The sequence below is a fragment of the Apium graveolens genome, chromosome 9 (genome assembly GCF_009905375.1).
Source record: "Apium graveolens cultivar Ventura chromosome 9, ASM990537v1, whole genome shotgun sequence".
Classification (NCBI taxonomy): domain Eukaryota; kingdom Viridiplantae; phylum Streptophyta; class Magnoliopsida; order Apiales; family Apiaceae; genus Apium; species Apium graveolens.
In genome coordinates, this window is record NC_133655.1 from 145,253,967 (window position 1) to 145,398,145 (window position 144,179).

At 34.7% G+C, this 144,179-nt stretch overlaps 3 protein-coding genes and 1 long non-coding RNA gene across 5 annotated transcripts; 3 read left to right on the top strand and 1 right to left on the bottom strand.

Annotated features, from left to right (window-relative positions):
• Positions 1-5,090: 5,090 nt before the first annotated feature.
• On the top strand, positions 5,091-5,807 carry LOC141685642 (uncharacterized). Its single transcript, XM_074490736.1, has one exon. It carries the CDS (start codon positions 5,091-5,093, stop codon positions 5,805-5,807), a length of 717 nt encoding a protein of 238 aa, XP_074346837.1.
• Positions 5,808-42,697: 36,890 nt separating this feature from the next.
• On the top strand, positions 42,698-44,447 carry LOC141686614 (uncharacterized). 2 transcript variants are annotated; one of them, XR_012560745.1, is made up of 3 exons: positions 42,698-43,145; positions 43,228-43,580; positions 43,694-44,447. It is a non-coding gene; the product is annotated as an uncharacterized LOC141686614 (long non-coding RNA). The 2 variants fall into 2 exon arrangements; XR_012560744.1 differs by having other exon boundaries at positions 43,734-44,447.
• Positions 44,448-44,836: 389 nt separating this feature from the next.
• Positions 44,837-68,163, bottom strand: LOC141683371 (agmatine deiminase-like). Its single transcript, XM_074488070.1, is given in 10 exon segments — positions 44,837-45,073; positions 45,895-46,053; positions 46,273-46,505; positions 46,727-46,836; positions 48,010-48,158; positions 48,267-48,322; positions 48,419-48,503; positions 48,605-48,694; positions 48,796-48,909; positions 55,192-68,163. Coding segments are annotated over 10 exon segments (1,170 nt in total). The 5' UTR covers positions 55,279-68,163; the 3' UTR covers positions 44,837-44,986.
• Positions 68,164-102,287: 34,124 nt separating this feature from the next.
• LOC141686707 (putative serine/threonine-protein kinase PBL7) lies at positions 102,288-105,352 on the top strand. The gene is made up of 6 exons (XM_074491757.1): positions 102,288-103,220; positions 103,486-103,743; positions 103,826-103,995; positions 104,110-104,189; positions 104,318-104,465; positions 104,704-105,352. The coding sequence occupies exons 1-6, from the start codon at positions 102,674-102,676 to the stop codon at positions 105,046-105,048; spliced, it is 1,548 nt and encodes a 515-aa protein (XP_074347858.1). The 5' UTR covers positions 102,288-102,673; the 3' UTR covers positions 105,049-105,352.
• Positions 105,353-144,179: the final 38,827 nt, after the last annotated feature.

Here is a 144,179-nt window from a genome sequence, read left to right on the forward strand (position 1 = left end):
TTCTGATTTGCTTGTGCCAATTTTGAGACTTGGCATTGTCTTTTCCTCATTTATGGCTTCAACTTTTTCACTGTCAGCTACAAGTGCAACTGATCCTCCTTTTCTCTTTCCCTTTTCCAACAGCTCATCTTGCTCCATCTCAAGTTTATAAATCTTCAAAATTCCATATAATCTTTCAAGTGTGAAGTCCTTATAATCTTGAGAATTTCTTAGAGAAACAGTCATAGGCTTCCATTCCTTTGGTAGAGACCTTAGAAATTTTAAATTGGAGTCCTTGACTTGGTACACTCTCCCATACAGCTTTAATCCATTCAATAGTTTCTGAAATCTGTTGAATGTATCATTCAATGATTCTCCTTCTTCAAAATGAAAATATTCATATTGTTGAATGAGAAGCTGCATTTTGTTTTCTCTAACTTGCTCAGTGCCTTCACAGATAAGCTGCACAGTATCCCAAATTTCCTTAGCAGTTTGGCTATTGATGACATTGTCAAACATATCTTGATCCAGGCCATTAAACAAAATGTTCATGGCTTTCTTGTCCTTGTGGACCTCTTCAATATCTTCAACAGTCCATTCTGCCTTTGGCTTGGGAATAGACTGTCCAACAGCAACTGTAGCAGTAGCAGCTGTGGCCACCTTGTGTGGGATGTGAGGACCATTCTCAATGCAGTTGATGTAGCTTTCATCTTGAGAGAGAAGATGTAAATGCATCTTCACCTTCCAGTGATGATAGTTATCTCTTTCCAGGATTGGAATTTTTACACCAATATCCTTCTTACTCATGATATTTACAGAATAGATCTTTAAACTCTTTGTATGTTAAGAGCTTGCTCTGATACCAATTTTTATTCCCAGTGGACTACCAATGAGATTTACAGAAGGGGGGTTGAATGTAAATCTCAAAACTTTTTCAAGTTTTGAGCAGTTTGTAAGACTAAGTGTTTGAGTGATCAAATGTATGTGAATTGCTTGGAGCTGATGCAGACAGATATATATTCAAACACAAATGAAATGAATACAAAGAACTTAAAAACTTTTCTGGTGGATTTGTTGTTCCACCAGAGATGTGTTATTTCAGAAAATCTGTGATTCAAAACTAAATCACAGCTGCTTCCTAGTACAAACTAGATGATTTTCTCTCTTGATATTTCTAAACAGCTCAGGGAAAATTCACATCTAATTACTAGCTACTACTTGGTTTATATAACACCAAATTTACAAGTGAAGACAAAGATAAAGTACAATAAGATAATAGTTCTCCACTTGTTTCTGTTCCATTTTATCCAGTGTAATATGGAATTATCTGTTGACTTTCCATTTTGAACCAGACTAAAAACGGCTGCTTTTTCTGCTGTTCCTGAAATAGGCTACCACATCTCTGTCAATCCATGTGCCTCTGTCAGCTTTGTTAACTGTCACTATCAACTGCTATGAGACTGAGCATCCGTTGAAGCTTTCATCCGTTGATGACTTTATCCGTTGATGCTCTAGCAGTGCATCCGTTGAAGCTTTCATCCGTTGATGGCTTTATCCGTTGATGCTCTAGCAGTTGAAGCTTTATCCGTTGAAGCGTTAGAGACATTCGTTGAAGCTTTGTTTCTCATCCGTTGAAGTTCTTCAATATCCGTTGACACTTCTTCACTTATACAAAATTACAAGGCATGAAATATTTACAATTAGCCCTCCTATTTGTACATCCATTAGTAGTCAACATGACTGATTATCTCCTAACAACATCTAAGAATTACAGCTTGAAACCAGAGAGTGAGATGTGCTATAATACCAAACTTATTGCTAAGTAAGGCTACTCCTTCAACGGATAGCCAAGATGGTCTTATCCGTTGAGGCTACAAATACTAGATTTCTACTTAAGTGTTTTGCTGAACTTATCATCAAACTAATACACATATTCCTAACATTCTTCTTTGTGACAAGAGCCTTGCCTTTGTCACCCTTTACTTTCTTGCAATCAGGAGATATGTGGCATTTCTCACCACAGTTATAGCATTTGACATTGGTATAATCTCCTCTATCAGACTTTCCTCCTCTGCCCTCAGATCTTCTGAAATTCTTCTTATCAGAACTTGTGCCTTTCCTGGAAAACTTCTTTCCTTTCCTGAACTTCCTGTATGCAATCTTTGTGATCCCTTTCACCATAGGAGCACACAGCTTCATCATCTCCTCATCAGCCTCAGTCTCAGGAAAGCTTTCAGAATCCGAGTCATCATCACTTTCAGAACTTGATGACTCAGTATCAGACTTTATAAAAAGAGCTTTACCCTTGTCTTTCCTTGAGGTAGCTGCCTTGGGGAATTCTTCTTCAGCCTTAAGAGCAACTGTCCTTGACTTTCCTCCTTTCCTCTTGCTTCTTTGTTTCATCTCAAGTTCATGAGTCTTGAGCATTCCATAAATTTCATCAAGAGTTGTTTCATCAAGATTGTAGTTGTCTCTTATTGTTGTTGCCTTCAAATCCCAGCATTCAGGAAGAGCTAACATGAATTTAAGGTTTGAATCTTCAAGATTATACTCCTTATCAACCAATGACAAATCATTCAAGAGTTTGACAAATCTATCATATAAATCAGTCAATGACTCATTAGCCTTTCAGTCAAAGTGTCCATACTCTTGAGTGAGTATTGTCTTCCTGTTCTTCTTAATTGTATCGGTTCCCTGACCCCTTGTTTCCAGAGCATCCCATATCTCCTTAGCAGTCTTGCAGTTAATTACCCTATTTGACATTACATTATCAATGGCACTATGCAGTAAGTGTCGTACCTTAGCATCCTTAGCAATTGATGCTATATCTTCAGCAGTATAATCACTCTTCTCCTTTGGTACGGTCTTTGCTGCTTCACCTGCAACTGCAACAGCGAGCTTGGTTGGTTTGTGAGGCCCTTCCTTGATTCTATCAATATATTCTGGATCTGTTGCTTCCAGGAACATGGTCATCCTCACCTTCCATATGGAATATTCAGATGGTCTCAGTATGGGAACTCTGATAGTCTCATACCGACTTTGAATTTGTGTCTTTGGTGGTTCTTCAGTTTTGGTAGGCTTAGTTGGAGTTTCTGTGTCAGACATGATTGTGTTTGGATCTTTAATTGTATGTGCGTTAACAGATAGACTCTGATACCACTTTTTAGGTCACACACACTGTAGAGGGGGTGAATACAGTGTAAAGTACAATCAAATCGAACTTTAATATCTCAAGTAACATAAAACAAACTTTATTGAAACAATAAACTCTGTTACAGTATGGAACTGTTACCTCTCAGTGATGAACAAATATCACGAGAGCTGCTAGGGTTACTACGAATAATCTTCTGGAATATGATAACACTTATAGTGTAAACCCTATGTCTGTGTTTATATACTACACAGTTACAAGATAATCGCTAATTGATATGGAATATAATTCTGCTTCCTAAAATATATCAATCAAATATCTTTTCTTCCAAGTATTTTATTCTTTATAGAATTCCTTCTTCATGCATATCTCTTCTTATGTTTATCTCGATCTTCTTTCCTTTAATCAGCTACTGTCCTTATTTGAACGTCCTTCAGCACTTAAGTTCTGATATCCATCTTCTGATGATTATCTCTTGATAATATAAGTACTGATATCCTTAAGTCCTGACTTCTAGTAAGTACTGATTTATCCTGTTTAAGTAAGATCTGAAAACTAAACATAAATCATATTAGCCATGACATTATCAAATATATCTAACACTATGCGTAAAATACACCGAAGATAAACAGATTTTGGTATTCATACAGTAGAGTAGCTTGCTATAATATATAGTTTGAAATGAATAATAGTGATATTGTAAGCATATTTTACCGGGTACTTTTTTCAGGACAATTCATGATTTTTGTGTTGCATGAAATAGTATGTCAAGGCCATGCTTCTTTATCTTTTTGTTGCTAAATATCTTAAGCCATGTTGGTTTACAGAGACCATAATCGGGGACTATTTTCAATTTGCTCCTACTTCTGCATGACATGCTATAAAATGATCATCAAATAAACATACAAAAAAATAATGTACCTTCACTGAGATGATAGCATGATCGAGGAGAGGAAAAAGATTTGAGTGGCTAAAAAGAGATGAAACACGGATCTCCTCCCTCACCAATTCTAATTATTCGTTGTTCTGGATTAGAACTTTTTTCATTGCATAATTCATTGCATAAGTTTCGTCGTCTGCACACAAAAAAAAAAAAGCAACCCCCAAATCAGTAAAAAAAGGTTTCAAACTTTCAATGTTTATCTTCCAGCTTCTCAAGTTTGAACAGCCATATATAACATGTATATTTCGAGATACTGATTGTCAGATTACATCCATGATCGGGACACGCAACACAGGACAGTCACACTTATAGTGCATAGAGACTAATTAAAAGAAATCTGTAAACAGTTCAGTATACCTAATAATCCTCAAATGTAAATCACAATCACAAGAGACATAAGATTTGAAGACACAGGATGAAACCATTAAAGAGTGTACTGACACTAGCATTTGTAAAGCTAATCTAGTGTCATGTCATGGTGATTTCATGCCAAATAAAATACTTGTAGCACTTCAGAAAGCTAAAATACAAAGTAGTTAGTTAGAATAGATGAGTTGTCATTCTGTTAGACAATATACATTAGTATAAATAGCACTAACTGTAAACATTTCTACTCAAAAAAGAAACATACATTTCAGTTCATACATTTTCTGTATCTCTCTCTATCTCTCTCAATCTTCCTCGATGTCTCGTTTATGAATGATACACATCGTGATGTAGATTTACAAAGTTAATATGGTATCAGAGCCAAGATCCGCGTATTTGATGATTTTCGTCTTCATTTCATATCTCCCTTGGTTCGTTTCACAGGTTCAATTGATTAATTTCTCGAATTAGTTTCAATTTAACGGTCTTTCATCTATGATTTGTGATTTCTTTGGATAAGATTGATGTTTCCTGATGAAAACTTGTTGATTAGCTAAGATTTGTTAATAATTACGGAGAACTATGATTTGATGCATTATGTTAGGTCAAAATTTGGGGAAAACAACTAGGCTTTCTTATGCTAATGTAGTTATGGATAATAATACTCATGCTGAGAATCACAATGTGAATTCGACTAGTACAACCATAAGTAGTGATAATCTTGATCAAGTTTCTGTTCAGTCCAATCTTCATCCGCTATTTCTGCAAAACATTGATCATCCAGGCTTAGTTTTGATCTATAAAAAGCTAATAGGAAAAGAAAATTTTGGTCCATGGAAACGTTCTATTTCGATTGCTTTGTCGGCTAAAAATAAGCTAGGTATTGTGAATGCATCCTATAAGAAACCTGAAGAAACTTCTAGTTTGAGAGCACAATGGGATCGTGTCAATGACATGGTTATAAGCTGGATATTAAACACAGTTTCTGAGGAAATAAGTAATGTAATGGATTTTGTGACATCAGCTCAAGAAGTTTGGGAAGAACTCCATGACCAGCTCTCTAGTGTCAATGGACATAGAGTATATCAAGTCTTAAAGGATCTTTATGCTTTAGAGCAGAGTGACAAACCTGTTAAAATCTATTATCACAAACTTAAGAATTTGTGGGATGAATATGCTGCCTTGGAAATGGTTATCCTGTGTAAATGTGGTTGCATTTGTGGAAACCACAAGTTGCAGGAGGAAAGAGAGCAAAGAAAGAAACTGCTACAATTTCTAATGGGACTGAATAACAGTTATTCTACATCTAGAGGACAGATTCTTAATGTCCCATTTATCTTCAATTTCACAAGCCTTTTCCTTGGTTAAGCAAGATGAGAAACAGAAGCAGGGTAGTTACATACCAAATTCCTTTATATGAATTGCAAGAACTAATAGTAGTCAAGGTGCTGCTAATTTTATTTCTCAGAATGCAAATGCAAGTTGTGGTTCCAGTTATGCTAAAACTTCTACTGGAGTGCAGCAAAACAACAAGTCAGGATTGAAATGTTCTTATTGTAACAAGGAAGAACACCTGAGAGAACAGTGTTACAGACCTATTGGTTATCCAGATAAAAGAAAAGTGAAAGGCAAATTTACTCACAATCAGGGAAATTTTCGAAATTCTGGCTTCAGGCCATTACCACAAGTGGTTACTAGTTCCAACCATTGTGCTAACAATGCAAATGTTATGCAAGTTAATGCTCAGAAATAAGGGATTTCCATAAATTCTACTACAGGATTTTCTCTAGAAGATTTACAATCTCAAGTTTCTCACATGAACAACTTAATGGTGTTAATGATGCAGAAGAAAGGTTCTTTTAATTCACCCGAAGATCATATGTAATCTGCAGGTATGGCTTATAGCTTCCATACTTCTGTCCTACATGGTTTATCAGATATCTGGATATTAGATACCGGAGCTTCGAGTCATATGTATTGCAATCTAACTTCGCTTAGTAATATCAAGACACTTTCAAAACCATTCCATGTACCTTTACCTAATAAAGAAATCTTAATTGTTACTTAAGTAGCTGAAGCCATTTTAAATTCTAAACTCACATTGCTTAATGTGCTTTATCTTCCTGATTTTAATTGCAATTTGCTGTCAATCTCGAAGTTAGTTCAAGGCAGTAATTGTGTTGCCACTTTCTTTCCTACTCACTGTATGTTTCAGGATCAGACTCATCAGCAGGTCCTAGCTACTGGTGAAGCAAAAAATGACTTGTATTATATTTCATCTCTTTCATTGGCTTCAACTTAAACTACTTCGTCATTGCCTTTGGCTACCAATATAACTGTTCACAGTAATGATCATGTTGCTATGTCCAAACTATGGCATCTTAAACTAGGACATACGACATACTTCTGATGTTGTTCTAAAACACATTCCTCTTCTTAAGCATGTTATAAATGTTTGTAATAAAGATTGTCCCAATTGTCCTTTATCCAAATAATGTAAGCTTGTTTTTCCTAAGCATAGTGAATCTTGTGTTATTTCTAAATTTGATCGTATTCATATGGATGTATGGGGTCCATATAGCGTTGAAACCAATCATGGAAACAAATATTTTCTTACTCTTGTCGATGATCACAGCAGATCCACTTGGGTTTTTCTTATGAGTTCTAAACAACAAGTTTTTTCTCTTTTAAAGGAATTTCTTGCTTATGTAGCTACTCAGTTCAACTCTACTGTTAAAGGCATTAGGACTGATAATGGTTCTGAGTTCATGAATCAGTCTTTTAGGAATCTGTTAGCTTGTCATGGCATTATAGATCAGACGTCTTGTCCTTATACTCCACAGCAGAATGTTAGGGTAGAAAGAAAACATAGGCATTTATTAGAAATGTCAAGGGCTTTAAGGTTTCAATCAGGGTTACCATTAAAGTTTTGGGGAGATTATGTATTGACAGCTACTTATCTCATAAACATATTACCAAATCCTGTTTTGAAATATAAATCACCTTTTGAAGTGCTTCATGGTAAAATTCCTGATTATTCTACTCTTAAAGTATTTGGTTATCTTTGTTATGCTTCAGTTCATTCAAATGACAAGTTTGCTGCAAGAGCAGTTAAATCTATATTTCTTGGATATCCATTTCATCAAAAGGGATATAAGTTAGAATCTCATACTATATTTGTTAGTAGACATGTAATTTTTCATGAACATTTATTTCCTTACATTGCTCAGAATAAAGGAATGACCACTTACAATTTCTTGGATTGGTATTCTGCTGATAATTCTTCACCTTTTATCAATAATACACCATCAGTTAACAATAAACCAACAGTTATATCACCTTCCAGTCCAAAGTCTATACCTGTTCAACAACTTTTTGATATCTTTTTTTCAGATTCATCTATTTTTTATCAAACTCCTTCTTCATCTAATGATTCTCAACATTTAAATGAGAATTCAGATTCACCTATTTTGGATATGCAAGACATTAGTCATAATACTAGTGTTATTCCTAGACAATCTGTCAGGCATTCCACGAGACCAAAATGTTGGAATGACTATCATGTTCTCACTAAACCTTCTAAAGCTCATTTTTGTCATTTTCTATCTCAATCTGTTATCATAGAACTTTCTTTGCTCATTTTGCTTTGGTCGCTGAACCTGATAATTATTATTAGGCTGTTTCAAATCCAAAATGGATTGAAACTATGCAAAAAAGAATTAACAGCCCTTGAACACAATAATACTTGGGAATTGGTTAGTTTACCACCAGGAAAGAAAGTCATTGGATCAAAGTGGGTTTACAAAATTAAATATTTGGCAAATGGTCAAATTTAAAGGTATAAGGCAAGATTAGTAGCAAATGGGTACAATCAGAAAGAAGGGGTGGATTTTCATGAAACTTTTGCACCTGTTGCTAAGATGGTAACAGTTAGGTCCTTACTTGAAATTGCATCAGCAAAAGGATGGCTTGTAGAATAGTTAGATATAAATAATATTTTCTTGCATGGTGACTTGGAGTAAGAAGTCTATATGCAATTACCTTTGGGCTATGATACTAGGTATGTTGCTTCAAATTTATTATGTAGGCTTATTAAATCCATTTATGGACTCAGACAAGCTTCTAGTAGGTGGTTTGACAAGTTATTAGCTTATCTCTTAGAAATTGGGTATGTGTAGTCAAAAACATATTATTCTTTGTTCACTTATTCTAAAAATGAAGTTTTTGTGGCTGTGGTCATTTATGTCGATGACATTCTCCTTTCTGGAAACAGTAAAGATGTAATTGAGGCTTTGAAACATCTGTTAAATATGAAGTTTGACATTAAAAATTTAGAAGCTGTTAAATACTATCTTGGTCTTGAAATTTCCAGATCAGGAAATGGTTTTTTTGTTACACAACAAGAAATTTATTACTGATCTCTTGACATCAGCTGACTTGCTAGATTGTCGACCTTTATCTGTTCCTCTTGATCCACACTGAAACTTCATGATGATGAAAGGTCTGGTAATTTGATTGATAATCCATTTGTCTAGAGGGCATGGATTGGGAAATTGTTATATCTGAATTCTTGCAGACCTGATATTACATTAGCTATGCATTTGTTGAGTCAGTTTCTTCATGCTCCACGTGAGAAACATATGGTTGTTGCTATCAGGGTGTTAAGGTATCTCAAGTGTACAATGACACATGGTCTTATATTTCCTGATGATAATTCTTTGAATATTAAAGTGTTCAGTGACAGTGATTGGGGAGGAGATCCCAATGATAGGAAATCAATTGGGGAATATAGTCTTATGCTAGGTCCTGTGGTTATTTCTTGGCATTCAAAGAAATAACATGTGACTTCTCGCAGTTCTGCTGAAGCAGAATACAGGGCACTTGCTGATGCATCCTGTGAAATTCTTTGGGTCATTAATCTGTTGTCTGATTTACAACACACAATTTCTCTTCCTGTACCTTTACTATGTGACAATAAAGCTATTGTTTTGACAGCTAATCCAGTCTATCATGCTCGTACAAAGCACATAGAATTAGATTGTCATTTCATTAGAGAAAAAATTCTCTTGATTTTGTTCCAGTTTCTAAGGTCTATACCAAGGATAATGCAGCTGATATTCTACTAAAGATTTAGGCAAGGTTTTGCATTGGTCTTGTGCAAGCAAATTGGGACTTTCACTTGATCCATCTTCTGTTCCAGTTCCCATTTGTGGGGGGGATTTATCAGCATCTGTACAAGGGGAGGCTAAAGAGTGTACTGACACTAGCATTTGTAAAACTAATCTAGTGTCATGTCACGGTGATGTCATACCAAATAAAATACTTGTAGCATTTCAGAAAGCTAAAATACAAAGTAGTTAGTTAGGATAGATGAGTTGTCATTCTGTTAGACAATATATATTAGTATAAATAGCACTAACTGTAAACATTTCTACTCAAGAAAGAAACATACATTTCAGTTCATACATTTTTTGTATCTATCTCTCTATCTCTCTCTATATCTCTTTATCTCTCTAAATGTTCCTCGATGTCTCATTTATGAATGATACACATTGTGATGTAGATTACAAAGTTAATAACCATCCGCTACATAAACAAAAAGTCTAACCATTGAGCACGTGATAAGATGAAATTTTAGAGAACATTATAGTTTTACACTCTAAAACTTCGATTGCTAGACATATTTATTTATCAGATCAATCCCCTCCCTACATATATGTAAAATCTTAATCACTCACATATACATCTCCTTTTACAGTCTTGTTATCCCAATATTATTATTATGAAGGGGAAGAGGGGTTATTTCATAAGGATCATAACCCCCAGTTCCCAAGATTGCAACGCACAACGTAGCTATTCAATTTTCTCCAGTCTATTGACTTGGTAAATCTGTGCGGGTTCTATTTTAACAAACAATAAAATATAAGGTTATAATCTATACTAAAAAAAATTGCAAGCAGTATTGTCCATTCATCTCAGGGGTTGTTTGATAACACTTAGTAGCCTCTTAATGGTTATTTTATTTATTCGGTGAGAGGTTTTTATTTTTTAATTGATTACACACTTTTTGGCTAAGAACCTAACCCCTCACTTATTCGGTAAGTGAGACTCTGAATAGGTTTTTTCCAATACAGACCCTCAAACACCATATTTTTATTCTTCCCCTATTCTCTGGTTTATGCGGTTGCTGCACTGCTCTGTTCAGGTACATACACTATTCTATAAAAAGATTATTTGGTTAAGCTTAGCATATGGGCTATTTATAGGGTTCTTATGTATCATGTAATCATGAGAAAAGTAATTGTTTAAACTTTGTAAATTGGAATCTTTTGGTGCTTGTGTATGTTTTAGTATAGATGCCTATACCCAGTACCGAAAAAAGGTTTATTTGATGAACCACTATATTATCCCATCCCGCTCACTCTGTCTATATATTTGTTGTATAGTCCCAAGTGAATAGTTTGTAGTAGCATACTATTATGTGCTTGTCAGTAGTCAGCTAGTTGTGCTAGAAAATAGTATATTTCTTTTGGTTCAGTTTTTGTTTTATAATTTTTTATGATTTCTCATCACTTTGAACTGATTATATTGAATAGTCTATACAAACAGGCAACAACTAATACGGTTGAGGTGTGGTTTAACTGCAACCAAAATTAAATAGGTGTCATTTAATAGTAGGTAAATGTTATTCAGACCTCAAGTCAAGTAGGTAAATATTCTGCACCACTATTAAGCTTGCTGCTAGTCTTATCACACTACAATATTAAAAATAGAACCAACTTCGTGTGACATTACGCTTTGCTACATGGTGTTAGCCTCACCACTTATCCTCTGCTAAGTTAGAAGAGGTGCAAACAAATTAAATTATTAGTAAGACGACATAAAGTAGGAATAATAGAAAACCTCCCATATTGGTATTAGAGACTTAACGATTTTAACATATAATCCAGTTTGTGAGAGAGAAGAATATGATACATTTTGTTTATTGAGTATTTCTGCGAAGAAAATTAGAATCATTAGTTACTAGTGAGTCAGTGATATCATGCAACCTGGATCTATATATTTACAATTGCACTATTCTAAAAAAGTACCATGAACTGAAGCATTTCCTTCTAGTTGGCTTGTACTTTGACGCGAGAAAAATTTCCACCCGAGTCGACCTAACCAAAATTTCCACAAGATCAAATAAAGAGTATGCATTCAGTCCACGAGATATAGTAGTTAATATTGACAAGTATAAAACCTTATAAGGTCTTCTCAAGGTCTGGTCACCTGATATGGCATTGAGAAACTAATACATTTAGCAGCAATTGACCCTTGAGAATCATTTTGCAAACCTGTGTTACTGTTGTATTTCCCTGTTAGAAAGTAAATATCAAAAATAATTTAGCATACTAATAGTATACTTTAGCATATCAGAAATTATTTTTGAACAACTGGCAACTGTTATTCAGCTTCTTCCAATGCTAATACTCCGAGTAAAGCTAAGAAACCGGAGATTCTCTTGGTTTCGAAATGAGAGCAGGTTATGTTTGTCTCTAAATTCCTTAATTGTGTTATCGTAGTATTGTTCAGAATTCAATTATATGTCTAGTTGTTGATTGATGGTGGTTGTATTGATTGTAAGTTATACATGTAAGTGAATGCTTCTATTCTAGTATATTTTTTATAGACTGTGTTAATTAGTGTTATTATTATGTCTCGTTTCTTATATGATGTTTCATATGAAGAATTTTTTTACTGATAGTCGAGTCTAGGTGTCCTTATTATTCCTGCTTATGTCTAACCTTGTTAGATACTTTGCAAACCTGTAGGATGCAATATAGAGTACTAATATTTAATTATAGTAGACATTTAGGAGTCTGTAATTGTGTTTTCAGGAACCTGGTGATAACAACTAATTATAATTCATGTAGTTCTAACTATAAATATTGCATTAGGTATGGAGACTGCGACTGAGACTCAAAAGAAACCTAGAGTGGTCTGGAAAAATGAAAACATTATCAAAACATTTTTAGATGCGAGTATTTGTGAAGCATCTGAAAACGGAAGACAGGGCAGTAATCTTAGGCCACAATCATGGGAAAAGTGATTAAAACACTAAAAGAAACTCATAATTTTGTTGTTGACCAGAGACAAGCAAAAAATCGTTATGATTATACTAAATAAAAGTATCAAGCTTGGTGCAGACTAAAAAATAAGACAGAAAACTTCAATGATGCATCAATTAACATGTTCAACCTATCTGAAGAAGAATGGAAACAAGAAATACAGGTTAATTCTTTTTCTTTTCCATAGAAATAACTCGTAATTATATCATATTAATTTTCAATATAATTTATCTTATAATTTTTAATACAGGCAAATCCAAAGGCTGAGCCCTTAAAGACTTCACCTTTACCATTTCCAGACCTTTGTACTCAACCATATAATGGTTTTACAGCTACCAGCATCAACAGTTGGGGGCCTACGGCTAAAAAAATGGGGCTAATCAGAGTCAAGAATCTGAGGTTCATGAAGTGGTCGATAGTCCTATTAATATGGAAGGTCAAGACTTTTATTAACCTATGAATACTAATCCAATTTTGGAAGAAGAAACACTACAAGTGCCTGAAAACAGATGCACTCCAAAAGAGGATAGTTAGAGGCCTAAAAAAAATCCAAGCAACCGTTAACAAAATCCATTAACAACGAGTTTAAAGAAAAAATGTCCAAGGCGTTAGATATTATAGTGCAAGGCGTTAGATATCATATTGCAGAGAAGCAATGGACTAACTAATAAAGAATGCTAAGAAAAATTAAAAGGTCTAGGATGGTCGGCGGAAAACCCATTGTACCAACTAGCACTTGGAATTTTTTGTGAGAGTGAAAGTCTGTTGGAAATATGTTATGAACTTGATGATTACATTAAAAAAACACCTTAGTATATTTAACTTAGTGAAAAATGTAGCACTCGACGGATGATCAGATATAGTCCCGACGGATGACTCAATATAGTCCCGACGGATGATGATTTGACATCCATCGAGTGAGTAGCTTATGTAACAATAAGTATTGTAACACATTTATGTGAACAACTTTGTATAGATCATGTAGTAGCATATGAGTCATGTTGACTATTATTAGATATGCAAAATAGGTTGATTAATTGTAAATATAAGATGTCTTGTAATTTTGCATAAGTGAAATGAAGTCAAGTTCCAAATAGCTACCTGACGGATGATCAACAAAGCTACCCGACGGATGATCAACAAGGCAACCCAACGGATGACAAGTATGTACCCGACGGATGACAAGCATGTACCCGACGGATGATCAATTCAAATATCTGTTGACAGTTTGTCACATGCGTTGGGTGTTTACAAAAGGAATGTGGGAGCCTGTTTAACAAAAAATGAAGAACAAATAAGCATTACCATTTCCATGCAAGCTAAGAAGATTTTCAAAGATGCTAGAATAGAGTAGTGAAGCGGCATGGAGTTTGACTTGATAGTTTTTGTTTTATTATCTTGTCTTATTACCATGTAAACTTGGTGATATATAAACCAAGTGTAGCTAGTGAAATAAATAACTAAGCAAACACTTTTAGAAGAGAAATAGAAAAGGCTGTAACTGTTAAGAATTTCTCTGTAGTTTGTTTATTCACTTGTAAAGCAGTTGTGAGACAATTTGTTCTTCACAAAGTTCTTCAATCGATATATATATATATATATATATATATATATATATATATATATATCTGGTGGATACTTTCAAATCCACCAGAAAGTTTTAAAAAAACTTGTGTTTTTATTACTTTGTGTTTTTTGATTTACTTAACTTGTTATTCCGCACCTTGCAAATCAAAACACTTATATATATAGTTTGAGTTAGAACCTTTTACAGTTCAAGAAAAAGAAAAGTTTATTAGAATTACATTCAACCCCCCCCCTCTTCTGTAATTCTTGCTGCATTGTTAGGGACTAACAAAGTCATAGAAAAGCATGGATGAATCTCGATGACGATGAGGCTGAGAGCTGGGACAGAATGATTTCTCGAAAGTTAGGCCTATCCGTTTAGATTTCATTCTATAGGCTACTTAGTTTAATTTTCTTTGGACCTCTATGTTTAGGATTTACTATTAGATTTATTTTAATATCTTGTTAAACTATTCAGCTTGTTTATTTTTTTGGACATGTATGTTTAGTTTTTGCGGGAAATTAAATTCTGAATCTTTTCAGTCAATTCGTTAATTTAATTTTATTTATATGCATGATTGTTGAACATCATAAAATTATATGTATTAATTTCATTTTTGTTTATAGGTTGAATATGGACATCTATGATATATTGGTCTGCATGATGATATATTAATATTTCTCTCGACATATAAAATAAAGGAAACCAAGAAAAAGAGACCTTACTTCCTCTTTCACAGGGCATGCTTACACATTAGAGTTGTTGAATGGTCTTGCCACACAATGCCATGATTTGATGCGCTTATCTCGGACTGCATATATTTGACTATGTGATCATTTTAGAAAAAATAATTGGTTAAAGGATAGTCGTTATATTACGGTTGAAGAAAAATGGCAATATTTTTTATAGTCATTGGACATAATGAACACTTTCCGGTGCTCAAACATGATTTTTAACACTCTTCTCAAACTATTCATAATTGTTTTCATGACGTATTAAATGGAATGATGGAATTTGCTAAAGGAATTATAGTGCCAACCTCATTTGATCAGTACCCAGATGTTCTAGGCAATCATAAAGCATTAAGAAGAATTTTTTAGGTAAATAAATATTTTTTATACTACTCCATTTATACATTATATTTATATATCCATATTTTTATATTACCATTTTTTTTGAAATAGGGAGCGGTTGGTGCACTGGATGGTACACTTGTCCATGCAATTATTCCTAACGATCAACAAACCTGTTACAGAGGAAGAGGGAGAGGTAAATGCTATCAAAATGTCCTTGGAATATGTGATTTTAACATGATTTTTACCTTTGTTTAGGCTGGTTGGGAGGGAGTTGCACATGACTCAAGAATTCTAACATAAATTGCATTTGATCCGGACGCGGGCTTTCCCTTTCCTCCACCAGGTAAGTAATATTATATATACTTATTTTAAAGTATACAATTATTATTATTTAATATTTAAACTTATTGCATACAATTACATATAAGTATTATTTATGTGATGATGCATATACAAACACAAGAGGGTTTATGACGCCATTTCGAAATACAAGATATTGGGTACCGAATTTTAATGGTCATCGTCCTTTAACAAGACAAATAAAGTTTAATCATGCACATGCACGACTCAGAAATGTTATTGAACGGGGTGTTAAAATCCATATTTCCGATCCTAAAACAAATGGCTCCATATCCTTTTTTCGTACAAAGAGATATAGTTATAGCTTGTTTTGCGGTCCATAATTCTATTAGGATGGCGAAATTGATGACAGTTTATTTGCTGAATATGACAATGCCGCAAGTTCAGACGATGAAGAAGACAAAAATAGAAATGAAGGTCAGTTGAATCAATAAAAACACTATACACAACAGTGGGGGACTCAAGGAGTACAATATATGAATAATCTTCGTGATCAAATCACAAATCAATTAGAAAGAACATAGATTTCATTACTAGTTCTTTTTTCCTAAGTACTTGTGTCATGTTGTATTAAATTCATTTTGGATATTTTATGACATTTTTTGTAATATTACATTTGGACTAGAGATCTAGAAGTAATATTGTTTCAGTTCAATCGTTGATCACATCAATCAGTATTGAATAAACAAGTTTGAGGGTAAAACAGTACATTTATCATCATTTAGATATTTTTACATGATTTTTATCAAACAGTAATTTTCCTTCAGTAATTTTTTCATTCAAATAAAATTTGCATTCAGTATATTCAAATAATTTAATGATTCAGTGTTTTTGATTCAGATTTGTCAAACAGCCCCTTAGTCATTGCATCTAAACTCAAATTTGCCTAGTGAATTTGCAGTTAAAAATGACACTGACCTGTCTTTCACACCATCATCCAATACCCTTGATGCCAAATCAGTAATTGAAGACCAAACCAACCACATATAATATCCCAATAAAAAGTAATCATGTCATTTGAACAAGTAAACAAAAGTTTGTTTTTACTCATTTCCAAAACCTGTAAAAATAAACCCATTTTCCAAGCTCATACATAAAACCAAAAAGTTCGACCTTTTGCCACTAAAATGAGCTCCACCGACAAAAACATCAAATTGATCCACAATTTAAAAAAGTCCCAATATATAACTGAGACAAACACATCTATTCCAAAATGAAGACTTGGCAAAACAACATTAACTAATCAAATTAATCAAAAAACCCCATCATCAAAAGATACATGAAAAAAATCAAAACTTTCAGAAAAAGCAATAAAAGACAAGAAATAACCAGAAACATGAGAAGGGTTATTGAATTTCTTGGCAACACCATCAGCAGAAGAGGCATCAGTACTAACAATCTCCTTAACAAGACAAATGTCAGGAATATGTTGTGAACTTGATGATAAATCAAACAAAACACCTTAGTAGATTTAACTTAGTAAATTTTGTAGCACTCGACGGATGTTCAATTATAGTCCCGACGAATGATTTAATATAATCCCGACGGATGACAAATTGATATCCACCGGGTGAGTAGCTTATGTAATAATAAGATTCGTAGCACATTTCTGCAAACAACTTTGTGTAGATACTATAGGAGCATATGAGTCATGTTGACTACTAGTGGGTATGCAGAATAGGTTGATTAAATTGTAAATATGAGATGTCTTTTAATTTTGTGTAAATGAAATGGAGTCAAGTGACAAATAGCTACCCGACGGATGATCAACAAAGCTACCTGACGGATGATCAACAAAGCTACCTGACGGATGATCAACAAAGCTACCCGACGGATGACAAGCATGTAGCTGACGGATGATCAAATTCAAATATCTGTTGACAGTGACAACACAGTCACATGCTTTGAATATTTGTAAAAGAAATGTGGCAGCCTGTTTAGCAGGAAATTGAGAACAAAGAAGTATTACCATTTCCATGCAATTGTGAAGATATTCAAAGATGTTGGAATAGAGTAGTGAAGTAGCATGGAGTTAGACTTGATAGGTTTTGTTTTATTATCTTGTCTTATTGTCATGTAAACTTGGTGATATTTAAACCAAGTGTAGCTAGTAGAACATTCAACTAAGCAAACACATTTTAAAGAGAGATAGAAAAAGATGTACTTGTCAAGAATTTCTATGTAGTTTGTTTGTTCTACTTGTAAGCAGCTGTGAGCTATTCAAGCTTCACAGGGTTTTCATTCTATAGATATATATATATATATGGTGGATACTTTCAAATCCACCAGAAAGTTTTAAAGGCTTGTGTTCTTATTACTTTGTGTTTTGATTCATACAACTCTTTCATTCCGCACTCTGCAAATCAAACACTTATATATTTATCGAGTTGGAACTGTTTTAAAATCTTGAAAAAGTAGCCAGAATTACATTCAACCCCCCCTTCTTTAATTCTTGTTGTATTGTTAGGGAATAACAATTGGTATCAGAGAAAGCTCTTGAAGTACAAAGAGTGTAAAGATCACAACAAAACAGCAAGATGAACAAGAAGGATGTTGGAGTTAAAATTCCATTTCTGGAAAAAGATAATTATCACCACTGGAAGGTGAAGATGCACCTAAATCTTCTTTCCCAAGATGAGGCCTATGTGGATTGCATAGAGAGAGGTCCTCATGTACCAATAAAAGATGCAACTGGCAATGAGCCATCTGTTCCAAAACCAAGGCATGAATGGTCAAACCCTGACATTGAGCAAGTCAGGAAAGATAAGAAGGACATGAATATATTGTTCAATGGAGTTGATGGTGATATGTTTGATAATATCATTAATTACAAAATAGCCAGAGAGGTTTGGGACACCATCCAGATTATTTGTGATGGTACTGAGCAAGTAAGGGAGAAAAAGATGCAGCTGCTAATTCAGCAATATGAGCACTTCCGCTGTGAAGATAGTGAGTCTCTCACTGATATATTTAGTAGATTTCAAAAGCTACTAAATGCTCTAAAGTTGCATGGAAGAGTCTATCAAAAAAAAGACTTTAACCTCAAGTTCCTGAGATCTCTTCCAAAGGAATGGAAACCAATGACAGTCTCATTGAGAAATTCACAGGATTACAAGAGTTCATCTTGGAGAGACTGTATGGCATCCTGAAAATATATGAGCTTGAAATAGAGCAAGATGAGAGGATGGAGAAAGGAAGGAAAAAAGGACGGTCCATAGCACTGGTTGCTGAGTTAGAGAAAGAGAAAGAGATGAAGGTAGAAGTTGTTGAGTCTACTTCAAAGGTCTGTGAAAGCAAAGGTAAAGGGCTGGTAGCTGACAATGAAGATTACTTGAGCCAAGATGACATGGATGATATTGATGAACATTTAGCATTCTTATCCAGAAGATTTGCCAAGCTCAAATTCAAAAAGAATTTTGGAGCAGCCAAGCCAAGTAGAAACATGGTGGATAAATCCAAATTCAAATGTTTCAAATGTGGCTTGGCAGGGCATTTTGCTAGTGAGTGTAGAAAATCAGATTTTAGAAAAAAGAAGTTTGAGCCTGTTGATTATAAACAGAAATATTTTGATTTACTCAAGCAAATGGAAAGGGCTTTCATTACACAAGAAAATGATTGGGCAGCTAATGGATTAGATGAAGATGAAGAAACAAGCTATATCAACCTAGCCCTGATGGCCAAATCTGATGAAACAGAAACAAGTTCCTCAAGTAATCAGGTAATCACCACTAACCTAGCACATTTATCTAAAGCTGACTGTAAAGATGCAATCAATGACATGTCCACATAATTATATCACTTGTGTTACACTTACGTCCCTCACTAAGGAAAATGCTAAGGAGAAGCTGGAATCCAATTTGGTTGAAGGATTGCTGACAGATATGGACTCGACGGATGATGAAAATCATCTGTCGGATAATCAAAGGATTATCCGTCGAGTGACAAAGAGCCACATTCGTCGGCTGTGGGTAAACCAGTGAGCAAAGCTAAGCTTGCCAAGCTGAATGAGAAATATGAATTAGTTTCCAAAAACTTTGTTCCAGGAGAATCAAGTCAAGTGAAGAAGGAGAAGAAAGTCAATGTTAGTCATCTGTCTATCAAGTAATTGAATGACAGATTAGAAAAAATTGAGGTTAAAATAGAAACTAAAAAGAAAAACAATAGAAATGGGAAAGTAGGAATTAATAAACATAACAACTACACACCTGATAAATATGCTCCTAGAAAAATATGTGTTAAGTGTGGTAGTGTTAATCATTTGTTTGTTAATTGCAAACTTGCCATGCCTACTCCTATGTCTGCACCCTCTCATTTTCCCAATATGACTGCCATGCCTACTATGCCTATGAATGCTATGTCTACTCAGATATGAATGCACAATTTGCCAATATGTCATTTGCACCTAATCCTTACTATGCTGCATTTAGTATACCTCAAATGCCATTTAATATGCCCTACTGGAATAACATGTTTGCAAATAGCATGCCATTTCCTGTCAATCAAAATGTGCATGATAATTATATTTTAATGACTGGTTTCAAAGGTCCAACTCGGATGACTAGGGATGAATCAGAAATTCCCAAGTCAAATGAGATCAAACCTAAGAAACCAAAGAAGAAAGCTAACAAGGCAGGACCCAAGGAAACTTGGGTACCAAAATCAACTTGATTTGATTTTGATGTGTGCAGGGAAATATAAAGAATCTTTAGTATCTGGATAGTGGTTGCTCAAGGCACATGACTGGAGATTCTACCCTGCTCACTGAGTTCAAAGAAAGAGCTGGCCCAAGTATTACTTTAGGAGATGACAGCAAGGGTTATACTGTGGGATATGGCTTGATTTCAAAAGACAATGTCATCATTGAAGAGGTTGCTCTGGTGGATGGTCTCAAGCACAATTTGTTGAGTATCAGCCAGCTTTGTGATAAGGGCAATTCAGTAACCTTCAATTCATAAGCCTATGTTGTGACAAACAAAAGGAGCAATGAAGTGGTTCTCACTGGAGTGAGAAAAGGGAATGTGTATCTAGATGACTTCAACTCATCAAATGCAGAATATGTCATTTGTCTTCTCAGTAAAGCAAGTCAAGATGAAAGTTGGCTATGGCACAAGAAGCTGTCACATCTAAACTTCAAGACCATGAATGAGCTTGTCAAGAAAGAACTGGTTGGAGGTATTCCTCAAGTGGAGTTTACAAAGGATGGATTGTGTGATGCCTACCAGAAAGTAAAGCAGATCAAAGCATCATTCAGAAAGAAGCTTGATTTAACAATTGAAGAGCATTTGCAATTGCTACACATGGATTTGTTTGGACCAGTTAATGATTTTCTATCTCAAGGAAAAAAAAAATCCTAGTAATTATGGATGATTTCTCAAAGTTCTCTTGGATATATTTCCTAAAATCTAAAGATGAAGCTAGTGATATCATCATCAATCACATAAGGCAAGTCAACAATCATCCTGACTTTAAAGTAAGAAGATCAGGAGTGACAATGGAACTGAGTTCAAGAATTCTATGATGGGATCATTTTATGAAGAGAATGGGATTATGCATGAGTTTTCTGCAGCAAGAACTCCATAACAAAATGGAGTAGTGGAAAGAAAGAACAGATCTCATATTGAAGCTGCAAGGACAATGCTTGAAGAATCAAAGTTACTAACATATTTTTGGGCTGAAGCTGTGAATACTGCTTCCTACACTCAGAATATTTCTTTGGTTAATCAAGCAAAGTGCATGACACCCTATCAATTGTTCAGGATAGGAAGCCAACTCTAAATTTTCTTCATGTCTTTGGCTGCAAATGTTATATCTTGAGGAATCAAACTGATCAACATGGGAAGTTTGATGCTAAAGCAGATGAAGAAATTTTTGTTGGATATGATGTGGGTAAAGCATATAGAGTCTACAATCTAAGAACCAACATTGTTATGGAATCAGGACATGTTGTGTTTGATGATAAAAAGATTGAAGGACTGCAAGATGAAGATTACCATGAAAGTTTCAAGTTTTATAATGTGGAGATGGTTAGTGATGACAGTGATGATGAAAGTTATCAAGAAACAGTGAATAAGGATAATGCAGAAAAATTTACAACTAATGAAGCACACAATTCAATATCTATCGAGTTACAAAATGCTTCATCCATCGGGACACAAGGTGCATCATCCGTCGGAACATTAAGAGAAGCTGAAAGTCAGAATATATCACCTATAGAAAGTTCCCCTTTCTCAAATCAAAGATTCATAAACTCAGAGAGAGTTTCTCATAATCAAAACTCAGTCACACATCAAGACAACAATGAGGCCTCTTCATCTAGAGCTAATCTACCTCAACAAAGGAAATGGACTAAAGATCACCCTTTTGAGCTCATCATTGGTGATGCATCTTCTAGAGTTCAAACAAGGAGAGTAACTCAAGAAGAATATCTATATAGCAGCTTCCTATATAAGGAAGAACCTAAGAAGGTAGAAGAAGCTTAGTTGGATCCTGATTGGATTTTAACTATGCAGGAGGAGCTAAACCAATTTGAAAGGAACAAGGTATGGAAGATGGTACCCAAACCTAAAGGAAAGAATCTAATTGACACCAAGTTGGTATTCAGAAACAAGATGGATGAAAATGGCATAGTGATCAGGAACAAAGCTAGATTCATTGCTAAGGGCTACTACCAATAAGACGGAATAGATTTTGATGAAACCTTTGCTCCTGTTGCAAGACTTAAAGTCATCAGAATTTTCTTAGCCTATGCAGCCCATGCCAATTTCAAGGTCTATAAAATGGATGTCAAAAAGTCTTTCTAAATGGAGATTTGGAGGAACTAGTCTATGTTAGTCAACCTCCTGGTTTTAAAGATCCAAATTTTTCAGAACATGTCTACTATCTTTTGAAAGCACTTTATGGACTGAAGCAAGCACCTAGAGCCTGGTATGACACTTTATCAAAGTTTCTGTTGGAAAATCACTTCACAAGAGGTACTGTTGATAAAACTTTATTCTTTAGAAATGTTAATGGCTCTAGTATACTTGTTCAAATTTATGTAGATGATATTATATTTGGCTCTATAGATGAAAAACTTTGCAAAAAGTTTGCCAAATTGATGCAAAGTAATTATGAAATGAGCATGATGGGAGAACTGACTTACTTTCTTGGTTTACAAGTTAAGCAAGTTAGTGATGGAATATTCATTAGTCAAACTAAATATATTCATGATCTTTTAAAGAAGTTTGAACTAATGGATTGCACATCTGCAAAAACTCCCATGGCCACTGCAACTAAGCTTGAATTAAACACTACTGAAAAGTCTGTGGATATCTCAAGCTATAGGGGCATGGTTGGCTCACTTCTGTACTTAACAGCCAGTAGGCCAGATATAATGTTTGCTACTTGTCTTTGTGCTAGATTTCAGGATGATCCTAGAGAATCTCACTTAGTAGCTATTAAGAGAATTTTCAGATATCTCAAGGGAACACCAAAACTTGGCATTTGGTACCCTAGAGATTCTGGTTTTGATCTAACTGGTTATTCAGATGCAGATTGTAAAATAGACAGAAAAAGTACAACAGGAACCTGTCAATTTCTAGGGAACAAGCTTGTGTCCTGGTTTAGTAAAAAGCAAAATTCAGTTTCTACTTCTACAGCTAAAGCTAAATATATTGTTGTTGGAAGTTGTTGTGCACATATTTTGTGGATGAAAAACTAATTGTTGGACTATGGTCTACAAGTGGATAGAATTCCCATTTTCTGTGATAACACAAGTGCAATTTCTATCCCTGAAAATCCAGTACAACATTCAAGAATAAAGCACATAGACATCAAGTACCACTTCATAAGGGAACATGTGATGAATGGTACTGTGGAGCTTCATTTTGTTCCAAGTGAAAAGCAGCTTGCAGATATCTTTACCAAGCCACTTGATGAATCCACCTTTTCAAGGTTGGTAAGTGAGTTAGGTATGCTTAATTATTCTTGAATCATTTCAAATATTTTTGCAAGTTATAATGCAGCCAGAAAATTAATTAATTTTTCAGCTTTGGATGAAATTTTGGCTAAAGTCAAAATTTACATCCCGACGGATGCTCATTATCCATCGAGTTTGATCATCCGTCGGTATATTATTTGTTAATAAAATCAATTATTTTTTGGTGTATTTTTTAACTCGACGGATAATTGCTTTATCCTCATCCGTCGAATTATCTCAATCTTAGCTTTCGGAATTCTAGATATTATCCATCGAGTATACTTACAGTTTGTAAGCATAACACGACGGATAATTGAAAGAATTTTTACACTTTATATATTTTTAAACGGCTATTTTGGGCAATTTTAGTTGGTTACTTTATTTCACTTTATTATTCTTGTGAGTTTATTTTTGAGATAGTATAAAAGCAGAATTCATTTTTATTCTATTCTTTTATTATTCTCAAGAACCAATTGCTCTAACTTCTCTCTTCTCAAAAGCAAATACTCTCTCTGCAAATTTCAAATCTTTAGCAATGGCACCAGTAGTCAAAATCATGTCCCAGTCTGGATTTATCTATGAAAAGAATATCTTTACAGCTCTTATGAACAAGGAGATTCAAAAGTATGGAGATTATCACAAAATGATGGATTTTGTGAAAGGCTGTAAACTCAACTATGCGATGCTGGAATCTCCCACAATCTACTGTGAGGTTGTAGAGGAGATATGGACAACTGCTGTGTACAGCTCTACTGAAAAAACCATAACTTTATGTTATTCCCTAACAATACAACAAGAATTACAGAAGGACAACAAGAATTACAGAAGGGGGTTGAATGTAATTCTGGCTCCTTTTTAAGATTTATTAAAAACTGTTTTACCTTGATAAATATATAACAGTGTTTGATTTGCAAAGTGCGGAATGAAAGGATTAAATAATCAAACACAAAGTAATAAAAGCACAAGTCTTTAAAACTTTCTGGTGGATTTGAAAGTATCCACCATATATATATATATATATTTATATATATATATATATCGATTTGAGAACTCTGTGAAGCTCAAATTGGCTCACAGCTGCTTTACAAGTTGAACAAACGAACTACAGAGAAATTCTTGACAAGTACAGTTTTTTTTATTTCTCTTCTAAATATGTTTACTTAGTTATTTGTTCTACTAGCTGCACTTGTTTTATATATCACCAAGTTTACATGGTAATAAGACATAATAATAAAATAAAACCTATCAGGTCTAACTCCATGCTGCTTCATTACTCTATTCCAGCATCTTTGAATATCTTCATAATAGCATGAAAATGGTAATGCTTCTTTGTTCTCAATTTCCTGCTAAACAGGCTGCCACATTCCTTTTGCAAACACCCAATGCATGTGACTGTGTTGTCACTGTAACAGATATTTGAATTGATCATTCGTCGGGTACATGTTATCCGTCTGGTGGATTTGTTGATCATCCGTCAGGTAGCTTTGTTGATCATCCGTCAGGTAGCTATTTGGCACTTGATTCCATTTTATTTATGCAGAATTATAAGACATCTCATATTTGCAATTAATCAACCTATTCTGCATATCTACTAGTAGTCAACATGACTCATATGCTACTACGGAATCTTCACAAAGTTGTTTGCAGAAATGTGCTACAATACTTATTTTTACATAAGCTACTCACTCGATGGATGTCAAATCATCATCCGTCAGGACTATATTGAATCATCCGTCGGGACTATATTTGATCATTCACCGAGTGCTACAAAATTCACTAAGTTAAATCTACTAAGGTATTTTGTGTGATTTATCATCAAGTCCACAACATATTCCTAACAATCTCCCCCAATTTATGTCTACTGGAATTCTAGCCATAAATTAAGAGAAACTTGATGATAACAAAACACTTTTACGAATACAGATTGGAAGTAGTAGATAAAACTGATAAGTGCTGCAATATTTACTGAAAATTGAATAATACAAAATATAGAAAGAAATTGCTCATTATTATTATCAAGGTATTCCTCTAGTCTGAGCAGATAAGTCTATTTCCTTGATTGTCTAGGTTTCTTCCCAAGCCTCATGTTGTTCTCTTCTATCTGGTTTTGGAGTTTTTTGTGGAAATCAAGTTCATCAGCTTCTGAGAGATCTAGCATTCCTTGCATTTCCAATAGAGTCTCATTACTAGAGATACTCAATTGGTCCTCCAATCTGAAAAATCTTCTAACTCTCTTTTCATCCATGAATTCCATCAACCAATAAGGCCTCAAATGCACTCTCTTTCCTATGAAGGGAATATATAGAGTTTTTGGGAGTGCATCTTTGGCTCTATTACTCCTCATCTCCTCAATCTTCTTTAGAACTAATATCCTAGCAGTAACATGGTACCAAAAGTTCTTTTTGAATGATGAGTAGATCTTTATTAGAACAAATTGGCTTTCTAGGAGTATCATGTGAAGTGGACATATGATCTCTTATCCTCCCTTGTATTTGAATACCAGTCTTTCAGGGAGATGTCTATGAGCATCAATTCCTCTAACTTCTTCCAATTCATCTAAGTAGAGGTTAATGTCAGAAAATTCTTTGATGTCACAGATGTACAACATATCTCCTTTGTTGACTATGGATTTAGATTTGACTAGGGTCTTTGATTTGAGAATCACTGGCTTCACTTTCTTGCTAGCTCTTGTCTTTGTCTTCTTTGTCTTGAAGATATGAAAGTTTAGCTCAGGAATAGGCAAACTATCCCAGTCCACTGGCTCATCCCTTGGAATTATGGTCTCATCATGAATATTCCTAGTTGGATCCACCACCTTGATTGCTTCAAATACCACTGAGGGTTTTGATGTTTGATTTGTAGTTGTGGACTTTTTAGGAATATTGTCTTCCATTTCTTCATCATTAAAGTCCAATTTTCTCTTGGAATGGAGCTTGTATCTGAATCTTCTTTTTTGTTGTGGTTCTTCTTGCTCTATCTGATCCTTAGGTTCAGCAATTACAGTTGGTTGTGCAGGAATTTCTGTTGTGGTTTTTATAGCTTGAAGATTGGACAAGATAGCAGCTTGCTTCTTAGTTTGTTTAATCTTTTTAGCATCCAGAGCAGCTTGCTTCTTTTCTTGCATGATCCTTTCTTTCTTTTCCTTCTAGCTTCCACAAATATGGGGTGACCAGCCACCACACAAATTTCCTTACCATTTCTGTAAATCTTGGCTAATTTTCTTTTGAGTGCTGAATCAGCTGGATCTTTGTAGAAGGTAATTGACCTAGCCAACAGCTTCTTCTCATCTAGCCTAGGTGTCTAATACACAGTATCTATAGGATTCTTTTCTGAAAACTTTGAATAGTTTCTTTTAGGCTTCATGATGAAATCTGCTTTTGGAGATTTGATGCAAGATGTTTGGCCTTTTTCCAAATAATTCATACTCATTTCATTCACAGAAATGTTCTTGACTTGAGAGTGATGAATGAATGTTTTGTCTGGCTTCTGAATTGGCCCAAACTTTTGTTGAATTTTTGCATCTATCTTTCTCCACTTTTCTTTCAACTCCTTCTCAGCTGCTGCTACATCAATCTTTAGCAGTTTATCATATGTGTTTAGCTTTGCTGCTGCCAGATTTATGATGTCAATATTGTTCATGACTGGTGGATTTGTGAAAGCAATTGTTGGCACAATCACTTTTCTAACTTGGATGTTTAGCACTTTCTGCTCCCCCTCACTCCTTGATTCCTCTTGACTGATTGGGACAATAGAGCTTTCTTTCTCCCCTTTTTGTTATCAGCCAGTTGAGTAGAGAAAGAGATTTGTGCTACCACTAGCTTTTGAAGCAAGTCTGTTTGTTGTGTTTGATGTAGATGTATAGTTGTTAGAGAGGCTTCCATAACAGTCATTCTTTTATCCAAGGAATCCACCTTGGTTGCAAGATCAGTGTTCTTCCTTAGTTGTCTTTTAATATCAATCATTGTGGCTTCTGGAAGTTTGGCATCTAATCTTTCAGAAATATCCTACTTTACTTGATTGATCTCTATCTTGATAGAAGTGATATCCTGGTTATGTTGGAGGCCTTAGATTTGATGCAATTGCAGAGAATTTAGATGTGCCTTTAAGAGCTTCCTGGTGCCTGCATATGCTGTAGATTGAATGGCATTATGTATTTCCTGGATTTGATGAATAAGAGTGACCTTGAAATGTTGAAGATCATAGTCCTTGGAGAATGCCCATGAAGGAAAGCCTGATCTAGAGCTGGTGCATGCTTCTCCCCCTATGTTCTTGAGCTCCTCATCTTCACCATCATCTCCAAAGAAATCAGCAGATTCCCCAGTCCCATAGTCAACATCATCATCAGCTCTAGGTGGCATAGCTGTGATGGCATCCTTAGCTCTTTGCATTGACTGGGTGGTGTGCACCAAGTTCAACATTCTTTCTGCATTTTCATTGCCATGTCCAGCTAAAATTTGATATGCTGGAACAGGATGAGTAAATGCCTCAGCATCCAAAGAGATGCAACTTATAACAGCTTGATTATGCTGAGATAGTTTCTCTATGTCTGCATCATTGGCATTTATTGACTCACTAGCAATGATGTTCATCCTTATATCCCCTGTACCTGCATTTCGTTCAATTTCTCTCTCTTTTTGCATCAAGGGCTCCCCTTGGCTCCCCACCCTCACACCCTCACCTTCACCATCTAAGGTGGGACTCCTCTCACTCACTTTTGCCAGTCCTGAAGAAATGGACTGTATTTGTTCACTCTTTTTCTATCCTTTTTCCTGGGAGAAACCCAGACTCTCACTCAATTCACTCCCTTCTCTCAGTCCTAAGAGTGATTGTACTACTACTAAGTCTTCTACACTTGTAAGAATTGAAGAAATCTGAAGTTGTGCAGAGACACCCGGCGGATGTGGAATATCCATCGGGATAGTAGTATGGCTATCCGACGGATGACTGCTGTCAAGCTTATCCGCCGGGATACAATCACTACTCGACGGATGATGAATATCCATCGGGATAGAAGAAATGAATGAGTTTGGAGTGAAGACTATTATAGACTCTGTGCAAATTGATGAAAATTTTAGCACAGACGTCTCAACAGACTCAGAAAGAAATGGCAAGTGAGCCAACAAATCATCTAAAAGATGATGCTCACTTGCTTGGAATTTTGGCTTCTCCAAGAGAGTTAAAAATGGAGAATTTGGAAGTGATGTATTTATCATGTCAACATCCAGTGAGTTTGTGGGAGAATTTGGTGTATCAGGTGCTTCAATTATGAGAGATTTTGGCTTTGAATCCACATTTAGTGGAGCCACATCAATCTAACTTTGAGATGGTGCAGTGGTTGGGTCTTTAGCACCAGTTTGCACTGTGTGTGTGTCCTGTGCATCCCCAAGGGTTTTTGATCTTTTCTTTCTAGCATAAGTTTGTTGTGAGCTAGTGTCCCTACCCCTTTTGGCCTGTCCTCCTGGTTGGGAGCTTGTTTTAATAGTGACATCCTTTTGGGAGGATGAAACTAGTAATGAGCTTATTTCCTTATTAACAACCACAGTTTGTTGGGAAACTGTGGTGTGGCTAGGTTTGGGTACACTCTTCTCTCCAGCCTTATCCTTAGGGTTTCTTTGATTTTCACCCTGTCCCTCACCTTTCTCACCCACCTTCACACTCCCCTCTTTTTGTTTAGTGGATTTTGCAACTGGTTTCTTTTGAAAGAAACCAGAGGGGGCTTTCTTAGATTTGGATTTAGAAGTTTGTGATTTAGTAGCTTGGGTAGACATATGTTTGGTCATTGACACAGATGCCATTGCTACATTTGAAGGCAAAGAAATGAGTGAGGTTGGAAGAGTGGAGACAGTAGAAATTACCTCACTTACCTGAGGTCCCTCCATTACTGGAAAATAGAAGAGGGGCACCTCTTTGTGGTAGTCTGCTCTATTAAGATCTGCAATTATTCTTCTTTCTTGAACCCAACAATTCAGCTTGTTGGTTGGGTTCTCAATCACAATGTTCTCAATGATATGGTTAGCAAGTATCATGAAAAATCTAGCATGATAGACAATTTTACCTCTCTTATTGAGTTCTCCTAACTTAAAGCCTAACTCAAACAAAACTAAGTCACTGAAATTGAAATATTTATCAGTAACTAGCATGTAAAGCATGTTAAGCATGGATATGTTAATAGAATCAAAGTTACTAAGTTTACCAGAAAACACTTTAGTTACCACATCACACAGAAAGATCCATTCCTTTCTAAGTCCTAACCTCCTAATTTCACTTAACTTAGATGTAGTAAGTTCATAGACCATGGAGTTTAGCATGTTAACAATATCAGTATATGTGTGTGGAGCAGTAACGATATTATCAGGAATTCTAAAGCATGCTTTGACAATATCACTGTTAATGCAAAACTGCTTACCTTTAAGAGTGAATGTGATTGGTCTTATCAGTTGAGTTGTACACTGCAGTTGTCCATATCTCCTCTACAACCTCACAGTAGATGGTGGGAGATTCCAGCATAGCATAGTTGAGTTTGCAGCCTTTCACAAAATCCATCATTTTGTGATAGTTTCCAGACTGTTGAATCTCCTTGTTCACTAGAGCTGTGAAGTTGTTCTTTTCATAGATGTACCCAGTTTGAGACATGATTTTGACGACTGGTGCCATTGTTAGAGATTGAAATTTGCAGAGAGAGTGACTGCTTTTGAGAAGAAAGAAGTTAGAGCAATTGAAAATTGAGAATGATAAAATAATAGAATAAAAGTGCATTTAGCTTTTATACTATCTCAGAAATAAGTTGTCGAAAATAATAAAGTAAAATAAAGTGACCAATGAAAATTGGCCAAAATAGTCGTTAAAAAATAAATAAACTATAAAAATTCCTTCAATTATCCGCGTGTTATGCTTACAAACTGTAAGTATACCCGATGGATAATGTTCAGAAATTTAATGGCTAGGATTGAGATAATTCGATGGATGAGGATAAATCATTTATCCGTCGAGTTATAAAATATTCCAAAAAAATAATTGATTTTTATTAACAATTAATATTCCGATGGATGATCAAACTCGATGGATAATGAGCATCCGTCGGGATGTAAATTTTGACTTAGCCAAAATTTCATTTAAAGCAGAAAATCCATTAAGTTTCTGGCTGCATTACAACTTGCAAAATATCTGAAATAATTCAAGAATAATTAAACATACCTAACTCACTTACTAACCTTTAAAAGGTGGATTCATCAAGTGGCTTGGTAAATATATCTGCAAGCTGCTTTTCACTTGAAACAAAATGAAGTTCCACAGTACCATTCATCACATGTTCCCTTATGAAGTGGTACTTGATGTCTATGTGCTTTGTTCTTAAATGCTGCACTGGATTTTCAGTGATGGCAATTGCACTTGTGTTATCACAGAAAATGAGAATTATATCCACTTGAAGACCATAGTCCAACAATTGGTTTTTCATCCACAAAATCTGTGCACAGCAACTACCAGCAGCAATATATTCAGCTTCAGCTGTAGAAGTAGAAACTGAATTTTGTTTTTTACTAAACTAGGACACAAGCTTGTTTCCTAAAAATTGACAGGTTCCTGTTGTACTTTTTCTGTCTATTCTATAACCTGCATAATCTGCATTCGAATAACCAGTTAGATCAAAACCAGAATCTCTAGGGTACCAAATGCCAAGTTTTGGTATTCCCTTGAGATATTTGAAAATTCTCTTAATAGCTACTAAGTGAAATTCTCTAGGATCAGCTTGAAATCTAGCACAAAGACACGTAGCAAACATTATATCTGGCCTATTAGCTGTTAAGTACATAAGTGAGCCAACTATGCCCCTATAGCTTGAAATATGCACATACTTTTTAGTAGTGTTTAATTCAAGCTTAGTTGTAGTGGCCATGGGAGTTTTTGCAAATGTGCAATCCATTAGATCAAACTTCTTTAAAAGATCATGGATGTATTTAGTTTGACTAATGAATATTCCATCACTAACTTGCTTAACTTGCAAACAAAGAAAGTAAGTTAGTGCTCCCATCATGCTCATTTCATACTTACTTTACAACAATTTGGCAAACGTTTTGCAAAGTTTTTCATCTGTAGAGCCAAAAATAATATCATCTACATAAATTTGAACAAGTATACTAGAGCCATTAACATTTTTAAAGAAAAAGTCTTATCAACAGTACCTCTTGTGAAGTGGTTTTCCAAAAGAAACTTTGATAAAGTGTCATACCAGGCTCTAGGTGCTTGCTTCAGTCCATAAAGTGCTTTCATTGTTTCTTGATCACTTTCATCATCACTGTCATCACTACTCATTTCCATATTATCAAACTTGAGGCTTTCATGAGAATCTTCATCTTGCAGTCCTTCAATCTTTTTATCATCAAACACAACATGTATTAATTCCATAACAATGTTGGTTCTAAGATTGTAAACTCTATATGCTTTTCCCACAGTATATCCAACAAAAATGTCTTCATATGCTTTAGCATCAAACTTCCCATGTTGATCAGTTTGATTTCTCAAGATAAAACATTTTCAGCCAAAGTCATGAAGAAAATTTAGGGTTGGTTTCTTGTTCTTGTATAATTGGTGGGGTGTCATACAATTTGCTTGATTAATCAAAGAAATATTCCAAAATTAGCAGGCAGTATTCATAGCTTCAGCCCAAAAATATGTCGGTAACTTTGATTCTTCAAGCATTGTCCTTGCAGCTTCAATAAGAGATCTGTTCTTTCTTTCTACTACTCCATTTTGTTATGGAGTTCTTGCTGCAAAAAACTCATGCATTATCCCATTCTCTTCACAACATGATCTCATCAGAGAATTCTTGAAATCAGTTTCATTATCACTCGTGATTCTTCTTACTTTAAAATCAGGATGATTGTTGACTTGCCTTATGCGATTGATGATGATTTCACTAGCCTTATCTTTAGATTTTAGGAAATATGTCCAAGAGAACTTTGAGAAATCATCCATAATTACTAGGCAAAATCTTTTCCTTGAAATGGACAACACATTGACTAATCCAAATAAATCCATGTGTAGCAATTGCAACGGTTCTTAATTGTTGAATCAAGCTTCTTTCTGAATGATGCTTTAATATGCTTTCCTTTTTGACAGGCATCACACAATCCATCCTTAGAAAACTCCACTTGAAAAATGCCTCTAACCAGTTATTTCTTGACAAGCTCATTCATGATCTTGAAGTTTAGATGGGACAGCTTCTTGTGTCATAGCCAACTTTCATCTTGACTTGTTTTACTGAGAAGACAAGTGACAGATTCTGCATTAGATGAGTTGAAGTCAGCTAAATACACATTTCCTTTTCTCACACCAGTGAGAACCACTTTGTTGTTTCTTTTATTTGTCACAACACAGGCTTCTGGATTGAAGGTTACTGAATTGCCCTTATCACAAAGATGGCTAATACTCAACAAATTGTGTTTGAGACCATCCACTAGGGAAACTTCTTCAATGATGATATTTTCTTTTGAAACCAAGCCATATCCCACAATATAACCCTTGTTGTCATCTCCAAAAGTAATACTTGGGTCAGCTCTCTCCTTGAACTCTGTGAGCAGGGTAGAATCTCCAATCATATGTCTTGAACAACCAATATTCAGGTACCAAAGATTCTTTTTGTTTCCATGCACACATCAAAACCAAATCAAGTTGATTTTGGTACCCAAGTTTCCTTGGGTCCTGCCTTGTTAGCTTTCTTCTTTGGTTTCTTAGGTTTGATCTCATTTGACTTGGGAATTTCTGATTCATCCTTAGTCATTTGAGTTGTGCCTTTAAAACCAGTCACTAAAACAGAATTATCAAGCATATTTTGATTAGCAGGAAAAAGCATGTTGTTTGCAAACATGTTATTCCAGTAAGGCATGTTAAATGGCATTTGTGGCATACTAATTACAGCATAATGAGGATTAGGTGCAAATGGAATATTAGCAAATTATGCATTCATATTATGAGTAGACATAGCATTTATAGGCATAGAAGGCATGGCATTCATGTTGGGAAAAGAAGAGGGTACAGATATAGGAGTAGGCATGGCAAGTTTGCAATTAACAGACAAATGATTAATACTACCACACTTAACACAGATTTTTCTAGGAGCATATTTATCAGGTGTGTAGTTGTTATGTTTGTTAATCCCTACTTTCCCATTTTTATTGTTTTTCTTTTTAGTTTCTATTTTAACCTCAATCTTTTCTAATCTGTCATTAATTACTTGATAGACAGATGACCAACACTGACTTTCTTCTCCTTCTTCACTTGACTTGATTCTCCTGGAACAAAGTTTTTGGAAACTGGTCCATATTTATCATTCAACTTAGCAAGCTTGGCTTTGCTCACAGGTTTGCTCACAGCCGACGGATGTGGCTCTTTGTCACTCGACGGATAATCCTTTTGATTATCCGACGGATGACACTCATCATCTGTCGAGTCCACATCTGTTAGAAATCCTTCAACCAAATTGGATTCCAGCTTCTCCTTACTCTTTTTCCAGGCTGCATCACAAAAGGACTCAATACCTTGAACTTTAGTGATTTGAGCATGGACATCTCTGGATGATTTCCATGCTTTAATCACCTCTTGTTTTCGTTGAAACTGCTTCTTTAAAATCTCTTCTCTCTTCAAGGACTCAGCTACTTCATCCTTATCAATCTTACACTCAATTCTCAATTTTTTAAATTTAATAAACTAAGACTCTAGCACATTATTCCTCTCACTTAAAAACAAATTGTTTTTTTTAATTTTAGCATTTTCCTTAGTGAGGGACTTAAGTGTAACACGCAAGTGATATAATTCTGTAGACATGTCATTGATTGCATCATTACACTCAGCTTTAGATAAATGTGCTAGGTTAGTGGTGATTACCTGATTACTTGAAGAACTTGTTTCTATTTCATCAAACTTGGCCATCAGGGCTAGATTGACATAACTTACATCCTCATCTTCATCCAATCCATCAGCTGCCCAGTCATTTTCCTGTGTAATGAAAGCCCTTTCCTTTTGCTTGAGCAACTCAAAATATTTCTGTTTGTAATCAACAGGCTCAAACTTCTTTTTGCTGGAATCTGACTTTCGACACTCACTAGAAAAATGCTCTGCCAAGCCACATTTGAAACATTTGAATTTGGATTTATCCACCATATTTCTACTTGGCTTGGCTGCTCCAAAGTCTTTTTAAACTTGAGCTTGGCAAATCTTCTGGAAAGGAATGCTACATGCTCATCAATATCATCCATGTCATCTTGGCTCAAATGATCTTCATTTTCAGCTACCAGCCCCTTGCCCTTGTTCTCACAGACCTTTGAAGTTGACTCAACAGTTTCTACCTTCATCTCTTTCTCTTTCTCTAATTCAGCAACCAGTGTTATGGACCCTTCTTTCTTCCTTCCTTTCTCCATCCTCTCATCTTGCTCTATTTCAAGCTCATAAGTCTTCAGGATGTCATACAGTCTCTCAAAGGTAAACTTCTTGTAATCCTGAGAATTTTTAAATGAGACTGTCATTGGTTTCCACTCCTTTGGAAGAGATCTAAGGAACTTGAGGTTAGAGTCTTTTGTCTGATAGACTCTTCCATGCAACTTCAGAGCATTTAGTAGTTTTTGAAATCTACTAAAAATATTAGTGAGAGACTCACTATCTTCACAATGGAAGTACTCATATTGCTGAATTAGCAGCTGCATCTTATTCTCCCTTACTTGCTCAGTACCATCACAAATAATCTGGATGGTGTCCCAAACCTCCTTGGTTGTTTTGCAGTTAATGATGTTATCAAACATATCACCATCAACTCCATTGAACAATATATTCATGGCCTTCTTGTCTTTCCTGACTTGCTCAATATCAGGATCTGACCATTCATGCTTAGGATTGGGAACAGATGGTTCATTGCCTGTTGTAGCTCTCATTGGTACATGAGGACCTCCCTTCATGCAATCCACATAGGCCTCATCTTGAGAGAAAAGATGTAGATGCATTTTCACCTTCCATTGGTGATAATTGTCCTTATCCAGAAAAGGAATTTTAACTTCAACATCCTTCTTGTTCATCTTGCTGTTTGTTATGATATTTACACTCTTTGTACTTCAAGAGCTTGCTCTGATACCAATTATTATTCCCTAACAATACAACAAGAATTACAGAAGGGGGGTTGAATATAATTATGGCTCCTTTTTAAGATTTATTAAAAACTGTTCTACCTTGATAAATATATAACAGTGTTTGATTTGCAAAGTGCAGAATGAAAGGATTAAATAATCAAACACAAAGTAATAAAAACACAAGTCTTTAAAACTTTCTGGTGGATTTGAAAGTATCCACCAGAGATATATATATATATATATATATATATATATATATATCGATTTGAGAACTCTGTGAAGCTCAAATTGGCTCACAGCTGCTTTACAAGTTGAACAAACAAACTACAGAGAAATTCTTGACAAGTACAGCTTTTTCTATTTCTCTTCTAAATGTGTTTGCTTAGTTATTTGTTCTAATAGCTACACTTGGTTTATATATCACCAAGTTTACATGATAATAAGACATGATAATAAAACAAAACCTATCAAGTATAACTCCATGCTGCTTCATTACTCTATTCCAGCATCTTTGAATATCTTCATAATAGCATGAAAATGGTAATGCTTCTTTGTTCTCAATTTCCTGCTAAACAAGATACCACATTCCTTTTGCAAACACCCAACGCATGTGACTGTGTTGTCACTATCAACATATATTTGAATTGATCATCTGTCGAACACATGCTTGTTATCCGTCGGGTGGCTTTGTTGATCATCCGTCGGATAGCTTTGTTGATCATCCGTCGGGTAGCTATTTGACACTTGACTCCATTTCATTTATGCAGAATTACAAGACATCTCATATTTATAATTAATCAACCTATTATGCATATCTACAAGTAGTCAATATGACTCATATGCTACTACAGAATCTTCACAAAGTTGTTTGCAGAAATGTGCTACAATACTTATTTTTACATAAGCTACTCACTCGATGGATGTCAAATCATCATCCGTCGGGACTATATTGAATCATCCGTCGGGACTATATTTGATCATCCGTTGAGTGCTACAAAATTCACTAAATTAAATCTACTAAGGTGTTTTGTGTGGTTTATCATCAAGCCCATAACATATTCCTAACACTTTCACTCTCAAAGGTAAGCAGTTTTGCATTAATAGTGATATTATCAAAGCATGCCTTAAAATTCCAGATAACACTACCACTGTTCCACACACTGATGCTGATATAGGTACCATGCTTAATTCTATGGGCTATGCACTTTCTACTTCTAAGTTAAGTGAAATTGGGAGGTTAGGCCTTAGAAAGGAATGGAGTTATTTGTGTGATGTGGTAACTAAGGTATTTTCTGGTAACATTAGTAACTTTGATTCTGTTAACATTTCCATGCTTAACATGCTTTATATGATAGTTACTGATAAGTTCTTTAACTTCAGTGACTGAATCATATTTGAGTTAGGTTTTAAGTTAGTAGAACTCAATAAAAGAGGTAAATGTGTCTATTATGCTAGATTCTTTATGATGCTTGCTAACCATCTTATTGAGAACATTGCAATTGAGAACCCAACCAACAAGCTAAATTATTGGGTTCAAGAAAGAAGAATTATTGCAGATCTCAATAGAGCAAATCACCACAAAGAGGTGCCCCTCTTCTACTTTCTAGTCATGGAGGGACCTCAGGTAAGTGAGGTAAGCACCACTGTCTCCACTCTTTCAAACTCACACATTTATTTGTCTTCTAGTGTAGCTATGGCATCTGTGTCAACAACCCAACAGATGCCTACCCCAGCTACCAAACCAACAATATCAAAATCCAAAGCTAAGAAAGCCCCCTCTAGTTTCTCTCAAAAGAAACCAGTTGCAAAATCTACTAAACACAAAGAGGGGAGTGTGAAGGTGAGTAAGCAAGGTGAGGGACATGGTAAAAATCAAAGAAACCCTAAGGATAAGGCTGGTGAGATGAGTGTACCTAAGCCTAGCCACACCACAGTTTCCCAACAAACTGTGGTGGTTAATAAGGAAATTAGCTCATTTCTAGTTTCATCCTCCCAAAAGGATATCACTATTGAAACAAGCTCCCAACCAGGAGCACAGGCCAAGAGGGTTAGGGACACCAGTTCACCACAGACTTATGCTAGAAAGAAAAGATCAAAAACCCTTGGTAGGGGTGAGCAAAAAACCGAATTGAAACCGAAACCGAACCGAAACCGGCCAAAACCGAACCGAAAAAACTGAAACCAAAACCAAACCGGCGGTTGCGGTTTTTAATTTTTAAAAACCGAGACTTTCGGTTCCGGTTCCGGTTATAGGTTAAAACCGAACCGACTAAAACCGAACCGAACCGATTATTAAAATAAATAAATAAATATATAATTTATATGTATTCTTAAAATTAATACTTGTTGTTTTTATTATTATTATTATTATTATTATAATAATACACATAGTGCAAACACACATAGTGCAAACTGGTGCTAAAGACCCAGTCACTGCACCTTCTCAAAGTCAGATTGATGTGGCTCCAATAAATATAGAGTCACAGCCAAAATCCTTAATAATTGAAGCACCTGAAACACCAAATTCACCCACACACTCACTGGATGTTGACATGATCAATACATCACTTCCAAATTCTCCATCTTTAATTTTATTGGAGAAGCCAAAAATCCAATCAAGTGAGCATCATCTTTTAGATAATTTGTTGGCTCACTATCTGTGCCCAAATTTTCATCAATCTGCACAGAGTCTACAATAGTCTACACTCCAAACTCATTCATTTATTCTATCCCGGTGGATATCATTCATCCTTCGAGTAGTGAATGTATCCCGTCGGATGTGCCTAACAGCAGTCATCCGTCGGCTAGCCAAACTACTACCCCGATGGATATTCTTCATCCGTCGGGAGTCTCTACACAACTTCAAATTTCTTCAATTATCACAAGTGTAGAGGACTTAGTAGTAGTGCAATCACTCTTAGGACTGAGGGAAGGGAGTGAACTGAGTGAGAGGCTGGGTTGCTCCCAGACAAAAGGAGAGAATATGAGTGAACAAATGCAGTCCATTTCTTCAGGACTGGCAAAAGTGGGTGAGAAGAGTCCCACCTTAGATGGTGAAGGTGAGGGTGTGAGGGTGGGAAGCCAAGGGGAGCCCTTGATGCAAAAAGAGAGAGATATTGAGAGAAATGCATGTACTGGAGAGATAAGGATGGACACCATTGCTAGTGAGTCAATGAATGTCAGTGACTCATTTGGGGATGCTGGTGGGGATGATGAGGAAGACAGCATGAGAACAGGGGAGATGCAGATGTTCCTGCCTGGATGCTAACTAAAGAATGTTCCTACTCACATCTCTAATTAACACTATTCAAGCTGATTCATGACACCCAAACAACCATTCAAGCATCTACAAATGCCAGCACAAAGAGGCTACTTACAGCACATCTTGAAGCACTTCAGCTGCATAAGATTCAAGCTCTCCAACATAGTCAAAGTGTGGATGAAATCAAGCAAGAAGTTTCTGAAGTAAAACAGGATTTCATAGCAAGGTTGGATGCTAGACTTCCTGGAACCACCATGACTGAGATAGCTCAGAAGCTAAGGAAGGAAGCTGATCTCAATAGAAAGGTTGAGGCAATGGACTCTAGATTATCTGATGTGGAGAAGTCAATGGCGAAGATACTTGATAATCAAGAAACTCAGACTACTCTGCTCCAACAGTTGGTGGTTGCTCAGCTCCCTTCCACTCTTCAACTTGATGCTAACAAAAAGGGGAGAAAGGCTCATCTAGTGAGGGGGAGAAACAGCTCAACATCCAAGTCAGCAAAGTAATTGTGCCAACAATTGCTTTCACAAAGCCACCAGCCATGGATAGCATTGACATCATCAATCTGGCAGCAGCAAAACTGGAATCAAATGACAAACTGCTAAAGATTGATGTAGCAGCAGCTGAGAAGGAATTAAAAGAAAAATGGAGGAAAATAGATGCAGAAATTCTACAGAAATTTGGACCAATTCAGAAACCAGACAAAGTCTTTTATCATCACTCTCAAGTCAAGCACATTTCTGTAGATGAAATGAGTTTGAATTATCTGGAAAAGGGTCAAACATCTTGCATCAAATCTCCAAAAGCAAATCTGGTCATGAAGCCTAAAATAAACTACTCAAAGTTTTCAGACAAAAATCCTGTGGATATTGTGTATGAGACACCTAGGCCAGATGAGAAGAAACTGTTGGCTAGGTCAATTGAATTTTACAAAGATCCAGCTGATTCAACACTTAAAAGAAGATTAGCCAAGTTTTACAGAAATGGTAAGGAAATTGGTGTGGTGGATGGACACCCTATGTTTGTGGAAGCTAAAAAGGAAGAGAAGGAAAGAATCAGGCAAGAAAAGAAGCAAACTGTTCTGGATGCTAAGAAGCTCAAACAAAAGAAGAAGTAAGTTGCTATCTTGGCCAAACTTCAAGCTGTAAAGACCATAATTGAGATTCCTGCACAACCATTTGTAATTGCTGAACCTCAAGATCAGAAAGTGCAAGATGAACCACAACAGAAAAGAAGATTCAGATACAAGCTTCACTCCTAAGAAAATTGGACTTCAGTGATGAGGAAATGGATGATTACATTCCCAAAAAGTCTACAACTTCAACTCAGACATCAAAACCCTCAATGGTATTTGAAGAATTCAAGGTGGTGGATCCAACGAGGAATATTCATGGTGAGCCCATAATTCCAAAGGATGAACCAGTAGACTGGAATAGTTTGCCAGTTCCTAAACTAAACTTACTAATCTTCAACAAGCCAAAGAAGACAAAGACTAGAGCAAGCCAGAAAGTGAAGCTTGTGACTCTTAGATCCAAGACCCTAACCAAATCTCAATCTACAGTCAACAAGGGAGATCTGTTATACATCTGTGACATCAAGGAGTTGACATAAACCTCTACCTAGATAAATTGGAAGAAGTTAGAGGAATTGATGTTCACATACATCTTCCTGAAAGGCTGGTGTTTAAATATAAGGGAGGAAAAGAGATAATATTGCTACTTCACAGGATCCTTCTAGAAAGTCAATATGTTCTAATAAAGATTTACTCATCTTTCAAAAAGAACTTTGGATACAATGTGACTACAAGGAGATTAGTTCTAAAGAAGATTGAGGAGCTGAGGAGTAATAAAGCCAAAGATGCACTTCCAAAAACTCTAACAATTCCCTTCACAGGAAAGAGAGTGCATTTGAGGCCTTATTGGCTGATGGAATTCAGGGATGAAAAGGGAGTTAGAAGATTCTTCAGATTGGAGGACCAGTTGAGCATCTCTAGCAATGAGACTCTATTGGAAATGCAAGAAATGCTAGGTCTCTCAAAAGCTGATGAACTTGAATTTCACAGATAACTCCAGAGTCAAATAGAGGAAAATAACAGGAGGCTTGGGAAGAAATCCAGACAATCAAGGAAATAGATTTATCTACTCAGACTAGAGGAGCACCTTGAAAATTGATTGTGAGAATTCTTTATCTACTTTTCTTTGTTCAATTTTCAGTAAATATTGCAGCACTTACCAGTTTTATCTACTATTTTTATTTTGTATTTTTAGGGTGTTCTGTTATCATCAAGTTTCTCTTAATTTATGGCTACAATTCCAGTAGACATAAATTGGGGGAGATTGTTAGGAATATGTTGTGAACTTGATGATAAATCAAACAAAATGCCTTAGTAGATTTAACTTTGTGAATTTTGTAGCACTCGGCGGATGTTCAATTATAGTCCTGACGGATGATTTAATATGGTCCCGACGGATGACAAATTGACATCCACCGGGTGAGTAGCTTATGTAATAATAAGATTTGTAGCACATTTCTGCAAACAACTTTGTATAGATTCTGTAGGAGCATATGAGTCATGTTGACTACTAGTGGATATGCAGAATAGGTTGATTAAATTATAAATATGAGATGTCTTGTAATTTTGTGTAAATGAAAGTTTTAAAGGCTTGTGTTCTTATTACTTTGTGTTTTGATTCATACAACTCTTTCATTCCGCACTCTGCAAATCAAACACTTATATATTTATCGAGTTGGAACTGTTTTAAAATCTTGAAAAAATAGCCAGAATTACATTCAACCCCGCCCTTTCTGTAATTCTTATTGTATTGTTAGGGAATAATAATAAACAAAAGCAAATCCACCTTCACCAGCTGCCTTACAATTCTGAATCTATTTTCATTGATCCAAACATCACTACCTCCATTAACTGCATCATGAGTTCATTCCAGAAAATGAGCACCCATTAATTTTTTTTACTATATTTCACCTTTTTTTTCTTGAGACTAGTGTGTAAAATCTAACGTGTCTCTTAAAGATTGAATCTTTAAGTTATCTTGACCCAATTCACAATGGGGTTTCTGTGGGAAATGAGATTCTTGAATTGGTAGCAAACAAGTATAAAATTGTTTTTGTGTTTGAACACGTTTTACCAAACATTGTCTTAAGGCCTGTGAAGTATTTGAAAATACATAATTATTAGGTATTAACATTTGTACATTTTAAAAATTAAGTATTGATTTTATATAAATTTAATTGGATATTTATTTTAATTTATAAAAAAAATAAACTAAAGCCGATTTTTAAATTGTTATCTACTAAAAAACTTTGAAACTATAATATATTCAAATTGCTTGATTATTTTTGAGTTTTATTCATTTATTATTTACTCATACTATTGGTATATATATATACATACAGAGAAAATGTAAATAATCCGTATTATCCAAAAATATTACATTTGTATCTTTCAGTTTAAAATTTAAGTATATAACATGTATCATTCAAGTTTAAGTTGAATATTTTATGTGTGTGGACGTATCTTGTGAACATGACACATATATCTAAATAAATAAGTTGGTAGTCTTAAAAACATTATTCTTTTTTTTTTATTTTGCAAAAGGTAAAGGAACAACACACAATTGACTCGCACAACATTATCATTAAGACATTAAGAGAACATTCATTAATTACTTTGCAAAATCAGTCAAGAAAGAACATCAAAATTTATTGGGAAATTATTAATAGTACTCTTTTGTTATTCGCTTTTTTAAGTGGTACCACCGAACCTTTTTGTCTTACAGGTGGTACCACTGTGAATGTAATCATTGAAGAAAAAAAAGGGATGATGCAGGGGATAATGTAATAGAAGAGGAGGGTGTTTATCTGGACAATGAAGATAATGCAGAGGACAATGTACTAGAAGGGGTCTTTGAACTTGAGTTGAATGATGACCTAGTTTTTGAGCATGTTCCTGCTAAAAGGAAGGGAAAGAGAGCCAAAAAATACCAAAAAGACCATCCAGAATAAGATCATCCAATATTACCCTTCCACCACCTATATCACCAAACACTTCTTCAAATCATTGACTGTCGGAGGAGTCCTAGGTTCTCTCTTATCCCAAATAATGAGATATTTCCTCTGGCCTATATTATTGTCATTATTGAAGACAAGGACAATTGGTCCTTTTTCTTATGGAACCTTTACAATATAGTAAAGGAGTCTAGTAGAAAAGATTGGACTATAATCTCATATAGACAAAAAGTATGCTATATTATTATGTTCTTGTTTGCTTTGTTTCCACCAATATTTTGTTTTACTGACTATGTTTTGTTACCAATGTTAGGGAATTGATATTGCCATTGAAAATGTCTGGCCTACTGCAAAAAGGAGGTATTATTGCAGACATTGAGCAGAAATTTCAAGAAAAAATTCCTGAACCTTTGATGTACATATTATTTTGGAGAGCGTGCAATTTTACCTCTCAATTCACCTTCAGGAAGGCAATGGAAAGGATGCTAAAAGAAGGGGGTGACAGTGTAGTTGAGTAGTTTGGTGAGTTGGGAGATCTTTTTACTTGGTCAAAACACAAGTTTCACCCTAATGTCTGCAATTGCTCCAATACATCCAACTTTGTGGAAAGTTTTAACTCTACTCTGGGAATTGACAGATGCAGACCTGTCCTAACTCTACTGGAAGGTATTTGTTTTACTTATCTTTCTATGTTGAAAAATTCATGCTTGTATGCAGAGTATTCATTTGAGCTCATGAATTTGATATATGCAAAAATCATGTTTCTAAATTGTAACAAGAATAAGGAGAGTGTGTATGATGAGGATGGCAACTTGACAGGAAGCATCAATGGTCTGGAAAGATACAGACCTCTTCCCCAAAATTGTGAAGCTAGTGAAAATAATTAGCAAGGACATTATAAGCTACAAAGCTTATATGTCTAAATCAGGGGAGTACGAGATTCATGAAGGTAAGTCTCAATTCCCCTTGTCATTAAATAACAAGATTTGTTCTTGTGGAGCATGACAAATATATGGGTTCCCTTGTACGCATGCTATCAGAGCTATGATTCATGCCAAGATTGATCCACTAAAGGTGGTCAGTTCTTGGTATATGAGAACCTACATATTATCAAACCACTAACTTTGAAGAGAGGGATTGGAAGGCCTTGTAGGAACATAAGGAGAGAAGAGGGGGAGGAAGTGAAGGAAACAAAAGAAGGAGATGCAAGCAAGTGGGAAGACTCCTGTCATTAAAAACCCAACAGTTGGAATCAGTCTAATGCAGCAAAACAAGCAAAGGCAGCAGCAACTCAAAGTCCCAGGCCAACAGCTCACAGTGCCCAGAATCTCAATCTCAGCAAAGGCTTTAGATTTACTTAGTTTATGCTTGTTGCAGGGCTTTTTGTAAGACTCAACCAACTGTTATGCTTCTTTTTGTTTGCACATGTGGATGCTAGTTTCTTTTGGGACTCCTGTCTTTTGATCCCCTGTTTTTATTAACTTAGACTGTTGCAAAGGCTAAAAGCCCGGGAAATTTGAATTTCAGTTGGGTTACATGTCATTTTTTACTATTTTTAAACTTCTGAATAACGTTTGCTTCACATAATTCTATTTTTATTTAACAGATAAATACATAGTGGTATCACCTGTAAGATAAAAAGGTTCAGTGGTATCAATCAGAAAAACCAATAACAAAAACGTACTATTGATCATTTCCCAAATATATTTATGTAGGATTTTGCATGAAACTTCATATCTGACTTGACAAAATAAAACTTCAGATTAAACTTATCTTAAAAAATTAGTAGGAATTTTTCTCAAGTCACCACTTAATTTCTGTAAGTTTGAGAATTTTTTTGTGACCCTTACTAAAATGTCACTGATTTTTACTGCAGCTAATTATTCTTGTAAAGGTTTAAAACTCAATTATAAGCGTGAAAATTGTTGTAATTTTGTCGTTAGATAGAGGTGCAACTTAAAAGGATTTGATGTCTACAATGTACTAAAATTCCGGTAGCAGAAGACATTAAAAATCTGCTCTTATAATCACTGGATGAATGTTCAGCAACATGTCAATGGACTTGTGAATGATCATGGACATGCAGGTTGCTGTTGTGTGATGCAATGTATATTTCCACCAGCCAGAACAATCTCCCTAGCGCCTTCTATTCTTACCACCTTTCCAAAGAAACAGAAAATTGCTTATTTAGTAATGAGAATAACTAAGAAGAATGAGGATCCAACAAATAACACTGCTCGTTTGAGCATGCACTAAGACCGAAAGTATATACAATGTCCATTCATTAAGTTATCCAACCATTAGAACTGGAGTTAGCCAACCATTAGTACTGGAGGCCATCTATCAAGGCTTTATTTGTCTGAGTTGTTCTTGGCTCATTCTTTCTAAATTGTGGAGGACTCAGCTAGTCAAGTACTTGACCTAATGAGCAATCCATTCTGGTGGTTCAGATCAAGTATCTGGAAGTCAACAACATTGAGGTTGCAAGAACATAAACCAATAAAATCCCCAAAGGCTATTGGTTTGCATTGGCATTGGCTAATGGCTAAGGCAGTAAGGCTTGCATAGAGGATAATTCGACAAAAGAATTCCCCACTCAGACAATAGTCATATGGGACAGACACAATATCACAATAGAATACCCCACTCACCCTCGGACACATCGTATATTAGAAAAAACACAATTTAAGGCAAAGCAGTAATATCTTAAAAAGTAAATGTCTTCAGGAGATAAAAGGTTAAGGTTCTTATTATGAGTTTACCTTCATTAAAAAAAATGAGAAGTATTGGTTTCAAATCTTTGAAGTAACTTAAAATGCAAATGCAGCGAGAAAATTATTTAGATTATTTATAATTAATACTTTTAGGTGCAAAGTATAAATTTATGATCCTTAAACATTGTGTCCGCCTCCTTCATGGATTTAATTTAAGATTGCAATATGATTGTATAAACAAGAAACAAAGTGCAAGAACTGCTTACTTCATGATCTGGAAAGGCCAGAGACAAGACCCGTACGGCTTCATCATCCCATTTCTTATCCCCAAATTGTGGTGTAATGATAGCTCCATTAGCAATGTAGAAGTTTACATAGGAAGCAGCAAGCCTTGTACTAGCAAGTCTTGGTTTACCATTCCCATCCTGTTTCAAAAAACTAGCAACTTGACTACTCAAAAGATGGAAAAAATCACAAATGAATAATATGATCTCATCATACTATAGGTGAGTATAGCAGTGGGCAAGAACTATAGATTACTACTGTTAAATTCAACACAATATTCTAGAAGGGAAAACTGTAATGAGTACATGCCACTGAAAGTGAACCAGAGGGAGCCTAACTTAGTCTAGAGAATACTACACCTGAATAACTCCATCAGCTTCCTCCTGAGTCATATAAAGTGGTCCAGGTATGTGGAGTTTAATGATTTCAAATTTTCTACCATTAGCATCTGTAGAGTTGGAAAGAACAGAAAAGGCTTCAGCACCTCTCTCATAATGTGGGTCCGATTTGTCATCAGTCCATGATAACAAAACCACACCAGGCTTAACAAAGCAGCACATATTGTCGACATGACCATTAGTATCATCATCACCTGTAAAACCATGCACGGATTTCAGAAATGAACATAAGAATAAAGAGAAACCCATATAATCCACAAGGCAATAGCAGGGATAGAAAGCCAGTCAGAAACCCATGACAAGAATACTCGGATGAAAAGAAAAGAAACATAAATTTTCTATATCAAGAAAACATGTGTTTTGAAGTAAATGACATGAGATGATGAGACAACATTCTATGGATATAAGTAGGTACCATATAATCCACGAGGCAGCCATATAATCTTCTTGACACCCAAATATGCTTTAAGTTCATCCTCAATCTGTACTTTAGTAAGGTGAGGATTCCTATTTTTATTCAAGTTCCTGAAGTAAGCAAAGCAAACAAGTTACATATCTCAGATATGGAAGTTATATCGATGCAAGACATCTCATATCCAGTATAATGAGGCTTTTTAAACGCATGTACTAAACAAAGTGCTGAAACTAATTTAGAGATGTAGTAGTTATATTCTTCGTGGATGCAGTGCGGCTTTCAGTGTTAATGCCAACCTATGTTACTCGGACTCGGCTAGAAGTGTCCGACATGGACACGTGTCCAAGTATCAGACTCGGCAACATTTTAAAAAATATGCATGTTTGGCTTAAAATAAGTGTCCGAGTCCGAGTGTCAGGTAAAATGAAGAGTCTGAGTAACATATATGCCAACTGAATGTGGTGCACTTAAAAAAGAAAAGTGGATGTAGGGAGAGTAGTTCTGAAAATTTACTGGTAATGAAAATCTATGCAGTCCTATAAATATTTCATATTTCGATCTGCTGCTGTCAATCTTATTATACAGACAAAGGTGTGAGAATCTTCTGCAAACATCAATTGTGCTACAGTCTACACTGAAGTGGGATATGTCTTCGATGTTTAATACTAGTAGCACTATAATATTAATAGGGTGACATGATCTTTGAAAATAAACTATACTTTATATACTATAGAATTGGAGTAGTGAGAGCTGAGAAATACCGATATCGTCTCTTTAAAAGCTACTTTTGCACTTAAAACTTTGCTATGAAGTGATAGGATAGTTAAAACTTTGCTATTAAGTGCGATAGGATAGTAATCCCTCATACTTGCTCTGTTTCAAATTTAATGATCCATTGTCTACATGATACACAAAAAAATTAACCGAATTTAAAATCACTAAAACACTATTCTCAAATTCTATGAGTTCATGCAATCAGTGATACGAATCCTTTGTTTATAATCATTGTACTTAGATTCCAGTCTGCATATTTCATAACTGGCAAGGGATTAAAAGAATCTCATAGCATAGGTGATAGTTTCTTTGCTTAATCTATTCTTCAGCATATTGCAAAAAAACAATTAAGAAAAAAACGAGTATCGTCTTATCGTTAATTACATGTCGATCAAGCCTGCCTGAGAACAATTTTATATATATATATAAAAAGCTGCTGGTATAGAAAACAGAAAAGACATATGCATATGTAGTGATAATCACACACAGACACACACACACACACACACAAAAATATATATGTACTGGAAGAGCAAGTCTCCTTGAATTTATTTTATCATACGTAAGTGCAGCACTGACCTTCTCCATCCACATGGATGCTACCGCCTTCAAGGATAATAGATTGAGGAAACCTAGGAAGCCTTTCAATTGAAATTATCTACGGAGAATTGCAAGTTAAAATATGTGAGGCCCTTTATTGAAACGTACTTTTCTAGACAAAGAACAATTGCACAACCAAGACCAGGTATTTATCAGTTTCACTAACCTTCTTCGCAACAAGAAGGTCGAGACTCCAATCGGTGTAACAACCATCCTCAGCACCTGTAACATTATGTGACCTGGTTAAATGGTAACACAAAAGCATGCAGCAACACAGTAGTGAATTACAAAATATAAATGCATCAGAAACAATCTTACCACCCCAGCTGTTGAAGTTCCAATCAATACCAGCAACGTTATTTGTTGTTTTTCCTAGACTTGATTTGCTCTTGTTTACAACAAACTAAACAAACAAGAAAAGTCACCATCTTAGCATTTCTCCAGATTAAACCACCAAAAAAAATAAGGCAGAAGATAACATAATAACAAAACGAAAAAACTCACTGTTGGCCCAGAGTCACGAAACCAAGAGTCATTCATGCTCATTTCGATGACCCTAACACTATGTGGTAACTGTCTGCGTGCATTGTCCCACTGACCAGAGGTAAAAGATGTCCAAATTATGTACCAAGCTTGTGACAGTAATCACTAACTAAATCAGATTATCATGTTTGGAATTGCAAGAAAATACGAACCTGAGCTGCACTAGCACAGACGGTGACTGGCTGAAATTTTGAGATTGTAGTGGCCACCTTGGCAAAAACCTTCTGAGCATGCACAGCGTTATCTCTCCAGTTGTCACCACGCTCCTACAAGTTATAGCCTGTCTTTAGTAAGAGTGCATATAGTAAGTACATCTAAACCAAAAAACTACACTACTAACTCTTACTTCCATATATTTTAAAAGTAACTTGCTACAATTTGAACGAGAGACAAATAGAAAAAAATTAATGCACTCGGGCCAGATCAATTGGGCAATAAAAAGTGTTGATACATAATATAAACACGATTTCTTAATGGATATCGGTCCGTAAATAAGGATTAGAATAGACCCAATGGGTCACTAATCTTTACACACAAGAACCCCAATACTATTGGGAATATAATAAAGATAGAAACTTAACATATATAGGTGACTGGCTCCTAAAGAATAGGAGTATGGGCCTAAACAGAATCATATAACATTTAAAGAACTACGTGGGCTTAATTCCTTATAAAAGGATACGTAGGCAACTTGAGAAGGGGACCCCCAAATTCTATTAGAATTAATTCTTTCAAGAGCAGCATAAATCCTAACCTTCTCCCAAATTATCATCGATATCATAATACCTAATTTCTATAGCTCTATAAGGATACCCGATTATAAATTTAATCTTGAAGCTTAGTCCGTGACGAAAATTGGCTTCAACATTTGGCGCCGTCTATGGGAATCGTATAGAGAAATTTAAAACTTGCAATTCTCCATGGCTGACCAGAAACGCTAGGGGAACTTTTTACAACTTAAAGAAACTGTGTAGGAATAATAACGATGAACAAAAGAAAACACTTACAGACAAGTCAAAAGCATGATAAAATTTTGTGGCTGCCTTGTCAAATAATCCACCTTGTACAAGGTTTCATCAAATCAGATCAAAGAAAGAAGGATGCATGTTCATAAAACTCCTGGACAAAGTGGATGCTAGTAAAACAGCTCCAGTAGTCAACAGCCTTGCAAGATTGTTATGTGTAATTTCATTCGATGCATTGACTACAAAAAGTAAAAGTCCTCTGCTCAAGAGTGCAAAGAACTTGGTTGACACAAAAGTTCATGTGAAGAGGTGTGTGTCAAAAAACTCTGTAAATCGAGTTGACCCGCTTATTGCTACCAAGCCAAGTGACTACTCACGCGGAGCAACATTTATCATTCGGAAGGCCATGAAACAAATGTTTAGCTCTGAAGTAACTAGCTAGTTTTATGCCAATGATCTTCGACCATTATCTCTGAGGGTGAAATCTACAAAAAAAAAAATATCTTCTCGCTTCATATTATACTATCTCAAAGTAGATGAACTGAATCACATCATTTCAATTTGAAGACCAAAGGAATCAAGAGAACGGCCAATAATTCTTTTGGCTCAGACACATTCAACATATTTAATTCTTTTGACCAGTCTTGTGCAGCGGCTGACTTTCTCTTCTCAGGTTCAATGGAAATTAACAGAAATCTACTGAATTCCTCCTAGCCAACGGTCAACAAATTTTCTAGCAGGATCCTCACCACCTAAAGTGGTAGATTAATAATTCAATATGATGGAATCTGTGGTACTAGAACAAATGCTGGAAGAAGAAAAGAGAGGTTCATATTTTTGATACTTTTTAAGTCTACACACCAGCAACAAGAATCAATGATCGGAGACCAACTATTGAACTAGCCGCATAAACTCACTCTGAACGCATTCTTCAAGCAATTCAGAGGCCACCAAGAGACAAGCAATTCAGAGGCCACCAAGAGATGGATAAACACTGAAAATATTTTGAATTCGCACTACCAGAAAGAATGCTCCAACCTCTTTGCGTTGTTAACTTTGTTCACTGGAACAAATAAAGCCAAGTTTATGAAATTTGAACTTATCATTTAGGAGAACCAGCTGTAAACTCTTCTTCGCTTAAAATGCACCTCCAGACTATTTCTCATGCGATGGAGTGCAAAGAAGCAGTTAAAAAAAGAAGACGCAAATAGCAACCAAGAAAGCATCCCAAGAGAACCAGCTGCAAATGACATTGATAAAGTATCCCAAAACAGATAGCTCGTCACATATTGACGCAGCGCAGTCACACCGTTGACTCCTCAGTCAATCACTCGCCAGGTCGAAAACAGCAGTACTGATGGAATCCAAGAAATGGCATCAATAAGGTTTGGTTCAAATTGGTGCCACAATGTAACATGTACAGTCCAGAAAAACGAAATTATACTGGACTCTCCGAATTTTGAAGAATAAAATATAGCACTGGAAACTGCATGTTGAAAATTCCATTGATAAAAAATTGATTCTACTGTGTCCTCAAAAAACTTTTGGATGGTTCTTAAAGCGGCAAGCAGCAAAAAAAAATTTATAAAAAGAAAACTTCAGCTTTAACAAAGAACAAAACAAAGAAGAAAAAGCAGCTGTCTCATTTTTCTAAGAAGTCGCAGAACTAGAGCCCAGAGAATGCCTCAATCTGGAACCCTTTGAAGCAACTGCCAAGGCACTAGAATTGTACCTGAAGCTTTATAGCATGAAAGATTTGGACAAGCTAGGCTAGAGGTTCTGCCAAAGAATTGTTATTATATTTGATGAGTGTTAGGGACAGAATGGAGTGGCACATATTTCAGTGCTAGAGCTAGAGTCGGTGTTATTAAATGCGAGATGCGCACTGAAGCGCAAAGGGCTCCTGGAGCATAAGCGCAACGCGAGAAGCGCGTTTTTTATAATAAAATGCAACAGTTTGAAAAAAATGTATAAGAATGAATTAACATGTAATCAGCAAATTAGATTGTCATAAAATATGTTAATAATAACCAGATTCAAATTTAAGGCAAAAACATGAAGTCTTTGTAACAAAATAAATAAAGAGAATCAACTAAAAGTCTTATAAACTAGTCATGTACTTCTTGATAGTTGATAACTTGACAAAAACTAAATATCATCATTAACTTAAACTAAAAATCATCATCATCAGGCTCTTCATCTTCTTGAAGATTTTCAATCCAGCACTGAAGATGATTACCAGAAAGGAGATAATCCAGCACAGATCTTGTTCAATCGCCCGTGTGTGTGTGTGTGTGTTTTCTATGTCTATATCGTTTGTATGATTTGTGTTGGTCTCTTTTAGGGTTTTTTATGACCATTTTCCTTACAAAGAGACCCGGTCAAAGGCCCAGTCAACAACCTAGTCAACAAAATTTAAAAAGCGCACTTTTTTGCGCTTCTTGCATCTCGTTTAAGCGCACCAAAAAGCGCGCTTCAGTAAACTTGCATCGCATAATTGAATCGAGGCGCTTCAGCCTCGCATCGCATCACTTTTTGCTTATGCGAGCGCTTATGCGCGCATTTAACAACACTGTGCTAGACTAACAAATACTTCAAAAATGCCTGAAATTCAACAAATAAAGTGAAGGCGCGTCTCAACTCCCCCCCCCCCCCGTTCGATGCCTCAGTCCAGTACAATACTATGTCGTCATATGTTTGATAAAGATCAAGTCAGTAAGAAGGCTGCAATGCATTATGGAAATGAAGGAGTCAACACCTCAAACTGAAGCATGCATATATTACCATTTATCAGTATCTATATTGACAAGCATTTCATTTCGTCCAAGCTATGAAAATTTCATTTTATAATAAGCTTGACGGCTCCAAGGGTCAGTAATCCATAGAGCAAAACATTTATTCGGAAGGACTAACCCACACGAGTAAAGACACTTGAATAGTACAAAGGCTCTTGGTTAAAAGGCAAGCCGCATTCCAAAGCTAAGCTTTAAAGAGGACAACAAACTCCTCCATCCTAGACAAGTGATTACCACTTTACAATAGAAGTAAGAAATCACTTGGGGGGACACTTTAGTGTGGAATCCAATCAAAGAAATTATACAGACTTTGAGGGTTAGAAGCACAAATTGAGAGTAACTAACACACACGAAACTCGGTCGTCTACAAATTAATTTCACTAAATGGCTCGGCTAAGGAAACTCCTCACGACTTAAGTACAATTCAAAGGTGAAGTCGCGGTGATGGAAAGAAAGGTCGGTGGCAGATCAGATGTCATGTGCAGGGAAACACTTAAATTTTCTATGGAACAATTTTCTCCAGGCCATACGCAGAAAAAGAATACACAACAATGCATGGCTTTAAAAGAAAATGCTAGAAGGCGAGCAGAAGCTCGAGTCAGGTGGGCGGAAGCTTAAGCCAGGCGAACAAATGCTCAAGCCGAGGCAAGCTGCAAAACTCAAGCCCAGGCGAGCGAAAAATCTATCCTTGGCGAGCTTTAATTAGTTCCTTGCAAGAGAAAGAGTACTCTAGAAGAGACTATAACCTGAAGAGCACGCTAGCAGATTTTTAAATTTATGCTGGAACAAATGAGAAGTTACAACAGGTTAAAGTAGCCAAATGCAGCCGCGTACGAGCCATTTTGCAGCAAATTTGGTATAAATAATTTACGAAGAAGCTAAGGCCAGCATACAAATTCAAGCTCCCTGGCACAAAATTGCAAAGACGAATGCATTGATAAGAAGCTTTCTGGGAGTTAACTGAACATGCACAAAGGCTTTCCAGAATACATGTCTTATCAGAGGATGCAATATGGAAATCGAGATCGACCGAGTCTAATGTCAAGTAGGACAAATATTTTCAAGCGTTATGCAATGGAATTATAATTGACGTTCACAGACTTATCAAGCCCAAACTGGTGATGTACCTTTCTTATAAGGACAATAAATCACTAGGGGTACCGACTCAACTGCAATTACACAAATGATCCATTTTTCTTATTAACAGACAATTGTATTTGAGGCAATAAACTAAGAAAATTCATGATCTGTAATCCACGCATGGGATAACGAATTGGTCAAATCCAGACTTGTGATTCGTGGATAATTATCAGGATAATAAATTTTATTCGTCCTAGACTAGTAATGTACAACTTCAATATTGAAGTGATAAATTAATTGGGGTCAGAAGATATAAACACTTTAGTGCACAATCTGAATCAAAGGTACTTATATAGACCATTAAGGATTGAAAGCACAAATTGAACCAAAAATTTGCTTTAAAATGCTATGATGGTTCATATACCTGGAATTTTGTACCGGAAGACGAGATATTGGTAAGTAGAGTCCTCAAACAATGTTGTGGCTTACAGACAATCTTATCAATGCTCAAGCAGAGTCGAGTATAATTTTATAACAATCGAATTACCCGAAGCTTGGGAGCATATAATGCGCAAGCAGACTCAAGCATGATTTGGGCACGAATCGAATTATTTGAGTCTTGGAAGCAAGGGCTTGACCATAAAACCTCTCACGGATGTTTAAATTGTGGCAAGGCTAGCAGGAGAAATATCCTATACGGATATATCCTAACAATGAGCAAGCAGAGTTGAGTAAGATTTTTGAATAATCAAATGACGTTGGAAGCATACAATACGCAAACACAATCAGAGATCTGGTCTAAGATCGAATTGTTTGATGCTTGGAAGCAAGGGCTTGACCATAAAACCTCTCACCGATGTTAACTTGTGGAAGAGCTAAAAGGAGTAATATATGAAAAAAGATATATCTGTACCCGCTGCTATGTGCGTAGTAACCGGGGACTATATCCTAGAGGAACTAGAGAACTAAGAGAATTATTCGTGCGTACGAAACATTAAAATTAAAAGATATAAGGTCAGAGACCCTTGTACGTACTGATAGACCTTGATGTAAAGGTAGAGACGATAAGAACCTCGAATACCTGACCATCATGATAAGTCAAAATTATTCTAACTTACGGACATGAGAAAGCAAAACAACAATAAGTATTCACTAAGGAAACTTTCAGTAAATAGTAATTACTAGTAAATATTGGGGACTTGCTCTTATTAAAGAAAAGGAGTATTGGCCCAATAAGAACTACGTGGGATTGATTTCTTATAGAAGGATACTTAGGCACCTTGAGAATGGACTCGAAATTCTATTATCTTTTAGAATTAACTCTCCCAAGTGCAGCCCCAAATCAGATAAACCCTTATTTTCTCACAAAATATCAACAACCCTAATTATTATATCTCTTACAAATCTTAATGTGATTTGATGTGTAGTCCATGACAAAAATTGGCATCAACACTCAATGACTATTATTATATATTTTGTATTACAGACAATATCCATGTCTTATAAAAATCTGTGTCTGTCAAATTTAATGGAGCAAAACGGATACAAAAAACTAAAAGCTACATGGGATAAAGCATTCCCCCAAATAAACATAACTAGAACATTTTAGCAACTTGTAATAAAAACACAAAAACCCTTATATTAAAAAAACAGCAATTATGTAAAAAACAAAACAATCTATGTATGTAAAGAGAGTCTGAAATCTTACAGGCCAACCCAACCAAGTCTGGGAATGAGGTTCCCATTCAGCAGGCATGTGGAATCGATGGCTTACTGGGCTTCCTTCCAAATCCATTATATATTATATTTTCTAACAACCCCTCGTTATATTTGTTTAGTAGATCCTAACAATGAGCAAGCAGAGTTGAGTAAGATTTTTGAATAATCAAATGACGTTGGAAGCATACAATGCGCAAACACAATCAAAGATCTGGTCTCAGAGTTGTTTGATGCTTGGAAGCAAGGGCTTCACCATAAAACCTCTCAGCTATGTTAACTTGTGGAAGAGCTAAAAGGAGAAATGTATGAAAATAGAGAAAACTGTATATCAGATTGACCTCGTTCAAGTAACTGCTTATATCAAGTTGAACGACCTTCTACTTACACCAAACCACATCCTACCCCTTGAAAACCCTGCCGTTTCACAATAACTTGTTACTCCATCCGGACGCGGTTCAAGAAAATTAATAAAGTAGCGGAAAAAATGATAAAAAAGCGTAGGAAAGTTAAAAAAATATATATATATATATATATATTCGTATCCGCTGCATAGTAACCGGGGATTATATGCTAAAGGAACTAAGAGCTTATAACCTTTTTAAATTTTAGAGCTTGGCGTTTTCAAATTTTCTTTACCGTTGAAAATTTATTACTTGCAAATAAGTAAGTTGAGTGCGAAAAGATAAATTGGTAAAGATGTAGAATGTGAGATAGTCGATTTTATCCTGGTTTGCGGTGGGTGACTGTCACAAATGGAGTCTACTCACCCCTAGTCCAGTCCCCGATCTCCTTCTCGGACTCGAGATTTTCTCCACTATAAAGAAACTCCTTAATAGCAGACGGAGAACCCTTTACAACACTATGTATTTGTCTTGGACCTTAATTACCCGCTAATTCCTCAAAATACAATAGTAAAACCTGCTAGACTAATCTTGGAACGTAACTCCCCGTTACTTCCTCACAATCTAAGTGGAACTCTTCTAAGCTTGTCTTGGAGCGTAACTCCACGCTACCTCCTCAAAATTATGCAACCCTTTGCGTAGATTTTATATCTACACCCTTTGCCGGTCTTAAATCTTAGATCGGGTCTTGACTCTTTCCTCCTCTTCACGGTGCGTAGACACCCAATTCTCCGTCGGCGTGTCTAAGACTTGGATCTTAGAGCGAGAATAACCTCACCTCACTTCACCTCACGTTAAAGGATATAATACAAGCACTACGACTTATTAATTCCTTTAAGTAAGAAAGAAGGTTGGATTAGTATATAATAATACTAAACCGAGAGATAATTCAATATCTTAAATAATATGCAAAGTATCAAACACAACAGGGGCGTTTTAAATACAAGCACTATTAAGATATTAAATATAAGGCCAAATATAATTTAAGGCCGAATATTAATTACTTGAACAAAATTCAAGTGTATCTTGTTTGTTATTAAACAGCTTCGGGAGAAATATAACAAATAGTTATAATGGCTTTTTAACAAATTAAGATAAACCACTTAATACAAACAAGGAGACTTTATTTCGTATATTAAATTATACGAATATTTCTCGACTCGAAATTAAGGTTGGTATCAACTTCAAGAACAAAGTAAGTAAGGCTCGTGTATATCTCTAATTAAAGTAGATGAGATTTATGCGAGCAACCTTGAACTTAGTGTTCAAAGTTATTTTAACTTCTTTAAATCAACGAGGAAGTCTTGTTTATATCTCTAAATAATATAGTGAGATTTATACAAGTTGCGTTCAACTCGGATTCGAAGTTGTAATAAACTTACTAATATTCAACAAGAGATATATTTTGCTTATGCCTCTTATAATTATAACGAGACTTATACAAAAATTTGTAACCTTGGAATTAGTTAGTTTAAGTCTCTTTTTATTTCAAATAAGGAAGTATTTGTTTATGTCGTATTATATCGACTTGTACAAATTTTACTTCAACATGGAAATAAAATGGACTAACTTGCAAATATTCTACAAGGAAGCATTTTGCTTATATCTCTTATAATTATAACGAGATTTATACAAAGAGTTCCTAACTCGGAATAAGAGCGAGTCTTTAAGTTACTTTATATTTCAGACGAAGAAGTTTATTGTTTATGTGATTACTTTAGACTTATACAAATCAACTTCAACTCGGAAATAAAAGAAATCGTTTAGTAAATATTCGACAAGGAAGCTTTCGTTTATATCTTTATATGAGATTTATGTTAGTGTTTGTGCCCAAATGACAACACTATAATGTTTTAGTTTAAGATATTTGGATTATTAATGTTTATGTTCTATCGATTATTCCCTATAAAATTTATTAATTCTTAATTTACCACGATATAAATCTTAGATTAATAAATGTCTTTGGAATATGATATGAATTCTATATCTCTAAGTACATGACTTAGAAACGCGATTAGAGAATAGTATCAATATTCTTAAAGGTCCCTAGTCGAGTTATTAAGGGACAATAATAATGCATTAAGACCGGTGTATTTGTTGACTGATGATCACATCTCATTGATCATAGGTATAGTGATACTAAAGTCAAAAACACAGGCAGATGTAAATGTACATGGTGTTGGACAGACCCGATGTGAGATTCTACATGTCTGTTGTGTCATAAGTAATTCTCACAGTGATAATGATGTAATGATCTTTAGACCTGAAGTCATTATATTTCTATACGAGAATTAATACACATTGATTCCATTAAAAGTTATCCTTGACCTAGTAATGATAAAAGTGAACATTGGGTATATTATGAATCATATGAGAAATATGAATGATCTAGATGAGATTTAACCCTCCTATTTTAGGAGTGATTTTATTGGCCCCTTGTGTGCGCTAGACTATGAAATGCGTGGCCAAGCTCAAATTTTGATTTGATATGATAGTCTACTCATTGATCAAGGAAACTTGGATTAAACTATGATGAGGATGACACATTACATGCCTCTAGTTTAATCTATAATATTTGGTTAAAGGGATTATATTACATTGTACATTATTCACGAAAGGTTTAATCGATCACCAATTCAATTATTATTACTTGGGTAGCAATGATGTATTACTAGATGCCGCTCATTGTTTGCGATTTTAAATTAGATTTAAAATTCGTTGTCAACGTAATAATAACATATAGGGTCACACACTAAGAATGCTTGAAGGATTATTTAATTTAAATTGAATTTAAATTATATTAAAGTAATTCGAATTATTTATAATATTAATTGAATATGACTTAATTAATTATTTAAATAATGATATTCGAATTTACTAATATTAATTATGAAATTCAGTTGTTAAATAATTAAGTGTGACTTAAATATTATACAAATAGGAATTTTGAATTAATGATAACTCCTAATTAGTTAAGAGTTATAATTATTTTTCAACTCTCTACATAATATCTCTTGTGTGGCTGATTTTGCAAGAAAGACTTTTAGTAAAACCCTAGCCACCAAGAGAGAAGATGGAGAGAACAAGAAAAACGAGTTTGTGCTAGTACCCATCCAATCTTGTAAGTTCAAGTATTCGTGTGGATACCGATAGAGCGTAGATCGCGAGAGCGGGATGCGTGGTGATTGAAAAAGCTTTGGATCTCCATTAGTCAACCAATTGGTAAAGCTTCTTAAGATAAACAATCTGGTCTACGAATTAAATATATCTTTTTTGCATGGATCCTGCGGTGGGTTTCAAAAATTCTGGGTTTTCACGTTTTTAGTTACTGTTTCTGTTGCGTTTATGTGCTCGAAACCCTACAATGGCATCAGAGCTACTTGCGAAAAGTGTTTAATTTATTTATGTGTTTACTGGTTTGATGATAACATGTATACAATATTACATGAATGTTATGCATGCGATTTTGTATATTTTACATGTTGTTATGTTTATATATGCGTATGTATGTATATGTTTTGAATATGTGATATTTATGAGAGTTGTATAATCATATGATGATTATATAAGCTGTATATATATTGATATATACATGTTTTGTGTTTGTTCTTATTATATGAATCGTATTTGATACGATTCTGAATTGGATGCAGCGGATTTGCAGAAATTTGGGTCTGGTGTCCGATTTTGGCAAACGAATACGCTATTTCATATGGAATCGAGCGTCTGAACGAAACTCATAGCTAAAGCTATCATCGACTGATCTAAAAAGCGTTTGATGTCGTTTAAAGCCAGTAATCTGCGATTTAATGTTATCAAATTTAATTTCGAATTTTCTGATTTTTTCCATATTTAGTTTTTATAATTAGATCATGATGGGTATGATATGTTAAGATCAGATTATATGTTCTAACATGTTCTTATGTGTTAATTGAGCATGGTGGATGGTTATGGCTTATGACATTAGGTTAATTATTTTGGTTTTTTAAATACGGCTTGCATGTCATTCGATCTTGTAATTATTAAATCTCGAATATAACTCGAATTCTTCTTGTAAGTTCATTAGATTAGTTTTATGTTTCATTCTCGTAATGTACACGAAGATATGAAGATTTGAAGATCAAGAAAGGGTAATCCCACATGGAGGCCATTCAAGGAAGCAATACAAGAAAGAAGACATGTAATAGTTAGCTTGTATTTATTTTTCACCTTAGATTGACCTAGATCTTTGTCATTAGCTTGATGAAGATCACATAGGAAAAAACCATAACCAACCACGTTTATTTGTTGCACTTTACATATATATGCGCATATGATAAATGCATGTGTAGAGTAATTTATGAAGATGCATGCTTAATTAGATTTAGGATGTATGTATTTGATACGACACCCATGCAATGCTTTCTAAACAAGATAAAATCTGTAACAACTCAAGATTTTAAAATAAACAAACGATTATGATATTCTAGTGTTTATGAAACACGAAATAGAATACAAATTTTCTTTATTTCTGATATGGGGTGATTTTGTCAAAAGCGAGTTCATTGATCTTATAAGGTTATGGGTTTTAAGCGAGACCGTTGTGACTCCCTCACTACCTAGAAATCAAACCACTGACAAATATTGATTTGAAGTCTTTTATTCAAGGAAAAATTGGGAATTTCTTTATGATGGGATCATTATCGTTTTAAAATTAACAAATCCCTAAAGTTAATATTAAGTTGATCACATGCATTCCAATGAGTCCAATGTGTTAACCCCTAGATTGATAAGGAGTGGGTTCGCTAAAGCGAAGTACTCTCATCTATCGTGGGAGATGTGTTGAAGTATATTGATACTTTTTGACTATTGGGTTTGACTTAACTAAGTTATCACAATAGGATTGTGAACTTAGATGCATAGAGCTTGGGGAGATTTATTAGATAGATATGAACAAATGTTGTTCCACCAAGTTGTCCAAGAGTTATATAGTTGATATAATTGACAAATGTTGTCTACCTAAATAATCATGTTTTAGGAGAAAAGCCAAAGCTGACCTAACGTATGGTGAAATATTGATCTTGACTCACTAGAAAGGGTATAGAAGATATTTTTTCCGAATTAATAGTTAGGGCTATTGATTTGATATAAATAGTGGGAGATATATATTGTGAATATATATATATGAATAATCACTTGAATATAATTTAATGATCATCTGTAGACTAAGTCATTTTATGCACATTAATATTGTAGATATCAAATGACAAATAACACATATAACTTCTCTATGTAATAGTCCTTGAGAAGGATAAGATGACATTAAATAATTTCCTCAATTGACATGGAAACTTGAGGATTGTCATCAGGTTCAAGGATGTTACTCAAACCCCTCCCTTATTTCTTCTTGCTGAGAATGAAATATGTGCTGAACAAAATGCTTACCATAAGCAAATTAATTATGCAACTGATGTTTCATGTCTCATGCTTGTAAATATGAGTGCTGAGCTTTAGGAGAAATAAGAGCATAATGATGTTTATGATATGATTGAGCACCTTCAAAGGATGTTTGAAGGATAAGCTCGTCAGAAAGATTTGACAATAATAAGGCACCATACGTTTGCATTAATGGGAGAATAATATCCAGTTGGACCACATGTTCTAAAGATGATAGGTATATGTACCTTGATATTTTGGGTTTCAAGAATAGTCTAGAGACTCGGCTTGATTTGATTAAACAATCTTTGAACAACTTCTATTCTTAGTTTGTTAAGAACAAAAGGAGTTAGTTTAGAAAAGGTAAGGCTCGTGTATATCTCTAATTAAAGTAGATGAGATTTATGCTAGCAACCTTAAACTTAGTGTTCGAAGTTATTTTAACTTCTGTAAATCAACGAGGAAGTCTTGTTTATATCTCTAAATAATATAGTGAGATTTATACAAGTTGCGTTGAACTTGGATTCGAAGTTGTAATAAACTTACTAATATTCAACGAGAGATATTTTGCTTATGCCTCTTATAATTATAACGATACTAATAAAAGAATTCGTAACCTCGGAATTTTGTTAGTTTAAGTCTCTTTTTATTTCAAACAAGGAAGTATTTGTTTATATCGTATTATATCGACTTATACAAATTTTACTTCAACTTGGAAATAAAATGGACTAACTTGCAAATATTCGACAAGGAAGCGTTTTGCTTAAATCTCTAATAATTATAACGAAATTTATACAAATAGCTTTTAACTCGGAATAAGAGCGAGTCTTTAAGTTACTCTATATTTGAGGTAAAAACTCTCCTAAATATTTTTACAAATTATGTGTACAAACAAGATTTAACTAGTTTAGCACGTATACACAAGATTGTAAACTAACGGAATATTTGCGCAAAAGATCGAATAATTAAGCACTAACACAAATATTACCTAACTTATGACTCTTGACCTTACAAAGGCTCAAACCCCTCTTAAATTAAAGAGTGATCTACAAGAGATACAAATTAGCATTGAAGCCGAAAACACACCAAAACGAACCCGAAAAGTTACCGGAAAGTGGCCGAAAAATTGGCCAGAGTAAGGACAATAAAAACGAAATTTTGGGAGGTTTTTGGGACACTTAGAGGCTGCAAGAAAGTGGTATTTAAGTTACCTAAGTAAGTGTTACAAGGTGTGAGATATTTGAGCAACAAAAGGGCAAAAACAAGCTTTTAAAGGTATGAAACTTAAGAAATAAAAAGGTTTGCTTGCTAGAACTTTGGAGAGGTTTTTGCTACTGCAAAAGAGAAAGGTATGAGATGGCAAAACTCCAGAATTTTTCTTGTTCAAAATGGCTTCAAGAATGCATGTGAGGAAGTGTGTTAAAATAGGCGAAAATGTGGCCAAAAATGGGAACAAGCTTCCTTAAATCAAGGAAAATTGTTGGTTGACCTTTGCACACATCCAAGAGCTATTGTACAACTGATTTTATCATACAAAAATGTTCCTCACTTGTTCCATATTTAAACATCTCAAAATAAAGCGAATAAATGCGAGAAAGACGAATAAAAATGCGTTTTTGTATTAAACTGAAAAATCACTTAAAAATATGAAACTTGGGGATCCTCTAAAAATAATCCCAGGGGATCATGGTAAAAATTTCACCTTGAAATCATTTCACCATCTATATGACTTTTAAGCGACCGGAAAAAGTCATGAAAATTTATGAAATTCCTACCAATATTAGAAATAAATATATTATATGTCAAATCTCAAGTTTCAAGTCAAAAAGATATTATTAAGTATCGTTTCGGATTTTTCGAACCTTAAAACAACATTCCGGAACGACCGAAAAAAACATTTATCTTTACCAACAATTCAGACAAAAGTTTTGACTTGATATATGTTCAAACATAATATTCCATAAATAATAGTGACTATGAGGTCCGAGGAATAATTACGTTTGAATTTATATTTATTTTATCCGGATAAATGAGCATATCAGGGTTTTTCAGAGTAAAATCTTTATTTGATCTGTTGGCACGACATTTGGCAAGATAATTTGATATTTATATTCGAATGAATATATAAATTATATTTGAGAGTAAAAATTTTAAGTTCGACACGCTTTTAAATAATTTGGACAGTTGAAACTCAAAAAAGCGGTGTTTTAAAAATTCTCGATTTTCGTACTTTTAGTCGTTGCATGTTCTTACTTTGACAAAAATAACTTAGATTATAGCATATCATCAAGTTGATATATCTATCCCAAATTATGTCATTTAAGTTTCGTCGGAAAATGTTTTAGGGATAAAAGTCCAGATAAATCGATATTGACTTGATTCTCGAAAAATACCACAAATACAAACCTAGGGGAGGATTACTATCTGATTTAGTAAACTTCCTCGATTATTAATTTAATTTCATACTTAATTGTTTTAAACAAAATAATCAAAACCTATGAAAAAGACTGTATCTCACAATCTTCCTTTTTTGATATTTTGTTAAAACTACGACTGTAAAATTATATATGTGTGTGAGTAATAACTTCCCCTACGTATTTGCATCTATCTATATGCAGTTTATAGTTTTTAGAAGTCTAATTGACACTTCCCCTAAAGTGATGAAAATATTTTTCATTTTTAAAACATGTCTCTTTTTACAAACAAGGATGTAATTTTGCACAAATTAAATCATACAAGGTTAGAAGGATTTTATCCATTTTGATAAGTGTACCATACATATCAATTTCTTTTTTGAATGATCCAATTTAGAACAAATATTGAAATTTAAGAATTTCAATTTCTTAACCTTGAATACCATTTCCATTCGAATTGAACAATTCGATTTTTCTTCAAAATTTTATACATGTTTGTTTTTGAGAATTATATAACTTGTTGCAACTGATTTTGTTTTACAAATTATTCTGGATTTTAAAATATTTGGCATGTTGTATTCGAAAAATATTGATTTTCCTTATCAATCAATTATAAGCAATTATATTTCTATATATTTCTATAACATTTTACACTAAATTCTCTTCCCTTTTTTGATAAAATATCAAAATAAAAGCTCCAACACACAAATCCTGTAAAAAGAATACAAGGAGGGGACTTGTCAAATTTGAACAGAACAAAGAATAACACATAGGAGGGGAAATATTAGGGCCAATCTAAAAAATATAAACTCAAGTATTATAGTTTGACACTATTATTCTTAGATTACATAATTAAATCCATATGATACATCCTGTAAGAAATTGTTAGTTAATACAAATATAAATCCTCACTAACTAAACTAGAGAGATAAAATAAAATCTGATATCTTTGTAAAGAAAATATGTTAAAATTGAGTCCATTCCAAATATGCAGCAAGCCTAATTTCCCAAAAATAGATCAACAACTCAAAGTGAGAATTGTTATCTTAATCTTGACAATTATGCATTTTATCAAACTATACAGTGATTGCAATAAGGAAATTTGCAATTAAAAACACATGTGCATATATTGCAAAACTAGAATTACATAGATGATTACACATTACGGTCAAGGATTACAACTTTCCAACTTAACTACTTGCAGTATCACTAACTTGACCAATAAAACTGAAAATAGGTCAAATTACATACTATAAATATTACCAGCCATCAATTATTACAAATCAACTAAAATAGAGTACAAGCATATAATTATAGTCAAGCAACTTAGGGAATGCAGAAACACAGAATTATAGCATTGCTACTTAGGGAATTTCAAAAAACAACTTTAACAGCAAAAGCACATAGTAGACTGATCTCAAGCACTCCTATCACCATCCTAGATTTTTTTCTATAGGAATGTAGAAATCAGATACTAAGATCCTTTAATCCATGGTCTCATAGGCAGAATTGTTGATAATTGCATTATCAACCAAATCAGTCTCCATCGCATTCTCACCATTTGTCACTGGCTCATCACTCACAACTCCTAACACTGGAGAAGCTTCCAACTCAGACATGAGTGGTAGAAATGAAATGTCTATCAACCCTAGTTGGACATTGATAAGCCGTGACAACCCATCTTCATTCTTACCAGCTCTAGACACAGTATTGCTCAGAATATCAACCAAAACACCAACTTTGGCCTCAGTGACTTGTATCTTTTCTACAACCTTCTTATAGGCATCTTGAAGGGACTGAAACATTGCATCAAGTTCCTCATGGGCCTCTTTCAGTTTTGCAAACTCCTTCTCAAAATTGATTTGAGAAGAAGGCACAACTGGTGTAGGTGTAGTGCAGTAGTAGAGACAATAGGGCCAAGATCAATCACATGAAGTTCACCACAGCCAACCATTGGAATTATGGTTCTCTTATACCTGTCAGAAATAGTTGATGTGACTTGAAAGTGTGGTAACCGATCAACATTGAGATTAAAGTGCTCAAATACTTTGGTTAGTAACAATCCATATGCCATGTACCCTTTTTTGAAAGCATCAATCATGTGATAAATGATCATGGAGGGAATGTTAAAGTTCACCTTGTGACTAGCAAGCTTATACATGAGTTTTATCTCAGGAAACATCATAAGCTTGGCACTAGATGTGTTTAAAAAAATGTTTGCCCATGATCAAAGCCAAATTTTGAAAAGTGTGGGTAAAGTGTTCATATGAAATGCCATTATCTTCATTGAACATGTCATGAGGAATCTCAATTCCACAAAGTACAGAGAGATAGAGTTTGTATTCACTTTTGATGAAAATAAACTCTTTAGAAATGTCAATGTTGGCCAGATTCAATACCTTGTCAGAGATCTTCAGAGCCTTTCCTAACTCAATATGATCAAGGAGAATGCTTCTCCCATTGACCATAGTAGTTAAACTAGTTAAATCATAAGCTTTTTTCCTGACTTGCAAGTTATTATATAACTCATGCACTAGATTTTTAAGGATTTTTCTGATTTTAAAGAAGAGAAGTGGTCCCAAGTTGGCTTTAGTGAACATGCCATATAGCTCAGTCCTCCTGTCCAAGTGGACAAGACAACCATGCTGGAGTTTGTGTTTGACATTCCTAAGTGTGGGAGGTGCAGAAGAAGACCTAGGAGAGAAAATCTCAACAAGTTTCTTTTATTTTTTCCTGTTACTATTGTTCTTAGAAGAAGAAGCAAGGGTGGTGTTTTGAGTGCTTAGAGAAAGCATAGTGTTAACTACATCATTTTCATTCTCCATTGAATGAAAATAAGAAGCAGAAAACAAAGAAATTTAAGAGCAAATAGACAAACTGTTTAAAGAGCAAGAAGCACAGAGAAATAAATGAGATGAAAGTGTGAGTGTGAGTGCATCAAAAGTGCACTATATATATCCAAAAATAGAATACATGCATATGCTAAAAAATATACATGCCATGCAGAAAGTCTGAACACATGAGACACATTTTGCACACAAGTACACTAAACAGTGCTACCGTTGTATTAAGAAGTGGATATCAATAGTTAACAAGGACACTGTAAACTATATCTACTTAAAAAGCTACACATAAAATAAAAGAAGGCAACTGGGGGTACAAATATGAAGTAGATATCCCAAAAGATGCAAACTAGTATCTTAAATGAAATGAGACCAGAGAGAATATCACAAAGAAAACTTTCTTCCTCAGACAGATCACAAGCCAAACAAACAAAGAGGCACATAATGTATTTCACAGAACAAGTCACAAAGGTGCAAAACTGGAAAAATGCAAGTGAAAATGCATCTAGTGATCGGTTACTCTGGGAACAGATCAAGGTTTGATCAGGTCAAACAATGCAGTCCATAAGAAAGTGACATTTGTGTGCTTACCCTGTGTCCTAGTGATGTATGCATTAGGAATCATAGTTTCATTATAGATGACAATAAATAAGGTATATAAGCAAACACAATGTCATCCTGAGAAACACTATCAGCAATACCAACTAACACAACAAAGAAGGCTGAACAATCCTAGTACAAGCTAATTAGATGAATAAATGGAATTAAGATTCAATTAGGCATGCACTGAACATGAAGAATTATAGAATATAAAAAGGTGAATCAAGAACATTTCCAATTATCCTGGAGTAAGAAATAGTATAAAAAATACAATTCAAGCATGTTATACAAGAGAGTATGCAATCTATTGATACAAGGCCGGTCATCAAGATATCAAGGTATGCTAGAGAGATACAACAAGCTAGATATGTATACAATGCAGTAAGTAATACCACTCAAAAGAAACAAGTACCAGTGAATTCCCAAGAGTAAATTAACAATATTCAAGCCTCATCATTAAAATAAAACACTGGAAATCAATGGTGATTGTATAAATCTAAATCCTTAAATCACAAAAGTTTACAAACACTCATGATTTCAAAATAGCAGATAACTCCTAATCTAAATAAATTAACTCAAACATTTCTTTAATTGAAAGCAGATCAATGCACCACATACATCAAACTGTGATGAACAAACAGAATAATAAAATTATATACCTCACAAACATCCAACCATTCTGAATCACTCAATACAACAGTGATAATTATCCTCAAATATTTAAAAAGAACTTACCTTGCTGCGGCCTTGAATCTCACAGACTTACCTGTATTCACCCTTCAAAGGGTAAATAATCCAGCTGTTAATTTCTGACTCGAATGGGTTCTGTTCATCATTTCTTTGACTCATAGAGCACATCGAGTTGACACCGAGTTGAGATGGTTTGAAGATGAGACCACTGTTCTAAGCTTGATCATTTCGAAGGGAGTTTGGAACCTCCATGAACTATCACCGTTGATCACCAGAACAAGGATATCGCCGATTAAACCGATTCAATCCGAGTTGAACATCGGATTTATGCAATTAAGGCTTATGATTTCGAGTATTATATATATATATATATATATTTAAACATGGAGATATGATTGAATTGAACACATAGTCAATCAAGAATAGAGAATTAAAATTAGGGTTTGTGGGTTCGAATCGATTTAGAATGATAATAATGATTTTAGGGTATTGATAGGAAATAAATAAATCTTGATTACATAATTGTTAGATATGAATACAATACACAGGGTGAATGTGTTTTGGCTTAAATGTTTACTTTTTGATCGACTTTGCTTTAGCAGTTGGTTGTTATCAATGATTTGGTAGAATAGATGTTAAACATAAATAACAATGCAAATATGTAAAACATATTTTGCTACAAAATCTATAAGTTCTTGGTTTAGAACTTAGCTTCTTTCTTGAGAGAGAATACAAGATTTTCTATCTAGATTGTTTCTCCTAACTAGAGAACCAGTGTTAACTTTATAACTCAGTTAACTGTTGGTTTACACAGTGGATAATAAACATGCTATTAGCTTTTCTAAACTGTCACTTTGTCATTTCTATTTATAGAAAAACAAATCTTCCATTTCTGGCTTAGCATATCTTTAGCATCCCGTGTTTACTTTAATCTTCCTCTGTTAGTTAATCTTTACCATTAATCTTGCACATCTCTCAAGCTGCTTTTTGTAGACTTGTCAATTCAGCTGTGCGAATTGTTTGTTGATTTGCAACCTTGGATATTGAACTGTTCTGCAATTCTGTACTTAGAGAAATTTCTTCACTTCGAGATCTCCAATTAAGCTGTAGAGAACTCGACATCTCGATAGGTTTATTGGCTTGTCGATATCTCTGAAACTTCATTGTTGACTTGACTTATCGACAACTCTGAGTTCTCTAGTGAATTTTGGTTTATCGATAACTCAGAGTTCTCTAATGGACTTTGGCTTATCGATAACTCAGAGTTCTCTAATGAATGTATACTTGTCGATATCTCTGAGTTCTCGAATGGGTATCTGACTTATCGATATCTCTAATAGCATTTCTTGAGTTCTCGATAGACAATTCCTGAGTTCTCGATAGGTCTTTCTGAGTTCTCGATAGGTCTTTCTGAGTTCTCGAATGACTTCTCTATAACACTAATTCTGTGACTTGTAGAGATCTTGACTTAGAATGTTTTTCACGAAACATAATTATTCAACTCCAAGCTTCTTCATAATTCTTCTGAGTCATGACCTTCTTGATCTTCTTCCAGACAGAATTCTTAGGCTTGACACTATTTAGGGAAAAATGCTCCAGTCTGCTCCATTACATTTTACAGACATTAAGTGTTACAAGTATAAATTACAGATTAAGGTTACAATACAACTAATCTTAGGGTTGTCAATATGACTTAGTCTTGTTATGATACAGGCATGTCTTGCACAACAATAATTAATATTACATTAATTACACATGATTGGGACTACAAGGCCCAATAAGAAGATGTATGACATTCAAACCAAAAAGGTTAACACATTGATCAGGCCTGATGGACCAGATCAGGCCCGATGGAACGAAGAAGGCCCAAAACCCTGAATATCAATTAATTTCGTAATTAATTAATAAGGGAGAAAAACAACTATTAAGATGAGTCCTAGAAGGGATATAAATCCTTGTAGATTGGCCTCCAAGGAACCTCATGGGATAAGAAATCAACTTCCTACTTCCTAGGACTCCAAAGTCCATTCTAATTCCAAGACTTGTCCACCAAGTCTCCGAACCCAAGTCCAATTCAAGGACTCCCAACATCTATATAAGGGGCCTCACCCCACAAATCAGAACTACATTTTTTGGCTTGATTCTTTAATTCACAGAGATACGTAGGCATCTCGTAAAGGCAAAGTTAAGCTACGAAACACGAGAGCAGCCATTAAAGGCTTTGAGCTCCCGAATCTTAGCAATAAGCACATCAATTAATATACTCTAGTTTTTTATCCATAACATTTGGCGCCGTCTGTGGGACAACACAACAATAACCATGGAGAGAACACGGAGTGGCAATAATACCCATGGAAGTGCACCAGCTGCGATAACCCAAGAGATTTCGTCAACTGTGGAGATACGTCCGCATTCAACCTATGCTGTCACCCAAGGAGGAGCCCAGGTAGGGGCAACTGAACCTCAACCTCAAGGGACGATTCCCCCGGCTACTCAAGGGACGAATTCCCAACTTCAACAACTACACACACCTGTGAATTCTCGACCCATTGGGTATGAGTATTCAACTATTGTGACTACTAATCCCCCTTATGGGATGCCCCTTTACCCCGAGGTTGGGGGAAGTGGGCATGCTAGACGAAGTGAAGCACGGAGGCAAATACCCCCCTACATTCAAGGTTTGGCTCCTATCCCGGAGGATCAGGAATTTTCTGGTCCTTATACTGAGAGAGATTCCGAATCTTCGGAAGATGAAGTGGCCCCAAGGAGGAGACGTGCTGGCAAAGAACCGATGGCTGATAGCAACCAACGTCCTAGAAGTACCCGAGGGGTGAATCCCCAAGAAGTGCAGGAAAGGATCAGGGCTCACGAGGCTGAGATTCAAAGGCTGAAGCACGACTTGGAGGTACACCAGAACACTAGACCCCCACTACCCCCAAGGGGGAGGAATCCTCCTCCTATCATAGATCTGGATGGTCCAATACAGAGAAGGGTTGTTGTCACAAGGGCTGATCCAAGCAATCTTCTTCCCCTTGGAGATCCTGATTATCCTACCCCACCATTCACTGAAGAGATAATGAATGCCCATATCTCAAGGAAGTTCAAGATGCCCACTATCAAAGCTTATGATGGCACTGGAGATCCCGCCAATCATGTCAGGACATTCTCTAATGCACTTTTTCTACAGCCCATGAATGACGCTATTAAGTGTTGGGCCTTTCCTCAAACCCTGTCGGGTATGGCTCAAAGATGGTATAGTCGTTTTCCCCCAAACTCTATTGGGTCCTTCAGAGAATTAAGTCAGGTTTTTATTAAGCAGTTCATCAGCGGGAGAGTGCATGAGAAAAGTTCAGCATCCCTCATGAGCATTGTGCAGGGAGCGAAGGAATCCTTGAGAGACTACCTGAATCATTTTACAAAGGAAGCTTTAAAAGTCTCGGACCTTGATGACAAGGTAGCCATGATAGCACTGCAACAGGAAATTAGGGATGAGTTCTTCAAGATGTCCTTGGCCAAGCGCCCCCTGAAAGCATGTTACAGCTCCAAGATAGAGCCAGGAAGTACATCAAGGTGGAAGAGAGCATGAGGAAGACTGTAGTAAGTAACGAGCCCGCTGGAGGCAAGAAACGGAAAACCGATCTAGAATATATTGCAAAGGACAAGTATCCTAGAACTGAGCAAAACAATGACTCAACCCCGAAGAAGGGAGGTCCTGGAAAAAAAATCACTGAGTATTCTAAGCTGAATGCTCCAAGAAGCCAGATTTTGATGAAAATCGAGAAAGATCGGGATATTCGTTGGCCTAAGCCCTTGAAGGCAGATCCTGCACAGCTAGATAAGAGCAAGTATTGTAGATTTCACAAGGATGTTGGTCATGACACCGATGAGAATAGACAATTGAAAGATGAAATTGAATTCCTCATTAGAAAAGGAAGATTGAAGAAGTACACTGAAGATAGAGGAGATAGGAGCAATAACGTGAGAAAGAACTTTGATGATCGAAGAAGAGATCAAGATGATCAAGGGCGTAATCCCCAACCTAGGGGACCGGTGATAAATGCAATCTTCGGAGGACCGCGACCCCGAGGGCCTGTGATAAACACAATTTTTGGAGGACCAACCGCTGTTGGATTATCCAAGAACTCCAGGAAAGCGTATACCCGAGAAGTTATGCATATTGTTAGAGAAGCCCCGAAGAGGGCCAGGACAGGAATAACAATGACTTTTGATGATTCTGATCTGGAGGGTGTGAAATTTCCCCACGACGACCCGTTGGTCATAACCCCAATAATAGGGAACAACCCGGTGAAGAGGGTCCTCGTAGATAACGGTGCCTTAGTCGACATCTTACTCTATGATACCTTTTTAAGGATGAGTTACAATGATTCCCAATTGACCCCAACCGATATGCCGATATATGGATTTGCAGGAGTAGAGTGTCCCGTGGAAGGAATAATCAAGTTACCAACAACCATAGGCCAGGAACCAAGGCAAGCAACACAGTTGTTGGACTTCATGGCGGTGGAGGCTAGTTCAACTTATAACGCTATCATGGAAAGGACATGGATACATGCCTTCAAGGCCGTCCCTTCTTCCTACCATTCAGTCATGAAGTTTCCCACCCGGAATGGGATTGAAGAAGAGAGAGGAGATCAAAAAATGACAAGGAGTTGTTACGTAGCCTCTTTAAGGGCGGATGGAGTTGGGAGGCAAGTTCTGCCTATTGAAAATATGGATATCCGAGAGAATGATGAGAAACGAGGGAAGCCAACAAAAAATTTGATTACGATTCATTTGGCTCCCAAGGATCCTGAGAAAGTGACTTTCATTAGAGCAGCACTAGAAGAGCCCCCTAGAGGAAAGTTGGTGAAGTTTTTGCAAGAAAATAGTGATGTATTCGCATGGTCTGCAGCTGATATGCCAGGAATAGACCCGGAACTAATCACTCACAAGCTGAATGTGGATCCAAGTCAGAAAACAGTGAAGCAAAAGAATAGAAGCTTTGCTCTGGAGAGGCAAAAAGCTATTAAAGAAGAAGTCGAGAAGCTCTTAGAGGTTGGATTCATTGAAGAGATTCAATTTCCAAAATGGTTAGCAAACCCTGTAATGGTAAAGAAGGCCAATAGAAAATGGAGGATGTATGTGAACTTTACTAATTTGAATGATGCATGCCTTAAGGACTGTTTCCCGTTGCCAAGGATAGACACTTTGATAGATGCCACTGCTGGACATGAGATGCTAAGTTTCATGGATGGATTTAGTGGATACAATCAGATCAAGATGCACAAGGACGACATCCCAAAGGTATCATTCATCACTGACTTTGGTGTTTATTGTTATCTTGTTATGGCATTTGGCCTCAAGAACGCAGGAGCCACCTATCAAAGGTTGGTAAATAAAATTTTTATGGATCTTATTGGCAAGACCATGAAAGTTTATGTTGACGACATGTTAGTCATGAGTCTAGTAAAGACTAACCATATAACCCATTTGAGGGAAGCTTTTGAGGTCCTAAGATACCATACGATGATTTTAAATCCTACGAAGTGTGCTTTCGGAGTAGGGTCTGGAATGTTTTTGGGATTGATGGTCTCCAAGAGAGGAATCGAGGCCAACCTCGATAAAATAAAAGCAATCCTGGACATGGAACCACCAAAAACTATCAAAGATGTTCAAAAGCTCACAGGAAGGGTTGCTGCGTTGGGACGATTCATCTCCAAATCTGGGAATAAGTGCTTGCCATTCTTCAAGTCCTTAAAGAAGGTAAAACATTTTGTATGGAGTGAGGAAAGCCAGAAGGCATTCGAGGAGTTAAAGAAATATATGGCTCAGGCCCCGTTATTGGCCAAGCCAACTTTGAATGAAGTCTTATACTTGTACTTGGCCGTTTCGGAAAATGCCTTGAGCGCTGTGTTGGTTAAGGAGGAACTGAAAATCCAGAAATCCGTATACTATGTCAGTAAAATTCTGCATGGAACTGAGTTGAATTATTCAACTATTGAGAAATTTGCACTAGCCTTGGCAATGGCTTCAAGAAAATTGTGTCCCTACTTTCAGGCTCATAGAATTGAAGTACTAAGAAATCATCCCTTGCGAAATATTATTCATAGTCCCAAGGCTAGTGGGAGGCTGATCAAGTGGGCAATAGAGTTGGGAGAATTCGACATTAAGTATAAGCCATGAACGGCAATAAAAGCCCAGTCATTGGCTGACTTCGTGGTGGAATGTACCATACCTAACCAAGAAGTCGGGGGGCAGAAAGATACTATACCGCAAGACAAGGAAGTCGATAAGGAGGACAAAGGTAAGGATGATAAGGAGAAGGAATATTGGGTTCTCTATTTTGATGGAGCATCAAAAACAAATTCGAGTGGAGCAGGTTTAGTTTTATAAAGTCCTGATGGGTTCTTGATTGAATATGCTATGAAGTTAGACTTCCCGACCAAAAATAATGAGGCAGAATATGAAGCTCTGATAGCTGGCCTCGTCCTAGCAGGGACACTGAGAGTCAAGAACTTGAAGGTCTGTGGAGACTCGAAGTTAGTCATATCCCAGGTAAAGGGAGAGTTTGAGGTAAGGGATGATACAATGGCTAAATATGTCTGCCTAGTAAGGGCTGTGATGACCCAATTGAAAGAGATGTGTCCTAAGTCCAATCATGTATGATGATTTAGGAATAACTTTTATGTAATCTGTTTTGATTTCATTGATATTAATAAAAGACTTGTTTTGGTTTTATTGCGGGCTTTATCTATTTACGTGTTTAAATAAGATATATCATAGTTAAGAGTAAAGCTTTTTATGGATTATGATGAGATCATAATAATAAGACCTAAAAGATGATAACTCTAAACTTAAATATTTCCTGGTCGTAGGATTACTAACTGTTAATTAGTAATCCGCAAAGATCGGTACATACTATGCTTTCTCCATTATGAAGGATGTCTGTTCTCATAGACATTTGTGTGGTGACACTATAGCTAGTATGTAGGTGCTTATTATAGAATAAGTTCACTGAACATGACTCACACAGCTGAACAACTGATGGAGTTCACTCACGTGTCAGCAGTTGTTCATATAGTGATAGTTGTACAAGTATCCTTAGACTTGAGGTCATCTTGTGTATACTGAACTATGTTTTGGTTTAGTTTTTAGTCTCTAGGGACAATTATAAGGGCTCTACTGGGTATAGGAATTTATACACGAAGATAATGTATGATCAATAAAGGATCTACCCTTTCCAGTGAAGGAAGAGAATGTTCAATGCTGATCCACTTATGCTAGTTCAGGAATCTCTGGCCAGAGTGAATGAAATTAGAAAGAAGTTTCTAATTTACATTAAATAGAACTAAGCATAGTGAATGGGAAAGCAAATGATTAAATAAGATAGGCTTGACACAAGTTCCATGCCTTGTATTTAATCGTGACATTGCAGGGTAGAAGGAATTGATTGTACGGTAACTACTCACTGAATAGGTTCTTGGTATTCTAAGCAGTGAATTCGTATTATCCGGATAGTCGCGATATACTGAGAAGTATCCCTCACGATGTAGAATAAATATGATTAATTTATTAATTAATCATATTTAATGAATTAGAGAATTTATATAAATAATGATAAAATAGTTTTATTATTATTTATTTCTACTACCGGCTTAATATTAAACTTACATGGTCACACCATAAAAGAGAATGATTTAATGGTGGAGGAATTAATTAATAATGGCTGGTAATTATTTATTTGTGAAATAAATAATTAATTAACAGATTTAATAATTGATTAAATGAGATTTAATTAATTCTTAATATTATTAATTAAGAATTTAATTTTGGAAATTAAATCAAGTGAGAGAATTATTTTTCTAAAGTGTTTAGAAAAGGGATTAATGATTAAAAGGTGTTTTAATTATTAGTTAATTGGTTAATAAGAATAATCAATTAAAGGGTTAATAATAAATATTTTATGGAAAAATTTCAGCTGAAAATTTTGCCTATAAATATACTATTATAAACCCTATTTGCCTAAAAACCTACATAATTAACCCTAATTCTAAAGTAGAACAAGAGGGAGGCAACTAATTCTCTCAACCTCTTCCTCCTCCATCACATTGTACCCTTGGTGGATACCGGTGGAGTGCTTCACACTTGAGGAACAACTGTTAGGGATTTCCGTTCATCGTTCTTGGATCGCTATTAAAGACCTCCATCTTTCCATTAACGTAAAGCTTCTTAAGGTAAACATACTGAACTACGAATTAAATATTATTTTTCGCATGGATCCTGCAGAGGGTTTCATTTTTTTTAAGATTTAAATTTACGTTTTTGCTGCATTTATGTGCTAAAAACCCTTCAATGGCGTTAGAGCTACTTGCGAAAAGATTTTAATTCGTTTATGTGTTTAACTGTTTTCGATATATGAGCATGTACGTGATTCGTCATGATTTGATGTTGATATAATATGCTTATATATGTATGGTTTTAAATATATGATATTCATGTGAGTTGTATAATCATAAGATGATTATGTAATCTGTATATATACTGATATATACATGATTTATGTTTGTTCTAATTATGAGAATCATATTAGATACGGATTCTGAATTGGCTGCTGCAGATTTGCTGAAATCTGGGTCTGGTGTCCGATTTACGCAAACGAATACCCTATTCCATAGGTAAACGAGCGTCTGAACAAAACTGATAGCTTAAGCTAACAACGACTCGTCTGTAAGGCGTTTGACGTCGTTTACTTCCCGTAAACAATGATTCTTGTTTTTCTGATTTGATTCTGATTTTTCTGATTTTTGTCATATTTTTTTATGATTAGATCATGGATAATATGATATGTTAAGATCAGATTATGTGTTTTAACATGCTTTTATGTGTTGTATGAACATGGTGGATGGTTATGGCCTTTCGACCTTAGTGTAATGGTTTTGGTTTTGGTTTTAAATACGACTTGCATGTCGTCAATCTTTGTAATCATAAATCTCGAATGTAACTCGAGTTATTCTTGTAAGTTCATTAGATTAGTTTTACTTTCAATCTATGTAATGTAATTGAAGACTCAAGAAGGCTATCCAATGGAGGTGATACAAAGAAGAAGACGAGGCATACAAGAAGTCTAAACAAAGAAGAAGACTTATGTAATAAGTAGTTGTATTTATTTCCATCACCATATTAGATTGACCTTGATCTTTATCATGAGCTTGATAAAGATCACATAGGATGGGGCCATAACCAAACACATTTACTTTATTGCACTTTACATTTACTTGTTTATTTAATTTTATATATGAGATATATGCCTATATTTACCATGCGATGATAGATTTAGGTGAACTTAAATCAATATAAGGCGTGCTCTAGAAAATCTAGAATATGAATCGTTTCTTGCCTTAACAATAATATTATGAATACAATCATGAGATTCTTGTGTTTATGAAACACGTAATTAAATATGAATTTTCAATATTGAGAGAAAGGATGATTCTGTCAAAAGCAGATTTCTATCTGTAAGAAAGGGGTATTAAGTGACGCCTCTTGACAATGCTCCCCCCGATCTGGGAATCATCTGATTATTGATTTGAAATATTTAATTTAAAAGGAAGAATCTCTTTATAATATGATTATGATTGTAACATAATATAATCCCTCTAAAATTAAATAATATCAAGTAGTAATTGGCCAATGACACAACGGGCTTGTGTCGGTCAAAGCCTTCCAACATGGTAGAAAGTAGTTCTTATTTTTAAATCATTGTCGTTTCATGCTACAGCCGAGGGCTTTGATTTCGAAATAAGAAATACTTGTCTATTACATAAAGATGTGTACATTGAATTAGAATTTAAAGGTCGTTACGTGCTACAGCTGTGGGCCGTTGGAGACTAATTCAATTGTACAAAATGTTGGGTTAGACTTGACTTAGAATATTGAGTTTGTCATGCTACAGCCGTGACTCAATTATTCAAGAGGCTAAAGTTTTATTAGGGAATAATATAAGATGTAATTGACAAGAGTTGTCTGCCTATTGAACATCACATGACGTTTCGTGCTACAGCCGAGGTTGTGCGATGGAATGTAGGATCCCTATTCGCACTAGCATTATGAATGCTTAATTTTCACTTAGGGGTTGTATAAATTAGATAAACTAGTGGGAGCCACTTATGAATAAAGACCCGATTCATATAGTGTCTTGAAATGAAATTGTATATTTGCTAAGTGTTGTTATGTGTTCATCATTTACAGATTTACTATATTCGTTATGTCTTCTGCACTATCACTCCGGAGTATACTAGATGCTCACAAGTTAACTGGTCCTAATTTTGCTGACTGGCTTCGAAACTTGAGAATTGTTCTCAGGGTTGAGAAGATGGAATATATGCTTGACTCACCTAAGCATACTGAACCTGCTAGCGATGCACATAATGATGAACATGTTGTGTATCGTAAGTGGATAGATGATGCAAATGTTGCTCAATGCATCATGCTAGCTTCCATGAACATTGAGCTACAGAAGCAACATGAGCATATGGATGCTCACACTATCCTTATGCATCTATAAGAGTTGTATGATGTGGCAGGGAGGACGGCTCGATATGAGATATCGAAGGAGCTGTTCGGTTGTAGGATGTCTGAGGGATCATCTGTGAATGACCATGTACTTAAGATGATCAATTTGATTGAACGTCTTGGACAACTTAGTTTTGGCATGGATGGGGAGTTGAGCCATGACTTGGTCTTGCAATCACTTCCGAGTTCGTTCTCGCAGTTTGTTGTGAACTTTCACATGAATAAGCTGGATGTCAGCCTGCCTGAACTCCACAACATGTTGAAGACTGCGGAATCGAATTTTCCCCCTAAGAAGAGTTCTGTTCTTCTAATTGGTGAAGGTTACAATCCTAAGAAAAGGAAGAAGAACCCTTCCAAGAAGAAGAAAGTAGGTGAGAAAAAGCCGGTTCCACCAAAAGCTGAAGACCCCAAGAGCAAAGTTGTTTGCTTTCACTGTAACAAGGTGGGGCACTGGAAGAGGAACTGCAAGGTTTACCTTGCAGAATTGAAGAAGAAGAAGGGTAGTGAGACTACCGCTTCTGATTCAGGTATGTTCATGATCGAAGTTAATATGTCACTAAGTCAAATTTCTACTTGGGTATTAGATACCGCCTGTGGTTCTCATATTTGCAATTCGTTACAGGGACTAAGGAGAAGTAGGACTCTTGAAGAAGAAGAGGTGATTCTACGGATGGGAAATGGAGCAAGAGTTGCTGCTGAAATTGTAGGATCATTTCATTTACATATGCCTACAGGCAAGACTATTGTTCTAAATAATTGTTATTTTGTTCCCTCGATTGTAAGGAATATTATTTCTATTCCATGTTAGACTTGGCTGTATTTTCGTTTGTTATTCAGAATAATAAATATTCAATTCTTAGAGATAACGTTCTTTATGGAAGTGGTATTTTAAAAAATGGTCTGTATGTATGTGACGTAGAGCATAATTTACTACAAATTGAACATACTAATAAAAGAAAAAGGGATGATGAAAATCTCACTTTCTTGTGGCACTGCGGACTTGGTCATATTAGTGAAAATAGACTGCGGACATTGCATAAGAAAGGGTTACTTGACCTCTTTGATTTTGAATCATATCCTACATGCGAGTCTTGTCTATTGGGTAAAATGACCAAATCTCCATTTAGTGGACATGGAGAGAGGGCTGCAGATATACTAGGATTGGTACACACAGATGTATGTGGACCAATGTCTACGCAAGCCATGGGTGGATTTTCATACTTTATTGCTTTCATAGATGATCGATCTAGATTCAGATATGTGTATTTGATGAAACACAAGTCTGAAGCCTTTGAAAAGTTCAAAGAATATAAGTATGAAGTGGAGAAACAAACCAAACATAGTATTATAACTCTTCGATCAGATCAAGGTGGTGAATACTTGAATGGAGAGTTTCTAGCTTATCTCAAAGAAAATGGTATAGTCTCCCAATGGACTCCTCCATATACTCCACAGTTGAATGGGGTATCTGAAAGGAGAAATCGAACTTTGTTAGACATGGTTCAGTCCATGATGGGCTATGCGAATCTTCCAGTATTCCTATGGGGTTATGCATTGGAAACCTCAACATATTTACTGAATAAGGTGCCTTCCAAATCTGTTCCTCAAACTCCATATGAGATATGGAAAGAAAGGAAACCGAGTCTTAAACACGTTAAGATTTGGGGATGTCCAGCTTATGTCAAGAAAGTTGACCCAGATAAGCTGGAATCTAGATCCGTAAAATGTAATCTTGTGGGATATCCCAAAGAGACTTTAGGGTATTACTTTTACACCGATCATCGGGTGTTTGTCTCCAGACATGCTACCTTCTTGGAAAAGCAGTTTATCCTTGAAGGAAACATTGGGAGCAAAATTAAACTTGATGAAGTTCAAGAAGCACAAACTACTACGGATCAAGTGGAAACACCTGTTCAGACTGAACAACCTTCTGTCGAACAACCCATTCGTAGGTCAGGGAGAGTGTCTCGCCAACCTGAGAGGTATTATGGCCTTGTCATTGAGAATGACAACGAGTTGTCAATCATTGATGATGACGACCTTGTGACCTATAATGAGGCTATGAGTAGTGTTGACTCAGAGAAATGGCATAGTGCCATGAAATCCGAAATGGAATCTATGTATACCAACCAAGTATGGACTCTGGTTGAGGCGCCTGAAGGTGTTAAGCCTATTGGGTGCAAGTGGGTATACAAAAGAAAGATTGGAGTAGATGGGCAGGTGGAGACCTATAAGGCCAGGCTCGTGGCAAAAGGATTCAGACAAAGGCAAGGGATTGACTTTGATGAAACTTTTTTGCCTGTAGCCCTGTTAAAATCAATTCGGATTTCGCTTGCGATTGGTGCTTACTACGACTATGAGATCTGGTAAATGGACGTGAAAACGACCTTCCTCAATGGGAAACTTGAAGAGGAAGTGTATATGACACAGCCAGAGGGTTTTCTTTCCAAGGGATATGAACACCTAGTGTGTAAGCTACTGCGAACTATATATGGTTTAAAGCAAGCTTCTCGTAGATGGAACATCCGTTTTGATGAGACAATCAAAGAGTTTGGTTTTATCAAAAACATAGATGAACCATGTGTCTACAAAAAGGTTAGTGGGAGCGCGGTAACATTTCTTGTATTGTATTGAAAGAGGAGACGTCAAGAGAGTTGACACAAATAACAACGTAGCAGACCCACTCACAAAGCCACTTTCTCAAAGTCACTTTGATCGTCATAAAGACAAGATGTGTATTAGATATAAGAGTGATTGGCTTTAGTACAAGTGGGAGATTGAAAGAGATGTGTCCTAAGTCCAATCATGTATGATGATTTAGGAATAACATTTTTGTAATCTGTTTTGATTTCATTGATATTAATAAAAGACTTGTTTTGGTTTTATTGCGGACTTTATGTATTTAAGTGTTTAAATAAGATATACTATAGTTTAAAGTAAAGCTTTTTATGGATTATGATGAGATCATAATAATGAGACCTAAAAGATGATAACTCTAAACTTAAATATTTCCTGGTTGTAGGATTACTAACTGGTAATTAGTAATCCGCAAAGATCGGTACATACTATGCTTGCTTCATTATGAAGGATGTCTGTTCTGATAGACATTTGTGTGGTGACACTATAGCTAGTATGTAGGTGCTTATTATAGAATAAGTTCACTGAACATGACTCACATAGCTGAACAACTGATGGAGTTCACTCACGTGTCAGCAGTTGTTCACATAGTGATAGTTGTACAAGTATCCTTAGACTTGAGGTCATCATAGTCATCTTGTGTATACTGAACTATGCTTTGGTTTATTTCTTAGTCTCCAGGGACAATTATAAGGGCTCTACTGGGTATAGGAATTTATACACGAAGATAGTGTATGATAAATAAAGGATCTACCCCTTCCAGTGAAGGAAGAGAATGTTCAATGCTAATCTACTTATGCTAGTTCAGGAATCTCTGGCCAGAGTGAATGAAATTAGAAAGGAGTTTCTAATTTATATTAAATAGAACTAAGCATAGTGAATGGGAAAGCAAATGATTAAATAAGATAGGCTTGACACAAGTTCCATGCCTTGTATTTAATCGTGACATTGCAGGGTAGAAGGAATTGATTGTACGGTAACTACTCACTGAATAGGTTCTTGGTATTCTAAGCAGTGAATTCGTATTATCCGGATAGTCGCGATATGCTGAGAAGTATCCCTCGTGATGTAGAATAAATATGATTAATTTATTAATTAATCATATTTAATGAATTAGAGAATTTATATAAATAATGATAAAATAGTTTTATTATTATTTATTTCTACTACCGGCTTAATATTAAACCTACAGGGTCACACCATAAAAGAGAATGATTTAATGGTGGAGGAATTAATTAATAATGGCTGGTAATTATTTATTTGTGAAATAAATAATTAATTAACAGATTTAATAATTGATTAAATGAGATTTAATTAATTCTTAATATTATTAATTAAGAATTTAATTTTGGAAATTAAATCAAGTGAGAGAATTATTTTTCTAAAGTGTTTAGAAAAAGGGATTAATGATTAAAAGGTGTTTTAATTATTAATTAATTGGTTAATAAGAATAATCAATTAAAGGGTTAATAATAAATATTTTATGGAAAATTTTCAGCTGAAAATTTTGCCTATAAATATACTATTATAAACCCTATTTGCCTAAAAACCCAAATAATTAACCCTAATTCTAAAGTAGAACAAGAGGGAGACAACTAATTCTCTCAACCTCTTCCTCCTCCATCACATTGTACTCTTGTTGGATACCGGTGGAGTGCTTCACACTTGAGGAGCAGCTGCTAGGGATTTCCGTTCATCGTTCTTGGATCGCTATTAAAGACCTCCATCTTTCCATTAACGTAAAGCTTCTTAAGGTAAACATACTGAACTACGAATTAAATATTATTTTTCGCATGGATCCTGCAGAGGGTTTCGTTTTTTTTAAGATTTAAATTTACATTTTTGTTGCATTTATGTGCTAAAAACCCTTCAATGGCATCAGAGCTACTTGCGAAAAGATTTTAATTCATATTCTGGTTACTGATAATGAAACACAGTTCAATAATGAAGAATTCAAGAAATATTATGGAGAGAATGAGATCGAGTTACGATTTACCTCTGTGGCTCATCCGCAAGCTAATGGGCAAGCGGATGTGGCAAATCCAATAATCTTGGATGGACTAAAGAAGAGGCTTGAGAAATCCAGGAATAATTGGGTGGATGAAATACTTCCGGTACTTTGGGCTTACAGAACTACTTGTAGAGTCACTACCGGAGCCACTCCCTTCATGTTGGCGTATGGGGCAGAAGCAGTTGTCCCTGTAGAAATATCGCACTCATCTCCCCGAATCTAGGCTTTTAATATTGAGGAAAATGAGGAGGGGCAAAGATTAGCCTTGGACTTAATCGATGAGGTACGGGATGAAGCACATGCGAAGATAGTGAATTACCAGAAGAAAGCTTCATTCTATTACAACCTAAGGGTTAAGGAAAGGTTCTTCAAGCAAGGAGATTTAGTCCTTAGGAAAATGGAAGCCTCTGGATTAGGGCAGAAAGGAAAGCTTGCCCCAAAATTGGGAAGGGCCATATAAGGTTTAGAGCGTTCAAGGAAGAGGAACCTACAAGTTAGACACTATAGATGGTTTTGAAGTCCTGAGAACTTGGCATGCACAAAACCTAAAGATTTACTATGTGTAAAGTGGTTAAGTACGATTCTCACTTGTCAAGATGACAATTAGGTTGAAAAGCACCTTGAAGCTTTGCTTGCGTAGGATTTTATATTCTAATTCCAGTAATATCTACATTGATGATTCATAATTATTAAGGGTCGAACCCATGATATGTAAGGTTTTGGAAATCCAGACTTCATATTAATGAATTTGAAATTATTTAGACCTTTGGATATTTAAGTTATGATAATACTTTGTGTGATCTTAACAAAGATCATGCTTTGATCATTGGAAGAAGAAGACTTCAAGAGTTCTTCTATTATAAGGAGTGCTTGTTGTACAAAGGGCTAAGTAGCTCAGGTCATTTAACATTAAAAGCAAAATAAGTGCTGGAAAGTTAAAGGAGAAAGATATGAAGAAGAAAGCAACATAAATAAACCCCGAAGGGTAATAATTTCTGGATACAAATAAAGTTTAACAATAAGTTATGAATAAAATTATAAACTAGAAACACTACTCCTCCATGCGGGAGCCTTCATTCCCTTGCTCCTTATCGGCACCTTCTTTCTCAGCATCCTTCGCGGGAGAAGCAGGAGGAGAGGCAGTGCTGGGTCCAGAATACGATCATCAGGCTGGGGAGAGTTGAAGAGAGCTTCCAAGCTATCCTCAGTCTCTGGCTGCTCAGGACTTATAAAGTCCTTGGGATCTACTAGGCCAGGATGCTTCTCCGAGACCGCCTTCACAACTGCATCCCATCCCCGGGTAAATTGCAAAGAGTAAAGACCCTCATCATGGATTTCCATGAGATACTTGAATTTATCAGAATCCATGTAATCATCAATGAGTTTTTCCTTATCACTCCTAAGTTTCACCAGCTCAGAATGAGCCTTAGATAGCTGCTCCTTCTTTGTGTCCAGCTTCTTCTCCAGGACCTTAGCTCTCTCCTCCCATTTCTTCATTTCCTTTTCAAACTCATCAGAGTTCCCCTTCCAAGACCTAGCCTGATGGAGGGCCGCCTGGAAGTAGGTGTTACTCTGCACAAAGAAACATGAGTTAACACAAGTTCATTAAAAAATAAGAAAGTTGGAATTTAAAAAGAAAGGAGTAGTATGTTATCGCAGCTTGGGCCTGAGAACCCAGAAGCTCGATGGTCTCAATGTCACTCCCCGTGACGATGTCAGTGAAGTCGTGGGGAGTGATGGAATGGTACGACCAATCCTTGGCATGTTTGGTGGATCCAACCACCGTATCACTTCTCCTAAAGCCCCAGTTAGGCCTAAAGGAGTGTGCCTTAAGTGGATGATCCACATCATCCCCCAGCTCCACTACAGGGACGTGGGCCTAAGGAAGGTGGGAGCATCAGGCTTGCCCCTGGGGTCTCTGTTTAGCTTGGCCCTCTTCTGGCGGCCAGTCCCCCTCCTTAGGCATGTTGATATTGTTAATGGCCACACAAGCTAAAAGAAAGAGAAGAAAAGTATTAAAATTCTAGAAATAATAGAGTTGCAATAAAAGAAGGAATAAAATAGATGCGCAGGTAGAGTTACCCTTATCACTGGCCTGAGAAAGTCCAACTTTCTTCAACGAGAACTCCTCTAAAAGAGTCCAAGTATCTGTTTTTCCGTCATCTGAAATGAGGGATTGATAGGCCACTTCCTCCTCATCAGTTAACCTGATGCTACCAGGACTCCCATCTAACACTTTACAAAAGGGCCTACGGAAGAGTGTGGCCCAATCACCCCCAGCCCAGGTCAGCCTAACAAACTCATCCCTCCATTTAGGGTTGTTCTCGACTATAGAGTTGCTATAAAAAATATGGAGAATTTTGGGCCGTTGACGAATTAAAACCCAACCCGGTTGACCCATGGAACTGTTATAAAATTGAAAAACTTTCCTAAAGACAGCTACAGAAAGAGGAAAATTGTTTCTATGACACAGAACCATAAAACATATAATATTCCTCCATGCATTAGGAGGGAGTTGACAAGGGTTAATTTTTACGTCTGCAAGTAAACGAGGAATAAATTCGTGAAATGGGAACCTAAGACCCGCGGTGAGGGCTCCTCGATAAATAAACAAAGTGTCCCCTTCCCAGTTACATGTCCTATCCCCAGGGGCGGCTGGGGTAATCCTAAGATAAGGTGGAAGTTTATACATGGTGTTCATGGACTCAATTCTACCATCCAACTCGTGAAAAGTCTTACCGTGGTTATATGAATCTAATTCGGATAAATAGGGATATTCATCGCCTCTAAAGTTTATCATATCTATTAAAGAAGTGTACGGAGATTGGATTTGAATGGCAGTACCTCTCTTGGAAGTGTTCATCTTCCCCAAACGAGCTAGATCACGATCTGCCATTGATATTCTTCGGATGAAGGCTTGAAACCCAGAATAACTTGAAGGTGGTGGAGCTACGGTGGCTGAGGTCGCCGGAAATCGCCTTTCTAAGAGAGGAAGCTTGAGAGAAATTTGAGAGAGTTTTTGAGAGAAAAGTTGAGAAATGAGAAGTGAAGTGAGGATTCTCGCTTCTCACTTCTCTTTTATAGGCGAAAAGCTCGGAATACGAGGCATTTTTAGGCCCATACAGCCAGGCCCAATTTGAGGAAAGCCCACCATAGGGAAGTTTCAGGGGTATTCTAGAAGCAGGAATGGAAACTGAAGAGTCAAAATCAACCAGAATTTTGAAGAAATTGTTCGATCAGAGTCCTGATCGACAAAGGGAACAACCCTGATCGATATTTCATTCGATCTAAAGGGTCAAAAGCCACTTAGTTCGATCAGAGTCCTGATGGACAAAGGGAAGAATCCTGATCGATATTTCACTCGATCTAAAGGGTAAAAAGTCACTTAGTTCGATCAAAGTCCTGATCGACAAAGGGAAGAACCCTGATCGATATTTCATTCGATCTAAAGGGTAAAAAGCCACTTAGTTCGATTAGAGTCCTGATCGACAAAGGAAAAATTCCTGATCGATTTCAGTTAGGAATCCTGATCGATTTTGCATAAATCCTGATCGAAGATTCCATCGATTAGAGTAGTGCATTGTAAGCTAGTTCGATCAGGATCCTGATCAAATTCGGTCAGGAATCTTGATCGATTTTTCATAAATCCTGATCAAAGATTCCATCGATTAGAGTGGTGTATTGTAAGCTAGTTCGATCAGGATCCTGATCATTTTCGGTCAGAATTCCTGATCGATTTTGCACAGATCCTGATCGAAGATTCCATCGACCAGAGTGACAATATGACAGTAAGTTCGATCAGGATCCTGGTCGATTTCGACCAAGATTCCTGATCGATTTGGTATGTCCCCTGATCGATTTTAAGCCATAAATTGAGGAAAAATCCCAGAAGTTAAAGGGAAAATTCCAGAAAATTAAGGATAAATCCCAGAATTAAGGGAAAAATCCAGAGAATTAAAGGAAAAATCCTAGAAGTTAAAGGAAAAATTCCAGAAAATTAAGGATAAATCCCAGAATTAAGGGAAAAATCCAGAGAATTAAGGGAAAAGTCCTAGAAATTAAGGGATATTCCAGAAAATTAAGGAAAATTTCCTGTAAATCCTAGAAGTTAAAGGGAAATTTCTGGAAATTAAGAAAGTTCCTAAATAATAAGGACAAAAGTAAATCGTTGTAAATATGTAGGTCGCTCCACACTTTACGTGAAAACGATACCCTGTAAGGGAACGAATGAACTTAACTTCTGCGAAACCTAGTTACTGTTTCCCAAAAGTTGGGGGGCAAATGATAGGGAATATATAAATCCCGATTACGTAATTAATATTGCATTAATTACACATGATTGGGACTACAAGGCCCAATAAGAAGATGTATGACATTCAGACCAAAAAGGTTAACACATTGATCAGGCCTGATGGACCAGATCAGGCCTGATGGAACGAAGAAGGCCCAAAACCCTGAATATCAATTAATTTCGTAATTAATTAATAAGGGAGAACAACAGCTATTAAGATGAGTCTTGGTGGGGATATAAATCCTTATAGATTGGCCTCCAAAGAACCTCATAGGATAAGGAATCAGCTTCCTACTTCCTTGGACTCCAAAGTTCATTCTAATTCCAAGATTTGTCCACCAAGTTTCCGAACCCAAGTCCAATTCAAGGACTCCCAACATCTATATAAGGGGCCTCACCCCATAAATCAGAACTACGTTTTTGGCTTGATTCTCCAATTCACAGAGATCCGTAGGCATCTCGTAAAGGCAAAGTTAAGCTACGAAACACGAGAGCAGTCATTAAAGGCCTTGAGCTCCCGAATCTTAGCAATAAGCACAACAATTAATATACTCTAGTTTTTTATCCATAACAGGTATGAATGGATAGAGGTTGATGAGAGAAACAAGAATTTGAGTTTGATTTTCTTGAAGAATCACTGATTTGGTCGGAATTAAGCCGGAGAAATTTAGGGTTTGGTTTCGATAAAGTGCGAGCGAGAGAGAGAGAGAGAGAGAGTTGTGCGGTGAGGAAAAATAATGTTATTGTTCAAGGTTTCCTTTGCTTTTATATTTTAATGATTGGACATCTCAGATTTGATCACCAATTGATCCAATGGCTGAGATAATTTTGAGTTTAAAAATTAATAAAAAGTTGATAAATAATATCTAAAATATTACTTATGAAATATTTTATAATTCTATAATTACACATAAATTGTAATTAATTATATAAAAATATTTCTGAATTATTTTAAACCAATATATATTTTAGAGCATATATAATTGATTTAATATTTTTCAAATTTTTCATTTTTCTTTACAATAATTGTAAATAAAATGATTCAAATTCTATTTTCTTGATGAAATATACTTAAAATAAGTATATTTGGATATTTTTTTATATTTTTTACATCTATAACTTACAGAATTCCGTGTAAATTAATTTTGTGTTAAAAAAATAGAATAATTTCCAGAAAAATATTTATCATAAATGATTAATTTATTTTAAATATTATTCTTGGACAAATATAATTAATACGAGCTATTTCCCCGAGTTTTGAAATACATAATATTCCAAGGACAATAAATAGTTGTATTGATTTTTTATTTTAATGAAAATAATTTTACCAGTATCGCTCAAATGTTTCATAATCAGTCCACTACCGAAAAATCTGAATTTCGTATGTAAAATTCTGTTCTAGTAGTGTAATGATTATGAAAGGACCAAGATTTACGAAAAATTAAATTCACTAAAATTGAAGACCTTTAATGTCTTACTTTGAACACTCAAGCAATCCTAAATCCAAACGAAGTTTGGCGAAACGCTCAGAATTCAAAGGTTTTGTAAATATGTTTGCAATATTATGCTCAGTATCAATGTACTCTAATTTAATATTCCTTTCAGACACACGGTCTCGTAAAAAATGATGTCGCAAATCAATGTGTTTTGATAATGAATGCAATACAGGATTTTTACTTAAATTGATTGCACTTGTATTATCACATTGAATTCATATTACATCAAATTTTATCGAATAGTCGGCAAGTGTTTGTTTCATCCAAAGGACCTGAGCATAACATTTGGCTGCCGCAATATATTCAGCTTCTGTAGTGGATATAGACAGAGAATTTTGTTTCTTAGAAAACTAAGAAACCAGGCAACCACCAAGAAACTGACATGTACCGCTTGTGCTTTTTCTATCAATTAAATGACCAGCATAGTCTGAATCAGAGAAGCATACTAAGTCAAATGGTTGTCCTTTTGGATACCAAAATCCTAGTTCAGTGGTTCTTTTTAGATATCTGAATATCCGCTTCACAGCCGATACATGAGATTCTTTAGGAGTCAATTGAAAACGAGCACATTTACATACACTATATGTTATTACAGGTCTACTAGTAGTAATGTTAAGTAAACTTCCAATCATTCCATGATATTTCTTAGTATCAGAAGAAATACCTTTTGGATCCACGGTTAATTTTACAGATGTAGACATAGGTGTACTAATGGGTTTGGAATTTTCCATTTCAAATTTCTTTAGCATTTCTTTACAATATTTCGATTGTGAAATATGAATACCTTAATTAGATTTCTTTGTTTGCAAACCTAAAAAGAAATTTAATTCACCCATCATGCTCATTTCGAATTCTTTACTCATTATTTTCAAGAATTCATTACATAGAGATTCTTTAGATGATCCAAAGATTATATCATCCACGTAAGTTTGCACAAGTAAGATATCATTACCTTCATACTTCGTAAAAAGAGTAATATCCACAATTCCCATTTTGAATCCATTATCAATCAGGAACTTGCTTAACCGCTCATACCAAGCCCTAATGGATTGTTTTGATCAGTATAAGGCTTTGTACAGTTTGTACAAATATTCAGGATGTAAATGATCTTCAAATCTTGGTGGCTATTTTACGTAAACTTCTTCTTCTAAGAAACCATTTAGAAATCAGATTTTACATCCATTTGATAGACTTTGAAACCTTTATGCGCTGCGAAGGCTAAAAACATATGAATTGATTCAATTTGAGCTACGGGGGTATAAGTGTCATCGAAATCTATACCTTCCATTTGAGTATAGCCTTGAGCAACTAATCGTACTTTATTTCTTACCACTATTCCACTTTTGTCTAACTTATTGCGAAAGACCCACTTAGTTCCAATTATGGAAGTTTCGGGTGGTTGTGGAACTAGTTCCCAAACTTTATTATGAGAGAATTAATTTAGCTCGTGTTGCATAGCCGAGATCCAATCTTCATCTAATAAAGCTTCCTTTGCGATTTTGGGTTCTATTTGTGATAGAAAGGCCATATTACTCACAATGTTTTGAACTTGAGCTCGAGTTTGAACGCCTTTAGTTAAGTCACCTAAAACATTGTCTATAGGATGATCTTTAATTAATGGAATTTCTGGAGGCAATTCAACTTCAGTCTCTTATACTTCGAGAGGATTAGTTGGAATTTCATTTCCAAGTTTCAAATTTCCCATTTGATGGATAACATCTTCAACGTCATTTGGATTTTCCTCACTTGAATCCTTATCCTCAACGACTAAATCTTTAAACTTTCCTGGAGGTTTAGATTCATCAAATGTAACATTCATTGATTCTTCCACCACTAAAGTTTTAAGATTAAATACGCGATAAGATTTACTACTTATTGAATAACCAAGAAATACACCCTCACTTGATTTTGGGTCGAATTTCATTAGATAATCTTTAGTATTTAATATGTAGCATTTACTACCAAATACTTTGAAGTAATCAAGCTGAGGGATTTTACCAAAATAAAGCTCGTATGGAGTATTCATCTTGATAGAACGTAGTAATACTCGATTAAGAATATTGCAAGCCATTGACATAGCTTCGGCCCAAAAATATTCTGGTCGCCGATACTCATTTAGCATAGTATTTTCCATTTCTTGCAGTGTCCGATTCTTCCTTTCTACAACCCCGTTTGATTGAGGTGTGTAAGGAGCTGAAAAGTTGTGAGTAATACCACATTCTTCACAAAATTTAACAAAGCTAGAATTTTCAAATTCTTTGCCATGATTTGTTCGGATATAGACAATTGCATTATTTTGTTTTATTTGAAGACGTTTGCAAAGAGCGAAAAATGCATCAAATGTGTCACTTTTTGCCTTTAGGAATTCGGTCAAAGTAAAGCGAGAGAAATCATCAACTACCACAGGGGTATATAGACATCCTCCAAGGCTTTGAACCGGAACTAGTCCTATAAGATCCATATGTAAAAGTTCAAGAGGTCTAGTGGTATACACCATGAATTTAGCTTTATGAGATGCACAAATTTGTTTTCCAATCTTGCAAGCTTCACATATATGATCTTTTATGAAATTGATTTTTCGTAATCCACGTACATGTTCTTTAGAAAATATGGTTGTAATGAGTTTCATGTTTACATGGCCCAATCTTCGATGCCATAACCATATATCCTAATTTGTGGAAACCAGACAATCATTTTCAAATTTATTTATATCACATGTATAAACATTTTTGTCTCATAGACAGTTAAGAGCTATCTTTCCATCCTTGTCATAAATAGAACAATGAGTCAGATGAAAAATAACTTTGCAAACATTATCACATAGTTGACTTATTGAAAGCAAGTTATACTTTAGTCCAATGACTAATTGTACATTTGCTATTCTAAAACATTCATTCCCTATATCTCCAATGCCAATGATGTTGTCTTTACTGCTATCTCCAAATGTTACGCTCCCTGCGGCTACCTTTTTAATGTTGTTCAATAATGACTTATTGCCGGTCATATGGAGAGAACATCCACTATCAAGATACCATACATCTTTCTTAGCATTAAATCATACCTTTACAGAAAATTAGTTAAACCTTTTGGTACCCTTTTTGGTTAAGGGTCCACGGGTTAGTATTTCATAAGGTACATGTAAATTTTCATAAAAGAAAGTTGGCATGGGATATTCATGCATATAATCATGTAAATTTCTAGATGCTTGAGCCCTAGTAGAGATGTGATAAAGGTTCTTCCTAGGCATATATCTAGAATTACCATAATAAGCATGATTATCATTATAGCTACGGGGAAAGATAATAATGATTGAGTCTTTAGAATAAGCATTGGCATTGTAATTTGAATTATTGCTACTAACATGATCAGTAAATTTATGAGGATAAGCATGATGATTCATATTAGCATGTTGACTCGAACTAGCATGATGACTCGTATTTCTAGAAGTATCAAATCTTACATTACGAGTGTGACCATGATAGTTAGGACTTTGAACATTCGAACTATTTATAGGAATTTTATCCTTTCTAGATGAACTATGGTTAAGATGTGCAATATTTGCATTCCCTGGTTGACAATTAATCGGTTCTTGATGATACCGAAATTTAGGTTTTCTTTGATTATTCACTTTAGAATTATCTTCCTTTTGAGATATATCTTTTCCATCTCTTTTCTTAGAGATTGATCCTTTGGGAACCCATTTATACTTTCCCTTAGATTTACCTTATTTAACCTTGCAATAAAGACTAATGTGTCCATTAACATTGCAATAAGTGCACTTAGGGACGGGTGACTTAGGTGGAGTATTTTTCAGTGGTGCGGGTATGTTAATTTTCCCAGTAGAAGGAATTTTAATATCATAACATAAACCTTCACGATTAAATGATTCCTTAGAGTTAATTACCATATTTTCCAAAATGGCACTACTGTAACGACTGGGAAATTACGCTTGTATTATATCATATTAATAATAAATTATGTGCTTTATGATGTCATTTATGTGTAATTAGCTATAAAACCCTAACTGCTACATGCTATGTGTATTCTGTATTATCCAGATATTTTAGGGTATTTATCAGATATTTTATTTCGTATTTAAAGCATTTATATCAAAAGTTCTACGACCCAAACTATGTTTTAATAGCTGATATTTCAAATAAAATAATTGGCTTTATTTTTCATAGAACGTCTTGTACCATCGCATTATTCTGAATATCTAGATATTTTATAAATTTTCTGGTTTCGCGAAAAATGACTTTTCCGGGCCCATTGGGTGTTAAAAACCCCACAAAAATCATATTTTTATCTTTATAAAATTATAGGACTTTCATTTATACCATTTCTTTGCATTTTTGAATTATTCACAATTTTTGGGAATTTTTGGCATATATATTGTATATATAAAATATTTAAAAATTAAAATTTAATACTAAAAAATTATAAAATTAGGGGCCAATTAATTTTAAAAGATGTATAATTAATTAGGGCCTTAATTTTAATTAGGAGTATTAATATTACTACTATAAATAGCTTAATTTTTATTTAATTTTTATTAATTAATTAATTAAAAATCAGAAAATCAGAAAATTCTCTGCAATCAGGTTAGGGTTTGCGATTCGGGTCAAGAATTCAAGCAGTGATTTTGATCGATTTCCGGCATCAGTTACAGACATGTAAGTACTCAAAACGAATCCCTTGATCTGTACTTTCAGTTGGTATCATCAATTTCATGTTTTGATTAGTATATTTCTGATTTTGATTCTAAGGTTCATAACTGAGATTTGGGGATTTTAGTTCTAGGGGTTATTGAATGATTTTGATGGTTGATATAGCTTTCCTGTGTTATAAGCAATCGATTCATGCTAATTAATTTAATGAACGATACCTGAATTGATGAATTCGATTTCTAGGGTTTATGCCTAATTTTAATTGAATCGTTTTTTATTTTAGAGGAAGCTGAGGTTGTTTAGAGGTTAGGGGTTTGATTATAAGTGTTATAAGCTTTAATTTAAGCTATAGTACGTGAAGTTTCATGTACGATTCTGTGATTTCGAAGTTTGGCCGGAGTTTATATCGGTTCGATCGAAGATTCATATTCAGGGATGCTTCCGGTGATTGAACGGTGTGTTTGTGTTGTTGAAGTGATTTGCAATCGATTCCAGTCAAGAAACAGACCAAACGATGTCGATTTTGGCATGAAAATGGGCCACCGGAATCTGCTCCGGTGACCGGATTCTGGGCAAAATCCAGCGTGTTCTTCACGACCCGGATTTTGACCCGTTTAACCCGATTGGATTACCCGGTTTTGATCCAATTTCGTCCGAGACTGGTTTCTGACAAGTGATTCAGGAAATTTTATTTTATTTTTTATAAAATCAGTTTTTATTTATTTTATAAATTGATGAATTAATTATTTAATTAATTAATTTATAATATAAATAATTCTGAAATATTTTCTAAAAATCAGAATTCTTTATCTCTTTAATTATTTATTATTTATTAATTATTTATTAATTATTTAAAAATGATTGTTTTTTGATAATTAATCAAATAATTTTCAATAAATCATAATAAATTCATTTTAATTCCAAAAATTATGGAAAAATCATTTTTAATTTTGATTTTTCCCAAATAATTATTAAAAAATGTTTTTCGGATTTAATAATTAATAATAATTATTTATATTGAATAATAAATTGATTTATCTGTAATTATATGATAATAATTGAATAGTTTATCCGATTCGAGCGAAACGAAAACCCTTTAACTCAGAAAAATGATATGTTTCCATTAAAAATAATATTAAATCCTAATTTCTTTTAAAAACTAGTTGACTTTCGATATTTATTTAATATTAAGCCTTATTGTGTATAGAGATGAATCCAATAAATCTCAAAAAAAATAAGAACGGGTCAGATATTGTGTAGTTATACGAATAGCGAGTCGATTTTGATTCTAAAAATTATTTTAAACTTAGAATGACTATGTGAACTTATGTGCTATGTGAATTATATGGTTAATTGAGTCTTATTTACTAATGATTAATGTACGGGCTAAGAATACGCGTATGGGTAGACGATAAGGGCTATGTGAAGTCGGTTTGAGACGCTATTGAGATACGTGATGACTAAATAAGTCTATTTATTTGATGGAAGCGAAACCAACAAGGCGAGTCGAGCCGGTGATAGGTACTTGGAGTAGAACGCGTGAAAGGCAAGTTTTTCCTCTATTCTAATTTTAGAATAGTGAAATTACTTCAGATTCTCATTGCAATTGCACACTTATAATTCCTGTTCACAAACACTGATATACAATTGTTATTCCTTAGTTCATATTTCATTTCGATTCCTGATTTCTCCTAATTTATTGAATCCTCTATTCATATTCCAATAGTTATACATACATATTGATATATTCTGGTGTTGGAATATATCAAGGCATACCGATTATTCCGGTAGCTCATCTATGGACTGGATGGTGACGTTTGGGATCCGGTTTACACTTGATCCTAAGGACCCAGACATAACCGGATCCTTGTGTTGGGCCGTAGATCCTGGGTACCCGAATAGATCTATACATTGAGGTATGGATCTGCACTGTATCATGGCTGATCAACAGGATAAATGTGCGAACTTGTGTCCAGTTTAGTTCATTTGTTATTCGCCGATAGTGGCCTTCATTCTTTTCTCGCGAGGTTATATCTTTGTAGACATAACCAGATTACCGGTTCATTTAGCTTACTATAACACTGCTTATTTATTACGAACTTATTGAGCAACTTATGGCTCACCCCTTTCTTGTTGTTATTCACCTTATTGTTTTCAGTTAAGAAGGAAAATGAAACCTATCAGGACTCGAGTGGTAAAGAAGCGAGTCAAGCCGCGGGACCCTCTCATACCCAAGGTGTTGATCCCAATCCAGGAAGAAAGCTTTGAGTTGCCGGAGCAGGTGTAGTGTAGATAGTTAATGAGTGTGTTTAAATAAATGAGAAAAGTAGTTTAAAACTTATTAGACAACTGTTTGTAATAAAGAGAGTTTGTAAGATTTTAAATTGGGTTTGTAATAAAGTAGATTGTGGTTCTTGTTTTCATACTTCAACCTAAAAAGATCCTAGTTAGTGTAAAAAAGGGTTTAGATATATATATCTGTTTGATTGTGGTGATTAGCTAGTAACCCCCAGACTTACACCCCGGGTCTGGAGGGTATTACAACTACTCTTTGTGAATTGTTTCAAAGTGGATTCAAGATCTTCTTTTTCTTTTAACAAGATATTAATCTTATTATTAAAATATTTAGCTTGATCCAAAGTTTGAGACAAAGGTATATTAATGTCATCTTTAAGTTTTTGACTTTCCAATTTCAATGTTTCAATCTTCGTATTAAGTCCTTCACAATTTTCAATTCGGATTCAAACATCCTCTTAAGATTATCATGATTTTCTTTTAATACGTCTAGTTCACATTGATAGTCAAGAACTTGATCTTTCAAGTTTTGTTGATGCTCTTCCCCTACATTTCCCGTTAGGGATTGTTCGAGGTCATTTATCCGATCATTATGTGTTAAGTTTTCTTGAAGTAAAGATTCATTTCGAGTTTGCAACTTTAAAACTCTTCATTGAGTTCACGATCGCGTTGGTCTAAATGAGTCTTAACATTCTCAAATTCTATAGCTTATAAAATCAAGGAGATATTTTCGACTTCAAGAGTACGATTACGATCATCCTTTTCATTTATTTAGATTTTAAATCGATCGCTTAGAGTGAGAATATTATTGATGTAATCCATGTCTTTGGCATGGATATTTGTCAAACTAATGACTTCATTTTGAAGTTCGAGACACAAATCCTGAAAGTTGTCTTTCTCGAATTTAGCCTTAACGTAACTTCGATTTAATTCATCGTAACCAATTTTTAAATGGTTGACCAAATTCCGAAGCTCAGAATTATCCATACTAAAATGATCAGCTCTAGAAAGATTTATATTACTACTACTGGTTGTAGACAATATGTTTGGTTCAAATGTTACCTCTTGTCGAGAAGTGGAAGCTTCCGTTAAATCTTTTTCATCGTCTAGAGCCATTTAGCAAAGATTAACAATCTCTTCACTTGGTTTGGAAGTATCCTCGTCTTTGGTTAAATCCCAACCATTTTCAGTGACAAGGATATGACCTTTAGATAATTTAGGACATTCCCGTTTAAAGTGCCCCGGTTGTTTGCACTCAAAACACACATTTTACGTTTCTTTGGGAGGATCCTCTTTAGGGTTAGGAGGTGCATAATTACTTGTGTAATTTGGATTATTATTATAACCTTGATTCATTTGTCTTGGAGCGTAACTCCCCGCTACCTTCTCAAAACTATGCAACCCTTTGCGTAGACTTTGTATCTACACCCTTTGCCGGTCTTGGATCTTAGATCAGTTTTTGGCTCTTTCCTCCTCTTCATGGTGCGTAGACACCCAACTCCCCATCGGCGTGTCTAAGACTTGGGTCTTAGAGCGAGAATCAACTCACTTCACTTCAACTCACGTTAAAAGATATAATACAAACACTACGACTTATAAAATCCCTTAAGTAAGAAAGAAGGTTGGATTAGTATATAATAATACTAAACCGAGAGATAATTCAATATCTTAAATAATATGCAAAGTATAAAACACAGCAGGGACGTTTTAAATACAAGCATTATTAAGATATTAAATATAAGGCCGAATATAATATAAACAAAGTATATTAATATAAACCACTTAATATAAACAAGGAGAATTTATTTCGTATATTAAATTATGCGAATATTTCTCTACTTGGAATTAAGGTTGGTTTCAACTTCAAGAACAAAGTAAGTAAGGCTCGTGTATATCTCTAATTAAAGTAGATGAGATTTATGCTAGCAACCTTAAACTTAGTGTTCAAAGTTATTTTAACTTCTTTAAATCAACGAGGAAGTCTTGTTTATATCTCTAAATAATATAGTGAGATTTATACAAGTTGCGTTCAACTCGGATTCGAAGTTGTAATAAACTTACTAATATTCAACGAGAGATATTTTACTTATGCCTCTTATAATTATAACGAGACTTATAAAAAAATTCGTAACCTCGGAATTTAGTTAGTTTAAGTCTCTTTTTATTTCAAACAAGTATTTGTTTGTATCGTATTATATCGACTTATACAAATTTTACTTCAACTTGGAAATAAAATGGACTAAGTTACAAATATTCTACAAGGAAACGTTTTGGTTATATCTCTTATAATTATAACGAGATTTATACAAATAGGAAGCTTTCGTTTATATCTCTATATGAGATTTATACAAAGTGATTCTAACTCGGAATATGAACTTTTTTACTTACTTTAACTCAATAAGGAGATTATTTGTTTATGTCGTATATCGACTTATACAAAATTGTCTCGACTCGGAATTTAAGTAAATCGAAGTTATATTTTATTCCGGATAAAGATCTACGGAATATTAACAACTAATTTAGGAGAGAGTAGATGAGGTAGAAAATCTCCTAAATATGTTTACAAATTATGTGTATTAACAAGATTTAACTAGTTTAGCACGTATACACAAGATTGTAAACTAACAAAATATTTGCGCAAAAGACCGAACAATTAAGCACTAACACAAATATTACCTAACTTATGACTCTTGACCTTACAAAGGCTCAAACCCCTCTCAAATTAAAGAGTGAGTTACAAGAGATACAAGTTAGCATCGAAGCCGAAAACACACCAAAACGAACCCGAAAAGTTACCGGAAAGTGGCTGGAAAATGGCCGAAAAATTGGCCGGAGTAAGGACAATAAAAACGAAACTTTGGGAGGTTCTTGGGACACTTAGAGGCTGCAAGAAAGTGGTATTTAAATTACCTAAGTAAGTGTTACAAGGTGTGAGAGATTTGAGCAAGAAAAGGGCAAAAACAAGCTTTTAAAGGTATGAAACTTAAGAAATAAAAAGGCTTTCTTTCTAGAACTTTGGAGAGGTTTTTGCTACTGCAAAAGAGAGAGTTTGAGATGACAAAACTCCATAATTTTTCTTGTTCAAATTGACTTAAAGAATGCATGTGAGGAAGTGTGTTTAAATAGGCGGAAATGTGGCCAAAAATGGGAAAAAGCTTCTTTAAATCAAGAAAAATTGTTGGTTGACCTTTGCACACTTCCAAGAGCTATTGTACAACTGATTTTATCATACAAAATTTTTCTCACTTGTTCCAAATTTAAACATCTCAAAATAAAGCAAATAAATGCGAGAAAGACGAATAAAAATGTATTTTTGTATTAAACTGAAAAATCACTTAAAAATATAAAACTTGGGGATCCTCTAGAAATAATCCCAGGGGATTATGGTAAAAATTTCACCTTGAAATTATTTCACCATCTATGACTTTTATGCGACCGAAAAAAGTCATGAAATATATGAAATTCCTACCAATATTAGAAATAAATATATTTTATGTCAAATACAAAGTTTCAAGTCAAAAAGATACTATTAAGTATCGTTTCGGATTTTTCGAACCTTAAAACAACCTTCCAGAACGACCGAAAAAATCATTTATCTTTACCGAAAATTCAGACAAAAGTTTTGACTTGATATATGTTCAAACATAATATTACATGAATAATAATGACTATGAGGTCCGAGGAATAATTACGTTTGAATTTATATTGATTTTATCCGGATAAATGAACATAACAGGGTTTTTCAGAGTAAAATCTGTATTTAATCTGTTGGCATAGCTTTTGGCAAGATAATTTGATATTTATATTCAAATGAATATATCAATTATATTTGAGAGTAAAACTTTTAAGTTTGACACGCTTTTAAATAATTTTGATAGTTGAAACTCGTAAAAGCGGTGTTTTAAAAATTCTCGATTTTCGTACGTTTAGCCGTTGCATGTTATTTCTTTAAAAAAAATAACTTAGATTATAGCACATCATCAAGTTGATATATCTATCCCAAATTATGTCATTTAAGTTTCTTCGGAAAATGTTTTAGGGATAAAAGTCCGGATAAACCGATATTGACTTGATTCTCGGAAAATACCACAAATACAAACCTAGGGGAGGATTAATATCTGATTTAGTAAACTTTCTAGATTATTAATTTAATTTCACACTTAATTGTTTTAAACAAAATAATCAAAACCTATGAAACAGACTGTATCTCACAGAACCCGAACCCGAAATCTGATTTTTTCGAAATCTGATTTTTTTTATAATTATTGATATTGCAAGTGCTTGGGATCGAACACGTGACCTGCTGAGAAAGAGTTATAACGTGTCATATTCAACCGCTCCACCACATTATTAATTGTGTTATTATTATATGTATAGCTAATATTTAAAAAAAATCAACTCAATTGATACCCAATTTTTTAGATTTATCACTAAAAGATGTTTTGTTAACTTATAAATCTTATCACCCGTTTAAATGATTGAATATTTATATTTCATTGAACTTTATAATCAGTTATTTTTTTAACATAATATAAAAATATATGTTCTAAAAATTATATAAAAATATGTATAATGTATATTATATAAAATAATATATATATAATATTATAATGTGTAATATATAAAATTCTAATATTATAGATATAAATAATTAATATAATTAATATATATATATAAATAATTTAGTGTTTTTTCGGATTTCAGGTTCGGATAGAGTTTTGGATTTTGGATCGGGTTTCAGATCGGTATCCCTAGTATCCAAATCCATATCCAAAAAATCGGTTTTGATAAATCCAAAATTTCGGGTTTTAGATCGGATATCCGTCGAATCGGATTATTTTGCTATCTCTATCGAATTTTCTATAAATAACTAGATAACTGGATAACACTTTGCGACCCAAAGCCTTTTTTAATATGGAAGTCCAAAGTACCTAGAGGCTTACCATTTCAGGGCTTTAGATTAATGTAGTTTGGAACTGGTACAACAAAGCCAGAATAAAGAGTACAGTTATTTCGTGCATATAAATAAGTAGATCAACGCCACAATTTGAACAGTAAAAGGCAGTTCAATGCTCGCAAATTCTAGAGAAATGAAGTGGTGTTACTCATGCTTGCTACCAGAACCTATATTTATGGGCTAACGTATTTAAAATTCTATCTACAGGCTATTAATTTCTTGACAACTTTAGAGATCGGTCCATATGAAAAACACGTAACATCGCGTTCTTGCTATGTGTGCATATTGTTAAGGTACAGAAGGAATCACAACTGACAATATATTATCCCGGGAACTGCAAATCTCAGTTGGCACTTGGCAATTGACTTGCATGACATAATTTCCACAACTAAAACCAAAAAATTATTGGCAGATATATATATCTGTCCCTTGTTACAGGTTGTTAAATAATCTGTAAACATATAAAAATCATTAGGTTCCAAATTATTGTGCCTGACAATATTTTTATTAATAGACTTATCATCTCTGATCTATTTGATCCATCCACGAACCCGATCAGCATTCTCTTGGAGTAGGAAGCACCATGAATGGCACCTATAAAAGAATAATCCAGTCTGACGTAATGACATTTATTGTTGATTATCAAGCCCTGAAAGTTTTTGATAAAGAGATGATGACATCAATACCGAAAACTCTATGCTTTATTCAACCATGAAATCACGCAGAAGATAGTTTCTATAATTATATTATTAAGTTCAATGTCACATATATATATCGAGGATCTATTGATAGTCTGGCGAAAAGTTAATTTTTATTGTCATTTACAACACCAAAAATAAGCAATTGCACAGCGAATATGTAACAAGAGAAAATAAAAATCATATTTTCTTCTTCTGCATTATCAGATATCATGAGCTGTTATGCCTTCTTCTACAGCAACAAATCTCATGTTGCCGGTAGTCAAATTATTGAAGAAGACATTACATTGCCCATTTTTTGTATTGATGTGTAATTAAGAGGGTAGGTTACAATTAGATCAAATATTAAGATACATTGTATTAGGTAAATTGCACAGAAATATATAATTATTTCAATAATGTGGTTAGTTTAGAAACTGGTACCGACATGCTGATGCAATAAGGGAATATACAGGTACTACTCAGTTATTGTTGTGTGCCCAATTAATCTTATACTAATTTAAACTATTTTCTACCGGATGCTATTGTTAATCCATAGTAGAAGTATCTTATCTTATCTATTTTAATATTTGGTTTACACTATCTTTTTTCTTTCTTTTTTTGGTTTGTGTTACCTGCTTTCTTGCTTAGCACCTTGTTAAACTATCAACACCACATAATTATTAGGTAATATTTGTTAGGCCTCTAACTATTTTAAACAGGTAGAACAGGAGAAACGTGTGTATGTGCATTTCACATCCAATCCACTTGAAATTTGAAGAGGTGGTACAATTTCTTTCCCCTGGGGATTGTTCAAATTCAATTCATGATAAAAGTTAAAACGTGTGACTACAAATTTAAACTACAAGTCTTACTAATACAAGGATCCTCTATGAATCAGGGCTTTGTAAGATCAATTAAGAATCACCACAAAATAATCCCACGTATTAGAATAAGTTTCAAAAATTTGTATTCTTTTTTGTTTTTGGCAAAAACACATAAAACATGTATTTATCATCTGAACATTTGGTAGGTCGGTTTCTATACATGGTTATCTAAAATAATCAAACACCAGAGAATTTATATTGTATATGTTCTACCTTCATTCCTAACTACTATCCAACACCCCCAACCTATCTCTCCCTCCCACCCAATTTCTTGCTTGCAGTGAAAAGCATATTGAGAATATATAAAGGATCTCTATACATCTTCTACTCCTTTATTTATGCTTCTTGTCCCTCCACATGGCACTCCATCAGAATATTTTTTTTTTTCTTATTTAGAAAAACATTTCTTCATCTTCTTAATATGTTTCCCCTGTCATTATCAACTTCCACTATTATATTGATCAAATCTTAATCTCCATAGACATAATTATATAAACACATTATGCACACACCAAAAAAATAAGGATGATCTTCTGCTTTCTCTATTAAGAGATTCTCTCCCTCTTCTTCAACTAGTCTTTTGTGTTTATGTGCTTAACAAATATACAATTCTCTTAAATGGGCTTCATTTCTCAACGTAAAATTTGCACTATATCTCCAGACCCTCTTTCTCCAAAAATATCTGGTCCTTCTTCAGCTGGTGATCAAGAATCCCCGGAAAAATCCAAAAATATGATCACGAAAATGAGTCTTGAATATGGGCTGTCCTGTTTTCTGCCACCTCTTAAATGCATAAATTCCGAAAACGACGAGAAAAAGAGTGGCGAGAATAATTCTGAGCACAACAAAGCATGGTTGCTTGCTGATTCTGGTGGATGTGGTGGTGCAGAAATCACATATACTGATCCTCACATGATGCAATCGTCATTCAGGTTCACTTTTTGCTCTCAGGTTGAACTTGAGTCCATGAAAATAAATCACTTCTGTTCAGCTACAGTTTTAATGGTGAACTTGGAAAATGGATTGTTTTTGGGTTCTCCTCGATCAAGAGAAGTAAAATGGAGCAGAATTGAGTCATTGGAAAGGAATATTTCTCCGGTGGCGCACAATCTTGTTAGATTCACTTACTCTGAAATTCTCTCTGCCACTCGCAATTTTTCTAAAGGTACTGCTTGATTATATCTTTCTTTCTTTTGCATTGGATTATATGTGCTTAAGTACATGGTACAAAACTCCGGTCACACAGACCCTTTTAGCCTACAAACTCCACAAATTTCCGATTATAGTAGTATAAGTCACACGTCTTAATTTAGAGAAAGAATTGTAACATAATACAAATTAGCAGTTTGTATATATATGAACACCTTTATATGCGTATTTTGTTTGTTTGTTTTTGTGTAGTTAACAATTTTTGTATATTCAATTTGTAGGCAGAGTTTTGGGTAGAGGTGCATTAAGCTGTGTATATAAAGGAAAAATTGGGTTATTTGGGACCTCGGTTGCAATCAAGAAGCTGGATAAACAAGACGAAGAGTGTTCGAAAGCATTTTGCAGGGAACTAATGATTGCTAGTTCACTACACAATTCTTATATTGTTCCTCTTGTTGGTTTTTGTATTGGCCCTCAGGAGGATTTGTTTTTGGTGTACAAGTATGTATCATGTGGAAGCTTGGAGCATTATTTACATGGTAGGTTTTGTTATTCTTGCAAGCTTAAAACTGGTGGATTCTTTATAATAAAGTAATTGTTGTGATTCCTATTAATTTGCAGAAAAGAAGGGAACTAAGGGCAAAACATCTCTTCCATGGTCGGTAAGGTATAAGATTGCAGTAGGAATTGCAAAGGCTGTTGATTACTTACATAATGGGACCGAAAGATGTGTAGTTCACAGAGACATTAAGCCCTCAAACATTCTTCTTTCTTCTAGAAAAACACCCAAGGTTCGAAAGAATTTTTGTATATAATTCCTTTTGATAGTCTTAGTATCATTGATTTTGCGATAACAAGTTTGAGTTTGATGGTGAATTAACTTGAAGCTTATTAATTTTTGGCAGTTGTGTGACTTTGGATTAGCAACATGGACTCGAGCACCTTCAGTTCCTTTTCTTTGCAAAACTGTCAAAGGAACATTTGGGTATAATTCTTAGCCTTCTAAACACCAAGTATAAGAACAAACATGCATCTGCATTGAATACTGATTACTTTCTTTTTCTAAAATTTCATAGCATTCTCACTTTATGGAATGGATTTGTTAATGTGCAGATATTTGGCTCCTGAATATTTTCAACATGGGAAAATATCCGATAAAACCGATGTTTATGCACTGGGGGTGGTTCTTCTGGAACTAGTAACTGGGAGGAAGCCAATTGAAACTAGAAAGGGAACAGGGGCAGAGAATCTTATATCATGGGTAGGTCAACAATTTACTACTTTGTTCTTATAGCCTTTTGTTCGACGAATCTTGAAAGTCCACTATATTATTGCTGTCCTCATAATTTAATGCCACATGGATCTGAACATTTTTATGATGATTGAGACAATGATACACAGTTATCTGTCTAATTTTTACTATAATTGTAGTAATTTCATGCTTCGGTTAATTATATTTTCTGTGGTAATATATTAAAAGTTCATCTTTCGTTTTACAGGCAAGACCATTTTTGCAACAAAGAGCAGTAGAAGGACTAATTGATCCGCATATAAAGCTCACTCGCAAAAATCTAAAGTATATATCAATGATGGTCCAAGCTGCAGGTGCTTGTTTAGTCAGTGAAGAATTACGAAGGCCCAGCATCAGTGAGATTATAAAAATATTGACAAATGAACAACGAAAACTCTCTTTTAAAAAGAGTTATAGTTTTCCTTCACACGGTGCTGTTGCAGATTGCTACCCTCAGCTTCAGCAGACGGATGGTGAAATGAAGAATCACCTGGCTTTGGCAATGCTCGGGGTACCAGAATATGAGCTTGATGATCCCAAGTTCAGACTGTAGTACACCTTACATGTGCATCGGTTATAGTATTCAATCTTGTTGAAGATACAGTTTTGGGTAAAGCAACCTTTTGGAGTTGTAGATAGGGGGTCTAGAGTGTGATTAACATATGTATATGTGTACGTGTCTGCATCTCTTCTCTGTTTCTAAGGAGAAGGGGATGTTCTTGGTAGTTTTTTGCAAGTTCACCGTGTAGTAGTTTGTCAATGTGCTTTGAAGATAGGCATGTCTAATCGACATATGTTGATATCTGGACATCAAATAATACCTCTATTCTGAAGATACAAGTAGAATTCACTTAAAATTATCATATAACATTGATCTCCATCGTTGATATGAAAACAAAAAGTAAAAAAGAACTGTTAGGGTTAATTCACTATAATATGGACCAAGAGTGTAACACCCCAGTCTCATAAGTCTCTTATCGAGAAGATTTAAGAATTATGTTCAGTATATAAGGCAACGTACTACTGTTGGAAAATGTGGGCATTGAGTCCCACATTGTCAAGTCATTTTGAGCCGTTCTTGAGTGGGTGTCGCTTGGAGTATGTTATCCTCCGTGAGAGCTTTCCGAGGTACTTTGAAACACTCAAAATGGTTAAGGGATGAATGAGATACGATCATTCAAAGTTGGTCCCTTGAAGGTGAAATTGAAGATGTGAAACTTGTATTCCACATTGAAATGGAAAATGGGTTTCCATTGCTTTATATAGCACACTACACTTTAGCAGTGTTTAAAAATGTTAGTAATGTGTTGCTCCATCTCCTACGTGCGCGCGCAGGGGGTGCAAATTGTGGGATTTCGAGGGGTAATCCGAGGCTTGCGAAGTCTTCGGGCTTGCCCGCGTGTGCGACGTACGGACACGAATGTAGCAGAAAATAAACGAACTAGTTTTGCTAATTTATCTTTCCACTGGGCTTGGGCTCTTAAATAAATATTCATTATTCAGTATTTATTTGACAGTTATAATTCGATTCAATTACGGATAATAATTGACCCTCGAATTAAATTTAATTAACGCGTTTAATTAAATTAGAGACGTAGTGCACACGTTTCTCTAAGCCTATATATTTTCGCTATAGGGTTTAGGGTTTACTCACTCTATATACACAGCCTCCTCCTAAACACAAACCCTACCTCTCTCTCTCGGTGATAGTTTCGTACTCGTTCAAACTCGCTGAAGGTGCTCGTTACCCGTAACGCCTTCGCTGCCTCGTTTATGCTGGGGAGCTATCGACTCGCACATACGGTGAGAGGCGAAATAACTTTAAGGAGACAGTTTCAACTGGACTCGAGGATCTCCCTTTGTTTATATCCTTTCTTTCTCTGTTTGATTTCGTTTACTCACGCACACACTTATTTGATTTATATGTATTAATCGCAGATTGTATTCACAATCTTAAAGCTATTTGTTTTTTATATACATCTGTGACTGATACATCTGTATCTGCTTGTTTTGTTGAGTAACAGATCGATGGAGAACCAAACTGTGAACGATCCGATGAACATGACGGCTGATCCCAACGCACAGATCACTGGATCTGATGGGGTTCACCAACAGCTGATTAACCCTAACGCATAGATCGTATGATCTGATGGGGGTCAAACACCTGTTGGATGGAAAAATTTCAAGAACTACCTTAAGCACAAGCGAAAGGAGATGTCTATGGAGGATCTTATTGTTAGACTTCGTATTGAAGAAGACAACAGAGGGTCCGAGAAGAAAGTTAATGTTGCCACTGAGAAGGCAAACATGGTGGAGCATGCTCAAAGATCCAAGCCCAAGAACCTTGTGTCTGGTTCTCTGTTGAATAAGCATGGCTTTCGCATTGTAATAGAGTCAGATAAAGTTATTTTGTCTAAGAGTGGTATGTTTGTAGGAAAGGTTTATTTAACCGATGGGCTTTTTAAGCTCAATGTAATGTCGGTTAAGGACGATAATGAAATGAAGAATTCTTCTGCTGACTTGCTTGAGTCTCCTAATTTATGGCATGCTAGATTAGGACATGTAAATTATGACACTTTACGACGTTTAAGTGCAAAAGAATACATACCTAAACTTACTATTGATTCAAACATAAGTGTGAGACTTGTGTTGAGGCAAAATTAACGAGATCATCATTTAAACGTGTGGAAAGGAACACCAAAGTGCTAGACCTAATACATAGCGACATATGTGATTTAAAATTCGCTCCAACAAGAGGAGGAAACAAGTATTTTATTACATTCATTGATGATTGTACAAAATACTGCTATGTATATTTGTTGAAAAGCAAAGACGAAGCTATAGATAAATTTAAAATCTATAAAGAAGAAGTTGAGACACAACAGACTGAGAAAATCAAAATGATACAAAGTGATCATGGAGGTGAATATGTTGAACCATTTGGGGAATTCTGTTCACAACATGGTATAATCCATGAGGTCACTACACCATACTCCCCTCATTCAAATGGTGTGGCTGAAAGGATGAATTGCACTCTGAAAGAGATGATGAATGCGATGTTGTTAAGCTCTGGGCTTCCACAATCGATGTGGGGAGAAGCCATCTTAAGCGCAAATAATATTTTAAATATTACGATCGCAAGAATAAGGATGTAAGTCCTTATGAAATGTGGAAGAAAAAGAAACCAAGTTACCAACACCTGAAAGTGTGAGGGTGCCTTGCAAAGGTACTGATCCCTACACCGAAGAAGGTGAAGATAGGTCCTAAGACTGTGGATTGTATCTTCATCGGATATCCTCCACACAGTACTGCATATCGGTTTCTTGTTCATGAATCCAAGATTCCTGATATTCAAAAGAATACCATTATGGAATCAAGGAATGCCTCATTCTTTGAGACGATGTTTCCCTGTAATCCAGGAAACCAACAACCTACGACGTCTAAACGATCTCATGAGTCTGTAGATGATGATATTGAGAGTGACGAAAGTAAAGACGAAAATGTGGGGGTAGTGAGAAGGAGCAAAAGACAACGAACGGAGAAATCCTATGGGTCTGATTTTATGACCTATTTGCTCGAAGAAGGTGACCCAAAAACCTATAAGGAGGCGGTTACCTCACCTGATGGGCCTATGTGGAAAGAAGCCATCAAGAATGAAGTTGATTCAATTATGCAGAATCATACTTGGGAATTAGTGGACTTGCCAACTGGTTGCAAACCATTAGGTAGAAAGTGGGTTTTCAAGAAGAAGTTAAAAAATGATGGCACTATTGATAAGTATAAGGCCATATTTGTGATTAAAGGATACAAGCAACAAAAAGGCCTTGATTACTTTGATACATATTCTCCTGTAAAGAAAATAACGTCCATAAGGATGATGTTTGCTATTGCTGCAATGCGTAATCTAACTGTACATCAAATGGATGTGAAAACAGCTTTCCTAAATGGAGACATAGATGAGGAAATCTATATGGAACAACCCGAAGGGTTTGTTGTCCCAGGACAAGAAAGAAAAGTCTGTAGATTGGTGAAATTGTATGGTTTGAAGCAAGCGCCTATGAAATGGCATGAAAAATTTGATGAGGTTGTGTTGTCCAATGGCTTCAAAATCAATGAATGTGATAGATGTGCCTATTACAAGGATAACGAGAGTGGCTATGTCATGATGACACTATATGTAGATGATCTACTTATTGCCGGAAGTAATGATAAAGTGATCAAATCTACCAAGGATATGTTGAAATCAAGATTCAACATGAAAGACATGGGACTAGAAAATGTAATTCTGGGAATTCAAATTTCTAGAACATCAGAGGGTCTTGCATTAAGTCAACCACATTATGTTGACAAGATCCTTGAGAAGTTTCTTAAGGATGACTTTGAGAAAGCTATGACAACTGTGGATATGACTTTGCACCTATCCAAGAACAAAGGTGTAGCTGTTTCCCAATTGGAATACTCAAGGATAATTGGTAGTCTAATGTACCTCATGAGCTGTACAAGACCAGACATTGCATACTCAATTAGCAAGTTGAGTAGGTTTACGAGTAATCCGGGAGCTGATCACTGGAAAGCGATCATAAGGGTACTAAGGTACTTGAGGGGAACTCGAGACTATGGACTGCACTATGGAAGATACCCACCAGTAATAGAAGGATATATTGACGCAAACTGGATATCTAGCAAGAAAGCACTTAAGTCTACGAATGGCTATGTGTTTACATTAGCTGGAGCGGAAATATCATGGAAATGCTCAAAACAAACGGTGATAACTCATTCCACGATGAAAGCTGAGTTTGTGGCACTAGATAAATGCGCCGAAGAGGCTGAATATCTACGTCAATTTCTGGAGGATATTCCAAGATGGCCAAAGCTTGTAACTGCAATAGGGATTCACTGTGATAGTCAATTTGCTATTGGCAGAGCACATATCACGATGTATAATGGAAAGTCTCGTCATATACGACGATGACACAGTTCCATTAGAAAATTGATCTCAACCGGAATTATCACTATTGACTATATACCGTCAAAGGATAATATCGCGGATCCACTAACCAAAGGGTTATCAAGAGAAGTGGTTGAGAAATCATCGAGAGGGATGGGCCTTAAGCCTATTGCTTAACGGCATCATGGTGGACACCCAACCATTACTGACTGGAGATCCCAAGAACTTGGTTCAATGGGACAACTAAATCATGATGACCAAATCACTGTGGGAGTAACCTCTGGCCTGTTCTTATGGTGAGGAAACAGTGAGACCCGTAAGGTACGAGGTTAAGCTTTGAGCTTTTAATGATCTTTGATGAATACATGGAGTTCAGGAGTGAACGCATGGAATTCAGTTGAGTAAACGCGGGTTACTCTATAAGATAAAGATCACCTATGTGGGAGAGAAGTGGGGCCGCTTCAAAGGAGAATTGCGAGGCACAATTCTTTAGAAACTTCTGCAGAACCAGGACGATGTTCCATGGCCAAAATGGACATACTCATGAGAGCTGAACGAGTCAGAAACGATATAGTGATAAGTATATTATCGTTTACACAAACGATCGAACAGTTCAAGGACAAGCACGTCTACTGTCTACCAGTAAAGTCGGTATGCTTAGTCGAGCGAAGGTTCAATGAGCACTCTCTACCTATTGTATGTTATATCTGATCGAAGAAACTATCACCAAGTCAAACTCCGTGTCTGTCTGTTTGGTGTGTGCTACTGAAATATCAATCTCATCCATGTGGGGGATTGTTGGAAAATATGGGTATTGAGCCCCACATTGTCAAGTCATTTTGAGCCGTTCTTGAGTGGGTGTCGCTTGGAGTATGTTCTCCTCCGTGAGAGCTTTCCGAGACACTTTGAAATACTCAAAATGGTTAAGGGATGAATGAGATACGATCATTCAAAGTTGGTCCCTTGAAGGTGGAATTGAAGATGTGAAACTTGTATCCCACATTGAAATGGAAAAGGGATTTCCATTGCTTTATATAGCACAACACTTTAGTAATGTTTAAAAGTGTTAGTAAGGTGTTGCTCCATCTCCTACGTGCGCGCGCAGGGGGGGTGCAAATTGTGGGATTTCGAGGGGTAATCCGAGGCTTGCGAAGTCTTCGGGCTTGCCCGCGTGTGCGACGTGCGGACATGAATGTAGCAGAAAATTGGCCCGAATAATCACGAACTAGTTTTGTTAATTTATCTTTCCACTGGGCTTGGGCTCTTAAATAAATATTCATTATTCAGTATTTATTTTATAAATACGAATATGAATTGATTTGACAGTTATAATTCGATTCAATTACGGATAATAATTGACCGTCGAATTAAATTTTATTAACGTGTTTAATTAAATTAGAGACGTAGTGCACACGTTTCTCTAAGCCTACATATTTTCGCTATAGGGTTTAGGGTATACTCACTCTATATACCCGGCTGTCCTCCTAAACACAAACCCTACCTCTCTCTCTCGGTGATAGTTTCGTACCCGTTCAAACTCGCTATAGGTGCTCGTTATCCGTAACGCCGCCGCTGCCTCGTTTTATCCTGGGAAGCTATCGACTCGCACATACGGTGAGAGGCGAAATAGCTTTAAGGAGATAGTTTCAACTGGACTCGCGTATCTCCCTTTGTTTATATCCTTTCTTTCTCTGTTTGATTTCGTTTACTCACGCACATACTTATTTGATTTATATATATGAATCGCAGATTGTATTCACAACTACTATTAAGTGCACTAATAAATTATCATGTTTTTGAGGTTTGGGCTTGTTATTTATCTAAGTTGGCTACATTCGGCACAATTGGCTTTTGTTTATTTGAGACTCAAATGAAAATTGTGAATTTCATTGCATTTCCTTTCTATCTGTCGTTCGACTTCCTCCCTATTCCATACCTCTCCTTCAAATCAAACGACGGAGCTTCAAAATTTTATAGGACATCAGAATTGTATAACAGAGTTCTTATTCTATTTCTTTGTAAATTTACATTAGCATGACGATGAATACAAAGTTGTTGGATTAGGTAGGTGTGAACAACGAGCTTTCAAAGGCCTTTGAGGGTAGTTAAAAACGGATTATCATGATCGCTTGTTGAGAGATATTTTGTGCATAAACAAAGTCAAGTCACATACAACACTCTACCCTAGTCTCATTTATTTGAGAAAACACATGTTTTTCTCCATGTTTTCTATGGTTTTCTTCGTTCTAAACCCACTTAATTTATTTGTTTAACTCAAGTTTGGGTAAAATATATGTGCAACAGTTGATGAGATGTATACGATAGGCAAAAGTCTTTGTTTTTATTTTTGAATAATTAAGTTTATATGTCTTACAATTTGAGTGAGTTTATGTTCTAACAAATCTTGGTTGTGAGCGGGAATCGAATACAAGACCTGAGATAAAAAGAGATAAACCCTTGGAAAATCTCATAGCGCTCGGCAAAAGTCTTTGCGTTGATTCTCAGAGAATCATTTTCCATCGAACTCTATGCCAGCATAACTAAAAGGAGAAAGATAGTTGATATATATCCTTTACGACGATTCTAATATCTTGCTGATGCACAAGAAAAGAATTGATTCTTGGAGTACAATAATCACGACTAAAAACATCAGATGGCTAGCCAAAGTAGAATAACGTCTGCAGAATGCAAACCAAACCGTATGTATATCTTAAAATATCAGAGGCAGTCGCATAAGGTTGTGAGAAACGTGGTTCCAATTTCTGATTCTTTAGTGTAAGGTGGCAAATAACGAAAGAAAATTCTGGCAAATCTAATATAAAAATTATATATCGAATACAAATGGCCTGCTCGCCATTGAAAATAGACAATTTTGAAGAAAAACTATTAATTTTACTGTCAAGCAAAATAGTTGTGTAGGGAAGAAAATACCAGACTTGATGAAACAAACAAGTGAAAGGAGAGACCTAACTAAATAGAATGATATAGTTAAGAATATTTAGCAACATCCATAATCAAACCCTTGTTGTCTTAGGCAACATCATCAAATTCTTGGTAAGAAATGTAGCATCGTTGTCGTCATCCATCATATTCTTCACTTCTTCACCTCTGACAGAGTCTAGAATTTTCGAGGATTCTCCCAGCTCGGAAGCTAACATTTTTGCATCACCACTGGCATCAAATTTCTTAAAGATATTTTCTTGCAATCTGCCAGGTCCGCAGTATCATCAGTTATTGACGTTGACTGCAATTGATTTTATATGGATTAAGCATGATTTTGCATAAAACATTTGCTTGTGATGAGCTAGTACTGTACTATATACTACAGGAAGTTATTAGTCTCAGTTAGAGTAGAGGTAGTTAGATCCCTATGCTATTCGGCACAGATAGGTTCACAATACTCAAGGTAAATATATACAGAACTTTAGGTTCAAACTATAATTAATTTACCATCTAATCTAATTAATTAAGAGATAAACACTATAAGGCTGCTCTGCCTAATTAATAAGTTTCAACCTGGGTATAAGAATCTTGTCCGGATTTATCTCTTTTGTATTTTGGGTTCAATTCTGGGTATAAGAATTAATACATGTTAGTTATTAGTTTAAAAGCTAAATATATACTACTAAATAACCATTTTCAAAGTTTCACCACCGTTCCACCTTACTTGATGTGTGGATCAAACAGTTGAAGTGATTGTCAATTTCTTAAAAGTTATATTATCTGTGAATATTTAAATGTCAACTAAAACATGAATGTAATCTAAGTCTGCTTACATAGTCCAAAGTAGGGTATGATTAATACGACGGTTATGAAAAAGTAGTTAGGTTTTTATCTTCAACTTGGAAATCAGTTGACTAGATGCATGAGTGTGATTAGTCTTGATAATGACATTGATATTTTTAAGCTTCAACGTGGCTAATTAACAAGTTTCTCATGAAACATGTTTATTTTTACTATTATGTATCGACTCAACAAAAATGAGGAATCCGAATAATAAGGCGTGACAAGTGCAAATTTCACCAACGCACTCCACAGTCCACACATAGCACTCGTCACCACATGCATGCACTTGATTAATATCTCTTATTCGTGCCCAGATTGTTTGGAAATTTGGATAATTTGCAGAACAAAATAAAAATAAAAGGTGCTCCTGTTGAAATTCATATTTCAGAGAGAAGATTTAGCATAATAAATCTTAAAGTCGATAATTATAAGAACTAGTAGTAGATAACCTGTTCGAAACACGGCCTAGATCAAAATATCAATATTAAATAATGATTATAAAAATTTATTTTAATTTTTTATTAAAATATATAATAAATAAAATTGTACGATTATTGCAATTTTTATTTTTAAGTTATATGTAATTTTCATTTACTCAAATCTTATTAGAACAACAGTCTCAATGTTATTATATATATGTTGTTTAAAAAGACTAACCAATATTTAACATCGAAAATTTAGTCAAATAATGAGCAACATAATTGACGAATAACTTAACAAAAAATTGAATAAACATTAATAGGTAATTGCATATTAAATTTCTTATAATTTGCTGAATTTGTGTTTTTATATAATTTGTGATTGCATAAATTTTTAATAAAATATATATTATATATGTATATATTGGCTTTGGTGCTAAAATAAAATTCTGTAGGTATGAATATAGAAATTACAATGTATATACGATTCCATTTATATAAAAACAATATAAAAATGTGGTATATAAGAATCAAATAATGAGTAAAATATTATATATCGAATTATAAGTCATATAGGAATAAAAAAAAGAATAAAAATGGTATCTTTAGAGGTATAGTAAGATTTAAAAAGGGGTGAAACCAAAAGTTCGTAAACCAAAAATGGGTGAAACCAAAGTATCTCTTAAAATATGGTTTCTTTATTAATTAATAATAACAATGTATAAAAGATTCTATTTTATTATTTTAATTAAAAAAATAAAAAATAATTCTATGAAAAATAGAGATATAATAATTGTAATAGGATTTTAATCTATATTTTGTTAAAAAACAACATAGAACTCTACATGAAAGAGAAATATAGGGGTGAAACCAAAATACGGAGTAACCTCCTAAGATGAAACTAAGATCAAGAACACAATTTTATTATTTTATAGTGGTTAACCAAAATACCGTTTTTATAATATTCATATCATTTTATTAAAATGGAATTCCCCCAACAAATTAAAAAAATTCTAAATTTAAAAATTCCAATTTAAACATGCGGCCTACATACTTGGTCGTGGTTTATATTTTTCGGAATCTATTTAGTTGGGCCAATTTATGAACTTATTTATTTTGAAATATAATTAAAAATAGGATTCAAACCTAGAAAAATAATTAAAAAAACATGACTTAAAAAATTAAAAAAATGAGTAAAAATAGTAAGTATAGAATTATATGTCATATAGGAATAAAAAAGGAAAAAATTATACACTTAGAGTTATAACATAAATCATAAAAAATGAAACCAAAAGGCGGTGGAACTAAAAAAATAAGTGAAATTAAAGTACCACTTAAAAATAGGTTTTCTTTATTAAAAAAGAAAAATGGGTAAAAATAATACATATAGAATTATAGTAATACAGGAATAAAAAAGAATAAAAATAATACGCTTAGAATTATAACATGAATCATAAAAGATGAAAGGAAAAGGCAGTAGAACCAAAAAAATAAGTGAAACTAAAGTAACACTTAAATGCGGTTTACTTTAGTTGACATGGTATAGCTGAGTCGTAGGGTTTACCCGGTGCCCACCAAAGGTAGCGGCTGCGGGTTACTTACGATAAAAAAATAATAATAATTGAAACTAAAGTATCACTTAAAAGGTTTATTAATAAAGAAAAAAAGGTAAAAATAATATATATATATATATATATATATATATATATATATATATATATATATAGAATTATAAGTCATATAGGAATAAAATAGGATAAAGATAATACACTTAGAGTTATAACATGAATCATAAAAGTTGAAACCAAAAGGTGGTAGAACAAAAAAAATAAGTGAAACCAAAGTAACACTTAAAAAATTTATTAATAAAGAAAAATGAGTAAAAATAATATATATATATAGAATTATAAGTCATATAGGAATTAAAAAGAAAAAAAATAATACACTTAGAGTTATAACATAAATCATAAAAGGTTAAACCAAAAGGTGTTAGAACAAAAAAATAAGTGAAACCAAAATACCACTTAAAAAGTTTATTAATAAAGAAAAACGGGTAAAAATAATATATATTGAATTATAAGTCATATAGAAATAAAAAAGGATAAAAATAATACTCTTAGAGTTATAACATGAATCATAAAAGGTGAAATCAAAAGGTGGCAGAACCAAAAAATAAATGAAACCAAAGTACCAATTAAAAAGTTTATTAATAAAGAAAAACAGGTAAAAATAATATGTATAAAATTATAAGTCATATATGAATAAAAAAAAGGATAAAAATAATATATTTAGAGTTATAACATGAATCATAAAAGGTAAAATCAAAAGGTGGTAGGACAAAAAAATAAGTGAAAACAAAGTACTCCCCCGTCCCCTAAAAACGTTTATTGTTTGTGTTTGACACATTTATTAATGATTGTTAATATCTTTAATTTTATATTAATATTAAATATAAAACTCCATTGTATTAAAGTACTCATAAATACGAATCCGACAAAATCACTCATGACTAACATTATAGAATAAACGTAAATTAGTAGTCAATCGCTTACATAAACCGTACAAAAAGTCAAAATAGAAACAACATTTTGGGACGGAGGGAGTACCACTTAAATAGCTTATTCATAAAGAAAACGGGTAAAAATAATATATATATAATTATAAGTCTTATAGAAATCAAAAATAATAAAAACAATACACTTAGAGTTATAACATGGATCATAAAAAGTGAAATCAAGGTGGTGATACCAAAAAATAAGTGAAATCAAATTACAACTTAAAAAGAGGTTTCGCTTATTAATAAATGTTATTAATGTTCGAGATCTTTATAATGACTAGTCCGATTCAACCGATTAATTCCTTGCAAGGTAGCTAACCGATTTGATTTTTGAAATCCGATTAATCCTTACGAATTTTTCTTTATTGCAGTATATATAAATATTTATTAAAATTAACATATTATATTAACTTAAATATGAATAATTATAGAAATTATGATATAATAAATAACTAATACTAGCATAAAATCCGTGCGATGTACAAATTGTTTTTAATAATAATTATAAATATATGCATAGATGTATAAGTTAGTGATATCTCAATTTTAAAAATAATGTATAAATAAAATTTATAATTTTATTCATATATGTAGACATGTTTACAAAATATAATTATATTTTAGTTAAAAGTTAAATTTTAGCTCATATCATCATTAGTTTGTTAATACTAAACAATTTATGTTAACCTAGATAAATTACATATTATTTTATTTTAGATGATGTAATTATCATAAATCAATTGTACAATTTTAGTGCACAAGAATAATAATATAATCATTTATTTTAGTCCTACACTATTACACGATTAAGGAATCATCTCCCCTTTTGTTTAATTATTAAAAAAGTATGTATATTATAAAAATTATAAGAAACCCGTAACTGTATAAACCAAACATTGTACATATAAATCAACTATCTAACTTTAGTATTTTTTAGGATTTGATCCTAATTATCACAATATTCTAAAATGACACTATACCTACCAACAAATTAGTTAATTTTTAAATTTTATTTTAACCCAGACCAATAATATAAGAGTTATCTTTAGTTCAAATTTAATATTAATTTTAGAGTAGATCATTAATATATGTTATTTTTTTTAGTCCCATACCCGGTATATCTATCAGATCTATCTAATTACAATAAGTTTTTTTTTTAATTTTATTTTAGCTCTACATGGATATTATTTTGTTTTAAATCAAATAAATGATATAATTTATTTTGTTTTAACATAATGACATTATATCGATCTATGATTTTCAAATTTTAATCTTGTTTTAACCCGGTTTAATAATATTATTTTTATTCAGATCGATAGTATTTTATTATTTTATTTTAGCATGAGGGGCATCAAATTTTTGGTTTAACTTCAAGCCTGTTATATCAAGCATATATGGCTAATTATACCTAGTTATTTATTTATTTTTATTTTAACCCGGTGTGAATATTATTTTCTTTTAGATCGAATGGATAGTATGTATTATTCTGTTTTATTCTGATGACTTTATACCGAATAAACGAATTTACTTTCAAATATTTATTTTATTTAAGCTCGGTCCAATAATATAATGTTTTTAGTGGGATCAATAATCTTTATTATTTTATTTTAGTCCGAACCTACAAATCCCACTAACTATATGTAGTTTATTTTTATTTTTATTTAAGATTGGATCAATAGCATGATTTTGTTTAGCCCGACAAGGTGAATTTTGTATATTAATTTTTTTAAGCAAAACCATTAGGCATATAATAATTTTATTATAAATATTTATCTATTTATTAGAGTGTTTTATTTTAAATAATATTACTGTAATTACGTTGACCGAACCGACTATCAACCAAATTTTTATTATTTTGTCTTTAATATAATAGTATTGGTTTAAAACTCGTGCTTATTTTAATATTGTATGGTTTTTTATTTTAATTTATATTAATTTTTTAACATTATATTATAAATTTAAATTAAATTAATAGTGTGTTTTAGTTGAAAAATGTTATTTGTTGATTAATAATAATTATAATATATTTTTTTTATTTTATTATATATAATTATACATGTTATTTTTGAAAAATAAGTGGGCTTAAATTTAAAAATAAAAATACATCCTAAAACACATTAAATGTTACATTAATTATATTTGGGCTTCTTGTCGGAAGTCCAATACATACATGTCTGGTCTGAACTCGTAGCAGACTCAAGGTGGCCCATGTAGACAAGGTCCACCAGCTGAGGTTATCAAGGTCCACGAACACTAGGCCCAATACAGCTGGAAGAGCAGGGACATGTGTCCTAAACGGACTCAAAGTCCTGCACAGAAGGTTCTAACGTTCCTTCCCTTATAGGACTCCTAATCACCATCTAAGTTGGAGACTTGACCATCAAGTCCCCCAACACAAATCCAAACCTAAACTCGCCTCTATATAAAGGGTTCCACCCCTCAACCTAGAACTACCTAGAACTACGTTTTTGACTTGATTCTCTATCACACAGGGATACGTAGGCATCTTAAAAGAACCGATAGTCCCGAATGCAAGAGCAGTCATTAAAACTCGAAGCTCACAAACCCTAACATTAAATACTAAAACACTCCAGTTTTTATTCCACAACAGTTATTATTGCTCATCATATTTTTTGAATGGAGTTGTTTTACTTTGAAAAATAAGGTATATAACATTTTTGTACTTGAAAACGATAATTAGCGTTTTAGTTGAATAAATTGATTGATACATCATTAGTACTAATAAAATTATTAAATAAATGATTGAAAACCGTTAAAACAAAACTTTTTACCGAAATTAATTGATACATATTAGTATAAATTGATTAAATAATATTTAAATGTATAACAAAAAAATCAAAAAAAATTATTCTTAATTATAAGGTCTAAATTTTTATCTTTAATCAAATCTAGATTGAATTTTTTAAGTTCAACCGAAATTAATCTTTCAAGTTCTTTCTTTTGATCATAAGTTTTCTAGTTCGTTCCTTCCATTCAAGCAGGCACGCCACGTAACAGATTAACAATATATCTAGTTTCTCGAATATGTCTTGCGTGTTAAATTTTAAGAACCAACTAATCTAAATGCCTCGTGTAGCTTGGTTAGTAGCATGCAATACATCTGAACTGTTTATCAAAAATCAAAGGTCATGAAAGAATAATTATGTAAAAGTAATATGTAAAAATGATAGATTTTAAGTATGGGCAATTAGGTAATTGTTAGGAATATGTTGTGTACTTGATGATAAGTTAAACAAAACACTTAGTAGATATTATTTAGTGTAGTTGTAGCTTTCAACATATGATCAATTCGCCGTCCATTGAAAGAGTAGCTTATGTAATAATAAGTTTAGTAGCACATTCCTGCATATTACAATGCTTTAGTGAACTAGATGTTACAGAATATTTAAGTCATGTTGACTACTAGTTTAATATGCAAGTTAGGTTGGTTAATTGTAGCCTTGTAATCTTGTATAAATGAAATTGAATTAACTGCCAAGAAAACAGTCTCAACGGATGATTCACAAAGCTTCAACGGATGATCAACCAAAGTTTCAAAGGATAATTCAATGAAGCTTCAACGGATGTTCAAATTCAAAAGAACAGTTGATAGTGACTTGACAGTTACATGCATTAATTGTATGCAAATGGAATGTGGCAGCCTATAATCAGGTTTTAGAGAACAAAGAAGCATTTCCATTTCCATGCTTAACTGAAGATATTCAAAGATATTGGATTGAGAAATGAAATATCATTAAATTAGACTAGAAATATTTTTTCTTATTTGTTTATCTCTTTATCATGTAACTTGGTCATATATATAAACCAAGTGTAGCAAGTTGAAAAATAACAAAGGAAGTAAGCAATTACCAGAGAAATAGAAAAAGCTACATCTATAAGAAATTTCTCTGTTCTTTGTAAGTTCAACTTGTAAGCAGCTGTGTGCAAATATTGCATCACAGAGTTCTCAAATTAATATATATCTCTGGTGGAAAAGTTTAAATTACCAGAAAGTTTTTAAATACTTGTATTTGATTACTTTGTGTTTTGATTTCAACAATACTTTCATTCCGCACCATAGCCAAATCAAACACAGTTAAATATTTATAGTAGAACTGTTCTTAAAATTATAAAAGTAGCCAAAATTACATTCAACCCCCCCTTCTGTAATTCTTTGTTAGATTGTTAGGGAATAACAATTGGTATCAAAGCAAGCTCTTGAAGAACAAAGATTTAAAGATCACAACAACTAACAGGATGAGCAGAAAAGATGTTAGAGTAAAGATTCCATTTATAGACAAAGACAACTATCACCATTGGAAGGTGAAGATGCACCTGTATCTCCTATCTCAAGATGAAGCATATGTGGACTGCATTGAGAAAGGTCCACATGTCCCTATGAGAGTTGCTACAGGAAATGAAGCATCTGTCCCAAAGCCTAGAGCTGAATGGTCTGATCCAGATATTGAACAAGTTTATAAGGATAAAAAGGCTATGAATATTTTATTTAATGGTGTTGATGGTGAATTTTTTGATAACATTATAAACTGCAAGACTACTAAGGATGTCTGGGACACAATTCAAGTTATATGTGAAGAAACGGAGCAGATAAGGGAAAACAAAATGCAACTCTTGATTCAGCAATATGAGCATTTTTATAGTGAAGAAAGTGAGTCTTTCACTGACATATTCATTAGATTTCAAAAGATACTAAATGCTCTAAAGTTGCATGGAAGAGTCTATCAAACAACGGACTCAAACCTCAAATTTCTTAGATCTCTATCAAAGGAATGGAAACCTGTGACAGTCTCACTAAGAAACTCTCAAGACTACAAGGAATATATCTTGGACAAACTATATAGGATTCTAAAAACCTATGAGCTTGAAATAGAGCAAGATGAGAAGCTGGAGAAAGGAAGAAAGAAGGTAGGATCCATTGCATTAGTTACTGAGCAAGAAAAGGAGAAGGAGACAAAGGTTGAAGCTGTGGAATCAGCACCAAACCCCAGAGTTTGTGAAGGCAAGGAAAAAGGGCTAATAGCTGAACATGAAGACCATCTCAGTCAAGATGACATGGAAGACATAGATGAGCACCTGGCTTTTCTATCCAGGAGGTTTGCCAAGCTCAAATTCATGAAGAATTTTGGAGCAGCCAAGTCAAACAGAAACATGGTTGATAAGTCTAAATTCAAATGTTTCAAGTGTGGCTTGGCAGGTTATTTTGCTAGTGAATGCAGAAAGTCTGATTCTGGTGAAAAGAAGTTTGAGCCTGTTGATTACAAACAGAAATATTTTGAGCTGCTCAAACAAAAGGAAAGGGCTTTCATCACAAAGGAAAATGACTGGGTTGCAGATGGACTAGAAGAGGATGATGATACAAGCTATGTTAATCTAGCACTTATGGCCAAGTCAGATGACACAGAAGTAAATTCATCAAGTAATCAGATAATCACCACTAATCTAGCATATTTATCTAAAGCTGAGTGTAATGATGCTATAAATGACATGTCTACTGAGTTATATCATCTGCGTGTCACACTTAAATCTCTCACTAAATAAAACACTGAAATTAAAGAGAATAATTTGTTTTTAAGTGAAAAACAATGTGCTAGAGACTCAATTTATTGAGTTTGAAAAATTGAAGATAGAGTGCAAGATTACTAAAGATGAACTAACTGAATCCTTATAGAAAGAGAAGATTTTAAGAAAGCAGCTTGAACGAGAACATGAAGTAATTAAGGCATGGAAATCATCAAGAGATGTTCATGCTCAAATTACTAAAGTTCAAGATATAGAATCCTTCTGTGATGAAGCCTGGAAAAAGAGCAAGGAGAAACTAGATTCCAACTTGGTAGAAGGAATTTCAACGGATGTGGATTCGACGGATGATTAATGTTATCCGTCGAATGACCAAAAGGATTATCCATCGAAAGACAAGGAATCACATCCGTTGAGTGAAAGAAAGCCAGTTAGCAAAGCCAAACTAGCTAAGCTAAATGAGAAATATGGATCAGTTTCTAAGAACTTTATTCCAGGAAAAACAACTCAAGTGATCAAGAGCAAGAGAGTCAATGTAGGGCATCTGTCTATCAAACAATTGAATGACAGATTGGAGAAAATTGAAGTGAAAACAGAGTCTAAAAAGAAAAACAATAGGAATGGGAAAGTAGGAATTAACAAACATAACAACTACACACCTGATAAATATGCACCAAGAAAGATCTGTGTTAAGTGTGGTAGTGTTAATCATTTATCTGTTAATTGCAAACTTGCTATGCCTGCTCCCATATCCGCACCTCCTTCATTTCCCAATATGCCTACAATTCCTGTGAATGTTATGCCTGTACATAATTTGAATACACAGTTTTCTAATATGCCATTTGCACAAAATCCTTACTATGCTACATTTAGTATGCCTCAAATGCCATTTAGCATGTCATACTGGAATAACATATTTGCACATAATATGCCTTGTCATGTTAACCAGCTTGTGTATGATAATTCTGCAGTGATGAATGGTTTTAATGATTCTACTCAATTGACTAAGGATGAAGTTCAAATGTCTAAGTCAAATGAGGACAAGCCTAAGAAACCTAAGAAAAATGCTAACAAAACAGGACCCAAGGAAACTTGGGTACCAAAATCAACTTGATTTAATTTTGTTGTGTGCAGGGAAACATAAAGAATCTTTGGTATTTGGATCATGGGTGCTCAAGGCACATGACTGGAGATTCTACCCTGCTCACTGAGTTCAAGGAGAGAGATGTCCCAAGTATCACTTTTGGAGATGACATCAAGGGTTATACTGTGGGATATGGCTTGATTTCAAAGGATATTGTCACTATTGAGGAAGTTGCCCATGTGGATGGACTCAAGCATAATTTGTTGAGTATCAGCAAGCTTTGTGATAAGGTCAACTCAGTAACATTTAATTCTGAAGCCTGTGTTGTGACAAACAAGAGAAGCAACAAAGTGGTTCTCACTGGAGTGAGAAAATGAAGTGTGTATTTAGCTGACTTCAACTCATCAAATGCAGAATCTGTCACTTGTCTATATAGCAAGGTAAGTCGAGATGAAAGTTGGCTATGGCACAAGAAGCTGTCCCTCCTTAACTTCAAGAATATGAATGAGTTAGTCATGAAAGATTTGGTAATAGGTATTCCTCAAGTGTAATTCTTAAAGGATGGACTGTGTGATGCATGTCAGAAAGGAAAACAGATCAAGGCATCATTCAGAAAGAAGCTTGATTCAACAATTGAAGAACCTTTGCAACTACTGCACATGGACTTATTTGGACCAGTCAGTGTATTGTCTATTTCAAGGAAAAGATAATGCCTAGTAATTGTGGATGATTTCTCAAAGTTCTCTTGGGCATATTTTCTCAAATCCAAAGATGAAGCTAGTAAAATAAACATAAATCACATAAGGCAAGTCAACAATCATCCTGAATTCAACGTAAGAAGGATCAGGAGTGACAATGGAACTGAGTTCAAGAATTCTGTGATGAGATCATTTTGTGAAGAGAATGGGATCATGCATGAATTTTCAGCAGCAAGAACTCCACAACAAAATGGAGTGGTGGAAAGAAAGAACAGGTCTCTTATTAAAACTACAAGAACAATGCTGGAAGAATCAAAGTTACCAACATATTTTTGGGCAGAAGCTGTAAATACTGCATGCTACACTCAGAATATTTCTTTGATTAATCAAGCAAAATGCATGACACCCTACCAATTATTCAAGAACATGAAGCCAACATTAAACTTTTAACATGTCTTTGGTTGTAAATTCTATATTTTAAGGAATCAAACTGATCAGCATGGGAAGTTTGTTGCCAAAGCAGATGAAGGCATTTCTGTTGGATATGCAGTTGGAAAAGCATATAGAGTCTACAATCTCAGAACCAACATTGTTACGGAATTTGTACATGTTGTGTTTGATGATAAAAAGATGAAGGACTACAAGATGAAAATTTCAATGAAAGCCTCAAATTTGACAATATTGAGATGATTTGTGAAGATAGTGATGATGAAAGTGATCAAGAACCAATATCTAAGGACAATGGATAAAAATAACTAATGAAGCACATAATTCAACATCCATCGAAAGACCAAGTGCATCATCCGTTGAAAGACAATCTGCATCATCCGTCGAAAGGAAAAAAACAACATCCGTTGATCCATCAATAGGAGTTGAAAGCCAAGTCAAATCACAATCAGAAAGAACCCCAACTTCAATTCAAAGATTCACAAACTTAGGGGGAGTTTCTTCTAATGAAAATTCTGTCACACATCAAGACAACAATAAGGCCTCTTCATCTAGAGCTAATCTACCACAACAGATAAAATGGACTAGAGATCACCCATTTGAACTAATCATTGGTGATGCATCTTCAAAAGTGCAAACAAGAAAAGCAACTCCAGAGGAATGTCTATATAGCAGCTTTCTAGCTCAGGAAGAACATAAAAAGGTAGAAGAAGCTCTGTTGGATCCTGATTGGGTTTTAGCTATGCAGGAGGATCTAAACCCATTTGAAAGGAACAAAGTTTGGAAGATGGTACCCAAGCCTAAAGGAAATAATCCTATTAACACCAAGTGGGTATTAAGAAATAAGATGGATGAAAATGGCATAGTGGTCAGGAACAAAGCTAGATTGGTTGCTAAGGGCTACTTTCAACAAGAAAGAATTGATTTTGATGAAATCTTTGCTCCTGTTGCAAGACTTGAAGCCATCATAATTTTCCTAGCATATGCAGCCCATGCCAATTTCAAGGTCTATCAAATGGATGTCAAAAGTGCCTTTCTGAATGGAGATTTGGAGGAGGAAGTCTATGTCAGTCAGCCTCCTAGCTTTGAAGATCCAAAGTTTCCAGAATATGTCTACTATCTTTTGAAAGCACTTTATGGATTGAAGCAAGCACCTAGAGCCTGGAATGATACTTTGTCAAAGTTTCTCTTAGAAAATTACTTCACAAGAGGTACCATTTACAAAATTTTATTCTTTAGAAATGTTAATGGCTCTAGTATACTTGTTCAAATTTATGTAGATGATATTATATTTGGCTCTACAGATGAAAAACTTTACAAAAAGTTTGCCAAATTGATGCAAAGTAAATATAAAATGAGCTTGATGGGAGAACTAACTTTCTTGGTTTACAAGTTAAGCAAGTTAGTGATGGAATATTCATTAGTCAAACAAAATATATTTATGATCTTTTGAAAAAATTTGACTTAATGGATTGCACATCTGCAAAAACTCCCAGGGCCACCGCACATAAACTTGAAATAAACACTACTGAAAAGTCTGTGGATATTTCAAGCTATAGAGGCATGGTTGACTCTCTTTTATATTTAATAGCAAGTAGACCAGATATAATGTTTACTACTTGTCTTTGTGCTAGATTTCAGGTTGATCCTAGATAATCTCATTTAATAGCTATTAAGAGAATTTTCATATATCTCAAAGGAACACCAAAACTTGGCATTTGGTATCCTAGAGATTCTGGTTTTGATCTAACTGGTTATTCAGATGTAGATTATGCAGGTTGTAAAATTGATAGAAAAAGTACAACAGAAACCCGTTAGTTTCTGGGAAATAAGCTAGTATCCTGGTTCAGTAAAAAGAAAAATTCAGTTTCTACTTCTACAGCTGAAGCTGAATATATTGTTGCTGGTAGTTATTGTGCACATATTTTATGGATGAAAAATCAACTATTGGACTATGGTCTACAGGTGAATAAGATTCCTATTTTCTGTGATAACACAAACGCCATTGCAATCACTGAAAATCCAGTACATCATTCAAGGACCAAGCACATTGACATCAAGTGCCATTTTATTAGAGAGCATGTTATGAATGGTACTTTGGAACTTAATTTTGTTCCAAATGAGAAACAACTTGCAGACATCTTTACCAAACCACTTGATGAATCAACCTTTACCAGGTTGGTAAGTGAGTTAGGTATGCTAAATTACTCTTAATCTATTTTGATGTCTAAGCAAATTGGAATACAGCCATAGTAAAATTTGATGCTTACTATTAAAGATGAAATTTTGGCTAAGTCAGAATTTACATCTCGATGGATGTTCATTATCAGTTGAAAATAAACATCCATTAAATCTCATTATCCGTTGAGGTATCAAATATTACTCTGGGTGCTTTTATCCTTATTAGTCGAATTACACTCAATCTCAGCCATTAATTCTTAGCATTATCCATCAAATTTACTTACAGCCTGTCTGTATATGCCAACGGATAATTTTAGAATTCCAACAGTTTTCTTTATATTTACACGACTATTTTGGGCTAATTTGATTGGTTACTTTATTTTACTTTTCACTTTTTGACATTCTATTTCTGAGTTAGTATAAAAGCTAATTTCAATTCTTATTTTTTACTTTTATCTTTCTCAAGCAATTACTCTAACTCTCTTCTTATCCAAAAGCAAAAACCCCATTTCTGCAATTCCTCTTAAATCACATGAATGACACCAGTAGTCAAAATCATGTCTCAAACCGGGTATGTATATGAAAAGAACAACTTCGTCGCTTTGGTGAACAAGCAGATTCCTGCATCTGAAGATTATCGTAAAATGATGGATTTCATTCTAAACTATAAACTAAGTTATGCCATGCTCGAGTCTCTAATCATCTACTGTGAAATTGTTGAGGAGATTCGGTCTACTGCTATGTTGAACTCCAAGGATAAAACCATTACCTTCACCCTCAAAGGTAAGGAACACTGTATTAACTGTGATGCTATTGAAAAATGCTTTAAATTTCCTGAAAATAACACTCTTGCTCCACACATAGACACTGATGTGAGTAACTTGCTTATTTCTATGGGTTATGCTCGTACTGCCACCAAGTTAGGTGAGATTAGGAGACTAGGCTTTAGGAAAAAATGGAGCTTTCTATGTGATTTCTTTATCAAGGTGTTTTCTGGTAAAGTTAGCAATTTTGACGCTATAACTTACTCACTTGTTAACATGCTTTATATGTTGCTTAGTGACAAATGCCATAACTTTAGTGAGTATGTCCTGTATGAATTAGGGTATAAGCTAGGAGACATTAAGAAAAGGTCTAAAAACATATATTATGATAGTTTCTTTATGTTACTAGCTAATTTTGTTTCTGAAGATCTTATCATTAAGAACCCAACTAACAAGTTAGTTTGTTGGGTCCAAGAGAGAAGGATTATTGCTGATCTTAGTAGGGCCAATCACCATGAATATGTTCCCCTCATTTACATGCCAATTCTGGAGCAGCCTAAGGTAAGTGAGGTAAACACTTCTGTCCCTACTACTTCTCTACCACCAGTTTCTTTGCAGACAACTGTGGCTATGCTATCTGTGACAGTGACCAAATAGATGCCTACCCAAGCCACAAAACCAAGAATTTCAAAATACAAGTCAAAGAAAGCCCCCTCTAGTTCCTCTCAAAAAGAGCTAGTTGTAACATCCATTAAGAACCAAGAGGGGAGTGTGAAGGGAAGTAAGTCTGGTGAGGGACATGGTGAACATCAAAGAAGCTCTAAGAATAAGGATGGGGAGGTGTGTGTGTCCAAACCTAGCCACACTGTAGTTTCCCAATAAACTGTAGTGATTAATAAGGATATAAGCTCATTACTAGTTTCATCCTCCCAAAAGGATATTACTATTGAAACAAGCTCCCAACCAAGAGCACATGTCAAGAGGGTTAGGGACACAGACTCATCCCAAAATTATACAAGAAAGAAGAAATCTAAAACCCTTGGGGATACATAGGGTGCACACACTGTGCAAACTGTAGTCAAAGACTCAGTTACAGCACCTTCTCAAATTCAGATTGATGTGGCTCCTATAAATGTGGAGTCATAGCCAAAATCTTTAGTTATAGAAGCACCTCACACACAAAACTCACCCACAAATTCTCTGATGTGGACATGATTCACACATCAATTCATGATTCTTCATCTTTAACTCTCATGGAGAAGCCAAATTGTCAAGCAAGTCTTTTAGATGATTTGTTGGTTCACTTGCCATTTCTTTCTGATTTTACTGAGAAATCTGTGCAAAATCTCAAATCAATCACCACAGATTCTACAATAGTTTCAACTCCAAACTCTATCATTTCTACTATCTCGACAGATATTGTTCATCCATTAACTAGTGATTCTATCTCAACGGATGTGCTTAACAGCAATCATCCGCTGTCACTGTCAACTTCTACTTCGACGGATGTTTCTCATCCGTTGACTATCACTGCACAACTTAAAATCTCAATTGTTGTCACCAGTGCAGATGATTTAATAGTTGTACAATCACTCTTAGGACTGAGGGAAGGGAGTGAATAGAGTGAGAGGCTAAGTTGCTCTCAGGAAAAAGGAGAGGAAAAGAGTGAAAATCTGCAAGCTATTTCTTCCAGCTTGGCAAAAGTGAGTGAGTGGAGTCCCACCTTTGTTGGTGAAGGTGAAGGTGTGAGGATGGGAAGCCAAGGGGAACCCTTGATACAAGAAAAGAGAGATTATGAGAGAAAAACAGGTACAACGGAATGGGAAGAGCCCTGTTAGGTCCCAATATGTTTGTAGAAGGGGGTTGAATATAAACTATACTGTTTAATCAAATTTGATGCGGAATAAAAATTGAAACAAAATTCAAGTTAAATAAAACTATTATTAAACTTGAAAGGTGTTACAACAACGATATCGATTACGAGGGATTAATCTCAAATAAATATTACAAATCTAGAATAAATTCGACATGAACTTTTTCTATTTTTGCAATAAAAAGATCAAATGCTAAAAGCAATTTGAGATTAAGTTCTAGGGATTTTGATCCGCTAGATAGTTACACAAGAACAAGAGAATGATTTCTAGTGGTTTGGATTTAACTTTAAAAGATAGAAATATATGATCTTGATTTGCAGTTTGAGAGATGAGATGTTTTGTTCTGCGGCTGCTCTGTTCTGTTCTTGAGTGATTGAATTAATATGAATGTCTTCTGCTGCTTGTCTTTAATAATTCACTTCAACAGAATCAATTGAACTGGAAAGACAATCTGTGAATTGGCATGACTTTCGGTGAGACAATCTCCTGAACTAGCATGACAATCGGTATGACTATCTCCTGAACTAGCATGACAATCGGTATGACTATCTCCTGAACTAGCAAGACAATCCCATAGCTAGTAGAACTTTTGGTATGACAATCAATTTGAACTAGCATGACTTTCGGTATGACAATCTGATTGTCATACCAGTTCAATTGATTCTCATGCTGAATTAATATTGAATATAAATTCAAAATCAATTCTGAAAATTCATAATATTAATTCAGAATTAATTAATCAATTAATTCAATTAATAAATAAATTAATCTTTGCAGATATAATTTATTTTCTTAATTAAACTATATGACTTAATTAATTAATAGAGAATTAATACTACTCTTGAACAACAACCATTCTTCTGAAAATCTTCTAAAAATCACTGTCAATTATGAATCAATTCCACCACTTCAATGTTGACACTCGATGTATTGTCTGGTTCATGAGTGACTAACTTTCATGACGTTTCTTCATGTCTTGACTTTGATAACTTGATTTTCTTCATATTAAATCCCTGTAATTATCTGATACCCTGACAAGATCTCTGTCACTTGATTAAATCCACAATCTTGATTTATATCACTGAGGCTTGATCAATTTCTTGAACTTCTTCTAGTGAAGTAATTCCTCAAGTCTGTAGATGAACATTATTTCTGAATCCTTTGACAGATGTTACTTTGTGAGATCTCTTTGACGGTAGATCCACTATTTACTTGTTACATTCTTATTTGAGTTGAGTTAAATCCTCGAATAAACAAATAGGCTATGACATATGTCTTTCAATATCCCCCTATTTGTTTGTTAGACAATAAAAAAAAATACCTAGAGGATAACTCAACTAACAAATAAGAAAAAGATGTAAACAGAAATGCAAAGTAAATAGCAGAAAAGTTCTGGATAACATTTAACATTTTCCAGATTCCAAATAGATGTTCCTCTAGACTGAACATATCTTCAAGTAGTTTCATCTTTTTTATACAAACACATTTCCTGATGAGAAGCGCAGATCTCTCTTGCTTCTCCCCCTATGAGAATCAACTGTTTAAAGGAGATCACCTTGTGTTTACCACCTCTCCCGTACAATAGTTACCATAGTTACAAACAACAATGGTGTGGTGTAGTGTACATATGCTTTAACTTTTTCTTTTTCTTTCCTCCCTGCTATTTCTCCCCCTTAGTTGAGGAATCCTCCAAACTAATACTTAAGCTTTTATCTTCCCCTTAGAGAAGGAATGTATGCCGTTGTCTGAAGGAGTTCTCATGTTTCACTTGGTTGGAAAATAAATAACAAGTAGTTTCTCTTTCTTCCTCACTGTGAGTGTGTGATTCTATTTAGTGTAGCTCACATGTGTTTCACTCTTCTCTCCACTCGTGTTTACACTCATTCTCACAAGTGTATCACTCCTCTCATAGCTCCAAAATTCAGCTGTACCTGTAAGGAAAATCACCTTAGCCATCCTTAAGGAGGTCACAGGTGGTGCAATGGGAGTTCGAAAATCCCCATCCTTGTTAAACTCGTCAGATGAATCTGAGTCCTAATCTACAAGTTGCTAGTTTCCCTTTTAGGGTTCCAGATTTGAACTCTGGGAAGGTAAACAATGATCCAAAGAATTTAGCATAAAGATCAAGGTTCCCTTCTAATGTCTGTGAAGACATTTCCTTGTGACTCATCAGGTTTTATCTGAATCATTGTCAACAAGTTGCTGATCTGTGCCTACGTCAGATCCACTATCCGCAGATGCATCCAGGGGATTTAAGCCTGGGGAGGTAAACACTGACCACTGACATATGGCTATTGGATCAGTATCCTCTCCTAACACCTGTAAAGACAATTGGTCCATTAAAGAACCTTGAACAATCAAATCTGACCTTAAAATGGTCGAAACTCTTGTTTCCGTCAACTCATCCTTTGTGTGTGTGACCGTTCCTTGTGCATCAAGAATTATTTATGTTTGAGGTGGTGACACTACATCGGATACCCTGGTCGACAGGCAAATTTCAATAGATGCACCCTGTTGAGAGGATGAATCTAGTAACTATTTTTGTGCTTTTTTGAGCCATTACATCTTTTTGAGAAGATGTATGGGGGCTAGCAGTTGTCTCGGTTTAAATACTACTCATCTTTGTTGGAGACAGAGCTGCTGGGTTGACTTCAGAACCTTCCTTATGTGGTGCACTAAGGCACTATCTCCCTCACGCTCATTCATACTACATTTTAGTGGTAAGAGAGTGTTGGTTGGTTCTGTTTCTATGTTTGTCTTTACAGTCTGGGATAGATGTTGTGGGTTTTCAACCTCATGACTGTCAATGAAAGAAGGCCATTGGAGGCTGAACCTGTATCACAGAACATATGGCAATATAGAGATAAAATGTACTTAAGATCTATAATGAATGAAAATCATACTTTTAATCTTTTGAGAGAAATGATGTACAATATGATTTCAAAAGATTTTAAAATGAAATAAGAAATCACTAATGTAGAAAGAAGTTTGATTTTCTCCTAAAACTGTTCGAGTGCACAAGTCTGTTTTTATGCCTAAAAAGATAAATGATTTGATAAGACACAGACTGATGACCTAGCAGTATTAGGAAGAGAAAGAGAGATTTTGACTTTCAATATGAATGAGTTTTTGTTAAAGCATTGATCACTTAGGGTAAAGTCTAAGTAATTCTCATTCATGTCAAAAGCTCCATAATCTATCTTAATAAAATTATAATCAACAACATTGTTTGTTAAAAAATTATATTAATAAGAATGACTATGCTGCTGATTTCATATTATAGTGAATCTTTCAGATATAACAACTTATACAAATTCACTAGAACTTAAAATCTCACAACTATCTGCAACAAAATATTTACAATATATCATTGAACGATACTTGTCAAGTACTTTAGATACCAATAATTATGTTGCATATTATTTTAATATAATTAAAAAAACATATCAATGAATTAAATACCAAATATCTATCAAAGAGATATCAACATTCAATTTTATATATCATACAATTGTTAACTCCTAACAACTGTAATATCTCAAACAATATTTACAATTACAGAAAGTACAAATAAAAAATTATATTAATATAGCAAAAATACAGAAAATATTTACAAGTTCAATGATAACATTACCAGCTTACAAACAGCCATATCCCTCAGTTAAACCTTTGCTGTTATCTCCAAATGTAACCACTGGGCCAGCTTTCTCAACTATATTTGATAACAAGGCTTTATCTCTGGTCATATGTCTTGACGATCCACTGTCAAGAATCCACACTACCAGTTCCACCTGTTTAATGCCCTGCAACACAAATGGATTAAACCTTCTCCGGAACCCAAACTTGGTTGGGTCCGTCATACTTGTAGAATTGACCTTTGTCAGGAAAAACAACATTCTTAACTTTAATGTTCTCAACTTTCTCAATGACTGGACATTTGACCTTGTAAACAGCCTTAACAAATTTCTATTTAGGCTTAGGCACAAATGTCTCCTTTCTAGCCTTAGGAGTACTAGCAGTCTTAGACCTATCATGCTTCCTATTATTCACATGCTGACGAGGAGTAGTCTTATCACTATAAACATGCTTACCATTAAAATAAGCATACATCAAATTAAAAGCACAAGACATATAATTAGGAACACCACATACTTTATGAGAGGGATTAACAACAGGCAAATTATGCATGGTAGACATGGAATTTTTGTTATCCAACTCATGTGTGTCTGAGTTAGTCTCAGTTGCTTTCACAACTTTGACTGGAACTTTCGACACACTTGGCTTGGAAACAATCTTCTCATTAGCATGATCTTCAGCACGTATTTCTTCTTGAATAATAGAGGAGGTCTCATCAAATGGTTCAGCAATTGATCCTTTATAGAGGGTTTTATCAACACCCTTAAGCACATGTGGTACTTTCCTACCTTTAGCACAAACATGAGGAAGGGAGTTTATGCCTAATTCTCCAATAGCAGCATTGTAATCAAAACCTATTCCAGATGTTTGATTAACATCTTGCTTACTATAGAACTCTTTAGCCTTCGAACAAGAATTAAAGTAAGCTTTAACCTTAGTCTCAAGACCGGTGATCTTGTCTTTGAGAATAGTTTCGAGTTGTCTATAACAATTAACTCTATTCTCTAGAAAAGATACTTGTTCTTTTAATTTGTCTTGATTAATATGCACAAGTCTTAATTCATTGACCTCTTTCTCAAGGTCTTTGATCTGCTGACTTAACAGTTCATTATCACGACGAGCACAATCTAAGGAACCTCCTAGATGATAAACTAATTCAGCATCAGTAAATTTTACCTCTTTTCTTGATGATGAAGTATTTCCATCAATAGCCATAAGAGCAAGATTCCCAACTTCTTCATCTTCACTATCAGTATCATCCCAGCTTCTTCCCTTTGCCAGATAAGCCCTTTCAGAGTTACTCTTCTGATTTGAATCATAAGAGTTCTTCCTTACTTGCTTTGGCTTCTTGTATTCTGTGGCAAAGTGTCTTAACTCATTGCAGTTAAAGCATCGAATGGTGCTCCGATCAACCATCCCTGTTTTGTATCCACCACTGCTAGTGTTAGAGGATGAAGATCCACCTTTCTGGAATCTGTTGTAGTTGGACTTGTACTTGAACTTGGGATTTTTCTTGAATCTGACATTGGAGAATCTCTTGACAATCTGGGCCATTGACTCATCTTCCAATTGCTCCAGCTCTTCCAAGGAGTAAAAATCATCACCGGATTGATTTATAGTAGGAGGATCATATTCTGCTACTAACACATTTTCCTCAGCCTTGGAAGACTGTACCATTCTCTCTGACTGTTGAGATTGTTGTTGTTATTGACCTTCAGCTACTAGAGCAGTAGATGTGCTGACCACTCTATCTTTCCTGTAGACTTCCTTCTGCTGAATCTGCTCCAACTCATAGGTTTTTAACACACCATAGAGTCTATCCAAAAAAATCTCACTCAGATCTCTAGCTTCTCTTATGGCAGTGATTCTATGTTCAAGATGAGTTGGAAGTGTTAAAAGGAACTTTTTGTTGATCTCCCTGATTGAATAATATTTTCCATTTATGTTCAGGTTGTTGATCAATGCATTGTACCTCTCGAACACTTCAGTAATTTCTTCTCCTGGATTGGATTTAAAATGTTCATATTCAGAGGTTAGGATCTCTAACTTGTTCTCCCTAACTTCCTCTATGCCTTAGTTAATCACCTCAATAGTTTCCCAGATGTGTTTGGAATTTTTACAGTTCATCACATGTCTTTTCATCAAGGGATCGAGGGAATCAACTAAAATTAACTGAAGGTTGGCATCCAATGAGGCTTCTTCCTGTTCAACAGAAGTAAACTCCTGAGGATCTTTTGCATAGATTCTAGCTTTGGTAATTACAACATTATCTACTATAACCTCTGGTTCAATAACCATCAGAATTTTTGGACCCTTCTTTAACAAGTTCAGATATTTGGGATTTGCAATTTGTAAAAACAAGAGCATCCTCTTCTTCCACATAATATAATTTTCTTTATCGAACAGTGGAATTTTAACGGTTCCAACTTTTTGTGAAGTCATAATGAATTTTCGAAGAAACAAAAAATTCAAGGAATTGAAGAATCACAAATGTCTAGGATCTTGATTTGTTCATTAATCAAAAGGCTCTGATACCAATTGTTTGGTCCCAATATGTTTGTAGAAGGGGGGTTAAATACAAACTATACCGTTTAATCGAATTTAATTCGGAATAAAAATTGAAACAAAATTCAAGTTAAATAAAACTATTATTAAACTTGAAAGGTGTTACAACAACGGTATCGATTAAAAGGGATTAATCTCAAATAAATTATTACAAATCTAGAATAAATTCGACATGAACTTTTTCTATTTTTGCAATAAAAAGATCAAATGCTAAAAGCAATTTGAGATTAAGTTCTATGGATTTTGATCCGCTAGATAGTTACACAAGAACAAGAGAATGATTTCTAGTTGTTTGGATTTAACTTTAAAAGCTAGAAATATATGATCTTGAATTGTGAGTTAAAAACTCGAATAAACAAATAGGCTATAACATATGCCTTTCAATCCCATTGTAAGTGAGTTAAGGGATGTCAATGAGGCTGAAAAGAAATAGCTATTTCAGCAAGATTATCAAGCTATCTTAGATTCTGTTTCTTATGAAGCTGAGGCATTTACTCATCATGTTCCAACTTATCAAGTTTTAGCTGAACAGGACAATATGGCTACTGAGAGAATTCTCAATTTGGTGCACACAACTGCCTCCATGCAAAGGGCCAAGGATGTTATCACTACCATTCCCTCCACAGCTGGAGATGATTTTCAATATGCTGAAGATTCATTTAGGGATGTTGGAGAGGATGATAAAATAGAAGGCATGAGCATAGGGGGAGATGCAGAAACTCCATCATGGATACTACACAAGGAATGCTCTTATCCCCATCTCTAATCCACACTATTCATGTAACAACCCCAATCCGGGGTCAAGATTTAGTGTCACGACACAATCGTTACATAAAATAAAAGAATATTCAATTAACCCCTTGAATCCGGATCGTTTACAGGTTATGGTATGAAATAAGAATCTAATCTTCTACAACTCACAATAACTAGAATTAAGTGTAAATACCTTTGTACTAATGTTCCTGTCAAATTCTTCTAACATCTTCAACCTCTCGCAGCGGAGATTTCTCTAACTTCTACTATCTATCAAAGCTATTCACTTTTATCCTTATCTGTTTCTGGAAGAAATAATAATTTACAAAGCAAGAGTGAGCCAAAAATGCCCAGCAAGTATATAATTTGAATTTCAAGCATTAGTATCAAAGGAACATTTCCGGACAAAATCTTTAAACAATTTAAAACAATTCTATTAATTTGAGTGAGTTGAGTGACTAAACCTTGGCTGTTACCAGCCTCTAATTTAAATCCAAAAGTGACAAGCGATTCCCCGATCCATCTCTTGAATCAGGGTTTTGTCCAGTTTTTGGAATCATAAAACCTTTCGAGAGAGAATGCCGTTAATGGCGATCAACAACAAATTAGACTCGACACTAGTTCGCACCTATATCCTGCTGATCAGTCAGGATACAGTGCAGATCTATACCTACCTGTATAGATCCAGTCGGGTCCCCAGGCTGTACAGCCCATCTCAAGGCACCGGTCATGTCCCGGTCCTTAGGATTAAGTAAAACTTAATCCCACACATCATCATTATCCAGCCCATGGAGTATTTTGATGTCAAATCATTTTGAATTCAAAACATCCCAATTCAGGGTTCGCAAAAAACCCGAAAGAATGGGTATTTGCTCGAGAGAGCAATCAAATTATAGGAACAATAATGGAAAGAACATGCATAATCACAGTAATTGCAGTGAAATGTAAAACATTTAACTATTCTGAACTTAGAATATGAATGAAGAAATAGTTGCAATATTTTAAAAGAAAAATCAGGAATACTTGCCTCCATAAGCTTTAATCGCTATTACTAGTTGACTTTGGTTCGACTTGAACGTTCGGCTTTATCATCCAACCACTACTCTATCTTGGATATGATCCCACACTCAGGCCCTTTGATTGGAACTTCGCTGATCTCGATGTCTAATCACTAGATCATTCCTAGTCCGATATCGATACTCGGGTTTTCCGTCTAGGACCTACAGAGTTGAAATACCCTAATTCAAGTAATCGATTAACCTAAACATAATATCACTATCACTTCTACCCATACAGTTTTATAACCCGACTCATATATATATATGTATTATTAAAATACACATAGCTATTATGGTCCACATCTTTAAAACTCGGTTCGGTGTTCATTTTCAGAAAGTACGTATACTCGTTGGTTTGATAATAGTAAGGTAATTGATTATTTATAAAATATCGTGTCCCAACATATAATTAAGTTTTGTATAATATAATTATATTTCTTCGTTCGACGTCTCCGATAATTATATGTTACGTCCCCGTATTTTCGGAATTTATTTCCCGAAAATCGGGCAGCGTCTCCTTTGTTTATCGGCCTACCCGTGAGCAAATCGACGTCAATCACAACAACAAACGCAATACAATACAATTCACAATCCACTTTATCAATCCTGTCCACCAATACGAATTCACTTTATAAATTATTATTATTCATTTTCGTTCCGAAATTTATTTTATAACTAATTTCATTTCATTTATAAACGTAGGACTCAGATAAAAATCATCACCGTCGACTCGCCGAGGCTCATCGCCGACGGCGGTAAAATTCACGGGTTTCCGATTATCGGACATCCTACGCGAATCCCACCGATTAATTAGTAATTATTCTCGCACGATAAATTTTATTTTATTTCATGAATTTAATTAAGTCATTTTCCTGCCGAAAATAAAATAATCAAATCAACAAAATAATTTTCATAACCAACGCGTGTAAACACGCGCACCAAAAACCAACAGTCGAACAAGCAAAGCAGAACAGGCCGGAAGAAACAAGAAACGAGGCGATTACACGGCGGTACCGCCGCATAAACACCACACACAGAATACTGAACACACAGAGGGATGGAAACACACACACACACACACGAGGGCTATACACACACAGATAGATACGTATACATATATATATATATATATATATATATATATATATATATATATACGGAAATCGACAGGTAGGAAAAAAACAGGGGCGGAGATTTCGCCGAAAAAAAGGAGTGGCACCGGACTTACCTCACAGAATAGAGGCCAAGAGGAAGAAGAAGGGGGATATAAAGAAAATATATATAGAGAAGGGAGAGAAGAGAGATCGGGAGAGATGAGAGACACAGAGAGGAGGAGAGACAGTGGTGAGGAATTGAGAGAGAGAGGCAAAATTGAAGCGGTGGTGGAATAAAACAGGGCAACCTTTACTAAAACCCAAATCTGACACCGACTTTCATTATTTTAACAAACAACTCACGAGTAATTAAAACCCGAAAATTACTAAAATACTTTATAAAATATCACAAATAATTCAAAGTTATTTAAAATAAAATTTTCATAATTTTGAACTCATTTTTGAAATGCAATTCGCATCCGCATTTAACGATTAAACGAAACAATGCGCGGGTGGATTTAATTCCAAAAATTTTTAAAATAATTTTAAAATTCTCATAATATTAAAAAACGTAATAAAATATAAGTTTCGTAATTTTTGAAGGATTCTGGAATTAAATACTGATTTTACAATTAAATGCAATCAGAAAATCATTTAAAGATAAATAATCAATAAAATATTAATTTCTAAATTTTTATAAACTCCTAAAAATAATAAATAAAATTATAATACAATAAAAATAATATTAGAAACAATTTTAGCATTTATAAGAACAAATATCCAATAAAATCACTTTAAAATGAATTAAATTCATACAGCTCGATAATTAATTTTAAAATAATCTTTGCATCCAACAAATCAAAAACAATTAATAATACAACAACACATAGTCGACAGACTCATCACATATTTTATTTATTGAATAATTCAATAATTACCCTTACTTACTGGATCGGAAAATAGGTTACTTAGCCGTTAATTTTAATACCAAATTTGGATAATTATCAAAACAGAGCTTCCTATAAAATACTTTATACAAAAATAAGGTAATAATATCTCGCCTTTTGGGAATACGGATTTTTATCGATCTATAAAATGATTTGCGTATCGAAAATTTCACGCAGGGACTCGTACAGGTCAAACTGTACCCCGGATCGAAAAAGTCAAAACACGAAAAATGTTCAGAATTATCAGATTAGGTTAGGAAGGAGTTTTCGGAAGAGTTTCGGGTTGTAAAAACGCAAAAACGGTTGAAGTGGGACGATTTCTGATTCAAAAAAGTAATTTTATAATCACGTAAAAATAATCATGATTGATTCTATAAATCCTTATAAAATCACATAACACTCCAAAAATTACCAGAAAGTACCAAATGAATCTATATTTTATTCGAGATAATTAAAGATTAAAATATCTAATTTTTTATCAAAAATAAACATCCAAATATTAATATCAATCATCAAATAATTCACCAAAATTCACATAAAATCACATAATAATTATTTATTGATAAAAATAATTACATAATATTTCTCAAACGTTACATCCTTCCCTCCTTAAAAGGATTCTGTCCTCAGAATCACGCTAAGGAACAGACCATGATATTTTTCCAAGTATCTCTCTTATAATTTCTCAGGTTTCCTTGCTTTAATCACAACTCAACGGTCTCTTACCGGCATCAAATCTATCAGTTACTCATGTAACCTGAATCATATTTCCATTTCATACATATGGAGCTAAATCACTCTTCCTGGTTATACACCTATGAACGTCTTATGAATTCATTATACCTGTGACAACAAGACCAACTCATTCACAATCATTCTATCTATCTCATTGTTTCAAAGAACTAACTTAATTTACACTAACCTTCTTTCTTTCCAATTCTAATAGTTCATGTTCATGAACTTTCTATTTTCACTGACTGTTCTACTTTACTTTTCATGTCTCTTTCCATTCGATTAGCCTGACCTATGATCGTTTTCAATCGTATTCGAAAATCTTTACTCGATCTCTTGTATTTTTCATTCATATGCGTTCGATATGCTGAGCTCATGGCATCTTATGCTTCAAAATGTCCTACATCTATTCAAAAGCTTAACTTCAAGGAAAAATTTCAATAATTGCATTTAACTTACGACTTAACAGTATATCCCAATTTCTTTTTAACCATTATCAAGTATATTCATCGAGCGAGAATCTTTTACTATCTGAAAGGAAATATATTAATTTGGAACGGAATGAATCATAACTTTATTCAAAACCCGGTCTCTTGGTACTAATACTCATTTTGTTGTCATATCAAATCAGATATTAATATGAACTTTGATGCTCACAACATTCCATACTGAGGTCAACATCAATCATCTATATTAATACCACCTTTGATACCCAACAACAAAGTAAGTATCAGTATAATCCAGAATCCAGATCAAAACCTGTTCTTCAGTTTCTAGCTTTTCAAATTCCTTTACTCATTCCCCCGATAATCTTAATGATTTTCACTCTTTAGTTTCTACTCAAGACATCTGTCCTTAAATGGACCGTTCCTGTTTGGTAGTTAACCACAGAATTGGAGCTTATAATCAATTATAACAAGAATTTATACCTTTGAGGCTGAGAATGCAGTTGCTACTTTTCAACCCTTCACATGCATATCTTCAGGCGTCTAACTTGGTCTTCCTTAGTCCTCGAATGGGCGAGGATGTTATCAATAAATACAATTACACTATCCAAATACTCCTGGTGCATTATATTCCTTTAATCTTCAGACTTACAACTTCTGATAATTGATGCGTAACTTCATACCTCCATTCTCTTTTTCTCATGTCCTCTTTTATGCATAGCACGAAACACTCTTTATTTCATTATTCTTTCATTCCACACTCCTGAAGTTTCCTTCACTCCTTGCTTCATCCCTACTGGGCTATACGATACAGGGCTTTTGACACCAACTCAACTCTGTACAATAACCGCTGAGAAATTATTACTTCATTCCCCGAGGTAACCTTGATAAAGCATTTGTTCAAACCTTCGGGACTTCACTTTAATTCTAAATAATTCCATCTGAAGATTCATTGTAACGTTCTTCTTCAATCATTCGCCACTAGTACCTTTGTTTAATCCTTCCTGTTTACACGCATTTTTGGAACGAATTCCTATCTCCAATTATCGGCGTTTCACCTCATTCTCCTATCAGTTCTGGCACAACCGACGTTCACAACTTGCATATATCCTGGATTATTTTATAAAATTTCTTTATCATTCTTTTGATTCCACTTCTTTTCTTCATTAGTTCTTCATTCTCGTTATTTATTATCTCTTTTAAACATAATGAATTTTCTTTTTCTTAGTAATATTAATCTGTTCATTATTAGATAGGTCATTTCTGGAGTTCACACTGGAATGAAGACTTTTATTTATAATATTTAAATTCTTACTAACAGAATTATCGAATTTCATTGGTAGCTATTCTCTTAGCCTTGCTTAACTCATCACGAATCGCGTATTTGACTTTTCATCATTGACCAACATCTCTTTTCCCTGAGTTCACATGCGGACTTCGTTAGTCTCTATCTTACATCGAATACTTGGATTTGCGATTTTCCCAGTATTTCATAGCATCCTCCATTAAATCGTAATTCGATATGGGTATACACCCAAGTCCTTCCTAGAACTCTATTACAGATGATAGAATCTCTTTGCTTTATCTTGAACCTTCAGTTCTTGAAAATATTCTTCTTACTAGCATGTATCAATTACTTTCTGTTCCTCTTGTTTATCGAAAAGGGCGTATTCATCTAGATAAAATTTTGCACAGGCTTGCAGTAACACCACGCTACTTTTACTAAACCTTCAATTTCTGCTAATGCCATTACTTCCTCCAAATTGCTAATCGCTTTAATTTTGTAACTGAAAATCATGTCAGAGTTTGACTTAATCTAATTGGAATCGACCTCCATTTAACTAACCATTAGTTGGTAAAGTTAATCAATTAACTCTTTTAATTGATCAATCAAACCAAGTGCTAACTAGCTAACTGGAATCGAAGACCAATTATATAAAGTCGGTTTGGTCATAACAACTTTCTCAAGAACCGAGATCGCAATCATTTGGAGTACTGATGAGAACGACAATATACTTCTTTATTCTTGAACGTATGGTAATTTCTGAAAATTTGGGCAGCACTTCCCCTACACCATTGACTACCAGTCGGACTCAAGCCGACACCATCAATCAACTAAATCATCCAAAATTATATCCACCCACTTCCATCAACCAAAATCATCAATTCACCATACTTCAAATTATATCATTTTGATCAGCATCTGACTGTGATAGCATATATCTTTTGAATGGGACTTAAGGTCTTAAATTAACAATGATTAATATAACCATACTTTTCTCAGTTCTTTCAGAATATTACAAAATTTTATTAGTGAACTTTAAAATTTATCTTGTTGTTTCGCAAAATTTTATTTTGCGAATATTTTAACTTATTTCTTGTGTACGCTTACTTTTAAAAATTAAGCTGTATCCTTCAACTAATCACACAAGTCCTCTATATTTGGTGATACACACTTGGTTTCATTAATTAATCTATTTATCTTTTAACAACCACACCGAGTTTTAGTTATTGTTATTACAATCTGGTGAAAACTCAATCATCAAATTATTATTTCTTAAAAGATTTCGCATTCGAATCATCATTGCTTCATCTCCACTTACGTTTCCGTATCGAACTTTCGTCACTGGTCCGGCTATGGTGCTAAATTTATCATAACTTATTTACTCAGATTAGAGAACTTCACAATTTCTTGAAGAACACGTTCGAAATTTGTTTGCAATTAATATTTCTTTGATCTTGAATCTTCACGCCAAATATCTTTCTGCGACGAAGGGATGCTTCACGTATTAATTGCCTGTCTGGGTCAGTGTTCAAAATTCCCTTGATCTCCAATTGTCGTCCCGACACTCGTTCGCTTTGTCTGCATACAGCCTTACTTCCTTATTTTATAACTAATGTACAGTTCGCTAACCATTCATTTCGCGTCAAAATCCTCTGATTTGAAGTGCATCGCGTTAACGTAATCTACCATACTGATGAGATCCTCGTAACACGAACAACTATCTAATTTGATATCTTTGCCACGACCACATTGTCAGTGTATCCATTCTTCCTTGCTCGCAAAAGTCCATCATTTATCAGCTTGCAATCATATCCGCCTTCAACACGTAATTCTACCTGTCACACGGGACTATTCCATTTCTTTTGTAATCGTCTAAGAACAGACTCTATGTAAGAGGAGAGTTTGTGAAGATGATTTTGATTGAAAAGCTGGATAAGGAACAACAATGCCACAAACGATTGGGAGAATTTGTAAATCAGTAAACTGAAGGAAGAAGAATGAGTGAAGAATGAGACAACCATATTCGTACTCAAGATGGCTAGTCTTTCATACTATATGGCATACAGTACATGATTAGGAGGCGTCCCACCTGACTCTTCGTCATTTCGACAAAGTGTCATACCACAACACTGTTTGTCTCAATTAGAAATCAATAATTTGAGAAGAGCAACAATTCAGAAGGAATATAATAAATTTTCTTTCATTTTTGCCTCATATGATAGAAGAAGCTCATACGTATTCAAGGATCGAGAAGAAAATATGCTATCATTTTAAAAGAAAGAACGTCAGTGTTGATCACCTTCCACGTTTCACCTACGTATGCCTTCAGAATCGTTCGAATACAGGTTCACAGTTCAAGTCACGTCATTGTTTCGGAATGCTGTCTGGAAATGCCTTCACATCAAGTACTTTAATGATTTGATCATAATTGCATCCTTGCAAAATTTATAACCACTGCTTCAGATTCCATTTATGACGCGTAAAATAACTATCGATCACGCAACGCCTCAATTTCGTCGATAGAAATATGATTCTTCTTCAACCATCTAGAAGATTCTTTCATTTTCTTCAATCATCCTCTGTCCGTTCGAATCACGGATCTCGTTAAATTTTAATAATTCCATTCTTCTTTTTAGGTCATTTTCTATTTATAATCACAAGAACATATATAGTAATTCAACAACCCAATTGTAAAACTCATTTCATGCAAAAAACCTCTGAAAGTTGATTAAGAAAATCATTTCCGAAATCTCATTTTAAAGTTTTGGAAATCCACTATTTGGTCGTCATTACTATATAAGTTACTTGATATTTTTATGATTTACCAATGAAATGTCTAATTAAAAGAATGCCCATATAAGGGTCTCTCCAC

What these genes read in the sequence shown, in the direction of transcription:
- LOC141685642 (XM_074490736.1), top strand. Translation starts at nt 5,091, where the DNA reads ATGGATAATAATACTCATGCTGAGAATCACAATGTGAATTCGACTAGT.
- LOC141686707 (XM_074491757.1), top strand. Translation starts at nt 102,674, where the DNA reads ATGGGCTTCATTTCTCAACGTAAAATTTGCACTATATCTCCAGACCCT. An exon ending in CTTCTAGAAAAACACCCAAG is followed by an intron (nt 103,996 to 104,109) that starts GTTCGAAAGAAT and finishes AATTTTTGGCAG; the next exon opens with TTGTGTGACTTTGGATTAGC. An exon ending in CAGAGAATCTTATATCATGG is followed by an intron (nt 104,466 to 104,703) that starts GTAGGTCAACAA and finishes TTCGTTTTACAG; the next exon opens with GCAAGACCATTTTTGCAACA.